The sequence below is a fragment of the Panicum virgatum genome, chromosome 3N (genome assembly GCF_016808335.1).
Source record: "Panicum virgatum strain AP13 chromosome 3N, P.virgatum_v5, whole genome shotgun sequence".
In the NCBI taxonomy this organism is placed as follows: Eukaryota; Viridiplantae; Streptophyta; class Magnoliopsida; order Poales; family Poaceae; genus Panicum; species Panicum virgatum.
The window spans coordinates 28,394,525-28,536,060 of NC_053147.1; the positions used below are offsets into that span (position 1 = coordinate 28,394,525).

General features: G+C 48.7%; 5 protein-coding genes and 4 long non-coding RNA genes across 11 annotated transcripts; 7 read left to right on the plus strand and 2 right to left on the minus strand.

Moving 5' to 3' along the window:
- Window positions 1–20,643: 20,643 nt before the first annotated feature.
- LOC120665521 (cytochrome P450 734A6-like) lies at window positions 20,644–23,442 on the plus strand. The gene is made up of 4 exons (XM_039945113.1): window positions 20,644–21,225; window positions 21,818–22,062; window positions 22,178–22,535; window positions 22,649–23,442. Exons 1-4 carry the CDS (start codon window positions 20,716–20,718, stop codon window positions 23,063–23,065), a joined length of 1,530 nt encoding a protein of 509 aa, XP_039801047.1. The 5' UTR covers window positions 20,644–20,715; the 3' UTR covers window positions 23,066–23,442.
- A 3,604-nt stretch (window positions 23,443–27,046) lies between these two features.
- On the plus strand, window positions 27,047–28,241 carry LOC120665525. Its single transcript, XR_005671198.1, has 2 exons — window positions 27,047–27,505; window positions 28,159–28,241. It is a non-coding gene; the product is annotated as an uncharacterized LOC120665525 (long non-coding RNA).
- Window positions 28,242–29,793: 1,552 nt separating this feature from the next.
- LOC120665522 (pyruvate, phosphate dikinase 2-like) lies at window positions 29,794–44,427 on the plus strand. 2 transcript variants are annotated; one of them, XM_039945115.1, is made up of 21 exons: window positions 29,794–30,202; window positions 30,328–30,593; window positions 37,678–37,734; window positions 37,839–38,072; window positions 38,188–38,325; window positions 39,310–39,472; window positions 39,646–39,881; window positions 40,037–40,165; window positions 40,289–40,468; window positions 40,592–40,729; window positions 40,997–41,161; window positions 41,315–41,476; window positions 41,652–41,741; window positions 41,851–41,989; window positions 42,361–42,538; window positions 42,695–42,824; window positions 43,102–43,230; window positions 43,405–43,542; window positions 43,762–43,839; window positions 43,918–44,009; window positions 44,125–44,427. In XM_039945115.1, the coding sequence occupies exons 1-21, from the start codon at window positions 29,809–29,811 to the stop codon at window positions 44,165–44,167; spliced, it is 3,279 nt and encodes a 1,092-aa protein (XP_039801049.1). In that variant the 5' UTR covers window positions 29,794–29,808; the 3' UTR covers window positions 44,168–44,427. The 2 variants fall into 2 exon arrangements, with proteins under 2 accessions (XP_039801049.1, XP_039801048.1); XM_039945114.1 differs by having other exon boundaries at window positions 43,762–44,009.
- Window positions 38,403–39,197, plus strand: LOC120665526. The gene is made up of 2 exons (XR_005671199.1): window positions 38,403–38,962; window positions 39,054–39,197. It is a non-coding gene; the product is annotated as an uncharacterized LOC120665526 (long non-coding RNA).
- A 2,142-nt stretch (window positions 44,428–46,569) lies between the features above and the next one.
- LOC120665524 (methyl-CpG-binding domain-containing protein 4-like) lies at window positions 46,570–49,400 on the plus strand. Its single transcript, XM_039945116.1, has 2 exons — window positions 46,570–46,931; window positions 48,687–49,400. Exons 1-2 carry the CDS (start codon window positions 46,884–46,886, stop codon window positions 49,191–49,193), a joined length of 555 nt encoding a protein of 184 aa, XP_039801050.1. The 5' UTR covers window positions 46,570–46,883; the 3' UTR covers window positions 49,194–49,400.
- A 13,048-nt stretch (window positions 49,401–62,448) lies between these two features.
- On the minus strand, window positions 62,449–81,144 carry LOC120665527. Its single transcript, XR_005671200.1, has 2 exons — window positions 80,500–81,144; window positions 62,449–67,972 (listed from the first exon to the last, which is right to left on the minus strand). It is a non-coding gene; the product is annotated as an uncharacterized LOC120665527 (long non-coding RNA).
- Window positions 81,145–118,271: 37,127 nt separating this feature from the next.
- LOC120665528 (protein RESISTANCE TO PHYTOPHTHORA 1, chloroplastic-like) lies at window positions 118,272–123,051 on the plus strand. Of its 2 annotated transcripts, XM_039945118.1 has the most exons (6): window positions 118,276–118,617; window positions 120,101–120,296; window positions 120,562–120,772; window positions 121,992–122,161; window positions 122,240–122,307; window positions 122,393–123,051. In XM_039945118.1, exons 1-5 carry the CDS (start codon window positions 118,304–118,306, stop codon window positions 122,264–122,266), a joined length of 918 nt encoding a protein of 305 aa, XP_039801052.1. In that variant the 5' UTR covers window positions 118,276–118,303; the 3' UTR covers window positions 122,267–122,307; window positions 122,393–123,051. The 2 variants fall into 2 exon arrangements, with proteins under 2 accessions (XP_039801053.1, XP_039801052.1); XM_039945119.1 differs by lacking the exon at window positions 122,240–122,307 and having other exon boundaries at window positions 118,272–118,617.
- A 581-nt stretch (window positions 123,052–123,632) lies between these two features.
- Window positions 123,633–127,300, plus strand: LOC120665530. The gene is made up of 4 exons (XR_005671201.1): window positions 123,633–123,865; window positions 125,597–125,642; window positions 126,801–126,909; window positions 127,009–127,300. It is a non-coding gene; the product is annotated as an uncharacterized LOC120665530 (long non-coding RNA).
- Window positions 127,301–127,849: 549 nt separating this feature from the next.
- On the minus strand, window positions 127,850–130,552 carry LOC120665529 (peptide methionine sulfoxide reductase B5-like). The gene is made up of 3 exons (XM_039945120.1): window positions 130,124–130,552; window positions 128,317–128,473; window positions 127,850–128,211 (listed from the first exon to the last, which is right to left on the minus strand). Exons 1-3 carry the CDS (start codon window positions 130,447–130,449, stop codon window positions 128,065–128,067), a joined length of 630 nt encoding a protein of 209 aa, XP_039801054.1. The 5' UTR covers window positions 130,450–130,552; the 3' UTR covers window positions 127,850–128,064.
- Between the last annotated feature and the right edge of the window lie 10,984 nt (window positions 130,553–141,536).

The following is a 141,536-nucleotide window of genomic DNA, read 5'->3' on the forward strand; positions in this document are numbered from 1 at the left end:
ATTTAGTTTGCATTTTTCGCATTTTTCTGTGAATTGTTATACATTTATGAAATTTCAGCCGAAATAGAAGATTTTGGAAAACAAATAAAACTTAAACCGGCTGACAGCCGGTCCCACACGTCGGGGGGGAGAAGCCAGCTCCCTCCCCTGCTTTGCCCGTGCCACGGCCGGCGCTGGCGGCGCCGTTCCACCAGCACGGAACCTGTTGTTGTGGCCAGGCGGCGGGGGCGCGACCCGCGGAGGCCGGCGGCTGCGGGGCGCTCTGCAGTGCTGTGCGGGACCGCGCAGAGGCGGCCCGCGGCGGGTGCAGCGGCGCGGCCACGGCGGCTGTGGTGCCAGATTCAGGCGGGAAAAGGGGCGGGGAGGATGAGGAGGATGCGGCGAAGCTCACCGTGCACTCGATTTGGGCGGAGGGAGACCAGAGAGGGAAGTTCGACGAGCGAGGCGGAGCTTCGGTGGAGCGGCAATGGCGGCCGGCGGTCTGGAGGCCGATTCGGCCGGGGAGCGGCTCAATCAAGCTCGAGGAGGGGTGGTGGAGCTTCGGGGCGAGGCTAGGGAGGTCGGGGCGTGAGGAATCGAGGCGGGACGGCGAGGTTCGGCCGGAGGGACGTCGACGGCGAGCTCTGCTCAGCTTGGCTCCGCGCGAGCGCGAGGAAGAAGAAGGGGACGGGAACGAGAAGCCTCCAGGCGCGCGAACGGATATGGGCACGCACACGGTGAGCGAGGATCGCCGCGACGGCCGACGCGTGGAGTCGCCGGCGGTCGTTCGCGGTATGGGCGTCGGGGCAGCACAGTAGAGAACAGGAAGAGGAACAATGAAGTTCAACGAATTTTGACTAATTTTTGCTCGCGTTTAACCATTCGTAACTCAAACTTTCATACAGGAACTTGAAATTTGACCAAAATAAGAGTTGTAGAGAAAGAGAAGATCTACAACTTTTGTTTTGGGCGAAAGTTGATTTTAGACTTGGATTAGCGAGAAAAACGAGATCGAAAACAGCTAAGTGGATGTTTACTATACGAACTTAATTAGCGATAACAACGAACTTAAGTCCATAATTAGCAGGTTAAGCACACGGTTAGCATTGCGATTAACACAGGGGTGTTACAGTCTTGTAGTCCTTAATATTTTTTGGAAGATATGAGATGGTTGTTAAATCAACCATCCCGTTTCCTCGATGGTCCGCCTCGATCAGATTTGATCCAGTCCGGCACAGTTGGATTTTTTTTCGGCGACCATTTTCAGGTGGACCATGAAGACGGCTGGGCTTACGCCTAGTCGTTCCTCTAGCTACACTTATCTCACCTGCCATGCCACCGATGCGGTGGCGGTGGTCGCCTCCGCTGCTCCCTCTGGGTTGAGGTCGTCGTCCATTGCGGCCGGCCCACACGTGCATGCCGCGAGTCGTCGTCGCCACGGTGGTGAAACCTCGAGATGGGAATGGGCCGACCCGGCCCTAGCCTTGGACCCCGGCCCCATGGCCTCGAGGTCAATTCTAGGAGTCATAGGTCGACTCATTTCTCTAGGTGTTATTGTTTTGATGGTCCATTGGATATTATGAGTCGACCCAAATATTTTTCTATAATTCTAAATCATGAATACTATCAACAATATTAGAAAAGATAAGATTCAACATTAAAATATATCACAATAATATATTAAGATTGTTAGCCATGCATCAAATTAAATATGTTTACCAGCGATCCATAATTTTAATTTTTATTCATTTTCACTTCCAACGTATGATATTCCTCACTATATTTTAAAGTATATAGAATTTAACAACTTATGACCAGTTGTATTTATTCAAAAAATAAATAAATAAATAAAACCAATAAATCAAATAAAAAATCATTAATATGACAAGTGGGTTGACCCATAATACCTATTGGGTCAATAGGATCGGATAGATTCCGACCCTATTGACCCATTTTAGAATCTAGAGTCGGCCCTATAACCCATCGGCCTTATTTTTATGGGTCGGGTCAACTAACCAACGGGTCGACCCGACCCATTTCCATCCATAGCGAAACCGACCGCTTCATGAACACAAGCCTGTACGTGAGCCATGCGACATCAAATCCAGCTGCCTGCCCGGCCGGCGTGGGCGAATGCTAGAGTGAGCCTGCACGCTCGTACGCGCAGAAACAATAAGCTCCCCGCACGGACGATTCCGTTCGTCAGATCCACACCCGTTTGCTCTTCGTCAATTCTTTTGCTTCGGATATCTGGCCGTCGGTCCTTGCCCGGCGCGGATGGATCGCCTCCAACTCCGACGCAACCGCAACCTTCTTCTGTGTGCCCCCGTCGCTGCGGGAGGGGCACCATGCTCTTTTGTTAGGCGTCCGTCCACGACTCGTCGGCGACGGCACAATCGATTGTCCGCTGGTGGGGAGAATGGCGGATGGGCTCTGTTTATTGGACATAGAGCGCGAGCAGTCACTGTTTCATTAGCCCACCTCCGCTATGTCACCGCGTGTACACCTCAGATCATTTCATGACGATCTAAAGTTCATCTCATACAAGGAAGGAAGAATAATTACATTTTTCTTATCTGTTCTGTTCCTCCTCTCTCTTTCACTCCTTCAGATATGGTCTCTCTGTATCCGTTGACGTAAAAAGTCGATCCGATCACGATTCCTTAGGCACCACACATGAAGGTCTGGGATATTTGGGCCCTGTTTAGTTTCCACCCACATAAACCCCATAAACACAAAAAACATCACATCGAATGTTTCGACACATGCATGGAGTACTAAATAAAGTCTATTTATAAATTTTTTACATGGATGAGTTGTAAATCGCGAGACGAATCTAATGAGCCGACTTAATCTATGGTTTGCAACAGTGATGCTACCGTAACCATCCACTAATTATGGATTAATTAGCATCATTAGATTCGTCTCGTGATTTACAACCCATCTGTGCAAAAAGTTTTGTAAATAGACTTTATTTAGTACTTCAAATTAGCAAGATTCTTTCACAAAATTTTTTTTGTGTTTCAACTAAACAGGGCCTTGCTCTACTTCGGTGCAGTGCAGGCCTTTAACTTCTTGAGATTCGGAATCTACCAATCAGTTTTGACCATTTAACTGTTCTGAGCCTTTCGTCAGATCAGACCGATGTGATCCTAGCGCCGGTTTGCAACAATGAAGCACAAGTCATCGGCTAGTAATCTGATGAGGACTGAGCGATTATGAAGTACAAACCATCGGCGAGTAGTCTGATGAGGATTGAGCAATTACTGACCATTTATCTTATCGTAAAAGGATCAACAAACCGATAACAATTTATCCACCATCACCACCAATGCGATCGGATCTAACCGAGATAGCGATGGTAGCAGGGTGATAAATTAAAAGTCACAAGCCGATGAATCTAGTTGTGGTAAGATATAAGTGCTAATAAAAGTTTAAATAAGTTCAGGAAAAAGAAATATCGGCTAATGAGAACTAATATTATGTATTCATTGAAGAAATCAATCTTTTGTTGGTAGATAAGCAACAGAGTCAATAGATATAAGCCAATAGCTCTAAGCAAGACAAAGATAACCATCATTCTATCAGCAAGAGATCAGATGATGTAGCCTATAGGATATGATAAGAATTGACAAAACTAATAGGTAAACAAGATGAAATTATAGTGATGCGCTGGTGATTAACCTAGAATATCTAATAAAGATGAACTTACAAGCAACTTGGAAATCGAGATGATACAACCATGCTTGCTGAAGAACTCGTTGAATACTACATTACTCCTACTCCTAAAGTTTGGTGTTGAGTTAAGAAGAAAACTGTATTGATATGTGACCTATAGATCCTTTACAAAGTCTAGTTGTCTATTTTAATATTCTAAACAAAAAATCCTAAATGATTAGGACCCGTTAACTAAACAAGAATAATCTAAGATGAAGTAAAAAAAATTAAGATATATGAACTCTTAAGTTCTTATTTATACAGTCCTTGCTAATAAAGATTTTTTGACCGACTTTATTTTCATCTGGCACGTGTCCTTCCTTGACATGAATCTTAAATCCGCTGTCTTTTAACTAAATATTTATCAAATTATCGACTTCCTCCCTATACTTCATTAGCTATAAAATCATCAAATTTTGGTGTTAATCATATCAAAACTAGCAACGAAGGTCTTGTCGGTGTCCCGACCCGGGGGGCCGGATCCCAACTAGTAAATGCTGCGTGATTCCTCGTCCCAGATGATGATGCAAGAGGCAACACAGTAACGCACGGTTTATCCTGGTTCCGGCCGTGGGGCCGTACGTCCAGCAAAGGGGGTGTGCGAGGGCACTGTATTATCTTGCACCCGGAGTGCTTGTAGTAGGGGATACAAGCGAGGCGAGAGAGGGAGGGAAGCTCCCAAGTCTCTGCTAGAAGAGGGGTTGAACGTGGCAAATAGGGATGCCGGAGCGCAAATGATGATGGATCACCTCTGGGAGCGTCTGAGCGTCCTCAGAGAGAGAGTGCGCTAGTACCAGAGAAAACCAGAGAGCCCCCGCTAATGGAAGCCCGCCTCCTCCTTTTATAGTTACAAGGAGGGGCGGTGCACATGAGTGGGGCGTGGAAGTCGTCGTTTCCCCCTGAATCGCGGGGGTACAGTGACCGAACACTGTAGGAAGTACACTGTGGTAAGGCGGCGTGCGTCGCAATCGTCCTGGATATCGTCCTTGGTCCAGCGAAGATCGCGCCGGTCGTCCTGCAGTGTCCTTGCAGGCGGCGTGGTCGTCGCTGAAGTATGGTCTTCTATATACGGCGCGGTGGCATTTGGTGGGCCCTGCGGACTAGGGTCCTGCATGTGCCAGCGGCAGTGGGGCGCGCGGCGACCCCGGACCCCCTGGTCGGAGTGTGGGTGTGCACACTAGGAGGTCCGGGGGACGCGTGGAGGTCCCGGGCTCCTCTAGGGGGGAGGGCCGGGGCTCCGCCCGTGCGTGCTGAGCGCCCCTCTCGGAAGGACACGTGACGTCGCCGGACCCCTTCCCCAGTGGGAGGCGAGTCCGGATGGTCGGTGTCGGCAGAACAGTAACGGGAGCAGTGCCGAGCCTGTCTTGTCCCGCGTCGCATGTCCCACAGTGCTGCTACAGCCTCCGGGATGGCGGAGCGGTGACCGAAGTCGGCGGATGGGACCCCGGTCACATCAACTGTGGGAGTGGCGGCTTGACGCCGCCTGTCCTGGGCGCCGTGGCGGAGTGGCTGGCTTTTAATGCCTTTCGTACGGCGAGTGGTTGGGCGGCAGGGCCGTTTGTCCCTTGTGCCGAGGGGTGGCCTCGAGCGAGGCGGAGATGGCTTATCCGCTCGAGGGTAGATCCGCTACCCTCGAGCGAGGCAGAGATTTGCCCAGCGGGCCCGAGGGGGACCCTCGAGCGAGGCGGAGATCGTTCCGCGGGTTCGAGGGGGATGTGAATGGGCCGCATGCTGGGTTTCTTTGAGTCCTTTCTTTTCTTCCGAATGGGAAGAAGGCCGTGGGCCTTTGTGGGCCCAGTTGTTTTAACAGGTGCTTGCATTTTTAAAGCGATCTCAGTACCTCGATAGGGTGTCCCTAATCGTGGTACCCGACAGTAGCCCCCGAGGCTTTGGTCGAGTCAATGGATTCGGCCAAAGGGTAATTCGGCGATTTCCTCTTTGACGTGATCGGTCAATGCCGCGCACCCGCCAGACGCGCCTGAGCGCCAGCCCGGCGGATGTGACAACTCACCGGTCGGGGTTGTGCGCCCGCGGGAGGAGTACTTCGAGGCGCACGCCTCTTTGTTTGTTTGTTTGAAGGACAACACATGTCCGCGCGCTGAGGGGGGCCAGGGCGACAGCGGCACCCACTGCCTGGCAGCTGGTGCTTTCATCGCGCTGTCCCGCACGCAGGGCCTTGGCCCCGGCATTCCTGGTTGCTTTGTGGCGCGCCGTTCGAGGGCAGCCGTCCAGAGCCGATGCTGCACCGCTTAGCGTCCAGGGGCTCAGCTCCGCTTTATTTCGTTTGGTCGTGTCTCGGCGCTGTGACCGAGGACATCCTTTGCTCGTGGAGTGCCGCGTCATCACGGGCGATACAAGCCTCCGCTCTTCGACAAGCTTGAAGCTTTGTGCCCGGCGCAGCTATAAATAGGGGTCGTGGGGTTCCCTTTCTTCTCCAACCTCCCAGCTCTTTCTTCCAGTATCGCCTAAATCTTATAATGTTTACTTTGCCTTTTTGTGACCGGCCCCCAGATGGGGCGGCCTGGCTTTTTGGGCTTTTGGCGCTAGAAGAAAGCTTGCGAGCGGTGGGGGAAGACCGGAGTGGGCGTGCGCTCCATCCCTCAGCTTAAGTGGGATCAGCAAAAGAGCATTGGACCCGTGGGGGTCCTGCTCCTGCAATGTCCCCTAGCCTGAAGGGGGATGGAGACGCCTGACCGTGGTGCTGGCGCCAGGTCTGGTGGCTGTTCTTCGCGTCGTCCCCCCCGGCAACAAGGTTGCTCTCGGGGAGACGGTGCGGAGGGCGCTGTCCGCCAGCTCGACCCCCCGCGAGGTCTTCGGTGGTGGAGATGCTAGAAGAAGGCTTGCGAGGAGAGCGTCCCGCTGGACCCGTGAGGTCTGGGGGCTGCTTCTCGCATCCCTAGCAGCCTGGCGGTTGCGTCATCCAGGGGCTCGGTGCCTTTCTTTGTCACTCGTTCCTCCCCAAGACAGGGAAAATTGCCACGTAGGTGGCAATGTGTTTGTATCTTTCAATGGCTTCACGCCGGTAACCCTTTGTAATCTTTATTTGCACTGAGCAATAAAGTCCCCTTCCTCCTCTACGGGGAGGATTACCGAGGGTATAGGGGTGTACAGAGAGTTACGACCCTCGAATATGTGTGAAGTCTCCTTCGCAGGGGCGCGTCAGCGCACCCGCGGGTGTAGCCCCCGAGGCCTTGGAGGAGAGTTTGTTCTCGTCCAAGGGCTATAAACGTTGTCCCACTGGGTTGCCCCACCGGGGTGGCCGTCCAGCGTCTTTTTCAGTTGGCATCGGCACTCTTTTAGCCGGCCTCGGCATTCTCAGTGCTGGAACGACGACCCGGCGTTCAGCATAACCGTCGGGAGAGCGTACGCAAATAGCGGAGGATTTGGTTACACACGTGGAGCTTCGTGGTTGGGAGTCAACTTATTCGAGGGTGCGGTTTGAACCGTGGTGTGCGAGGAGCCCCCGAGCCTAGGCCCGTGTGAAGGTGTTCAGGGGAACCCTCGACTTCGATTACGACCCTCGTCGCCCTTCCGCAGGGAGGAGGGGTGAAGCGCACCATGCTACCCATGCCCGGGCCGCGAGCTATGGCTGCTTCAGTGAGCTATTAGCGGGTTGTTCAAGCGGACGTCCGTGCCCCGTTCAATAAGGGTCGGCTCGTGGTCCATGGACACGTTACATAAAAGCGCTTGCGAGGGTTCGCTAGGTGGGGCTCGGACCCATTCGCTAGGGTCCGAGGGCTCGATGCTCTCCCTCGATGGGATCCCCCTTCTAGGCACCCTCGACTGGCCTTGAACACTGCGTAGGATGTCTCGAACTCCGCGTTCGAGGGTGGCTTGTACGGCACATCCCGGCAGTCCCTGACTCTGGTGATCTGGGGCGCCTGTCGAACCCCCCGAGGGGCCAGGTTTTGAACCCCTGATCAGTAAGGCCTCGAAACGTGATTCATTCGATTGTAAAGGGACCCCCGAAGGTATATTCCGTCTTGGTTCGAAAACGATGCGGAGTCGTGAGTCACGCGCGCGGGTCTTCCGCTGGTAGTGGGTGACGTGGCCCGATTTGTGCGGTGCGGGCGCACCTTTTCAGGCGACAGCCTCGGGCAGATGAAGCGGCGTGGGCGGCGGCTGACTGATGGGATAGCGCAACAGTCGCGCCGTGCCCGCCGGATACCGTGCCGCAGTTATTGCTACGTGTGCGCGTGGGAGACTCCGCGATCGTGGGGCCCAGCCGTCAGCGATAGCAAAATCTACCGCATTCAATGCGGTAGATTTGGGCCGTGGCCGCGGCTGCGCCCATCATGGTGAATAAAAATGAGAAGAAAGGGGGTGTTTGGGCTCACCTGGCCATTTACCTTCATCCTGCTTCGCCTTCTCCGCCTCCCCTGCATCCTTAGCCCGCAGCCAAGAGCGGAAGGAGGAAGAGGACGGAGAGAGAGAGAAAAAAGGGAGAAAGAGCACCTTAGCCATCCCAGAGCCTTCGCTGCCACATTCCCCCTCAAATGGAAGACATGTCGGACATCCAGGAGCCCTTGCCGTGGGGGAAGTCCTCCGCCACTGTGGCGGTTCTGGAGCAGCTGGTCGCCGACCGGCTGCTGCCGCAGAACTCTGACTTGGGGGCGCCGGCGTGGATGTCCCCACACCCGGACGAGACCGAGACGAAGCCCCCGCAAGGCTACATCGTGAGCTTTGTGCGCCTCCACGAGCGAGGCTTCGGCGTCCCCGTCAGCAAATTTATGAGGGCTTTGTGCGAGTACTACGGAGTGGAGCTGCACAACTTCAACCCCAACTCCATCTCGCAGGCGGCGGTCTTCGTCGCCGTCTGCGAGCGGTACCTCGGCATCGAAGCCCACTGGGACCTTTGGATCCATCTATTCTGCGGCGAACTCTTCGTCGAGAACGCGCGGGGCCAACTGAGGCGGTTCGCGCGCGCCAGTGGCCTGATGCTCCACGTCCGCCCGACCCGGAGGAATCTTTACATCTCGAGCAAGATGACAACGAACAACGCCGGGTGGAGTCGAGGGTGGTTCTACCTTCGGAACTACAGGGGCGCACTCCCGGCGTTTACTCACAAAGTTCTCCGGGAGCGACCGCCGAAGTGGGACTGGGGGGGTGTCGCCCCCATCGCAGCAAGCCAAGCTCGAGGGCCTCTCCGACGCGCTGCCACGTCTGGTGAAGAAGGGGCTGACGGCGGCGGCCGTCATCGCGAACTTCCACCGGCAGAGGGTGATCCCTCTCGTGGAGAGGGCCATGCTGATTTTCCAGCTCACCCCCGGGAGCCAGGTGGAGGGCTCGAGGACGTCAAACAAGCTGCTTTCCCACACCACCGCCGCCCGGAGGGCGAAGTACGCGGTGGCGGAGTTCCCTCAGAATCCCGAGGATCTCTGGAGGATCAAGATGTGCCCCGAGCCGGGGTACATTTCTCTGGTAAGTTTTGACTTCGAATCCGGCGTGTGTTGTGTAGCTCTCATTTCCTAACTCCATCTCGGGCCTGCTTTGTAGGGGTTGAGGAGCGGCATCTCGAAGCCCCCGGTCCCGGAACAACGCCTGATCAATCGCCTCCACGCGGAGAAGATGAAAAGGCGGAAGGACGCGGCGGAGGCAAAGGTTGAGAGGATGAGGAAAAGGAAGGCGAAGCATGACAAAGCGTGCAAGCTCGCTCGCGAGGAGGGGAAGACGCGGCCCGCCACGCCTGAGTCCTCGAAGGAGGACGAGGAGGAGGCCTCGGGCGCCGAGGACCACGCTCTGAGGGGCGATGAGGCGGCGGAGTTTGCGAGTCCCCCACCGTTCTACCTGTGGGACGATGACGAGGGGGAGCTGGTGGCGGCCGAGGAGACAAGGTCCATGGCAGAGTCCTCGGTGCACCCATCCCTCGAAGGTGCGGAGCGGGAGTCGTCGCCTCCGGCAGCCGGTGAGGAGACGCCCGCGTCTCAGGTGCTGATCCGTGGCGGCGAGGCCGCGGTGGGCGCGGAGCCGTCCGTGCTGGCAGCCTCGAGTCACCAGGCCGACACGAGGGGGGTGCCCTCGGGGCAGTGTTCGAGGGGCAGCACGGTGCCGCGGGCCCGAAGAAGCGCCACGAGGAAGCAAAGCATGAGCGCTCGATCCGGGTAAGCAAACTTCGGTTTCGTTTTTGTTGCATGTTTGGTGGATTTCTCGATCCCGTTATCCTCAACTTGTGTTCCTTGATTTCCAGCCCCGGGGCCGTCCCCAAGGATGCGGTGTAGCTTTCCCCGGCCAAGGCCCTTAAGACCGGTGCACGCAGCACGCCGCACACGGCGCCGCAGCCCCTGCCTGCCGTGGACCTCGTGGCGGAGGCGGCGAAGCTGCGGGTGGCCATGGCCCGAGGGGCCCAGGCGGCCCAGCAAGCCCGAGCACAAGAGGAGGGTGACGCCGGCCAGAGCGGTGCCGAAGCGGCCGCTCAGGCTGCCAACGCCGAGGAGGCCGGCCAGGGTGGCGTGGACGGCGCCACCCTAGCAATCACTGAAGTTGAGGCCGGTCGGGGCGACACGGCCAGCGTCGCCCGACTGGATATGGAAGGAGAAACTGGCGGGGGCGCGCAGGAGCGCCCTGCCGGTCAAGAAGAGAAGGACACCCTCGTCCCCGAGCCCCCGAGGGCCGAGGGCGAGGGCGTCGCAGAGGAAGAGACGGCGCAAGGGGCGCCAGTGGTGGAGGGAGCCCCTGTCTCGGAGGCCAACGAGGCCCGGTACGAGGGTATTGTCGTGGTGGTGCCCGTGCCAACAGCGCAAGGGAGCGTGGCGGCGGCGGTGGAGCTGCCGGACAGCAGCGAGGAGTACGGGGACTCGATGGACATCGACCCTACTGTTGCGGCAAGCGCTGCAGCGCAATTCGCCGAGTTCGCGTCGGCCAGCGCGGGCACGCTCGAGGCGGGGACTTCCCAGGGGGGCCATCTCGGGGCGATTGTCCCGTCCGGGGTCCCCTCGGAGTTCCTCCACAATGAGCAAGAGGAGGAGGAAGCCTGGAATGTGCAGATGCGCGTCGGTCGCGAGATCTTGCAAGCCCTCGACCGCGCCTTCCAGCTCCACCAGGATGCGGATTACCAGGTCAGCCAGGTAAATATTTTCCCCCGAAAATTGCTCGGATTCGGTTTAACTTTAACGTGTCTTTACCCACGTCCTTCCTTTTGCAGCAGCTGAGGGACATCTCGCGCGAAAAGAGCACCGAGATGACCCGGCTATACTCCCAGATGAGCCAGCTCGGGCAGCGCAACGCCGAGCTGGTGCTCAAGAACATTGATGCCAATACGAAAATGGTGGATCTGGGAGCGCGTCAGCAGGCGCTGGAGGAGGAACTGGTGCGGGTTGCCGATGAGCGGGACGTCCAGAGGGCGACAGCGGAGCAGAAGGCCCGGGAGACCGAGGCGCAAGCTGCCGAGCTGCAACGCCTCCGGACGGCGCTCGAGGAGAAGGCTCGGGAGGCTGAGGCGCAGAGCGTCGAGCTGCAGCGCCTCGGCACAACGCTCGAGCAGCAGAAGGCCGAGCTCCTCCACAAGGAGGTGGCCGTGGTTGCGCTCACCGGGACCCTCCGGGAAAAGGGCGAGGCCCTCGAGGGGAAGGAGGTGGCCCTCCAGAATGTGGGGGCCGCCCTTAGGGAGAAGGAAGCCTCCTTGTCCTCGCTCGAAGAGGCTGCCCGGACCCAGAGGGAGGAGGCGCAGAAAAGTATCACGGGTAAGTACCTTCGAGTTTTCACCGATTTGTTTCTTTTCGTAGCTGACGTTGATTTCCTTTGCTCAGAGCTGAGGCAGAAGGTGGCGGACGAGACTGCAGCGAAGGAAGCGGTCCACACCGTAGTTCACGGCGGCACAGATGGAGTTTGCTGAGCTGGAGCAGACCGCCGTGAGCGTGTGTCAAGAGCTCGATGGGGAGGGTGCCGTCTCGGGCAGTTCGGTGATCAGTCGCCAACACGCGCTAGGCGGCCGGATTGCCAAACACGCCAAGAGCACCTTCCGCCTCGGTGTCTTGCGGGCTCTCGCCGTGGCCTCGACGCATTACCTCATGGATCTCCAGAGGGAGTCGTCGGGGTACGTCGTTCCCGATGATGCTGATGCGGACGCCGCGTCGGCCATTATGGACGAAGCCGACGCAGCCGCGGAGGAGTTCGCCACCTACCTCGCCGAGAAGCTCGAAGCAGACATCCCTCCCATCGCCTAATTCGACGCCCCTGAGGGCTCGCAAGGGGGGATGGTAACCTGTAGGAAGACTGGGCCTCGAAGCCCATGTAATAGATTAGTGAATATATCATAGTCGCGCTTTGTAATCGCATCCTATGAATATAAGAGACTTATTTTCGTAATTTGAATGTGTGGCCCGTCGAGGCCTTGTGCGTTCGAGCCTATGTTTCTTTACTTTATTTCCGTGTTCTTCGTATGCGACTTAGATAAACGTTTGCGAGGAAGTTTGCGATCATAAGCAACGTAGGCGTAGGGTGGTGAGGGGGGTGCCGTATCCCGGAGGCGTAGGCGGCCCCACGACTCGGCCGGCCCCATACCGTAGTTGCTTATGCCTCGCGTCCATTTTTTCCAAAGATATGAGAAGCTTAGGGTCGAAACGAAAATATTTCGAAAAACATTGGCGACTTTTTGGGGACGTTCGGGGGTTCCCCCCGTAGTAGCCCCTGAGGAAGGCTCGGCTTTGCCGAGGGTAAAGCCGAGCGTACCTTAGTGTTAGCGCGCATCCTAGCCTTCGAGGGCCCGGATGGTTCCCAAAAAGAAACAAGTAAAGCGTACTTTACTATTTCGGGAAATTGAAAACGTGAGTACAAACGATGTTCAAATAGCTTGAAATTTTAAGGATAGAAGCGACGTAGCTGTTGTATGTTCCAAGCGTTGGTGAGGACTTCGCCTTTTTCGTTTGCCAGCTTGTACGTGCCGGGTTTAAGCACCTTGGCGATTATGTACGGTCCTTCCCATGGTGGTGAGAGATTGTGGCGGCCCCTGTTGTCCTGTCGAAGCCTCAGCACCAAGTCTCCTTCGTTGAGGTCTCGGCGCCGGACCCTCTGCGCTTGATACCTTCGCAAGGATTGCTGGTAGCGCGCAGAGTGTAGGAGTGCCACGTCTCGAGCCTCTTCCACTTGATCCAGCGAGTCTTCGCGAGCTTGCTGGTTTTGTTGCTCTTTGTATGCCTTGAGCCTTGGCGACCTGTACTCCAAGTCAGTGGGGAAGATGGCCTCGGTGCCATAGACGAGGAAGAACGGGGAAAAGCCCGTGGCTCTGCTTGGGTCGTCCTCAGGCTCTAAATGACCGAGGGTAGCTCCGTGAGCCATCTCCGGCCAAACTTGTCCAGCTTGTTGAAGATCTTCGGCTTCAGTCCTTGGAGGATCATGCCATTGGCACGCTCCACTTGCCCGTTCATCTGTGGGTGTGCCACATCCGACCAGTCCACACGTATGTGGAAACTATCGCAGAACGCCAAGAACTTCTTGCCTGTGAACTGGGTGCCGTTGTCGGTGATGATCGAGTTCGGGACCCCGAACCTGAAGACGATGTCGGTGAAGAATTGGACTGCTTGCTCGGATTTGATCTTGCCGATGGGTCGAGCCTCGATCCACTTGGAGAATTTGTCGACTGCCACCGGCAAGTGGGTGAAGCCCCCGGGCGCCTTCTTCAGCGGACCGACGAGGTCTAGTCCCCACACGGCAAACGGCCACGTGATGGGGATGGTCTGCAGAGCATGGGCCGGAAGGTGTGTTTTTCGCGCATAGAACTGGCAAGCCTCGCAGGTCCGCACAACGTCGGTGGCGTCGGCGACCGCAGTGGGCCAGTAAAAACCTTGCCGAAACGCGTTACCCACTAGGGTGCGCGGCGCAGCGTGATGGCCGCAGATGCCAGCGTGGATGTCGCGGATCAACTCCTTGCCCTCGGGGACGGGGACGCATCGCTGCATGACGCCCGAGGGGCTGCGCTTGTATAGCACGTTGTCGATTAGAATGAAGGACTTGGCCCTCCTGGCGAGGCGACGCGCCTGAGCGCGGTTCGAGGGTAGGACCCCTCGAATCATCCAGTCAAGGTACTGGACGCGCCAGTCCCGCGAAGTGGGGGCCTCGTCGACTTCTATTGCTTCGGCCTCGTTCACGGAGGTGGTCTCGAAGTCAATGTTCATGGGCTCGACCCCGTCCGCCGGGGGGGTTCCCTCTGGGGGACCCGATGGATGAGGGGCCCGGCTCCGCCAGATCTTTGAATTCGGCGGAGGGCTTGGTGATGTCGCGAGCGAAGATGTTCGGGGGGACGGTGGTCCGCCCGACGCGATCTTGGATAATTCGTCGGTGTCCTCGTTGTACTTGCGCGGGACATGATTGAGCTCTAGGACGTCGAACTTGTCTTCGAGGCGGCGCACTGCATTGCAGTACGCCTCCATCTTCGGGTCATGACAGCTAGACTCCTTCATTACTTGATCGACGACGAGTTGAGAGTCACCGCGGACGTCGAAGCGTTTGACGCCGAGCTCGATGGCGATGCGGAGGCCACTGAGGAGGGCCTCATACTCCGCCATGTTGTTTGACGCAGGGAAGTGTAGGCGTATCACGTATCGCATATGTTCTCCGAGGGGTGAGATGAAAAGGAGGCCGGCACCGGCGCCGGTTTTCATTACCGACCCGTCGAAGTACATAGTCCAGCATTCGCCCTGGATTTGCGATGGGGGTAGCTGAGTGTCTGTCCACTCAGCCACGAAGTCAACCAAGATTTGGGACTTGATCGCCTTGCGGGGGGGGGGGGCGTAGGTGAGTGTCTCTCCCATCATCTCCACAGACCATTTGGCGATTCTACCCTCGGCTTCCCGGTTGCGGGCTATCTCTCCCAAAGGAAAAGACGCGACCACGGTGACGGGATGGGCCTCGAAGTAGTGGCGCAGCTTGCGCCGAGCCAGAACCACTGCGTAGAGCAGCTTCTGAATCTGCGGATAGCGTGTCTTAGTTTCAGACAACACCTCGCTGATGTAGTACACCGGCCGCTGGACGGGCAATGCATGGCCCACCTCCTGTCTTTCAACTACGATCACCGCGCTGACCACTTGGGTCGTCGCAGCTACGTACAGGTAGAGGGGCTCGCCGTCCGTGGGTGGTGTGAGAATAGGGGCGCGAGTGAGTGATGCCTTCAGTCTTTCGAGTGCTTCTTGAGCTTTGGGGGTCCACGTGAAGTGCTCGGTTTTCCTCAAGAGTCGATACAGGGGGTAAGCCTTTCTCGCCGAGACGCGAGACGAACCGGCTAAGGGACGCTAGGCATCCCATGACCCTCTGTACCCCCTTTAGGTCTCGGATCGGTCCCATCCGAGTGATGGCCGAGACTTTGTTAGGGTTGGGTTCGATGCCCCGCTGGGAGACAATGAAGGCCAAGAGCATGCCTCGAGGCACCCCGAACACGAACTTCTCGGGGTTAAGTTTTACCCCTTTGGCCCGTAGGCAATCGAATGCGATCCTGAGATCAGCAACCAGGTCGTCTGCCTTCCTGGATTTTACAATGATGTCATCGACATATGCCTCTATGCTGCACCCGAGATGGTCTCCGAAAATGTGGAGCATACACCGCTGGTATGTGGCTCCGGCGTTTCTGAGGCCAAAGGGCATCGTAACGTAGCAGTACATGCCGAAAGGTGTGATAAAAGAAGTCGCGAGCTGGTCGGACTCTTTCATCTTAATTTGGTGGTAACCGGAATAAGCATCAAGAAAGGATAGGAGTTCACATCCCACAGTAGTATCTACGATCTGGTCAATTCGTGGCAAAGTAAAGGGAACCTTCGGACATGTCTTATTTAAACTAGTGTAATCTAAACACATACTCCAGTTTCCACTCTTTTTCTTTACTAATACTGGATTAGCTAGCCACTCGGGATGGAATACCTCTTTGATGAATCCGGCCGCCAGAAGTTTCTGCAACTCCTCGCCGATCGCCCGGCGCTTGAGCTCGTCGAAGCGTCGTAGGCGCTGCTTCACCGGCTTGGAGTTGGGTCGGACATCAAGGGAGTGCTCGGCGACCTCCCTCGGTATGCCAGGCATATCCGAGTGGCTCCACGCAAAGATGTCTGCGTTGGCGCGGAGGAAATCTACGAGCACCACTTCCTATTTGCCATCGAGGGTGGCGCTGATCTGCAACGCCTTGTCGTCGGAGTGGCTCGGATCGAGGGGCACCTTCTTGATACTCTCGGTAGGTTCGAAACTCCCGGCGTGTCGGTGCGTGGAGTCCAAGGCCTCGCTTGCCATTTTGTCGAGGGTGGTTGCGAGGGCCTCGTCCTCCGCTTGAGCCTCCGCACGCTAAACGCACTCGACGTCGCACTCGTAGGCATGCTCGAACGAAGAGCCGATGGTAATGACGCCCTTTGGACCCGGCATCTTCAGCTTGAGGTAGGTGTAGTTGGGGATGGCCATGAATTTGGCATAGCATGGACGGCCAAGAATGGCATGATAGGATCCTCGAAACCCCACCACCTCAAAAGTGAGCACTTCCTTGCGGAAGTTAGCTGCTGTGCCGAAGCATACAGGCAAATCGATCTGGCCGAGGGGTTGGATGCGCTTCCCCGGCGCAACGCCATGGAATGGCGACTTGCTGGGGCGAAGCTTGTCCAGTCCGATCCCCATGAGCTCCAAGGTGTGGGCGTACATGATGTTGAGGCTCCTGCCTCCGTCCATGAGCACCTTGGAGAAGCGGGTGTTGCCGACGATGGGGTCGACAATGAGCGGGTAGCGTCCCGGATGTGGGACGTAGTCGGGGTGGTCCTCGCGGCCAAAGGAAATAGTATCCTTCGACCAATCGAGGTAGGATGGTGTGGCCTTGGTGACGGAGAAAACTTCCCGGCGCTCGCGCTTGCGCTGCCGAGAAGTCATGTTCGTCGTTGCTCCTCCAAAGATGAAGAAGGCATTCTCCACTGGGGGGAACTCGTCATCTCCACCTTTGTCGCCCGCGTCCTTCTTCTTGTCTTCGTCGCGATGCGCGATGCGGTTGTAATACTTCTTGAGCATTTCGCACTGCTCGAGGGTATGATTGACCGGACCCTTGTGGTAAGGGCACGACTTCTTAAGCATGTCGTCGAATTGGCCACCACCACCTCGAGGGGGGCCTCGAGGTCCTTTGCGGTCCGGGGTGGCAGCGAAGGCCTCCTCGGAGTCCTCTGCCTGCCCCGAGCCGCGCTGGTTTGGTGGGACCGGCTTTTTTCCCTTCCTCCCCCGCTTCTGCTTCTTGGCGGGGGCGTTGGGCTTGACGTTGCTGCCCTCCGCGGGCGCATCGTCCTTGCGCCTGCTCGACTTGTCGTCGAAGATGGCACCAACAGCCTCCTCGCCAGCGGCATAGTTGGTGGCAGCGTCGAACAAATCATTGGTGTTGACGGGTCGGCTTCTCGCGAGCTCGTGCACCATTTTCCTGCACGTCGTACCCTCGAGGAAAGCGTTGATGACCTCGATGTGGGTGACGCTGGGGAGCTCGGTGCACTGCTTGGAGAAGCATCGCACGTAGTCACGCAGCGACTCGCGGGGCTTCTGGCGACACCCTTTGAGGTCCCAAGAGTTCCCAGGGCGCACGTATGTGCCCTGGAAATTGCCCACGAAGATATGGACCAAGTCGGCCCAGTTGTGGATCTGATCCGCAGGCAGGTGCTCGAGCCACGTTCGTGTGGCGTCAGCAAGATGAAGAGGAAGGTTGTGGATGATGACCGCGTCCTCCGTCGCGCCGCCTAGCTAACACGCTAGGCGGTAGTCGTTGAGCCAGACTGCAGGATCAGTCTCACCCGAGTACTTGACGAGGGTGTTGGGTTGTCGAAAGCGCGGGGGAAAAGATGCAGTTCGGATCTCCCGGCTGAACACCCGGGTGCCCGGAGGCTCCGGGGACTCACCCCTGTCGTGCTCGGGGTCGAAGCGTCCACCCCGTCGAGGGGTGTACCTTCTGCCGTCGAGGACGTTGCGGGCGTCGCCATCGCCATCGTGCCTGTGAGTGTCACGGATTCGCTCCCTTACGGGAACTCTCTCGATGCGCTCGTGCCCCAAGGGTGCCTTCGCGCCGAGCGCTACGGCTGCCTTGCCCTTCCCTGCTGGTGGTGTGTGCACAGAAACCTCGCGGTCCTGGTCCGCAGTCCCACCAGGCTGCTCCGGGGCCCTCGAGCGCCTACGGGACGCAAAACTCTCGGCATGCTGCACGGCAGCTTGCTCGATGAGCTCCTGTGCGTCGCGGCGAGGGTTGCGACCCGAAGGCGTCGATGGCTCGGGCATAGCTTGAAGTAGATAGGCCGCAGCGACGAGTTTTTCGCCTGCCGTCTTTAGTTCCGGAGATTTGTCGACGTTGTCGTCGGCCAGGATGCGCTCCCGGGCAACGCGTCCCGCCGCCTGGGCATGTGCGCCCCACGCGGTACACTGCTGCTCGAGTGCGGCGCGCAGCTCCTGGGTTTGTTGACGCTGCGCCAGCTGAGCTTGTCGCGCCGCCGAGCTTGACGAGGAAGGGGCTGCAAGTGGGACCACCGGTTGGTTTGCTTGTGCGTCCGCCCCGCCGTCCCCGTCGTTGCTCGGGGCGTTGTCGTCTTGCCCGTCCGCGAGCTGGACCATGAAGCACTCCCGGGAAGGATCGAAATCCCCCTCACTGGAGTCTTCGGAGCAGGTGAGGCAGTAAGCCGTCGCCAACTGGAACGAGCGAAGAACGTCGAGGTCGCAAACCCCGGAGTAGTCCTTAGCCTCCTCGGCCGTGAAGTTGTTCTTGAAGAAGTTGACGTTGTCAGCGATCGAGCTCGCCGTTTCGGGGTAGGGTTCGTCATGAGACGATGCGATGAGGTTGCGGATCGACAGAAGTTGATGACCCGGCAGCCCCTCATACTCGATGAACTTAGTGCTGGTTGACGAAGCGTAGGTGCGAGCGGCGGTGTTGTGCATCCCAAAGGGGAAAGGCGACGGCGAGGTCGAGCCCCCCCTGAGAGACACTGGTGCCGCAGCAGGTGATCCTCATACTCGATGAACTTAGTGCTGGTTGATGAAGCGTAGGTGCGAGTGGCGGTGTTGTGCATCCCAAAGGGGAAAGGCGACGGCGAGGTCGAGCCCCCCCTGAGAGACACTGGTGCCGCAGCAGGTGATGTTGCCGGCGCAGATGGCGCCGAGGCACGTGATGATGAAAAGGTGGCCCCGTTGGCCATGATGCCGAGTTGCGACATGCCAGCCTCGACCCACGTGGGGGAGCTGTGGCGTGCCGCACGACGCCGCTCCGCGCGTGCTTGTCGCGAACGCTGACCCGAGCGCCTGTTGCGCTGGGCAGGCGAGGTCGGGGTGATGGGGTTGCGTCTGGGCGAGAGGAGCCGCATGAGGTAACTGTTGCCGGTCGCTCCGAACTCGAGACTCCCGAACCAGATCACGAATCCCGCTGGGAGCGGCTCCGAAACACCCATGGGGTATAGGTTGGATCTGCCCGCCATCCCTGAAGATCAAAATGGGAACAGTAGAGAAATGTCACGCAGCGTGCCCCTACCTGGCGAGCCAACTGTCAGTGTCCCGACCCGGCGGGCCGGATCCCAACTAGTAAATGCTGCGTGATTCCTCGTCCCAGATGATGATGCAAGAGGCAACACAGTAACACACGGTTTATCCTGGTTTCGGCCTTGGGGCCGTACGTCCAGCAAAGGGGGTGTGCGAGGGCACTGTATTATCTTGCACCCGGAGTGCTTGTAGTAGGGGATACAAGCGAGGCGAGAGAGGGAGGGAAGCTCCCAAGTCTCTGCTAGAAGAGGGGTTGAACGTGGCAAATAGGGATGCCGGAGCGCAAATGATGATGGATCACCTCTGGGAGCGTCTAAGCGTCCTCAGAGAGAGTGTGCGCTAGTACCAGAGAAAAACCAGAGAGCCCCCGCTAAAGGAAGCCCGCCTCTTCCTTTTATAGTTACAAGGAGGGGCGGTGCACATGAGTGGGGCATGGAAGTCGTCGTTTCCCCCTGAATTGCGGGGGTACAGTGACCGAACACTGTAGGAAGTACACTGTGGGAAGGCGGCGTGCGTCGCAATCGTCCTGGATATCGTCCTTGGTCCTGCGAAGATCGCGCCGGTCGTCCTGCAGTGTCCTTGCAGGCGGCATGGTCGTCGCTGAAGTATGGTCTTCTATATACGGCGCGGTGGCATTTGGTGGGCCCTGCGGACTAGGGTCCTGCATGTGCCAGCGGCAGTGGGGCGCGCGGTGGCCCCGTACCCCCTGGTCGGAGTGCGGGCGTGCACACTAGGAGATCCGGGGGACGCGTGGAGGTCCCGGGCTCCTCTATGGGGGAGGGCCGGTGCTCCGCCCGTGCGTGCTGAGCGCCCCTCTCGGAAGGACACATGACGTCGCCGGACCCCTTCCCCAGTGGGAGGCGAGTCCGGATGGTCGGTGTCGGCAGAACAGTAACGGGAGCAGTGCCGAGCCTGTCTTGTCCCGCGTCGCATGTCCCACAGTGCTGCTACAGCTCCGGGATGGCGGAGCGGTGACCGAAGTCGGCAGATGGGACCCCGGTCACATCAACTGTGGGAGTGGCGGCTTGACGCCACCTGTCCTGGGCGCCGTGGCAGAGTGGCTGGCTTTTAAGGCCTTCGTACGGCGAGTGGTTGGGCGGCAGGGCCGTTTGTCCCTTGTGCCGAGGGGTGGCCTCGAGCGAGGCGGAGATGGGATGTGAATGGGCCGCATGCTAGGTTTCTTTGAGTTTTTTCCTTTCTTCCGAATGGGAAGCAGGCTGTTGGACTTTGTGGGCCCAGTTGTTTTAACAGGTGCTTGCATTTTTTAAGCTATCTCAGTACCTCGATAGGATGTCTCTAATCGTGATACCCGACAGATCTGAAACCGGTATGATGCCATTGCAGGCTCCAAGGAATCTTCTTTTTCATTTATCTTGTCGTGGCCTGAAGGCTGGCTGACCCGGCTGACGGGCTGACGTGTACGGTGTACCTGTTGCCCGTTGGCTCTGGCTTCGCACTTAAAAAAGGTCAAAAACAGCGGCCCGCTTAGTCAACGCGATGCTTCTCCTGCATCGGAGCCAATTCCCCGCACCAAGCATCGCAGCCCGCAGCGTAACAGAGTAGTGCTGGCAAGCAATGGCAACACTCTCCTCCGTCCTCCTCGCCGCGCTTGTCGCGGCCGCCCAGTACGTGCTCCGCCTGCTCCACTCCTTCCTCTGGGTCCCGCTCCGCCTGGAGCGCCGCCTCCGGCGGCAGGGCATCAGGTGGCCACCGCGGAGCCTGCTCTCCGGCAACGCGGCCGACTACCGCGCACTGCTGGCCGCCGCCCGATCCAAGCCCCTCGACTCCTTCCGCCACGACGGCGTCGTCGCCCGCGCCACGCCGCAGTACAGCGTCTGGCCGGCGCGGTACGGCCGGCCGTTCGTGTACTGGTTCGGGCCCCGCCCGCGGCTGGTGCTCTCCGACCCGGAGCTCGTGAAGGCCGCGATGACCGACTCCACGGGGGCCTTCGACAAGGCGGGCGCCGGCGGCAACAATCCGCTCGCCAGGCAGCTCATCGGCGAGGGGCTCACCGGGCTCACCGGGGAGACGTGGGCACGGCACCGTCGTGTGATTGCGCCGGCGTTCAACATGGAGAGGGTGAAGGTGAGGATGCGTTTCTTGAACTTGACTTGAGACATGAAAACTGGTGATATACTCCTATCTGATATAGAATGTAACACATTGGTAGCAATTTTTTTTTATCTCAACAACTATTAGCCTATAGGGTGTATGTCACTACCTTACTGGTCACAGAAGTACAGAACTCGTTCATCTTGGCAAAATCTTGTGCTGCTAATGTAAACTTAAGTTGTTATAGTTGTGTCATATGTGAGACCAGCGTTATTTAACTCTCATTTATGGAAGTTCTAGGTTTGCTTTTGTTGATAAAGACAATAATAGACTTTTTCAGTCAATTTTTTGAAAAAGAACTTTCAGTCAATTTGGCTGAAAATGTTACACCCCAGTAACACTGATTCAGATGCTCCTTTGATGTGACAAGTGTGGAACTTAACTTCATTTTTAATAATGTACAAGAAGAGTATGGATTGGTTAAAGATCCACTTTTTATACTTAAAGTTATAGCAAAATGTACAGTTACAGTATATCCTAACTCCTTAAGCTATGCCTGTGGTCGATGGGTATCTGATGATCGTTTTGTGCTTTCGGGAGCTAAACTGAATATTTGTCTTCGTAGGCCTGGATACCAGAAATAGCAGCTACCGCCTCATCTGTGCTGGACAAATGGAAGGCCGAAGGTGAAAGCCGCAGTGAGTTTGAGATCGATGTCCACAAAGGATTCCACACTTTGAGTGCAGATGTCATTTCCTGTGTGGCATTTGGAAGTAGCTACGAGGAGGGAAAAAGAATTTTTCAATTGCAAGAGGAGCAGATGAAACTTGCTCTTCTAGCAATGAGGACTGTTTATATTCCTGGCTTCAGGTGAGATTGTCTCTTTCCGTTGCTTTCCTGGGACACATGCTCTTGAAATAGCATGGCTTCTTTATAGATACATCATACATCATTGTATATACGCCATATGACCTTTTGCCCATAGGTTTGTACCAACAAAAAAGAACCGAACAAGGCAGAGGTTGAACACAGAAATCCAATGTTCCTTGCGCAAATTGATTGAAATCAATGGAAGAAAGTGTGAGGATTCCAAAAATTTGCTTGGGTTAATGCTATCAGCCAGCAAAGCAGGGAGTGAATTCAAAATGGGAATTGATGAGATAATTCATGAGTGCAAGACATTTTACTTTGCTGGGAAGGAAACAACAGCTAACTTGTTGACATGGGCAACGCTTCTTCTTGCATTGCATCAAGAGTGGCAAGATAAGGCCCGTGACGAAGTTCTTAAAGTGTGTGGAAAGCATGAGCACCCTAATGCAGAAAACCTGAGCAATCTTAAAATTGTGAGTCTATCTATTTTAATCATTCATACATTTTTAGTTCTTCTGAGTTGATACTATCTTTTTGCTTGAACAATGTAATGAGTAACGCTTTTGTTATGTTGAAATGAGATCAGGTAACTATGGTGTTAAAAGAAACCCTGAGGCTTTATCCTCCAGCTCTATTCATCAATAGGACTGCCACAAGGGATATCAAGCTGGGTGAACTAGACATCCCGGCTGGCACACGATTTGACTTCCCTATTATTGACATTCACCATGACCGTGATGTCTGGGGTACCGATGCAGAGGAGTTTAATCCACTAAGGTTTGCAGATGGCAAGAGCTATCACCTTGGTGCTTACTTTCCCTTTGGGATCGGTCCTACAATCTGCGTTGGCCAGAATCTTGCAATGGTTGAGGCCAAGGTCGCACTTGCAATGACCCTTCAACGATTTGCGTTTACTGTCTCCCCATCCTATGTTCATGCACCAATGATGGTGATGACCCTGCAACCCCAGTACGGTGCTCAAGTGCTTGTCCAGAAGATATGAGCCTCCTTCTATGTGGTAGCTAATAAGGGCATAAGGTTTCTGTGCCTTTGCGAGTAGTCTGAAGGAGGCATGAGGCCTCTGCTTGTTTCAATCTTTCTTGAAAGACCTATATAGAGTAGACTTGTTCTGTACAGTGATTGCTAAAGGCTACAAACACTTGATGCTAAAAGCGCATTTTTTACTGTACAGAGACCATCTTGAACCTGCATGATTCTACTGCAAATAAGATTCTGTAACTGTGAACCTCCTTACCAGGATTATGTGCTTGGGTTTGTCGAAATTCTCGCATAAGGCTTGTGATTGTCCTTTTGCTTTGTAATTGTCGAATTGTGAATGATCAGATCGAATAAAATTCCAATGCTTTCCGTTTCCAGCCACATTTCTGGAGGGACTCTTGGCCACCAACAAGTTGCGCAATATCCCATGAAATTTGTAGACCAAACTAACCTAGATTTCTGTCAAAGTTTTAGAGGAAATTAACTGACAATGTAGAAGGCGAGGAAAGGAACTCCGATCAAGAAGCAGCAGGATGTCTAAAGACTTTCCTTTAATTTAATCAGATTAAATTAACCACATGACATGAAAATGGCGTCTCTCCCCTGTAGGCTGTAGGCCTGTAGCACGTTTAGCTCCCTCCCTGTCCCTGTGTGTCTCTGACGGCCGAGCCACCGCTCCTCGCCTCCCTTTGCCCTTTCACAAAAAAAAAAATCAGGCAAGGGAGGGCACTTTTGAAGCCGGCGCGCCACGGCACGGCCGGGCCGAGCACCACCGCCGGAGAAACAGGGGCCGCGAACCGACCGGAACGGATCAATGGACGAGACACCACGCGTAGGTCTGAAATCTCGCGCGTACGTGTTGCTGGGCTCAGGGACAGCCAAGGCTACCTCCCCCTTTACTCTCTTGACAAGCTCGCCTGGTCTTACGTCAGTGGAGCCCCAGCAGCCGCCGAAGCTCCCGCGTGGCGGCGTCGTCCACGACCGGCGCCGCCGCCGCCGCGTCGGCGGCCGTCCTGGCGGGGAACCGCGGCAGCGGCAGCGCCCGCGGCAACGGCGACATGGCGCCGAACGCCGGGCCCGCGTACGCCTCCGCGGCCGCCACCTTGGTCCGGACCTGCCTCGGCGCGGCCACCGCCGCCGCGGACGCGGAGGGGCCCCGCGCGTCGCCGCCGCGCGCGCCGTGGCGCGGGCCCTGGTGGCGCGCCGCCGCCCGCCTCCCGGCGGGGCCGGGGCGCAGCGGCCGCCTGGCGCGGGCGAGGCAGTCGTGCGGGCGTAGCACCTCCGTCCCCATCGGCGCCACACGCGCGCGTGGTGCGTTGGCGGAGGAGGGGGGGCTTCGGCGAGGGAAGCTTCCACTTCCACCCCCTCTCCCGGCGCCGGTCGTGCCTAACGATTTTTTTTGCTTCTATACGCCGGTCGCCTCCGCGCGTCTCCTCCGCCGCTTTAAAGGCCGGCGTGGTGGGTGGCCTCGTTCGTGCCCGGGGTGGCGGGGGTGGTGCCCTGTTGGCACGCCGCGGAAACGAGTGAAGGCGCGGAGACGTGGGGGGTGGCGCCCGCGGAGCGCGGCAGCGCGCGCGCACCGCTCTTTCTCTCGCCCGTTTCACGGCGATCACACGGGGTGCAGTTATTTGTTATTGGATCCAGCTACCTAAATTAATACTACCTCCGTCTTAAAATATAATAACTTTTAATTTAATAAATATCAAATATTTTTAGTTTTGATCAATAATATCTTTAAAAATAATCAATTTTAAATATAAAATGTTACATGTTCATTATGATTTATGAATAAACTGATCACTTTTATGTTGTCAATCTTTATAGTTCTTTTTACCATCTCCTGTCGAAGTTTAAAAGATTTGATTTGGAGAAAATCTAAAAATAGTATATTCTAGGACGAAGGTAGTGCCGCACAAAAAAATAAAATAGTGCATTCGTGCATGCATACTTAATATTAATGACATCATCCATGTACAAATAGCGTTTCAAACAAAAAATCTATTAATTTTAAACAGTGCATCAAAATTAAATTATAATTGCACCATCGTGTTTCCTACAGTAAGACACCACAAATTTTTGAATAATATCTTTAATATTTTTTATACCAAGCAAGATATTTACCACTACAAACAAATAATTCAGCAACTTGAATAAATTATTATCTTCTTCGAACAAAAGGACTAGACGTATAACTAAATAATATTGTATTACAAATAAAATAATGAACATCACGAACGGTTCTTTAAATAGAACAAACTGTAGAAATTAAACACCCTAAATAATTTATGGCAAATGCAAACAAATTATTATATATAGTAAAATAATTTAATGTTACAAACAATTGTACACTACTTTGCATAAGTTGATAGGTCTATGCTCGAACAAATAATTCTGGATGAAGAACAAATGTATGCACATCGTGAACTAATTATCCTCAGAAGTGAATGATAAACATAGCGTGTAAATTACTTTTGTCATCAAACAATTTAGTTTATGAAGCAAATAAATTATATGAACTTCTAGAATAAATACATGTTCACCAGGAACAAACTATTCAAGATCAGAAATAAAAGTTTGTACACCTGTAACAAATAAAAGGTGGACATGAAACTAATACTATGATGCATGGAAAAATGAAGAGATAAATTAAGCATAGGAAGTAAGAGAAGAATGAAAACTAAATTTAAAATAAAGCAAGAGGATATATAAAAAAGAAGGAATTAGTGGGTGTACAAACACAAGATATTCTTAACCATGTTCGAATGATGATCATTTTGCGTTGTCAGTCGATTTTTTACGCCACAATATCGGTGTTGTTTCTTCCACTTCTGACACGTTCTTTCACAGACCGGCCGATTAGCGTGCTTGTGGCCTGTGCTTGCGTGCAAATGTTGCGGGGGTCGATGGATGTTGCCGCTACGCGTCTCTGACATGCACTATCGTTGGCTTGGCTAGGCACCTGCAAGGCTGCCCCTTCCGGCCAGTGGCGAATCTAGAATCTCAATTTAGGGGGGCTAATTTTCTCTTTTTTTTTCCCTCCTCACTTTTTCTTCTTCATCTTCCTTCTTTTCTTCCTCCTCTTCATTCATGGTTGAAAATTCTTGAGGGGCTTTTGTGTGTATGTGTGTGTGTGGGGGGGGGGGTGTCCATTGGATCCATGGGGGCAGGGGGGCTCACGTTGGATCCGCCCCTGCTTCTGGCCCAAGTGGCCAAAGATACAGGCTACAGCGGTGCCATCATATATATCTCAACTCGACTTTAGGATTAAGGAGGCAGAGAGATTAGTGTCATGCGTCAAGTAATTTCTTTGTATAACGTGTAACAATTGTAAGTATTCATGGATTGAAAAGATAAATTCGATGTGTTCTGTTTTCTATGTAATAATTCTAGTGAGTGGTTTCATGCATGATTATTTAACTTTTATTTTATATTTGCTGACTCATGTACTAGCTTTTTGTGTAATTTTATTTTTGAGCACCGGCTTTATTACACCACTCTTAGTCGTAGCATTTTATTCGAATATTTATTTTTTGCTTCAATAGATGTCTGGCATACATGATGTGTTACTTGATGAATTTGCTGACACCGGAGACACTGAAAAACCAATGAAGGTCAAGATATCTTCGGATATTCGGACTACCTGAATGTATTGTTTTATCTTTGTTCTATTTTATCAATTTGAAATGTCGATGTATGTGTATCGTTCAAAAATATCCATTTCTGTTTCAACTTTTTTTTATGCAAGGTGTCACCTATTTGGGTCAGATCAAATTAATGGGACAATTTCTAAGATCAAGGTACAGTATGTTTTAGTTTTTGTCTATCACTGTCGCCATAAAGTTGCTGTCATCACCTTCATCTTTTCTCGGGAGGATTGTTATCTTCATGTCATCTATAGAGCTCATTGGCTAGACCTAGAATAGGCTGTGTCTGTTTGGATCTATGGAAATGAGATGAATTGAAACAGTTTTCTTGGTCAGCCTGTTTGGCTGCACCCGGAATTCGAAAAAAACTTTCCAAGCGTTTCCAGTTCCAGACCCCGGAGTCGTGGCCTGCATCCAATTCGTGGGCTAAAAAGTAGAAAGTGATTCCTCCCGAACCTCGTTGTCTCACTAGTGACTGGCTGCCTCGTTCCCGAGCGCCTCGACTCGGTTCGCTCACGCCATGCATGGCGGCTATGGTTTCCGTCGCCGCCGCCGGTCGTGGCTGCTACTGCTACTGTCGGGCTCGAAGGAGGAAAACGGGATTCCACCGCCGGCCGCCGCTCCTGGTTGCCGCTGCAGTAGGGACTCCACGGAGTCAAACGAGATTCCGCCGCCTTCCCGCCTGAGGCGATCCCGCAAGCCCGTCCGTCGTCGCCGAGTAAAGAGTCCGGCTGCCCATCTCCGAGCAAAGATCCGGCCGCCGCTAGAGTCCCGAGCCTGGGTACATCCTAGTTCTGAAGGTGAGATCTCATCTTCCCCGTCGAGCTATTTGTTCTTCATGTGAGACTGATGTGTGATTATTGGCTTTGAGCGCCTTCTAAGCCACTGCCTCTGGTAAAAAAAATGTATCTGATGTGATCTGCCAAATAAGTAAGCTATCTTCTTTTTTCCGACACGAATCATATATGATGCATAGATATATATTCGCTTCTCTCACTGAAGCACCAGGTTGGTTGATTTATTGAAGTGTAGCTAGATTGATTTAGATTCCAGGGGGCTGGGGAGCTGTTTCCTTCCCCTGTTCTAACTCGAGTTTCAGGTTAACCTGAAGTAGTGAAGTACATGAAAAAGACACGAATTTCCATCCCTGTTGCCAATAATAAAGTAGGTACATGAATTAGTTTAGATGCAGGAATACAACTGTCTTTGTCACTTGCTTATTACTTACAGTAGCTATTATCTGGTGGCAGCAGATTAGCCCTGATCCTGAGGTTGATTTATTCTTGAACCATTACTGCATGTTCAATGGCTGTTTGAGGATAATGGTCGAGATCACCTGTTGATGTTCATGTGTTGTGTGGTATTACTGGTGTAGTAGAGCACTTGCAATTTATGGCATGTTTGAAACCCATGAATTTTGATGGGGTTCTGGCTTTTTTTTTTATAAAAGCAGGTTATTTCTTTCTGAAGGAATCTGTGCAAGTTCTCAAATGAGATCTTAAGTTTTGTAGCAGGACTCTTTCTTTTGTTAAGAAGTGAGTACTGTCCATGTTTCTATCTGGCTGCAAAATTTTCTACTCTGGATACATTCTTTTCTGTCATATACTTTGTGCTTTTTACAGTAGCAGGTAGAAGGCCAGTAGAAGTTTCCTCAGGTTGTGTTGATGCACCATTTCTGAGTTGAATTTGTAAGCTTTTGTGGTTTAAACATGGACTAGCATAATTCACTCTAACACATGCATGTAAGATCAGCCTCATCTTTGGGGGAAAATATGACTCGTAGTGGAGTAATATTTGGCACCTGGCGTATGCCCCCTGTGCAGTGCGATAGAAATATTTTTATTTGTAATGACTGATAAGCAATGGATTCGCTTATCAGTCAGTAGTAGTTCCAGGTTAGCTCTCTTTTTCCATTTCTGTTTTGCATATCTGTCTTTTGCATAGCCTCAAAAGAGCTCCTTTTCCAATCTGCATGTGCTTTTCCATTTCTGAGTTATATGAGTAAGCTCTTGTGGTTTAGACATGGACTAGCATAATGGACTCTGAACACATGCATGTCTTTTTCTTTGCTACTGTGTTGTGTGCTCATCTTTTGTATTAGCTAATACTTTGGATTCACGGCATAATTCTTGCAGGAAAAACAAGGAGGCAAGTGGATCGAGCTCAACATAATTCAAGAAATTTATTGAAAAGATCTTGAGAGAGAGTGAACTACTTCCTATGTAAAGATAGAGTGAGAGGGGATCAATCAGAAATGCTAGAAAGAAAGGAGTGATCAAGAGAGAGGGAGACTTGGTCGTTCTTGCTGCTGCCTAGAGAGGGAGAGCGAGAGTGAGAGCAGAGGAAGGGAGGGTAAGAAGGTAAGATGGCAACGTGTGTCTTGAGGTTTGAGTGTATATTAAACGTTGTGTTCGCTTGGCTGTGGTTGTTGGCTGGTGCTGATTTGTTATGAGAGAACAGTACTGCTGACTGGCTGGTAGTTGGTGGCTGGTGCTGATTTAGTATGAGAGAACAGTACTGCTGGCTGGTTGGCTGACAAGCCAAACGAACAGAGCGTAATCTGACTTTAAATATTTCAAAATATTTTAACACCCAAACGAGTTTTGGAATTTAATTATAAGAAAATGTTTCTATTTTCATCCAATTATCCAAACAAGAAAATTGATTGGAATCATATTCTTCGTTATTCATTTCCTATTTAATTTAATTGCTAGATCTGAGTTTCAATTCTGGACATCCAAACGGACCCTAGGTTCATGTCCTTGATTCGGGGAGAGTGATGAGATAGAATTACTGGGTTCCATTTTGCTAGTTTCTGGATGCTGCTGCGCTTTGAGTGGTCATGGCGAGCCTAGGCGAGACAGTTTTGACTGTTCCATCTTCTATTTTCAGTCAAATTTTCCTGTTCCCTATTTCTTGAAATTTACATATGCGTCACCACCCAGTTTTGCTTTCTCCAATACCGACGTCAATAAAAAATAAAAAAATCGAGCGACACTACAACGAAAAAACAACCGAGTTTTAACCACTTGCGTGCGGCTGCGTCGCTGCATACAGCCCATACAGGTCGCGTTGGCCCGTAGCGCGCGCCTGTGAGGCTGTGATGGGCCGCCGCAGGCCGTGCGCGACACCACGGATTCCCCATCGCACGGGCGCCACATCCACCCGCGCGCCGGGCCAAAGGGATTTCCTGGAGCCGGGAGGCCACATCCACTCGCGCGCGCCGGGCCTAAGGGATTCCCTGGAGCCGGGAGCCTCGGCGTCCGGAGCCACAGGCCGCGCCGCGGCGTGTTCCGGGCGCCGGGATAAGGTGGCGACGGGGGCGCCTGTGAACCCCGCCGCGCCACATGGCCGGGGGCCGCCGCACGGAAACTTTATAGTCCGGGCGCCGGGATCCACCCTGCTCGTCTCTCATTTGCCGCGCTCGCGCGCTCCCGCCCCACACACACACACACCCCGACCTTCCACGCTTCTCCAGCCTCACTCTTCCTGGTCAGGTAAGCTCTCGCAGCCAGAGCTCACCGGGTTCTTCTTCTTCTTCTGCTCGCCCGTGAATCCTGAACTCCTCCTGACCATGGCGCCCCGATCGAGCTGACGCCTCCACATGAATTGGGCGTGATAGGTGGGAGCGCAGGAGACAGGGCTGGGAGGATGGCGTCGGTTTCCAGGGCTGTCTGCGGCCTGCAGATGCCGTGCTTGAACGGCAGGGAGGCGCCCGCCGGCCGCCAATCGGTCGCGGCGCCGAGGGCCCGGAACGCCAAACGGGGCGTCATCCGCTCCGTGTCCGCCTCCGCCTCCGCCTCCGGCTCCGGCTCCGTCTCCGGCCGCGGCCAGCATTGCGCGCCTGCCAACGCCGTCGCCGACGCCGCGCCGATTACGGCGACGAAGGTAACCGCGCAACTCTTACAACTGGATTCTCTTGCTGCCGATTGCCGCGAGCGCTTGGTCTGGCAGGAGGTTGCGAGTAGGTCTGGGGACAGTTCCGTTAGAGGAAGTTTTAATTTGGTTGAATTTGTATCCATCACAACTTCACAAGGGTGGACCAAACAAACCGCTGCAAGCTCACAGTCACAGCCCAGTGACTGCAAACGGGATTCAACAGCTGCCGTTCTGAATTCTGTTATGGTTGTTTTTCTTTTCTCCTACCAAATGACTGTGCGTCGGCTCAATAGGCAACAGTAGTGAAGTTCCCACTCCTCTCTTACCACCGTCACACAAAGTGAAGCGATAATGAATTAAGAGTGCAAAATACCCGTTTTGGGCCTATAGCAAAATATTCTCCGTGCTCCTCTTTTGAATTTTTTTTTACAAAAAATGAACCCAACCTGACCGGAGAGCTGTAAATTATGTTATAAAAGAGGAAGAACATATTTGATTTTTTTTACAATGAACAGGTAGGAGAGCTACATATTATATTATATTAAAAAGAAAGTGAAAGCTCGATAGATCAAAAAACATGTTTGAATTGCATACTAGTTATATCTTGTGCCAACGAAGATTACATAGTTGAGCATATTTGACTAAAGTGTACGGTCTACCGGAACAAGAAGATCAGTTTGGATTGGAAGAATTCTGCTATCGTCTTCCACATACCTGCTAAAATAGACGGCACAACCGCACAATGGCCGCGGTAGCGTTTCCTCTCTTTTTTGGGCTTGGATGGGCCCTCTCCTCTCTCTCTCTTTTTTTTCTTCGAAAAAGTGGCTGGGCCCTCTCCTCCGCTGACAAGACCCACCATCACTCCAAAATCCAAACAGAAACAGTCCATGTGTTATACGCCAATTTCTATAGATGAAAGTTCGTTCCCACGGCGCAAGGGAAGGCCGTCCACGTCGGTAAAAACGACTTCTACCGTCAGATGGTAAATCAACCACCTGTATTCATCCCACTTGCGATGTTACTGTAGCAGTAAATATCTCCACTTCGAGAGCTTTCTTCGACAGTATATACCCTGCCGCATCCTTTCTTCAGCACCAGACGCAGAGCAGAAACAGATCAGTTCCTTTATGGATAACTAGTTAAAAGCACAGTTTTGGCTTGGCTCGTTTGTAAAGCTCAAGCCAGCTCATTTGGATAATGAGCCAAGAATAACCTGACATTAGTGTTAAGAAGTAAGAACGTAGAATCAGGGATGATACTAATTATATACCATTTTTAAGCATATTAATTTGATACTATCTAAATAATATCTGACGATGACACTACAAAAATCACTGATACGTGTCAGTAAACTGAGAAGAGTATAGATGTTTTGCGGCTCGAAGTTTATCTTATCAATATTAAATTTGACATGTCTATGGGATGGGAAGTCATTATAGAATTTAGACAATCGTAACAACACCACACTACCACAGTGCTAATAGAGCTGGAATTTGGTATAGTCATTATATTGAGCCCAATAAGCCGATGAAACGAGCTGGCTTGCTAAGGCAACGACCAACGAGATAAAAATAGGACTCGGCTCTATTTGTTTGAAAAACCGAGATGAATTGAGTCGATCCAAAATAGTTGCATTTATGTGATAAACACGGCGTCAAACCTAAGTAAGACTTCAATCTCCTGTGGGAGACAGGGTACAACTAAACTTCTCTGAGTCTCTGGTAGGCCTGATCACGGGCCGGGCAACCAGACAAACCCAATCCGTCCTGTTTGAAAAAAATAAAACATGACCCAACCCAATAATATAAAGGCTGGGTTTGGGCTGAAATTTTTGATCCACAACGAAAATTGGACTAAGCATGGGGTATAATTTTTTTTTAACTCGAAACCTGAAAAAAAATCTGATCTAGCTTGAAAATTATAATTTTTTTTTTGATTTAGCCCGACCCAACAACATAGTCAGATCGAGCTCAAACCAAAAAGTCCGGTCGGCTGATCGGGTCGGGCCAAAGAAAAAATGCCAGATTTTTCTTTGTCCCGACTCAGCCATGATCAGGCCTAGTCCTGAACCGCAATGCTGAGTCTACGGGTGACCGTAAGTTTCGAAACTTACGATCGACCCCCGCATCGCTCACTGCCCTCTTCCTTCTCCAGAGAAACTTTCCCCCTTCCTCCATCCACCCGGGGCACCTCCTCCCCTGCCCCACAGGTCCGGCCCCGTGCGCGCGGCGCGGCTTCCTGTGCCCCCCGGCGTTGGAGAGCGGGCCAAATCTGCATCAGCCGTCGGCACCCAGCGACCTCGCCTCCCTCACCTCTCTCCGCGAGCCCCCCTTTCTCTGGATCCCGGCCGCGGGCGTGGCTTCCTCCCCCTCCCCCTTCCTCTGGATCCCGGCCGCGGGCGTGGCTTCCTCCCTCTCCCCCTTCCTCTCTCCCCTCTGCTTAATCTCTCCATGGCGGCCAGCGGTGGGAGGCCCGGTGCCGCCGCCGCCGGGAGGCTGGAGGCGCGGCGGGGCCGGCGGCCGGAGGCGCGGCGGGACCTGCGGCGGGAGGCGGGAGGCACGGGCCGGCGGCCGGAGGCAAAGCGGGACCTGCGGCGGGAGGCGCGGGCCGGCGGCCGGAAGTGGGAGGCGCGGCGTGGCCGGAGGCGCGGCGGGAGGCGGGCGCCGGCCACGCCAGATCCATTTTTTTTTTGGAAAAAATTTTCAACAATTTTTTAATTCCTTTTTGATTTTTCAAATGAATATTTTTTTAATGATGCAAAAAAAATTCTTTGAAATTTTTCTGCTCTCCAATTTTTTTTCTTGAAATTTTTTTCTGCTCTCCTATTTTGTTAGAAATGTTTTTTGGTCTCCAAAATTTTTCTTGAATTTTTTTTTAAAAAAATTTAATCAGAAAATGACAAAAAAAATTCTATAAATGGAAAAAAACAACGGTCGGAAAATCGACAGCACGGAGCTCCTCCGTGCGGTTGACCGTAAATTAGCCACATCCACCCAAGCTATCACAAAATTATGTGGCAAAATAGCTTCATTTATGTGACACAAACACGGTGTCAAGTCTAGTAGACTTGAATCTCCTGTGCTTTTTTGGGCAACTTGTAAATACACATTTTAGTACAAAGTGGGATATGAGTAGTAATAATCCCTTATATTCGAATGCTCTCCTTGTCACTCAATCGTGCCCTGTTCCGGCATGCCAACTATCTACATGTAGGCAAAAAGAAAAAAGAAAAAGAAAAAGAAAAACCCAGGGTTGGCACATGAGACTCACGAGTTCAACAAGATCATAGGTCTAAACTGCTGAATCACTCCGATCCATTATTTGGAATCCTCGGAGCATAAGACAAGCTGCCGCATGACTATCAGTATAGAGTGACGCCGTCTATTTTGTGGTGACTCTAATTACCTTAGATAAGGATAAAGATAAGCTGCCGCACGCTGGATTGCATCACGTCAAGCCCATGGTTTCACCAAAACCAGAAAAACAGATCGCACCTCACCTCTGCCCATTCAAGGAGTTTTTTTTTCCATGGCTTGGCTCACACACAGGGGGTGTGAAAGGAATCGGGCATGGAATCCCCGGTTGGACAGGGGCCAAATGCACCTTGGCAGCCTAGCAATTTGTTTACGCCGGTAGAGTGCTCGACCATCCTGCAAGTGGCCTGGCTGACGTTTTGCTGCATCGGCGCGAGCGAGAACAAGAATCGAAAGTACCTTCCTTCTGCGGCTACGGCGTCCGACTGTCCGAGAAATCACGGGGGGTTTCGTGCAGCGATGCATGCGCGAATGGCGTTTTCTGGCATGCAGCAGCGGAGGTTCATTCATACATGCATTTCCCCACTTCTCCACAAATTCTACCGAGAATAATCAGGGGCAGACTAGCTAGGGATGCTGAGAGGTACTCGTTCTGCGGTTGTCTTGTCTGAATATTGTCCAAGGTTTGCCCCCCCATGGCTTGCATCTTTCAACTTCAATTCGCTGTGTTTGCTTGGCTTGTCAGCCAACCAGCTAGCTCTCATACTAAATCAGCACCAGCCACCAGCTAACAGCCAGTCAACAGTACTATTATCTCATAACAAATCAGCACCAGCCATTCGTCACAGCCAAACGAACACAGCGAATAATGTGGTTGGGATTGAGGCCATAAGGCCCCGGAAATCTCATTGACTTCGACATATGCTAAAAGCTGCATAAAGTGGTACATGATAATTTGGCTTAAAATAAGGGGTAGTAGGTGATACCGTAATAATTCACGATTCAAACCCATCCCTCTATTTTTTTAAAAGGGTAAATAGTAGGGGGTTTCCATCTGAAATTATTTGACTGAATGAATTGTCAGATGCCATATTCCGACATAAAAAAACTCAGGTGCCATATTGTTCAATAATTTCAGTTTGAACAATATGTGATAGAGGACGTTTACATAATTTTTTAAGAAACAAATTTCTGATGATGTCTGGAAAATTTTTGCCAGAAAAACAAAACACTTAAACTGCAAAAAGTTGTGGAAACAAACATATTTAGCCCTCATTTTAGCAATCCTGACAATTTGCTGTGGTTATAAGCTCTCAGAAAGAAGAAATAATTTTGAAACATATTTCAGAGAGTCGTGAACCATAAACAACTGCTATCTGATGCAGTCTGCAGCAACATATTATGAACTGAAGCGTTAATGAAAAGTCATCAACCCTATTAACCATACTTCGATACAACTCATTAAGATAGAGTTTGGGCTAAAACAAGTTTATCTTAGAAAACGTTGTGACGCAGAGCTGTGGACTATCTCAGCTGTGCTGCATTGAAGTTCACTTTTGAGTTGCCCATTTGATTAAACACATGGAACACGTTTTGCCTATAGTTCCCCTCCCTGGATGAGATTTTGCAGCGAGATCCAGTTTTTCGTGATTTTCCACGGGATGCGCGCCATTTTCCTTGTGGATTGCGTAGCAACGGCGGTCCACTTCATTCACCAATGAGTAGGAGGATCCGGATAAAATTCTTCAGGACTGCCCTGAGAATTTTAGTTTCTGTTCTTTTTTTTTTCTAAGCTGCACACGGCTGCTGGCAGCGTGTTGTGCTGCCGTAATTTTACCGGCGGCACGGATGCGCCGCGGACGAAGCCACGGCAGCAGAGAGCGGCTGGCGCATGGCGCGCGGCAAGCAGACACCCGCGCCTGTCATTCTCCTGCACGGCGCGCTGCGTCGCCTCGCCGGCCGGCACATGCTCGCACGGCGCTCTGCTCCTACGCCGTGGACTGGGGCGAGCCGGCGAACTAACGGGATACCAGTTCCTTCATACCAGGCGGGGACGGCCGCGCGCCCGCGGGTTTGCGGCAGCCGGCGGCGTGCCCCCCACCCCGCTGCCCGGATGGTTGTTGTCGCGGCGCGCGCGCGCGCGCACGGCACCACGGTCCGGTCGCGTGTCCAGTCAGGCCAGGTCCCCGGCCGGCCGCCGCGCCACGCCGATCTCTGACTCCGCGTGGCGTAGGCTCTCCTCCTCATCGTTAGATCCTGCCGATAGGGCAGGGGCGGACGTGTTGCTGAGCTGCGAGCCCCGTCGCCCGGCGCGCACGAGACGGAGGGAGCACGCACGCACGCACCCCATCCGGCCACGGCGGACGACGCTATCCGCTGCGCAGCCATGCTCTGCCTGGCCGCCGACGTGTGCTCCACACTCGACGACCCCCGGACCGGCCTTGTCTTACTCCTACTGTCCCAGCCAAAACCAAGTACCCGTGCGTGCGACTGAAGAATGGTATGCCCGTTTCACACCTCTGAGCTAGCCGGTGTCAATCACAATTTGAATTCGCCATCTGCGAGGCTGCACTTAGTAAGCAAGAAACTTCCTTATTAGGAGTTTCAGGACCTGTTTGGAGCTCGAGGAATTCAGACTGCATACATTTCAGAAAAAAAATAGTAGAGAGGAAATTAAAAAAAAACAGTTCACGCTCTAATTAAGTAGGCAAAAAAGTCCATCACCGTGTGTCCTTCATGAAACAGAAAGGGCCCTCCGGCTTGCACGCACCGCGTCACGTATGCCGGCGGTACACGTATGAGCAGTTAAGTTCCAGAGCTTTTTTTCTCTCTCTCCTGAGGATGGAACAAGGGTACGGTGACGGTGGTGTTCTTGGACTGTACCAGGCGCAGCGTTAGGTAGACTTGTAGTTAGAATGCGAATTTTACTTCAGTTTTTTTCTTATACTTTAGATCATTTATAGTTCAATTGATGCGGCTATATATGCATGTTTTTTTTAAGATATGCGCACACTAGTTCCATATAAAGCAGTTTAAATTTTCAAGAGGTCTCACCTGGAACCGCTTACAAATACGAGTACCACGGGTTTATCTCTTAACGAAAAATATGCTGGAACACGCACAACCACTGAAAACCAGCTCGCACCCGGTTTGGGGAAAGATAAAACAGCCTGCGCAGCAGCAGTATTTTCATCATCAGAAAACCAAAGTGAGAAGCTCGTACACCGAAACAGAGCGTTGGTGTCTTGCACGTATGCCGTCCGTTACATGTTTCTACATATCGACGATCATGACTCACCCAACGTCGTGGATGAGACGAAGACCAATTCAATTTCAGAGGTCCAGACAGCAGCTGCAATCGTGACGTGTTGGGATCAGCGGGAGCTTTTTTCCCCTCCCTTTTCACTTGCCTTGAGATCACCTCCAACTCTGCAAGCTGCTACTAGTTTCGTACGTGTAAATCTCATCCGAGCTGGGATTTTTGCCCCAACCGAATTTGTGCCCACGCGTTTCGCTTTCTTTTCTTTTCTTTCCTTTTTTTTGCTTGCGATGGGCCGCTGAACCTGGGTTTGTGAGTGAAAGAACAAATAAAAGTGTGGCATGCTTGCAAGTTTCTTGGCACTGTTGGACTGTTGGTTCGTGGCGTGGTGGGCTGGTAGCGTCACCTCCACGGCCTCAGCTCGCCGGCTGCTATAAATAGAGGCCGCGGGCGGGGCTCTGCTTCATCACCCACCGCTCTCGCTCCCTCCTCCCTGTGTGTTTGTTTTATAGCATCTCTTTGAGCAGCCGAGTGCTCGAGGTAGCTAACAATGGCGCCCGCTCAATGTGTGGCTGTGCAGAGGGTGTTCCCCTTCGGCAAGGGCAAGAGCGAGGGCAACAGGGGCATGAAGGACCTGGTGAGTACTACGCCGCACTACTGGTGCTCTGCTCTCGTGTCTCGTACTCTTACACATGGTTGGTGATCTGGTGTTCTGATCCGTGGCGACGTGTGGACGTGCAGCTGGGCGGCAAGGGCGCGAACCTGGCGGAGATGTCGAGCATCGGGCTGTCGGTGCCGCCGGGGTTCACGGTGTCGACGGAGGCGTGCCAGCAGTACCAGGAGGCCGGGCGGTCGCTGCCCGCGGGGCTGTGGGCCGAGATCCTCGACGGCCTGGCGTGGGTGGAGGAGTACATGGGCGCGCGCCTCGGCGACCCGCAGCGCCCGCTCCTGCTCTCCGTCCGCTCCGGCGCCGCGGTGAGCTGAGCACGCGCGCAGGCGCAGGGCGTCCTGCTGATCGATGAGCCGCCGTCCCGGCCGCGCGCTTGGAACTGTGAAAATCACTGTGATGCTGATCAGCTGATGCATGCAGGTGTCGATGCCCGGCATGATGGACACGGTGCTCAACCTGGGGCTCAACGACGAGGTGGCCGCCGGCCTGGCCGCCAAGAGCGGCGAGCGCTTCGCCTACGACTCGTACCGCCGCTTCCTCGACATGTTCGGCAACGTCGTGAGTACCCATCTCTGCTCGCATGTCAAGCTATTGCTAGCTCCGATCCGGTCCGGTTGTTGATGGTCACTCACTCTACTCGCTTACTTGTACGACTAATAGCTAGCAGGTAGGTTAGAGGTAGGATGCGCGTCTGCCTAGTTTTGCGCGCATCGACCCATGACCGCCGCCGTCGGCGTGGGGGTGACCCGCGTCCGTCCGGCTCGCGCGTCAGCTTGGCGGCTGCCCGCGTCGCACTCGCGGCCGCCGGTGCTGGTGGGCCACGGGCCCCACCAGCGTAGGGGTTTTCGTCTGTTTGTTTGCCAGGTAGGAGTAGGACGCAGCAGGACGGTTGGAGGCACAGTACAGTGTGCTCTGTTGTTCTCTTGGGTTAACCGAACTGTGCTGGGATCATTCCGCACGTCCGGGCTAGCTGCTAATAGGCCGTCCTGGAGCGTTGGAGTTAACCAGTGAAGTGATTGGGCCAATCACATCGGTGCTTCGCCGCCAACAACAAGCACGGTCCAAATCTCTCTCTCTCTTAAAGTTAAAATAAAAAAATGTTTATTTCTAATGCAATTTGACGAGGGAAACTGACGGTTCAAGAAAGAAACACAACGACGGCATCGTTGTATCAGCTAAAAGAAATAATTTGTAGGTGCGCACATACAGTATGTATATTCCTCAATCTGCAGATATTAACATGTAGGCGGAGCTGATATTATATTAACACATGACGGTTAGCACAGCCTGTACGGCATGCCGGAGGTGCGCCCTCTCGTTTGTTGGACTGAAGGACCGATGATGACCGCGACCGCCCTAGCAGAGTTTGACACTCTTTTTTTTTCACTTGGAAATGGGTACAAGATGATTAATGAGGCAAAAGAAAGAAAGAAAGAAAATAATTCCTTAATGTAGAAAACCAAAAGCAGACATGGCGGCCTGAATTATTATTTTTTGTCCTGTAGTTTTTGCACTCTAATAAGCTCCTTTGTTTACCACCAGGTCATGGACATTCCCCATGCACTGTTCGAGGAGAAGCTTGAGCACATGAAGGAAGCCAAGGGGGTGGAGCTTGACAATGACCTCACTGCCGCTGACCTCAAAGAGCTGGTGGCTCAGTACAAGGATGTCTACGTCCAAGCTAAGGGGGAGCCATTTCCCTCAGGTATATGCATGCTCACGCAGTTTCACCGTACCCTCACTCGATAGTATCTGTAGGGTGTCTGATTTGAAACAAGATAATATCTATCTGCAGGGCGTGAAAAATTGTCTGATTTGAAACTAAAGCTGTTTCTTTGCACCAAACTCATGCATGACTTACCTTTGCTTGTCCTGCAGACCCCAAGAAGCAGCTTGAGTTGGCAGTGTTGGCTGTGTTCAACTCGTGGGACAGCCCCAGGGCCAACAAGTACAGGAGCATTAACGGGATCACTGGCCTGCGAGGCACTGCTGTGAACGTGCAGTCCATGGTGTTCGGCAACATGGGGGACACTTCTGGCACTGGTGTGCTCTTCACCAGGAATCCTAGCACTGGAGAGAAGAAGCTGTACGGCGAGTTCCTGGTGAATGCTCAGGTATGGATCGGATCGGTTTCTGTACATTGCTCCAATTTGATTTCTGAGTCTTAGCTGCTCTGCATGTATGCTGCCATGTTTGATCAGACTACCTGACCCAAGTTCTATTAAACATGCAGTGATATAATGTGTGTGTGTGTGTGTTTCTTGTTCAGGGTGAGGACGTGGTTGCTGGAATCAGAACCCCAGAGGATCTTGATGCCATGAAGGCCCAGATGCCGCAGGCTTATGAAGAGCTAGTTGAGAACTGCAATATATTGGAGAGCCACTACAAAGACATGATGGTACTTTAGTTTTTGCATGTTCAAAATTTACTGCACCATTTGATTTTTTAGTCATATTTAAGTATATCTATTATTGCCATTGGCCATGATCTCAGACTTTCTTGCCTTTTATGTATGATGCAGGATATTGAATTCACTGTTCAGGAAAATAGGCTCTGGATGTTGCAGTGCAGATCAGGGAAACGCACAGGCAAAGGAGCTGTAAAGATTGCTGTGGACGTGGTCAATGAGGGTCTTGTTGATCGCCGTTCAGCCATTAAGATGGTAGAGCCAGGCCACCTGGACCAGCTTCTCCATCCTCAGGTAACCCATAGTAACCATGAATGGCCCCATAAACCTATTGTGCCCTACTTTTGAAATTCAGTTTATAATTAGTACTGGATATGCACTGACATCATTGTTTTAATCTTATCTAATGAAAAACAGTTTGAGAACATAGCAGCATACAAGGATCAAGTAATCGCTACAGGATTGCCAGCTTCACCTGGGGCTGCTGTGGGCCAGATTGTATTTACTGCTGAGGACGCTGAAGCATGGCATGCCCAAGGGAAACCTTGTATTCTGGTAAATACCATTTTTTAATAAAAAGAATATTCAGCAGTTTTTGCGTCATTTTGGTTTGGACTTTTATTTCGATGAAAAGATCTTTAATGGAGGAAAACTTGTCTATTTACTGGACATGTTAGGATAGTTGCTTGCGGAGTTATAGGCAGTAGGCCCAAAATCTCACTTATCAGAGACAGCCTTTTTTGAACTGCGTATGAAAGCTCCGTATTGTGTTGCTTCAACTTTTGCATCCTGAGATTTTTTTTTTCTTTGCCAAATATGTAGGTGAGGACAGAGACCAGCCCAGAGGATGTTGGTGGCATGCACGCAGCAGTTGGAATTCTTACAGCAAGGGGTGGCATGACCTCTCATGCAGCTGTGGTAGCCCGTGGCTGGGGAAAATGCTGTGTCTCGGGATGCTCAAGCGTTCGCGTAAATGATGCCGAGAAGGTGAATTGTGTTCTTGTTTGCACATCCTCATCCAATGTTTCATTAGATAGAAAGTGATCGATCGTAGACAGAATGAACTGTGCCATTTTAAAGTTCTTTACGAGATTATAAGGATTGAGATGCTTTCTTACTTTGGTATGTCTACATTTACAGTCTGTAGCGATTGGAGACAAGGTGCTGAATGAAGGCGATTGGCTATCACTGAATGGATCAACTGGTGAAGTGATCCTTGGGAAGCAGCCACTTGCCCCACCAGCCCTCAGTGGTGATTTGGAAACCTTCATGTCCTGGGTAGATGAAGTTAGGCAACTGAAGGTAAAATCCTAGCCCTAGAAATAAAAAAAAAGATGTAACATGCATACAGACTGTCTGAAGTTAAAACCAACTAAAAAGGGCATCGGTTTGTTTTTTCAGAGAGCTCAAAGCTAGTCAACCCCATTACACATTTTTCAACAGAAATGCTTATCCGTACATGTGTTGCATCTTCTAGGTTATGGCTAATGCGGACACTCCTGAGGATGCACTGGCAGCACGAAACAATGGAGCGCAAGGAATTGGACTATGCCGGACGGAGCACATGGTCTGTGTTTAGCACTTCGTTGCTGTCCAATTCATTTTGGGTATTGGAAATCCTACTTTTTTCTGAATTGCCGTTCTAGTCTCACGTGTTCTTTTTCTCACTCTGGCAGTTCTTTGCTTCGGATGAGAGGATCAAGGCTGTGAGGCAGATGATTATGGCTCCCACACTTGAACTGAGGCAGAAGGCACTAGATCGTCTTTTGCCTTATCAGAGGTCTGACTTTGAAGGAATTTTCCGTGCTATGGATGGTAAGTGTAAATCATGGTGTATTGCCGTATTTATTTACATGATCTCCAATTGAACTGGATGAACTAGTTTTACTGAACATAACAGGAGTAAGCAACTTTGTTAAATAGGCAACCTTGGACCAATACCATATTGTTTAACATCAATTATTTAACTTGGCAGCATAAAGTTTCGCTATGATTTAGCTATTCTTTTTTTTTTGTAATTTATAGCAAGTGGTATATGTAACATGTTTCATGGTCACTTAAAAAAAAACATGTTTCATGGAAATAGATATGGCAGTAAACAACTGGAAAACATGTATTGTAATTAGTTCCACAGTATGTATTTTGAAAGTTTAGGACGGATTTGAACTTTTGTTTTTGCATTTCAGGGCTTCCAGTGACAATTCGGCTACTGGACCCCCCACTCCATGAGTTTCTTCCTGAAGGGAATGTCGAAGACATTGTGAGTGAATTGTGTGCTGAAACTGGAGCCGATCAGGAGGAAGCCCTTGCAAGAATAGAAAAACTTTCAGAAGTAAATCCAATGCTTGGTTTCCGTGGGTGCAGGTCGGTTTTCTTGCTATCACCGATTAAATCAGTTTTTCCTGCTCCTGATCAATTTAGTTGTAGGTTATGTCTATCTTGTTAGTGAAATATTGAAAAAAATAACAAACTCGTGTATATATTTACCTGAACTAATATTGGAATTGCTAAAAATTCCAGGCTTGGTATATCGTATCCTGAATTAACAGAAATGCAAGCTCGTGCCATCTTTGAAGCTGCTATAGCGATGTCCAACCAAGGTGTTCAAGTTTTTCCAGAGATAATGGTTCCTCTTGTTGGAACACCTCAGGCATGCATCTTTATTTCCTTATTTATGCATATGGTATTACTGCAGGTCATGCTGTTCAAAATGACAAAACCAAAAATTGAATAAACAACTAATTTCTGTACATATGTAATTTTAAATTTTCTGTGATCATATAACACATTTATGTAAACATCAAGTTAACCAACACCTAATTTTTCTTCCATCAAATTCATTTCTTGAGATTTAGTCTCTCTATATTCGAAGTTTATTGCAGTCACTTGATTTTTCCTTTCAGCTATCTGACATTTGACTTTTGCAGGAACTGGGGAATCAAGTGGCCCTTATCCGTCAAACTGCTAACAATGTTTTCACTGCTATGGGTAAAACCATTGAGTACAAAATTGGAACTATGATTGAAATTCCCAGGGCAGCTCTAGTGGCTGATGAGGTAGGAGTTTTTACCAAACTCCCATAAGAAAAGTCTTAAATTGTGGCTATTTAGATTTAGCTTGTAGACCATATTTTACATGAGTTGAAAACATGTGAAATAAGTGATGGTACGAATTTTTGAAGTGCAAATATTAAAATCTGACATTGCTGTTTTGGTTTCACAACCTGACAGATAGCAGAGCAGGCTGAATTCTTCTCTTTTGGGACGAACGACCTTACACAGATGACATTTGGCTACAGCAGGGATGATGTGGGGAAGTTTCTCCCCATTTATCTTTCTCAGGGTATCCTCCAACATGATCCCTTTGAGGTAAAATTTTAGCAACCCTCACCCCTCAATTTTAGATGATGGACCTGTCCATCATTCACTTCTATTTTCAATTAAAGGGAATAATTCCCATCATTCACAGATCTGAGCATCTCATGTCCTCTAGAAATTTTCCATGTCCTCTTGACTTTCAGTGTACGTGCATGCTCTGGTCAAATTCTACCTACTAACTTGCCCATTGCTTGTTGTTAAACATATCAGGTGCTTGATCAGAGAGGAGTGGGCGAGCTGGTTAAGTTAGCTACAGAGAGGGGACGCAAAACTAGGCCTAACCTGAAGGTTAGTTTTGGGACTTGTGGACATTGTTTTATTTCCTTAGAGTTCATGGTTTCATTATTTGGTGCTGTCTGCAAACAGGTGGGCATCTGTGGAGAACATGGTGGGGAGCCTCTGTCAGTTGCTTTCTTCGCAAAGGCTGGGCTGGATTACGTTTCTTGCTCCCCTTTCAGGTTGGTCAAGAGATAAACTCATGATCCAACTCCCAGAGTTATATCTATTTACTTCTTGGTTGTGCTAATCCTAGCAAAGTCTTAACTGCTTTTTTCTGAAAACTATTTTCTGCAGGGTTCCGATCGCTAGGCTGGCTGCCGCTCAGGTGCTCATCTGAGAGCACCTCCTCATCGGCAACCGGATCGCCAGCTGTTGGTGCATCTGGTGAAGAATAATCATACAGGGCCATGGAACGGTGGAAACTCTGCTTCCTGGCAAAGGCTGTTGTATGTAGTCTTCTCCGTGTGGGTGCGCATGTAAGCCTTAATGGGTGGTGTTCTGAATTTCCCTTGAACTGCCATGGTAATGTAGTACCAAATTGAACATCGATGATGACGAAGAGCTATCGAATATATTGGCGATTACCTGTGCTGTCAATTTGCTTCTTTGTATGAGTTGCTAATAGAAGTGATGCATTTCAAATTTGTTGGCCAAGATGGGTACGGTAAATGTAAAATATGAATGCAGCCCATAGTATTGGTACTTTCTTAATAAAGGAATACAAATATCCTGACCTCTGCATAGCCAGCCACTATTATAAGAAAGAGAGCACATAAGTCGAATAACTTATAGAGGATAACTTAGTGCTGAGGATGATGAAGCTGAAGAGATACCAGTAGCTTCCGTGGTGAGGAAATCTGGAAGCAGAGCCTTTCATGTATGCAAGTGATTGAGTTTGTGGTCAAGCACGTAAAGAAAATACACTCTCCAGTCTCCACTAGGTGTTTCTTACCTTTCCCAGTTTTACCTTGGGAAGAACAGGAGGCGTTATGTACAACCCACAGACAGCTTACTGTCTATATGATGATGTCCCATCACAAAAAGACAGCTAAATATACAAAAAGACAGCTAAATATACAGAGCATACAACTCATGTCTATTAAGTTGTCTATTAATTCTTTAATGCGTACCAATTCTTTAATATAGGGCATGATCGATTGTGAATAAAATTTGTGTATACTACTATGTTGTTGATCGATAAAAATGATCAAGCATATACACCATAAATATAGCAATGTTTTTAGGATTATTTCTTGCTAAGATTAAGCATAAAAAAAAGAAAGAGTCCAAACTGCCCTTAGCATTATCCTCGTACGCTGGATCTCTCTGGTGTGTTCCAGACTGCCTTGTGTCTCTCTTTCTCCACTCCGAGCTCTCTTCCACCGGGCACGAGATTGGGGTTCTTCTGCTCCCCGGCCCACGAGATTCTGCAATGTTCTTCTCTCCTCCGTCGTGCTCTTCTGCTGTCGTTGCCCATCGGGGGCTCTGCCCAGCCGCGTCCGGCGCGTCGCCTTCCCGCCGGCGCGAAGCTCTTGAGTGCGCCCATGTAGACGAGAGACTCCAGGTGGGGTGATGCAGGAAGTCAGGAACGCGACGTCGAGCGCTCCCGCCGCCTCGCCGACAACCGGGCGCCGAGTTCCAGCCTCTTTCGCCACCGCGCGGCGCCCGCTCGGCCGTCGCCATGCACAGGTCTCCTGCGTGCGCGAATACTTGATTCCGCGTGTGGCCGCACGGGATTTGCGTCCAACATCGATTCGAGAAGACGACTCCTACAACGCTGCCTCCACCGGCGATTTGGCCTCGGACCACGGGCCCTTGCCGTCGCCTCGCGAGGCGACGACGCGGCCGTCTCCAGGGGAAACGAGGAGGATTTTTGCAAAAACCACAACACACAGACGACGGAGGAGGCCCCGTTGTACATGCTTAGGGCATGAGCATGTACAACAGTGTAGACAGTTGTCGTCTTTTTAAGATAAATAGACAGTTTAAACAGACAGTTTGTACAACAGATTGTTTATTTAGCTGTCTACAAAGTGTTTAATTCATTCTTTGATATAGAAATTATTATGATAATCTAGTGTATACTTGATCTTTATTGACATTTTGTTGCATACATGAGAGAATTCACAATATATTAAAATAATTTGTATGACTCTTGCCAATTGAAAAACTCGCTCCTCCATGGCAGGTGGACAGAAGCTCACTATGAGTCAAATTGATGATAATTAAGGGCATGAGAGGGTTTGGAATTTGGGGGAAAAGAAAGAGGACAATGAGGGGGTTCTGTTTTACCTCTTACTTGTGTCAGAGATGCATCATGGTGACCGGAATCTCGCAGAGGACGAGGCGCTGGAGGTCTCCTCCAACTCCTCCATGGCTGGCGGACAGAAACTCACTGTGAATCAAATTGCCGATGATTTATGATACGAGAGAGCTTAGAATTTTTTGAAAAAGAAAAAGGGTGACGAGGGGCTCCGTTTTATCTCTTACTCGTGCTGCGGATGCATCGCGGTGGTTGAAATCTCGCAAGAGAGAAGACGCTGGTGGTCTGTAGAGAACACACGAGCAGATTGCGATAGTGCACGATGTGGCGTGCGTGTGGAAGGGGCGCGCAGCGGATCCTGTGTGTCCGTTGTTTCCCCGCAGCGTGTAGTACAAAGGCAGATTTACTCATCAACTCACCTTGGAGCACGTGAAGACCTCGTAGACGAACGAGTCGACGGCCGGAGAGTAACTGCAGCTCGTGGAGGTGTTTTTCGAAAAAAATTCTTGCATGTCGACGGATGACTACGGCGCGTTGTATTTGCTTATTGAAAATAGATATGGTTGGATATAGAGCTAAACGTCTTTAATAAGCAAAGCTTCCGACTCCCTGTCCGATTCCGGCCGAAAACCAGTCTGCATCGGCACTTCCGCCCGGGGCCACCAACCGCGACTCGATTCCTCACGCTCCTGAGATCCTGAACCCCTCTCGCCCTCTCCCGTCCGTTCCCCATTCTCGCATCGACGGCGACACCATCGCCAGTGGCCCCTTCAGGCACCCCGCCGCCGGCATGACCTACGGGTCGCCGCCGGGTTCGCCCCCCTCCCAAGGCTCCCAGGTCTGCCCTCCCTCTTACCCATCGCTGCGGTACCCTTGTTTGTGGATTGGTGTTTTCCGTAGCTTTGGTTTCTCGCCCAATTCTGCTTGGCCTGCATGTCGATTTGTGCGTGCGTGTGGTTTTTTGGGGGCGCTGGCCACATCGTGATAACCGTTGATCCGGTTGGATTTTGGGGCGGGTGACTCTTGTAATCATCTGGCTGTTTCGTTTAGAAAGGTTCGGATGTACGCGTATCTGTTTCCTGATGCGAAAAATGTTGCCTGCAATTTTAGTTCCAGACGGACTAGATGTTAGGATTCGGCCGATCCACACATGGGTCCTTCCGCAAAGATAACATTTTGATGGAAAAAAAAAATCTTTGGGGGAAGTTAGTTCTGCAAACACCCAATGCTCCAATGTCGCGTTAGGTACTGTATAACCGAATAGCTGTTGCTTTCATGCACGGCTTTTGTTAGGTGAGCCAATGTAGAGATGACAAGTCTAGCTTTAAGTTCTTGACATATGTTTTTTACATCTGTTATTACAGAAATTTCAGGTGTGCTGGTATGTGTCAGTTCATATTTTAGGTATATGTATGCCTAAGGCTATATGCCAGGGAGGTAGAAACTGAATAGAGCAACAAAGTATTTGCCCTTGCTCTTGGTAATCATCCTGATATATTGTCTAAATTGATTTAGGCAAATCATGGAGATCCATGTGCTTATGTGCCCCGCCATTGTCAGAATATTAGTAATTTTGTAATTTTTATTAGGATTTCATGATATATCTTCGATAACCAGCAAAAGCTGTAGAGTGTATGAATGAAAGTAGTGACATTAGTTTTGCCAAGAGTGATTTTAGGTGCTGCTGGTTACAACAGTTGTTGATATCACTTCTTTTCCCACTGTATATCAGCTAAAGACAACTGTTTCCATGGAAGATAAATATTACTTTGCAACAGATTCATCATTTTTTAATATTCCATTTCTTTCATGTTCATGAGCACTTTTTGTTTGATTGGAGTGGTAACAATGCTGCGTGTATTTATATTTATATTTATATTTATATTTATATTTATATTTATATTTATATTTATATTTATATTTATATTTATATTTATATTTATATTTATATTTATATGCTTTGCGTAATGCATACACACTGCCATTCACGTACAATTGGGAGAGGTGAGTGGGACAGATTTCAGGGGGGATTAGAATAACTGTGAGCCTTAGTATACTTATATGTTGTTTATACCATTGCTCTTACAAGAATGTTCTTTCTGAAGCTATTTTAGTTATGTTCTGAGCAGATTTTGAACAAATGATGGATGGAACTGGGGGATTCATGCTTCTTTTAAATTGGATCCACTTGTTCTTCTACTGAAGTTATTTATGTGCAATGGAATATGACTTCTGTACAACAGTATGCAAAAGTTGCTATAAACACTGTGCAACATAAGGATTGCCATAAACAAAAGCCATTTGTGCAATGTAGTAAGAAAGAAAATCAGTCGGATCATATCAGCAGCTTTCATTTTCCTTTTCCAATGTGCTTGCTGAAAAGCAATGTTTCTGTATTCTACTAACAGAAATGGTCTATGTGGTAATTATATTAGCAGCTTCCAATTTGCTATTCTTGTTCAAAAGATTTTTTTTCTATTCTGCTCTACTGAAAAGCTGTTCTTACTATGACACAAACTGTTCTTACTATAATCTTATCATGCTTTCTGGAAATGATACAAATAAAATAACAAATACCTTTCTGATTTGACAGAGAAAAAGAGGTTCAACCAAAGATTCTGTTGGCTTGTATGCGGTGCAATGCTATGTGTGCTACAAATGGCGTATGATTCCAACTAAAGAAGAATTTGAAACACTTCGTGAGAACTTCACTGAGGATCCATGGTTCTGCAGCAGAAGACCAGACTGCTCTTGTGATGATCCTGCTGACATTGAGTATGACTGCAGCCGTATTTGGGTCATCGACAAGCCCAACATACCGAAGCCTCCACCAGAGACGGAGAGGCTAGTGATTATGAGGCGTGATTTCACTAAAATGGACACCTACTATGTCATGCCAAATGGGAAGCGTGCAAGGTGTGCGGGGGATGTGGATAAGTTTCTGGAGGCAAATCCTGAGTACAAAAACCGCATATCTGTTTCTGACTTCAACTTTGCACCACCCAAGGTTGTTGAGGAGACTGTTTCTCACAACTCTGCCTGGAAGGCTGCCAAAGCTAAGAAGCAGGACAAGGCAGACACATCAAGTGCACAAAAGTGATAGAAACTCTGAACCTTGCCTTTGCTATGTTTAGGTGATAGTCCTCTCAGGATCATGTCACATTCCTATCTATGTCCAACTGAAGTTAATGTAGGTTTTATTGCTGTGACTTTGCTCTGAATGCACTGATGCATGTGTAACCAAACCCTTGTGTTAATCTCTGAGGTGGTTAATAAGTTCTGTAGGCCTCTAGCTCATTTCCAATAAGCTGCTTGAATTGCTGCCGTACTACAGCATCCTCTAGTTTTGCTTTTCAGTTTCCAAGTATATAGTAGAGTAGTAGATCAATGCTGTCCAAGCTAGGGCATTCCTACCAAAGCCATTTGATTTCATCCAGTATAACACATACGCCATTTAGTATCACAAGCCCTGTAGATGAGCTGATGAAAGTCTGCCTCAATTTTCTTCAGTTGACGATGAGAGAACTAACAACAAATCAGTAGCATCAAGTAACAATGTAGGACCAGCAGTATATGCAAAATTAGCAGAGTTTCAAGCCTGTTTACTTGACATCAGTTGCTATTTTTGGGCTGTGCGCTTCTTAGTTCAGTAACCTCAGGCCTTGTTTAGTTGCAAAATTTAAAATTTCAAAACTATCACATCGAAAGGGAATTTTATATGCATGGAGTATTAAATCTAGATGAAATAAAAAATGAATTGCATAGTTTGTTTGTAAATTGCGAGACGAATCTAATGAGCCTAATTATGCTATGATTAGACACTAAATTGCTACAACAATTGATACAGTACACATGTGCTAATGATGGATTAATTAGTCTCAATAACTTCGTCTTGTAGTTTACAGACAAGTTATGTAACTAGTTTTGTGATTAGTCTATGTTTAATACATCAAATGTGCAAAGATTCCATTTCAAAAACTTTACAGGCTCAACTAAATGAGGCCTCAGTCCGGGGGAAAATGGTGCCTGACTGTGTATGATTACCGCTAGCAGGGATTACTGGGAATCCCTGTTTAGAGGTTCGGCCAGGGGTATAAACCGCGCAAGGATCTCCCCAAAGGAAGCGAGTTTGAGACGGTGGATTTAGACAGGTTCAGATCGCCCGGAGGCGTAACACCCTATGTCCTGTGTGTGTGGTGGTTGATTCCTTGATGATCCCGAATTGGAAAGTCCAAGCCTGGAACCTGTGTGCTAGTTAGGTCCCGAAAAGATCGGTCCCTTTACATGTCCTGGGATCTTTCCATTTATAGACTACATCAGCCTTCTTTGTTGCTCTCTAACTAATGTGAACCCTTTGCATGGTGGGAGACGTCTTCCAGACTGCCCTGCCCCCGTCAGGCAGGCAAGCGTTTTGTCGGGCCCGCTATAGCAGCCATCTGGGGTCCCACCGGTGTTAGAGCCATCTGGGGTCACCCCGGGAGAGCCCGGGGTGGCCGTAGACACTGGCCGGTGGGCCTTCATCCCGAGGTGCTCTGGGGCCTTCTGTTCAATCCGAGCGTTCCGAGGCGCCCCTGGGGGTGCCCGGGGTAGCGCAAGTGTGGCCACGTGGTGGCCTCCGGGGTCGACTGGTGGACCCTCCTGGCCCGGGGCGACCCGGTCAACCCCGGGGCTTCGTCCGGGGTGACTCCGGCTTTTACCACAACGGGGGCACGGTAAATGGAGGTGGGTCCCAGCCACCGTCCACCTTCAAGTCGATGGGACGAGCAGCACAGAGATAAGCTGTCCGCCGTCTATGATCTTATCTTCTGAGCGCACGGCATCCCCATAATCATGATGTTCTTATGGGGAGCCGTGCACCCCCTCGGGCTCTGTATAGAGTCTGGCGGCGAGGCGCCGTAACCGCCTGGTAAATATCTTTTTTACCGGGCGGGTGTCTTCGAGGGGAAGGAAACGTCCCCCCGGGTTTCGCGGGGCGGGCTAGGCCCAACCCGCTCTCGGTGGGTGCCCACACCTGGTGTGCGGACGTTCGTGGGGCCCACGACCGTGCCCGGCTGACGCGGCTGTCGGGCCCCGCCCTCCTTAATCGCGCATGAGTCCGGGGTTATGGGGACCCCCGTTCCCATTACGCTGGCAGTAGCCCCCGGGCCCACCGGTAACCTGTGGAGTGGGTTGGTGGTGGGGCCAAGAGCCTTATCAATACTGCAGCCGTTCCGGCTCCCCACGTCGCCGTCGTGGGGGGCCATGCCGAATCCGTCGAGGGAGTCGGGCACCGCGGCAGCGGATCCTCCTGTCGATCCGCCCCGTCCCCGCCCATAAGTATATAAGCGGAGAGGCGGACACAACCGGCCGCCACGTCCTCCTTCTGCCCCGAACCCTTTCGTCTTCCTCGCCTTCCGCCTCCCTCTTCCACAGCTTTTGCCATGGCTCGCCAAGGCGCCCAGGCCAGCGGTCTGCGAGTGCTGGACTTCATTCCTTCGGCGGCGGACGACGATGCCGCCTTGAGGGTGGCGGTGAAGTTGGTGCCGGCGGGCACCTTGTTGCATCGGGGCGGAGCCTTCCTGGCGCTGCGGAAGTCACGGGAGGTGGTGACCTTCCTCACCTTCCTTTTGGTGGGGTTGGTCCCACGTTTCTCACCGTTCTTCATGGCGGCGCTGAAGGAGTACGGCCTCCACCTCATGCACCTGACCCCAACGCCGTCCTCACTCTTGCGCTTTTTGCGCGCGCGTGTGAGGCGTTCGTAGGGGTGAGCCCGTCGGTGGCGCTGTTCCGCCACTTCTTCAGCTTGGTGAGGTCTCCCTCCCTCTCCCCAAGCCCCGGCGCTGCCCTACAGAACCATACGGTCGGCGGCGTCTTCTTTAGGCGGTGCGGTGACGACTTCCTTCCCCTTGCCCGCAAGGGCAAGTGGGAGAACTGGGAGAGGCAGTGGCTGTACGCGGAGGTGGATGACCCCTCCGCACGCCTTCGTCTTCCCCGAGGGCCACCTGTGAGCAACCCCCGGTGGTCGGAGATGCTGGAGCTGGGAGCCGCTTGGAGACCGGCGCTTGACCAGATCAACGTGCTCCAGGGCGATGGGCCTTACTACGACCATGGTGGCTATGGATTTCTTTCGCCACTGCATCGCCCCGCTCCAAGCTCGCCCCCACCTGACGTGGCGCTACGACGGTGATAACGGCGCCGGTCGCGTGGCGCGTGGCGCAGTGTCCAACCCCGGCACCGACACAGTGGCGACATGGCTGGGCGAGGTCTTGGAAGCGCAGGACCCTGCGGTGGCCTTCTTTCCTGAGGGGGTGGTGCCCCCTGTGCGAGGACCCAGTGGCGGAGATTATTATCGGCAGATTGCCGGTGGCCGACGCACGCGGTCTGGCCCGGCTGCCGTTGCCTCCTCCGTTCTATGGAGGCGATGGCCTCAGCCAGGCACTCCGAGGTGGCGGTGCCGTTGGTGCGAGCGGGAGCGCGCCGGAGCCCAGTCAGGGAGGGGTCAAGTGCGCTCGCGCGATTTCCCCCATCATGGTGGACTCTTCATCCGGTGGTGCTTCCTCAGCTGCGGCCTCTCCCACCGCTAGTGGGCGAGCGCCGGCGCCGAAGGGGCCACCACTTTTCTCCCCAACGTGGCGGCAGGTGCGCCCGGCGGGTGCCAGGTACTTCCCGGCTTCTTGGTCTCCTTGTTTTGTTCTCTTTTAGGGCAATTCCTTGATGTGTCCCCCTTGTAATGGACATGTGTACCGTGGGCGGCCCTTTGGCTAGCATCTCGGCTGCTGCGCCGCGGGCAGGTCTCTCGGCGGGGACGCCATCCGCGCCCGCGGCGGCGCTCGCCACACGGCAGGCCATGGTTGATGTAAAGACCGCGGACACGGGGGCATCGGCGAACTTGGCGGCGGCACCTGCGGCGGACTTGCCCGTGCTTGCCCTGGGGCAGGCACAGGTGGTGGTGCTCGACACCGACAACGGCACTGGTCCCCTGGGGGGCCAGCCCATCCCGGTGGAGCAGCTCCAGACCGCCAGGGCGGTGGAGCAGGAGGATGCGGGGGCCGCACAACTTCCGGGGAGGCGCCGCCCGCAGTGTTATCAATGGCATAGATCGTTGCCGCGATGGAGGTGGCGCTCCAGCGCCTGCACGAGCTCCAGGCATGTGGGGCCACGCTCGATCCCGCTGACCTGGAGGCTTGGGAGCAGGACCTCCATGGGCGCGAGGCTAAGTTCCAGCGTTGCAGCGAGCAGCTCCAGCTCGCCCTGAATGACGCCCACCGCCAGGCGGAGGCTGCGGTGACGGAGGAGCGGCGCTACGCGGCAGAGGCGGCGGCTCTTGCTACCAAAGGAGGCCGAGCTCGCGTAGAGGGAGGCGGAGGCTGTGTCTCATGCGGCGGCCCTGGATGCCCGCAAGCGGACCTTGACCGAACGGGAGGAGGCTGCTCATCGCGAGGCAGCCAATGCCGCGGCGGCCAAGGATCGGGCGGCGAAGGTTGAGCCGGAGGCGCGTGACCGTGCCGCGGCTGCGGTGCTGGACGCCGCCAGCAAGGTGAAGGATGCACGGACCCTCCTCGAGGGTGAGCCGCAGAAGGCCGCCCGTTGTGTCGCCGCCGACTACTGACGCCGAGACGCTGTAGGATCAAGAACACCGACTAGAGGGGGTGAACAGACAGTTTAAAACAGAAAACACCAACACTAGAGAAATTTAATCAGTAACAAAAGAAAGCCCTATGTCATGCTATAACTATCTCTAGTTTGGGTTTGCAACCTAGGGTGACAAGATACAAATCAAGCTCTAGTAGTGTAAAAAGCTCAAAGTAAATGCAATAATCAACGTTAGCAAGAGAAGTAACCGAGCTTGGCACAAGAACTTTTTCCCGTGGTGTCGATGACTCACCGGTCACCCCTAATCCACGTTGTGGTGGATTCCAAGAATCAACCGCTCCTCTATCAAGAACTCTCTTGATCTTGAGCCGGCTTGAATCAAGGAACCGCTCTACACCTTGATTCCACTAGAGTTGCTCTTCACCACTCCGTTGAGGTGAGAACAAGACCTCTCACAACCGAAATCGGGGCTCCTCAACAATCTCCTTGGAGGTGCTCTACGAAATCCACTTCTCCAAGCCGTCTAGGGAGCGGCAACTCCCAAGAGTAACAAGTCGATGACGCTTGCTTGAAGTTTCCTTAGTGCCGCAAAGCTCAAACTCTTGATGCAATGCACTAGGATGCTCTCACACTCTCAAGAATGCAATCTCTAAGCAAGAATGTGTGAAAGAGTGATGGCTCAGCTCTAAAGAGTCAAGTATGTAGTCCAAATGGCCAAGAGAGCCTCCCAAAGGTCGGGCATTGAGTATATATAGACATCACCTAAAAAACTAGCCGTTACACTCTTTTCTGCGTAATCGCGGACCGTCCGTGGTTCAAAAACCGGACTGTCCACCCTTATAAATCAGTGAGTCAGAGTGCAATGATTGTGTGTCAGAACTAGCCATTGGAGCCCTTGCGGACTGTCCGCGCCCAAGGGGCGGACCGTTCGCAGTTAAAATTTCTAAACCACCAGAGACGAAAAACATCTCTGGTCACTTTTCAAAATGACCGGCGGACCGTCCGCGCCGCAGGGGCGGACCGTCCGCCGTTCAACCTTAAGTCCCACCAGAGACCCAAAACGTCTCTGATCAAATTGTCAAGTGACCGGCGGACCGTCCGCCGTTCAAGCTATCGACGCAAACAGGGACAACATCCTCTCTGGTCATTGTTGACGCTCACTAACGACCATTTCCAGGCGTCAACTTGATCTGAAAATCATGAGAGTTTGTATTTCTTACACGCATCCTTATCCAATAAAGTCCCTAAACCACACTTTACCTATTAGAATATGCAAGTTGTGTTTTCAAGCTAATATGCAAGTTGTAAGCACACTTTGGCCCGACATAAAATCGCAGAAATTATCAGAGCACTGATTCAGGCTCAGATGGACCAAAAGTGATGCAAGAACCCAATTCAAACGAGTCAAGACAGGCCAACCCCAACGTGGATCAGACAATGAGGCCCAACACAGCCTGCCAGAAGAAGTTGGGGGCGGTTGGGGCCCGGGCAGGCCGACCGACCTACCTGGTCGGCCGACCAGGCCCGTGGGCCCCACTGCCTCAGCCAGGGCACGTGGCGCCTCCCCGTTGGTCCCCTACGTCGGTTGTACAGGCTTCATCCCGTGGCTCCCTGCTATAAATACAAGTGGGGGGGTGTGTGTGGAGAATATCACACACACACACACACACACACACACACACACACACACACACACACACACACACACACACACACACCACACACACACCCCTCTCATTTCCTCTCTTGCATTCCTTGCATAGTCTTTAGGCTTAGTGGAGTTTAGGAGAAGTCTAGGAGTCTGGTATGGGTTCATCTCTAGCTCTCTCTTGTAATATTCGGTCGTTTGTAATAGAATTAGACTATGGTTGCCGATATCTGCTTGAAGTATATTCTAAGTTATCGAGTATATGCTTCTTGTCATGATTGCGTTATTATTCAATGCTTGCAATGCATAATCGCCCTGTGCTGGAGATGGTTAGTCTTTTGTTCTTAGAACTCTATCAACTGCTCCAGTATTCGTATGATTGCTCTAGTGTGATGTCTGTCCATCCGGATGGTGGGGGCTCCGCGCGGGACACTAGAGTATCCCTTACTAGTGTAGACATGGTGTCTAGATTAGCTAAGAGTTGCTAGATGTCAACTATACTCACAGTTTGTAGAGGTAGCCGGCAAGTGGTGACAGCCCTGTCCGAGCCTTTTAGTAATCCTCCACGTTCGGTATGGGGGGTAGGAGGTACATAAAGTCGCCGGGGTGTACGGGCTCCTCCCGTTACTTCGATAGCGATCTCCCTGTTGTGTAGTTTAATCTCTGATGAGCTAACCAATGAGAAAGTGTAGATATAGCTAGCCTAGCATAGCTGACTCGAGCTTTGACTTTTACCTTGCTCCCGGCCTAAAGCAATCTTTATTCTTTTATTTATCCAAGAGAGTAGTTTGTGTGTGTGTCACACTACCTCCTACCATGTTATTATCTTACCCCTGTTTGTGCATGAGAATATCCAATCTATATAGAGCTCACCAACTAATCTATATATTCTCTCACTCATTGCATTTCCTACGGAAATATAAATGACACCCCGATACACTCCCGGGTAAAATGCTACAGCGGTATTCCGTGCGCTTGCGGATCTATTCGTGGTTCATGAAATACTGCCATCCCAAATTGGCGTCTGCGGGCGTCATCGCTAGGTGACGTTGGTAGGCGCCAACAAGCATTTTTGGCGCCGTTGCCGGGGAAGTCACAGAGTGAAATATATAGACAAAGTTGTGAACAAAATCAAAATTGCATTCGCTTGCTAAACAGGCTAACTTGACTTTGTTTTCTTGTCTTTGTTGGTATGAAAACAGGGTAGTGTATGACCGGTTTCGACTTGCTGCAAAACTTTCATTCCGATCCTGGGTCACTTTTGAGGAGGACGCGAGCTCGTCTCGTATCACCTCGGAGATCACTCCCGGCAGTTGATCCAGTCATCGCATCGTCGTCAGCTCCTAGAGCTATAGCCCAGAAGACACTCCGTGATTACTCTACTCCGTCTGCTAGCCAGGTCCCGACCGGACCCGAGGTTAACACCAGAGGAGAAAATTTCGAGATCAAGACGGATCTCATTACGATGGTGCAGGCCAGCCCATTCTGTGGCAAGGCCAATGAGGATGCCAGCGCTCATCTCCAGTAGTTCCTGGAGCTCTGCAGTACTTTTGTTATCAAGGGTGTATCACAAGATGCAATCCGGCTCCGTCTGTTTCCGTTTTCTCTTTTGGGGAGAGCGAAGCAATGGTTTTATGCTAACAAGGCTGCTGTGGATACTTGGGACAAATGTGCCAAGGTGTTCATATCGAAGTTCTTCCTGACGGGCAAAACCAATGCTCTTCGTGGTCGGATTTCGAACTTCCAGCAGGCATCAAATGAGTCAATTCCGGAAGCTTGGGAGAGGCTTCAGGAGTACATTCTGGCGTGTCCGCACCATGGAATGGATAATTGGCTCATTATACAGAACTTCTACAACGGGTTGACACAGTCATCCCGTGATCATGTGGATGCCGCTGCGGGTGGAGCTTTCTTCTCGCTGACTATTGAAAGAGCTATATCATTGATCGAGAAGATGGTTTCCAACCAAGGTTGGAGCGATGATCGCCTCCAACCACGCCAGCGAGGTATGCACTCCGTCAAGGAGATCGACATGCTTGCTATGAAGATTGATCTCCTCCTCAAGAAATTTGAGGATTATTCCCAAGATAAAGCTCAGATGCAAACACTTCAAGCCTTGGAAATTCACATGACGTGCGAGGTCTGTGGGAATGTTGGACATTCGGGTGACAATTGCCCAGAAACCCAAGAAGAAGCTCTATTCCTCAATGGCAGCAATGGGTTTCGTCCACAAGGAGGTCAAGGGTGGAACCAACCACACCCATATTACCAAGGAGGTAATGGGAATTTGAATTCTTTCGGTCCTAACCAGCCTACCTTGAGAGATCTTGTCTACGGCCAAGCGAAGATCAATGAGTCCCTTCAGAAGAAGTTGGCCACTATGGACAAATCTATGGAGACTATCCATGCCAAGATGGACGGATTCTCCACGGCTATGAAGAACTAGCTGAGTTTCAATAAGGCGCTAGAAACTCAATTGGCTCAACTAGCTGCTGCTACACCTGCTGCTGAACTAGGGAAGATTTCGGGGCAACCCGAGTCTACTCTAGAAAGCGTGAATGTCATCAATGCTATGTGGAAAGAGCCCCTTAGTAAGACACCCCTCAGCTATGCAGAGAAGCTCACACGCCCAAGAAGAGGTGCGTGGGGCGAGTTAGCAGCCACAATAAGAGAAGATCCCGGAACCCCAGTGATTAGCTGCTCAATCTCTGATTATGAATTTGATCACGCCCTTTGTGACCTTGGAGCCAGCGTCAACATCATGCCCAAGGTGACTTTCGAGAAGCTAGGCTATCCATCAATTTCCCCTACCACTATGTGTGTTCAACTGGCAGATTCCACGATAAGATATCCAAAAGGAGTTGTGGAAAGGTTAATGGTCAAAGTCAAGAATACCTACATATTGGTGGACTTCGTAGTCCTTGATATGGAAGGAGATCTTGGAATTCTGCTCATACTTGGGTGACCATTCCTCAAGGATACAAATGCCAGAATTGATGTGGGGAGAGAAAGAATTAGCCTCCGTATCATGAGAAAGACCATGAAATTTAAGTTCCAAAACAAGGAAGAGGTATTCCTGATTCATGAGGATAGTGAGAAACAAGGGCTATGGGCAGAGCCCGGTGGGGATGATCAAGACTATCACCCCTCTTCCAAGCCAGCTTGAGAGGATTGGGAAATTCATACTCCACCAACCGAGCCAGTGGAAGATGATCAGAAGATCCCTGATTTCATCGCCAATACAGTATGAGAAGATATGGAAATTGTCTATCCAGCATCCGAGGATCCTGTTCCTGCGCCGCCTACGCCATCAAAGAAGACCAAGAAGGTGTGGCGCAAGAAGAACATGACGTCATCGACCGCTACTACTTCTCCAGGTACGAACGAAACGACCTCAACCTGATCAGGTATGGAGAAAGGTCCTGCTTTTCGACCCTAAACCAAGAGCTAGCTTGGGGGAGGTTCCCTCCCCTAAGTCAACTGTATCCCTTTTTTTGCTTTCAATAAAAAAATTGATAAAAACTTCCAAAAACAAAATAAAAATTTACTGCTTTATTTCCCTTTCCATGATGCGCAGTAAGAATGTTTTAACTCCCTTTTGATAAGTTGAATGGATGAGTTTTGCTTTGCTCTATCATGTCTGTTGTGCCTAGTTTGAAAATAAGAGTTCTCTTGAGTTTATATTCATTGGTTATACAAATATCTTGCCAATGAACCTGAAAGTTCCGTGGGTTGCATATATTTGATCCGAGTCTTGAGTTGTTGTGAGTTTATATATGGTAAATAAGGTTATGCAAGCTTGTTCTAGTGATGCTTAAAGTCTGTAGTTGTTTTCGAAAAAAAAATTAATTAAAGGGCAAGTTCCCCAGCAATATGCAATGTCCTACCAGAGCGATATGTCATATTCCATGAAAAAACCCTTATACATATGCTGCTTGATGTTCTGTTGAGTTTTGTCAAATTGGGTGACCCTAGTGAGATGCTCTTCATGCTTTCTCGATCATGATCGCGTACACGTCCCATCCATTTGCTATATTCTTACACTGGAAATTAGCACCACCATCCATTCCACATCAATAAATGCACCATGTCTCGGTGATTTCTCTCGTAGAACATTCCTGAAATAAAATAAAGTCAGATTATGGTTGCCCCAAAAAGAAGAAAAAAGATGGCATGCCAAAGAAGCATGACCCAAAAGAGAGAGAGAGAGAGAAAAACGGGTAACCATGTCTCAAAAAAAAAGAGACAGAGATGGTACGAGAGAGAAAAGCCATTACATCAAGGAGTAAGCCGTATTCATCCATCTATCCATCCACTCATACACTTGCACCTTTTGATCGAGATTGCATGACTTGTTTCTCCCTGGATCCTCTATTTGACTTACAATAAATAGAATACAAGTGTGCCGTGTTCTTATCCTACCTTGATCTCCACAAAGGCTTGTAGTAGTAGGTAAGATCAAAGGCAAACATTGCCCTGGTAAGGAAATACAAGATGAGTGCTTCGAGAGAGTTATCCTGGGAGCTTTGCCATGTTTTCAAAAAATCTTTCAAAAAAGTGTCTCCAGATGGATTGAGGATCTATGAACAAGTAAGTACTGCTTTATGCACCGTTCTAACTCTCAACAGCCCAAGACAAGGAGACAGCTAAAAAGCCCCATGAGGGAGTAAGGTAATTGAGCAAAGGTATACTAACCAATTTATTTAAGCTTATAGATGAATCTCTTTGCTTCAGACTATGACATGACAGGTAAGGTACGAGTCAAAGTGATTTTCTGATCAACAACCTGATTTGTCCTACTTTGCTCGGGACGAGCAAAGGACAGCTTGGGGGATCTTGTTGACGCTCACTAACGACCATTTCCAAGCGTCAACTTGATTAGAAAATCATGAGAGTTTGCATTTCTTACACGCATCCTTATCCAATAAATTCACTAAACCACACTTTACCTATTAGAATATGCAAGTTGTGTTTTCAAGCTAATATGCAGGTTGCAAGCACATTTTGGCCCGACATAAAATCGCAGAAATTATCAGAGCACCGATTCAGGCTCAGATGGAACAAAAGTGATGCAAGAACCCAATTCAATCGAGTCAAGACAGGCCAACCCCAACGTGGATCAGACAAGGAGGCCCAACACAGCCTGCCAGAAGAAGTTGGGGGCGGTTGGCGACCCGGGCAGGCCGACCGACCTACCTGGTCGGCCGACCAGGCCCGTGGGCCCCACCGCCTCAGCCAGGGCACGTGGCGCCTCCCCGTTGGTCCCCTACGTCGGTTGTGCAGGCTTCATCCCGTGGCTCCCTGCTATAAATACAAGTTGGGGGGGGGTGGAGAATAGGACACACACACACCCACCACACACCTCTCATTTCCTCTCTTGCATTTCTTACATAGTCTTTAGGCTTAGTGGAGTTTAGGAGAAGTCTAGGAGTCATCGAGTCGCCAGAGTTGCTCGAGAGTCAGGTATGAGTTCATCTCTAGCTCTCTCTTGTAATATTCGGTCGTTTGTAATAGAATTAGACTATGGTTGCCGATATCTTGTTGAAGTATATTCTAAGTTATCGAGTATATGGTTCTTGTCATGGTTGCGTTATTATTCAATGCTTGCATAGCATGATCGCCCTATGCTGGAGATGGTTAGTCTTTTGTTCTTAGAACTCTATCAACTGCTCTAGTATTCGTATGATTGCTCTAGTGTGATGTCTGTCCATCCGGAGGGTGGGGGCTCCGCGCGGGACACTAGAGTATCCCTTACTAATGTAGACATGGTGTCTAGATTAGCTAAGAGTTGCTAGATGTCAACTATACCCACGGTTTGTAGAGGTAGCCGGCAGGTGGTGACAGCCCTGTTTGAGCCTTTTAGTAATCCTCCATGTTCGGTATGGGGGGTAGGAGGTACATAAAGTTGCCGGGGTGTACGGGCTCCTCCCATTACTTTGATAGCGATCTCCCTGTTGTGTAGTTTAATTTCTGACGAGCTAACCATTGAGAAAGTGTAGATATAGCTAGCCTAGCACAGCTGACTCGAGCTCTGACTTTCACCTTGCTCCTGGCCTAAAGCAATCTTTATTCTTTTATTTATCCAAGAGAATAGTTTGTGTGTGTCATACTACCTCCTACCATGTTATTATCTTACCCCCTATTTATGCATGAGAATATCCAATCTAGATAGAGCTCACCAACTGATCTATATATTCTCTCACTCATCGCCTTCCCTGCGGAAATATAAATGACACCCCGGTATACTCCCAGGTAAAATGCTATAGCGGTATTCCGTGCGCTTGCGGATCTATTCGTGGTTCATGAAATACTGCCATCCCAAATTGGCGTTTGCGGGCGTCATCGCTAGGTGACGTTGGAATGCGCCAACAGTCATTTTAGGTTTATACCGGCGGTCCGTCCGCCCAACAGGGACGGACCGTCCGCCCTTGAATTTCAAGTCCCACCAAAGACAGCCGTGTCTCTGGACACATTTTCCAAGTGTATGGCGGACCGTCCGCTCCTCTAGGCCGCACCGTCCGCCCTTGATCAGTCAACACAAGTTTTTGAATCCGTTTTCAAACCTTTCAAAACGTCGTTAGCCCTCATGCATGCATCTAGATATTTTGAGCAAAATGGCACTAAAGACCCGTCAAGCACGAGTACATGACCCCTCTTGATAGTACGGCTATCTATCCAACAAACCCAGTCATTTTTCATCCACTAATCGCCTTATGACCGGTAAAATGCAAAAAGCCCTATATAATACTTTTGCCTTGAGCCCGAGCTTTGCACATCATCTCCAAAATGTCATATGATCACAATCAAATCCCTTTCATCCGTGGGTCAACCTATGCTCATTATCTCAAATAAAATTGTCAATCCACAAACCGTTGTCATTAATTACCAAAACTAAAATTAGGGGCCTACATGCTTTCAATCTACCCCTTTTTGGTAATTGATGACAACACTAATTTTGGAGTGATTAAAAGAGTTCAAGTCAACTTTATACACAAGGCATAAGGTAGATTTGGAATTGAACTTTGGGAGATCTTACTCATTTTTCTTGAAAATTTCAGAATATGATATGAATAAATTCACCTAAGTTCGATGAGTAGAGAGAACTCCCCCTTGATATGTGCATATAATTTAGAAATGAAATCCAAGAGCACATATATATGAATCGTGAATTTTGACAAAGTTTCTCCTACAAATGGAAATCGAGGCATACAACATACAAGATATATATGATATAAGCTTATAACGGTTAGCACAATCTCATCAAGCCACAAAGGTGAACATAATCGATAAGAGTATCACAAGACAACGTAGTTCTTCATGAATTACAAACTAGATCCACAAATCAAGTTCAAATAACAAAACGAGTCCATGCAAGACATAAAGCATAAACATGCAATGCAACAAAGTTCGGCATATATAACTCATGAGTAGCAAGAGGAAGCAAAGCGAATAATGCCCATGCGAAGTCCATGAGCTCCCCATAGATCCAGGCATGCATCACTCCAAGCTGTCCTTCTCCCCCTTTGGCATCAATGACCAAGAAGCTCAATCCATCGGAGGCGGAGGCGGTGGCGGCAGATAGAAGGGTTGGTGTGGATAGAACTCTGGAGGCGGCACTGGAGCCGGGAAGACCGAGTAGAAGTGGTCTGAGAAGCCCGTGAAAGCAGTGTGAAACGTGTCAAAATGCTGCTCTAACTGCTGCTGTCGCTGCTCAAGCTGCTGGAACTGCTCAGAAGAAGGCATATCCTCAAAGCGGGAGTCCAAAGCTGCTATGTCTGAGTGGAGATCCTCTTGAACTCCTCTCATCTGGGCCATCATAGGCTGGAACATGGCTTCATTGAAGTGCTGAGTCATCTGCTGCTGCATGTTCTGGAAACCTAAGTTCATCTGAGTCTGCATCTGGGTCACAAGGCCATCCATATGAGAAGTCATACCCTGCTGCATCGATGCAAAGTATGGGTCAAAGTACCCAGCTGGAGGTGCCCACTGTGGCTATACTGGAGGCTGTGGAGGTGGCATAGCATGCTGTTCTGCCTCTCCTCCCATGTGACCACCCTCATCACCCTCATCATCATCCTCATCATGGTCCTCCTCCTCTATATCATCACCGGGGAAAGGAGTCAAGGGCCTTAGAAGAAATGATGTATCATTCTTGAAAGGCCTAAAAGGAGTGCTTGCACTCACAAACCCCTCTGAAGTTGGTCTTGGCCTTGATGATAGACATGATATATGGGGCAAAATACATGTTCATCTCAAGGTTGAGTCTCAGATCTGCTAGCTGATCCATGATGAGAGCTATCACATTAATTTTGTTTCCATGCATAACATGAGATATTACATTCCAATACCACCCTCTGACTTTATCCTTGTTCCCACTCTTTGGCATGAAGGTAACTCTAGCAATCTTGTTAATCACAGCAGGATGATGCCTAAGACCGTGAGTACCTCCAAAGACTCTAGCAATCCCCAAATGTGCAGGCTCATAGAACATGGGATAGTCATTTTCATCAAGTGGGTTTTCTAGCACAATATTGGCACTTTGCTCATCCTTAAGAAACTCATAATCCAATTGATTTGCAGCAGCAAATTGAGCAAAAGTGGCATAGTATGTTCTCTTTTCAGTTGTCCACCAAATTTTTTCTTCTTCTATGCTAATCTCTAAGGTGGCATAAAACCGACGGATCACTGTTTCATTCTAGTCACATCTATGCTGAAGAAAGTTAGCTAAACCCATGGTTTCAAATCTATCAACAAGTTCTGTCATGACTGGCTGTGATCTCATATAAGCTAAGTCTATGGTCTGATGTTTGAAAACTGTCTTCTTAACCATATGACCAAATAATGCATCAATCTGTACCTCAGTTCTGAAGTAGAGGATGTTGGTGTCACATGGTACGTTGAGCTGGTTCACTGATCTTGCATTAGAGTATGACTCAATGGTCCATTGCCTGCTAGGAAGATCAAGCCCCATGAGATCAGTGACATCATCTTCTTCACCCTCAACATCTTCTTCGGAAGATTCATCTCCAACACCCCCAACAGATGATGCAGCAGCCATGTCACTTGGGTTAGGAGCATAGTCCTCATCATCGGAGTCATCACCATCTCTTTGTCTTTTGGAAGACACTGCCTTTTTAATCTTTGAGGTAGTGGCCTTGAGAATCTTCTGAGGTGGCCTGAGATCAATAATTAATCATAAGAACAATTATTCAGGCATTAGAATCAATCCGCAATGAAACATATCACTTCATTAGTTATTCTAAAAAATCTGATACTAGCAGACCATCCGCACTCTGAACACGGATAGTCCACAGTTCACTGAACCCAGAGCGGACCATCCGCGGTCAGCAAGCGGACCGTCCGCAACCCATCTGTTCATGCATAGTGACTGAAAATCGCCCCCAACTTTGATTCATCCATAACTTGAGTTTTGATTCAAGTCCACCAACCAAAATTTAACCAAAGCATCTCCTCATCACTAGAAACAAGATCCCCCAAGTATTTTCATGAATCCATGGCCCAAAAATAGATCAGAGGCCCTAACCCTAACTCTTTCCAATGATGAAATCCAAGAACAAGAGTTAGGGATTCAATGAAATACCGAGAAGATATGATGGAGAATGACGCGGAGTGTCCGGGGATGCGCTCGGACCGTCCGGGAATCACGCTAAATGACCTTGACCTTGTGAGCTCCCCCCACGTGCTTGAGAGAGAGAGGGATGGCAAAATGAGTGGATGTGGTCGGGTTTGGTGGAAGGGGAATGAGACACAACCATATATGTCAAGTTCTGGCCGACCCCACCTTTCTGCGCACAGGCGGACCGTCCGCGGACCAATGGCGGACAGTCCACAGTACATTTCTACGGCTGATTTCATCTCTGCAGAGTCTCTGGTGGAAAAATCCAATGAACAGCGGACCGTCCGCCTCTTACCTGCGGACCGTCCGCTCTACCAAATTTCAGACAGCCCAGAATTTTGCCAACTTTCACAATTCTAACTTCAATTTGGGATCATTGCTCATATAAAATTCCAAAAATCTCAAAACTAGCATGGATACCTTCCAAAGACTCATATGCATAGATGAGCAGAAGGCCCGAGGCCCGGTAGCCCGGCCCAAGCACGGGCGACCAGTGGCGGACCCAGGTTGTGATGGGAGCCTGGGCCAATACAATACAAGGCACCCATTTCTTCTTAGCTCTGGGCCTCTAGCACAAAAGACGAACGATAGATTTATCGGGTAGCATCTTGTGACTCAGTGACTGCTGCCTCGGAGCCCGGGCCGGTGCCCAGGGTTGCCGGGACTTGGGTCCGCCGCTGCGGGCACCCCGCACGACCCAAGCACGGCACAGGCCCGAAGACACCGGGCCCGGGCTAGGCACGGCACGGGTCTCGGGCCGGGCTTGGGCCGCCAGGCAGGCCCGTCGGGCGGCACGGCACGTAGAGGCACGTTAGCTTATATATAACTAAAATTATATACTTATATATTAACTTATAACTTGTCATTTGTCAATAAGTTAACTTATAGATGTAACTTATGTGTTTTTTTAATATTTATGAACTTAATGATATTTGAGAAATGATATTTAGCTTATACGATTCTTTAAACATTGTGAAATTGATATCCTCATATGTTTATGGGCCATTTGGGCCGGCCCGGCACGTCATTTTGGTCGGGCCATTTGGGCCGGCCCGGCACGAAAATAGGCCTATGGGCCAGGCCTGGGCCGTCGGCCAAGCACGAAGCCCGGGGCAGCCCGGCACGGTGGCACGACGGGCCAAACTTGGCCCGGCACGATTGAGCCGGGCCCGGCCCGGGCCCGGGCTGGGCCGGGCCGGGCGGCCCGTTTGCTCATCTATACTCATATGAGAGAGTAAGAACGAACAATTAAAAATAAATCGAGTAAAATCAAGAAAACTCATAAATAGCTCAAAAAAAGCCTAAAAAAATTTAGAAAATTGAAACAAGAGATGCATTGAAGAACCACATGCCATATGTACTAGTTTTCAAGCCACATTTGAGAAGTTAATGATATTTAGCTCATTTCTCAACTTGCAAAACCGAGATTCATCCACTGACTTGGTAAATATATCGGCTAATTGATCATCCGTACCAATTCCATCAATCTTGATATCACCCTTGCTCACATGATCTCTAAGAAAATGATGACAGATATCAATATGCTTGTTCTTGAATGTTGCACCGGATTAGTTGTAATTTTCACGGCGCTTTCATTATCACACATTAAGAGAATCTCATCAAACTTCACACCAAAGTCAAGAAGAGTTTGGTTCATCCATAATAGTTGTGCACAACGACTTCCGGCCAAAATATATTCCGCTTCGGCGGTTGAAAGAGCCACATAATTTTGCTTCTTTGAAGACCAAGAAACAAAAGACCTTTCAAGAAATTGACAATCACCGAAAGTGCTTTTCCTATCAACCTTGCACCCAGCATAATCCTAATCCGAAAATCCAATCAAGTCAAAATAAGCACCCTTGGGATACCATAAACCAATATTAGGAGTATACTTAAGTATCTCAAGATGCGTTTGACGACGGTCAAATGACATTCTCTAGGTGCGGCTTGAAATCGTGCACACATGCAAACACTAAACATGATGTCGGGCCTATTAGAAGCATGACACGCCGTGTTGATTACTTTGGCCCAAAAATTATCCGAAACATTATACTTGGAGAGCATTGATCTAGCCATATCAATCAAGGTCCTATTTTTCCTTTCAACAAGACCATTTTGCTCCGGAGTGGACTTGGTTGAGAACTCATGCTTGATTCCCTTTTCATCACACAATTCCTCAACTCTTGTGTTTCTAAACTCACTTCCATTGTCACTCCTCACTTTTTTCACCTTGTGCTCGAATTCATTCTCGGCCCTTGTTATGAATTTCTTGAATATATTATATGTATCGGCCTTGTCATGTAGAAAGAAAACACATGTATATCTTGAATAATTATCCACTACCACATGACAATAGCAATTTCCTCCAATGCTTCTATATGTTGTAGGACCAAATAAATTCATATGCAATAATTCTAATGGTCTCTCGGTTGACATAACACTCTTGGAGGGATGAGCATTTGCAACTTGCTTTCCGGCTTGACATGCACTACATAACTTATCTTTTTCAAATTTCACATTCTTCAAGCCAACTACTAAATCATGCTTCAAGAGTCGGTTGAGTTATTTCATGCCAACATGACCAAGTCTTCTATGCCATGACCAACCCAAAGATTATTGAGAGAACAAGCAAGTGGACAAATTTGCCTCTAGTAGTAAAATCCACAAGATATACATCCTCATGTCTAAATTTCGTGAAGATATGATCATTTCCATCCAAACTAGTCACTACAAAATCATCTTTAGTGAAACTACACTTATAACCAAAATCATAAAGTTGAGTGACCGACAAGAGATTGAACTTGAGAGAATCAGCTAGCAAAACTTTTGAAAGAAAATGATCACTTGAGATAGCAATTGTACCAACTCCTTTGACCTTGCCTTGGTTATTGTCACCAAAGATAATATCACTATAGCCAATCACATTATCATCAAGAGAGGAAAACATCTTTGGATCTCCGGTCATATATTGAGTGCATCCACTATCAAGCACCCAATGTCTTCCTCCGGCCTTATAATTCACCTACAAAAGAGAAGTAACTCTTTTAGGTACCAAATTTTCTTGGGTACTTGGATGTTAGTGACCAAAGTTTTAGACACCCAAATGGCATTCTTTTTAGCACCATATATAGGTAACCCAATATATTTAGCACTAACACAACCCTTAGAATCCCTCATAAGAACATAACTAGAATCAAAGGATATGACTTTGTTGTTGGTGCAATTTTTCTCATTGTGGCCCATCTTCTTGCACTTTTCACAATAGGGCCGTCCATCTTTCTTCACAAAGACGGTCTTGGTGGCATAAAAGGCCTTCTTGCCCTTCTTTGGAATATACCCATGACCTTGCCTATTCAAGGTGAACTTTTGGCTTGACCAATAATGATTGAATTTGGCTCTACTATCATAGCACTTGCTCAAATCATTGGTCAAATAAATAACTTCCTTCTTCAACTTTTTATTTTCCAAAACAAGTGACTCATCACAAGAAGACATATCACTTGTGCCGCATGAGGGGTTAGTAGAGCTAGATACACAATATGATTTGCAAGTTTCACTACTAGCCTCCATGCTTAACTTAGCCTTGTCTTTGTGATCAAGCAAGATGTTGTGAGCTTCCTCAAGCTTCTCATGAGTTTCCTTAAGATTCTCATGAGAAGTCTTTAGCTTCTCATAGGAAGCTTGGAGTGAACCATATCTCAACTCCAAGTCCTTCAACTTTGCCTTTTTTCTTGATCATAAGTTCACCGGCATCGTTGAGCATGTCTACAAGATCATCATATGAAAATTCTTCAAGTTCATCATCTTGTAATACCTTTGCACCACCCTTTGCCACAATACAATGTGGTGTAGAGAAGAGTGATGGAGCCTCCTTGATGGCGATCCCGGCATCTCCCTTGGATGGCTTGTCATCGTCATCATCATCATCATCATCGGAGTTTGCGTCGGAATCCCACTCAACAAAATAGGCTTGACCATTTCTCTTCTTCTTGATGAACTTCTTCTTCTCCTCATTTTTTTTTGTCTTTCTTGTTCTTGTCATTCTTCTTGTTTGGACAATTTATAATGATATGACCGACTTCACCACATTGAAAGCATGTCTTGTCAACAAAAAGATTTTTCCTTGATGATTGTCCTCTCTTGCCAAAGGTCATCTTGCTCATCATCCTATTGAACCTCTTGAAAAATAGAGCCATCTCCTCATCCAATTCTTCTTCTTGACAACCACTTCTTCAATTTTGCTATGTTGAGCCTTGAAAGCCACATTTTTTGTCTCATCAATTGTTCCACCTTGAGCTTCATCTTGAGATTTATTGAGCATATCATGAGTAAGTACTTCTCCCAATATTTGTGTGAGAGTAGCGGTCTTCACATTTGACCTCACAAGCAAGGTCACAATAGTGTCATATCTCTCCGGAAGACTTCTAAGGAACTTGTGAGAGAAATCCGCATCCAGCACTTCAAATCCAAGACCCTTGAGCTCATTCACAATATCATTTAGCAGGTTGAACATCTCGGCTACACTCCCATCCTTCATGACAAATTCACTAAATTTGCCCTTGAGCACATACAACTTGGCCTCCTTCACACTTGATGTGCCCTCATGAATTTCCATGAGCTTCTTTCATATCTCATTTGCATTTGTGAGAATTTTAACTCTATTAAACTCACTCACATCAAGAGCACTAAAGAGCACATTCACCCCTTGATCATTTAGTACTTTATTTTCCTCATCTAGCGGGGTCAAATTCTTTGCATCTAGGATGACATACCCATCATTCACAACTCTCCACAATTTTCTACTCATAGATGAGATGAGCCGACATCCTAGTTTTCCAATAGTCATAATTGTTTCCATCAAAAAAAGGTGGCTTCCCAATATGAATACCATTATCACTAGTCATTGTTCTACTCCTAGATGGTTAAATCCGTAATTAAGGAGTACTTAGCTCTGGTACCACTTGTAGAATCAAGAACACCGACTAGAGGGGGGTGAATAGGCGGTTTAAAACTAAAAACACGAACACTAGAGAAATTTAATCAGTAACAAAAGAAAGCCCTATGTCATGATACAACTATCTCTAGTTTGGGTTTGCAACCTAGGGTGATAATATATAAATCAAGCTCTAGTAGTGTAAAAAGCTCAAAGTAAATGCAATAATCAACGTGAGCAAGAGAAATAACCGAGCTTTACATAAGAACTTTTTTCCGTGGTGTCGATGACTTGCCAGTCACCCCTAATCCACGTTGAGGTGGATTCCAAGAATCCACCGCTCCTTTATCAAGAACTCTCTTGATCTTAAGCCAGTTTGAATCAAGGAACCGCTCGACACCTCGATTCCACTAGAGTTGCTCTTCACCACTCCGGCGAGGTGAGCACAAAACCTCTCACAACTGAAATCGGGGCTCCTCAATAATCTCCTTGGAGGTGCTCCACGAAATCCACTTCTCCAAACCATCTAGGGAGCGGCAACTCCCAAGAGTAACAAATCGATGACGCTTGCTTGAAGTTTCCTTAGTGCCACAAAACTCAAACTCTTGATGCAATGCACTAGGATGCTCTCACACTCTCAAGAATGCAATCTCTAAGCAAGAATGTGTGAGAGTGATGGCTCAGCCCTAAAGAGTCAAGTATGCAGTCCAAATGGCCATGAGAGCCTCCCAAAGTCCGGGCATTGAGTATATATAGACATCCCCTCAAAAACTAGCCGTTACACTCTTTCTTGCATAATCACGGACCGTCCGCGGTTCAAAAACCGGACTGTCCACCCTTATAAACTAGTGAGTCAAAGTGCAATGATTGTGTATCAGAACTAGCCGCTGGAGCCCTGACGGACTGTTCGCGCCCTAGGGGCGGACCACCCGTTGTTAAAAGTCCTAAACCACCAGAGACGAAAAACGTCTTTGGTCACTTTTCAAAGTGGCCGGCGGATCGTCCGCGCCGCAGGGGCGGACCATCCGCCGTTCAACCTTAAGTCCCACCAGAGACTCAAAACGTCTCTGGTCAAATTGTCAAGTGACCAGCGGACCGTCCGCTGTTCAAGCTATCGGCGCAAACATGGACAACATCCTCTCTGGTCATTTTAGGTTTATACCGGCGGACTGTCCGCCCAATAGGGATGGACCGTCCGCCCTTGAATTTCAATTCCCACCAGAGACAGCCATGTCTCTGGACACATTTTCCAAGTGTATGGCGGACCGTCCGCCCCTCTAGGCCGAACCGTCCGCCCTTGATCTGTCAACTCAAGTTTTTGAATCCGCTTTCAAACCTTTCAAAACGTCGTTAGCTCTCATGCATGCATCTAGATATTTTGAGCAAAATGGCAGTAAAGACCCGTCAAGCACGAGTACACGACCTCTCTTGATAGTACGGCTATCTATCCAACAAACCCGGTCATTTTTCATCCATTAATCGCCTTATGACCGGTAAAATACAAAAGCCCTATATAATACCTTTGCCTTGAGCCCGAGCTTTGCACATCATCTCCAAAATGTCATATGATCACAATCAAATCCCTTTCATCCTGGGTGAACCTATGCTCATTATCTCAAATGAAATTGTTAATCCACAAACCATTGTCATTAATTACTAAAACTAAAATTAGGGGCCTAGATGCTTTCAGACGTGCAAGGCCGCCGCCGAGGAGAGGGCCGCCTGCCTAAAGGCCGCCCGTGCCGACCCCTCGGCGGAATTACCCTTGGCCTTGGGTCAGCTTTGCCAGCTTGCCGAAGGAGTGCGCGCCCTGACGTGTTGCTTCCAGGATGTTTGGAAGCAGACTGGCTTGGGTGAGGTCGAGTTCGCTCCTCGGAGCGATCCCACCATGGGCGAGCTCTACCTCCTCCCCGGGATGGAGCTCCTAGGCGTCCTGCTAGGGGAACTTGGTGGCGTTCTCCAGCAAGCCGTCGAGGAGAGTTCCTGGTCGCTGGCCACGGAGGCGGTGCAGCTTGTACAGGCCAGCCTGTGGTCCCGCCTCCCTGACGTCCCCGTGCAGGAGGCCGCGGAGGGCATCATCCGCGGGTTCGAGGTGGAGGCACGTGCTCGGACTGAGGCCATGGCGAGGGAGGGGGTGAACACCATTGCCCCGGTGCCTGCCAGCGGCCCTCCCGTTGGGGACGCCGCAGACCCAGAGGCCCAGCCCGAAGTCCCAGCGGAGGAGGCGGTCGCCGGCCAGTAGGGCCCTCCTTTGTCTTATTTTGTTTGATGTAGATATTCAGCGCCTCCGTGCACTTGTAACGAACTCCCCTGAGGGAAGCAGTTTCGTTTGCAATGGGCGTCTTGGCCAGCCCATCTTATTTTTGGCCGTTGTCGTTTTCTTGTTGCCGTGCCGTTGGGAAAAGCCAGTACACCGTGCACTCCCTCGCCTCGCTAGAGTCCCTGGGGGTGCTCAGCGGCGAGGCCTGCACCGCCTCCCTTGACGTGATGAGTAAGCCAGGTCAGGGGGAGCGGCCGTCGTGGCACGCATGCCTTGGGCCCGACCGGTGCTCGGATCCTCATGGCGCCCATGCTGCGCTGCCAGTCCTATTGATCGGGGCGCGTGGCGGGGCCGGAGCAGTTGTCGTGCTCGCCTTGCCCTGCCATCGCGCCGCCCGAGGAGCTGAGCGAGGTAGAGAGCACACCGGAGTAGGGGAGTTCCTTGGATACAAGTGGATCCTTCCAGGGTCCCACTGGGAGACCTTGGTAAGACCACCCGTGACCCCTACCGGGCTATAAATGGCCAGGCAAGGGGGGCTTCTTCAAGCTCAAGTCCTCCTAGCCCTAGCCAAGAGATGGCCAAGCCACCAGACCTGAGTTCCATGGCGGGACCCCGGGGCTCCTCTCCAGGGTCACCCTTGCAGTCGTTGTTGGTGTTTACCGCCAAGCCTGCTCAGGGATACCCTTAGCAGTAAGGTTTGTAGGTAGGGATCGACTGCTCTGAAACTCGATGGTGCAAGGAACACAAAGATTTAGACAGGTTCAGGCCGCGAGTTGTGTAATACCCTACGTCCTGTGTGGTGGTTTGTATTGTCTTAGGTGTTGATGATTATTTGGAGGGGGTCCCTGCCTGCCCTTATATATCCGGGGGGACAGGGTTACATGGAAAGTCCTAGTCGAGTACAGTTGGAGTCCTACTACAACACAAGCGGGTAGTTTTCTTTGTACTACAGCTAGTTCTACGCCTATTCGGGTAGTTACAAGAGAGGTAAGGTACATCCATGAGCTATTCCTTACTCTAGAATATTCTATGCCTATAAGCAGTCCCGCTGCCCCGGGTCTGACAAGCCCCCGAGCTCTTCGTAGCTGAGTCCTGCAGGCATCGAGTACTTGGCTGACGTCTTCGAGTACTTCAAGTAGTCAGTACGTCCTTCTGGTTACTTCTGGGCCTTCCTTCAGATACGTCGAGTAGTCCTTCAAGTACTTCTGGTTGCTCTGAGGCTGTGAGGTGCTCTAGCCCCGAAATCTTGATCATATATGGTGCGCGAAGTATTCGCGCTCCATATATGGTGCGAAATCTTGATCACTTCAGTCTTTTTCCTTCTTTATTTTCAAAAATTTGAAAAATAAATCTCTGATGCCTATATCCTGCAGCCCGCGAGCCTTAATTCAAAATCCCTTTTGCTGTGAGTAGCCCCCGAGCGTAGATTTGGAATTAAGGATTTAAGACGTGGTATTAGATTTTATCCTTCAAATTATTTGCAGGATTCATCAGATTCGGAATCCGAAAAGACCACTTTTTCGGGTAAAATCCCAGAAAAATGATACAATTGGATCCGCCACGCTGATTGCACCCGAAATAACTTCAGGAATAAAACCCGACATGTACGGCTCTTTATTCAGTGCTCACATGAGATGTTACTGTTTGGAGAATCTGCATTATTGCATCTTTGACTGCGTCCGTGAATGCTGCAATGAATGCGTCCATGAAACGTGCACTGTTGATTCACGGGTTCTCCTCAGTAAGCCCCTTTGTGGCTATAAAAGGCAAGGGAGAGGCCTTTGCCAGAAGCACCAAAGTGTAGCAACCATGGCTTATCCTTGGTGTTCTTGCTCTCGCCCTCCTGAAGTTTGTGTAGTCCTTTCCAGCAAAAGATGCTAGAAGAGAACTTGCGAGTGACAAGAGAAGTCCCTGCTACCTCATCCTACCACTCCCATGCTCTCATTGGATCTATTTTGGACATCATGTCTTTGCATCTTCCAATGAGGCAAGTTCTTTGTGGACTGGTTGAGTCTAATTGTGTCATACTCTTGGAGATGAGCCGCTCACGCTGGCTGGGAGGCTTCGCAAGGTGCCTGGAGCCTTCGAGAGGTTTGTCTCCACCATCACCCGCCAGTACGTGGGTCACGTACTTGGGCTGGTGAAATCCTACTGGCCAACCACTCGTCTGGACGCCCTTGGACAGGGAGCCAAAGCTGACTGTACGGAGGACAAATTTTGTCAGTATTTGACAGAAACTTCCACTGTGGCCGACCAGATCGTAGAGTCCTTGAGCAATGCAGAGTCTCCTTGAACTTTTTATTGTAATTGAGTTGGCGTGTGGGCCAAAAGTACTTTTTTGGACAAATGTTGAATATTCGTATAATGTAAAGTACTTGTTTGTGTTTGGGATTATAGAATCCGTTGATTTGTCGAGTAGTTGTACTCGACGGTCCTGAGTGTAGGCAGCATCGCGCCCACTCAGTCATAATAGTAGATACAATGGATTGTATTCGTGGGTGCCTTAAGAGGCAAAGCATTCTCGATTAGGGTAGAGTTTTTATGATTCTAGTTTAAAACCTTGGTGCTAACCGGTTAGGATTGAATCCCTCGGGATTAACCAAGTGGGAATAGCACCATAAGAGTGAAAAAAGCCGTAGCTTTGAGTGGGTTTCCTTTATGAGGAAATGCGTAGCTGTTATGGACCTGGTTTGTCCAAACGGGGGGAAACTCTTATCGAGTATTTAGGAGGTATAAGAAGTTTCTTGATAGATAAGAAGACATGCATCTCTCGACAACTACTCAGAGTACTAAGGGAGAACAGGAATTCTTTTTGTATCTCAAGCAAGCGAGTAGTACCCGTCAAGTACTCAAGGCAAAAAGATTCTGTAATGGAGGTTCCCATAGTAGATTAAGCAAGCGGGAAACTTATGTCAACCTATTTTATCTGTACTCCTTGAGGAGTTTTCGTAGTTGACCAATTAGGATAGACCTTGTTTGGTTACCCAGATAGTATGCAACTATTTACGAGAATGTCCCAAACTACTCGATCGTATCGAGTAGTATGTTCTATTAATGGACTGGATTGATTTCTAGAATAGGACTGTTAGGATTAAACTTCGTCGAGTTAACCAAGACGTGAATATTCTAGAAATATCCCCAACTTACTCGAGCAAGGCCAGTAAGGCGTCCTACCTGAGGACTGGAGTAACTCTAGGGCAAGTCTGTTAGGTACTAACCCCGTCGGGTTGTCCAAGACGAAGGTGCCGAAAGAGTATCCAAAACCTACTCGAGCGAGCGAGTAGGGTGTCCTTTAACAAGGACTGGAGTCATCTATAAGAAAGAACTGTTAGGTACGAACCCTGTCGTGTTGCCCAAGATGTAAATGTCAAAAAGATATCCAAAACCTACTCGAGCGAGGCGAATAGGGTGTCCTTCGGCGTCTCCTTCCACCACAGTGGACCCGTCAAGTGGGACCGGGGCTACTCCTTCGGCGAGTAGTTCCAATATAAATAAAGTCATTGATGCGGGGAAACAGGCCATAGTTGTGAAACTTACCCGTAAGTTTGGCGTCAAGGGTCTTGCTCTGAGAAGAGCTCCTTCATAAGTTCCTCAGAACTTGTGGCTATAGGATCTGCTTTTGTGTCTAGTAGTTTTTAACTACTTTGTCTTTTCAGCGATGCAGTCCTGGAGGGGAACGTGGAGACTGAATCCTCGGTCTCCAAATCGGTGGAGGAGAAGCCCCCGAATACTCCTTATGTGAGTGTTCAAGATGCGGAAGCCATGGCCAACGCCATGCTTCTGGATTCTCCCTTGCCAAATTCCGAAAGGAGCAATGAGGTCCTAGAGGATGGCGGAAGCGACAAGCTTCCGGAGGAGGGAGAAGGCGTGAAGCTTCCTAAGGAAGGCGGCAAGGATCAGCCCGAGGAGACCCCTGTAGGTAAGCTTGTGTCTCCTTGTAGGAAAAGTATCTTTTCTCTGCTCTTAATTTGATTAAGTAGCATGTTGTTCTTGTAGATTCCCAAAATATAGGGAATATTGTGGGGAGGATTGAAGATGTGCCCAAAAGGGCTGTTTCTGAGGTGCTGGCGAGTACTTCCCAGGTCACATCGGGAAGTGGCTTGTCGCGTGAGAAGGTGGAGCTTGCTTTCAAGCTGCTGGAAGTAAGTAGTCGAATACTTCGAGTACTTTATCTTAGATCGAGTAGTACACTGATCTCTTTATTTGCAGGAGGCATTGGGACGGGAGGATGATCGGTCCCAGGATGAAACAGAGCTGAATGCTCTGAAGGAGAGGGTTAAGACGCTCTCATCCGAGAAGTCTGCTTTCGAGGGGAAGCTTAAAAAGCTCTTCCAGTCCAAGAAAGGTTAGTCTTTAGCATACATGATGCAGTCGACTAGTTGATCTGCTTGGTGTTTATAAGATTTTTCTTTTAATCGAGTACACAACTTGTGTAAAATCTTTAAAGATTCAGGAAAGCTTAGTACTGGATCTAAAGATTCTTATGTACCGAAATGCAGATGAGATTGAAAGACTCAAGAAGATCAAGGCGGATTCAGACCAGGAGATGAAAGGAGCCCTGAAGTAGCTGAAGGAGCTATCCGAGTCCTAAGATTTGATGCAGCAGGAACTTGTCGCGCTGCGGGAAGTCAGAGACGCTGGCTAGGAAATAGCCGAGGCTATGGATGTCCCTGAAAGGGACGGAGATGAACTGCTTTCGCTAGCGGGGAGACTTTGTAAAGTACCCGAGGCCTTCGAGAGGAATGTCTCCACAATCACCCGCTAGTACGTGGGTCACGTACTCGGGCTGGTGAAGTCTTACTGGCCATCTACTCGTCTGGACACACTTGGGAAGGGAGCCAAATCTGACTGTACGGATGAGCAATTCCATCAGTATGTGGAAGAAACTTCCGTGGTGGCCAACCAAATTGTGGAGTCCCTGAACAAGCCTGATTCTCTTGATCTTCGAATGAGTTTGAGTTGGCACGTGGGCCGGGAGTACTATTTGGACAAATATTGAATATTTGTGTAATGTTTGAGTACTCGTTTTATGGTAGGATTGTGAAATCCTTTGATGTGTCGAGTAGTTATACTCGAAAGTCCTGAGTGTTGGCAGCATCGCGCCTACTCAGTTATAATAGTGGATACGAGGAATTGTATCCGTCGGTGCCTTAGAAGGTAAAATATTCTCGGATAGAATTGAGTTTGCATGGTTCTGGATCAGAACTCTAGTGCTGACCGGTTAGGATTGAATCCCGCAGGATTAACCAAGTGGGAAAAGCACTATAAGAATGTTAAAAAGCCGTAGCTTAAAGTAGATTTCCTTTTCAAAGGGAATGCTTTGTTTGAGCGAAGCTCACATGAACTTAGTTGTCCAATGGGATGGAAAACTCTTATCAAGTGTTTGGAGAAAATATGTTCCCTAATAGATAGGTGAACAAGAGGCTCTTGTCAACCTATTTTAGAGTATCAAGAACTTGATCATACTCCTTGAGGGATTTTCGTAGTTGACCCGTTAGGATAGACCTTGCTTGGTCACCCAAATAATGTACAACTGTTATGAAAATATCCCGGACTACTCGATCTTATCGAGTAGTTGTTGGTATTTCTTAACTCTTACAAAGGAATCCGCAAGCGCACGGAAATACCGTTGTAGCACTTCACCCGTGAGTATTCAGGGTATCGTATTTCCACGGGGAATGGAGGTACTAACCTTCTAACAGGTTTGTCCAAGGACAAACAAGAGGCAGGTAGGCGAGGATAGAGAGGATTCCTATGGCTTAGAGTTCTAGTAAGATAGGTTCTACCTCCACTTGCCTACTTCGGGCACCGGCTTACTCCTGGTTTGCCAAGAGTATCCGGCTATTAGCTCTACACCCAACCCTCACCTGGGGGACTACAAAGGACGGACAGGACTGTCACCACCTGCCGCCTACCCCGACAGACCGTGGAGAAGGTATGCAAACAACGGTAACCCCCAGCCTAGACACCACGTCTACGCTAGCGATTACTACTCTAGCCCCGACTCCATCAAAGACTCGAGCCATTAGACTAGAGCACCCGTCACGAGGACGGACGATGATCCCGTAAGCAAATAAAGAATAGAACTTACTTTACTAAAAGACAAGCTACCATAAAAGATCACGAATACTTACTTAAGAAAGAAAGCATTCGTCGAGGTACAAATTGGAGAAGAGCGCCGACAGGCCAGCGCCCCTCCGAACTACCCCTCACTCTCGCTCCCCATTTCTAAGCACTACGGAGGTAGGGCTTCGCCTTGGAGTGGAGCTTTGCTCTTCTTGTTGTATGTTGAATGGGGGGGCTCTCCTCTTCCTTATACAGCCCTCCAAGGGTGGATCCTTCAGTGAACTTCCGAGGTGGAAACATCCGTGGCTGGCATAGGCAGTGCGGTGGGAGTCTGCAGGCCAAAGATGGACCTGTTTGGGCCCAGTAGGGGTTCGGGCGACCCAGAGGGTCGGCCGGCCCCAAATGGTGCCCCCTCAGGCCCTCCTTCCTCTGTACAGCTGGTAGGTGGGCCCTGGTGTTGCTCCTTTGTGTTCCCTTGAAGTTTTGTTTGGTTTGGTATGTGGCTCTGATTTGTCAGAAGTGTCTTTCTACGTGGACTTGGGAGTTGAATTGATTTGTGGTGTGGCCCTCCAATTCTTGTGCTCTCATACAATGCTTTGAAATGTACATTTATCTTTGTTTGAGCACGGTTTTCCTCCGTATGCAGACATGGTCTCCTGAAAACAGTGTTTCACCAAAACTTGTGGAAATGATTAGTATTAAACTCCTATCTCTAGTTTGATGTTTGTTTTGTCACTGTTATTTGAAAGAGTTGACTGTCGAATTTGGCACTTAAGGACCGTCAACAGTAGTGTGTCCTATGCATGGACTGGATTGATTTCTAGAATAGGACTGTTAGGATTGAACTCCGTCGAGTTAATCAGGACGTAAATATTCTAGAAATATCCGAAACTTACTCGAGCAAAGCGAGTAAGGTGTCCTACCTGAGGAATGGAGTGACTCTTAGGGCAAATCTGTTAGGTACGAGCCTTGTCGGGTTGCCCAAGACGAAAATGCCGAAGGAGTATCCAAAACCTACTCGAGTCAGCGAGTAGAGTGTCCTTTAACCAAGGATTGGAGTAATCCTTAAGACAGAACTGTTAGGTACGAACCCCGTCGGGTTGCCCAAGGCGTAAATGTCGAAAAGATATCCAAAACTTACTCGAGCGAGGCAAGTAATGTGTCCTTTAACCAAGGACTGGAGTAATCCTTAAGACATAACTGTTAGGTACGAACCTCGTCGGGTTGCCCAAGACGTAAATGTCGAAGGGATATCCAAAACTTACTCGAGCGAGGCGAGTAAGATGTCCTTTAACCAAGGACTGGAGTAATCCTTAAGACAGAACTGTTAGGTACGAACCCCGTCGGGTTGCCCAAGACGTAAATGTCGAAGGGATATTCAAAACTTACTCGAGCGAAGCGAGTGTCCTTTAACCTAAGACTGGAGTAATCCTTAAGACAGAACTGTTAGGTACGAACCCCATCGGGTTGCCCAAGACGTAAATGTCGAAGGGATATTCAAAACTTATTCGAGCGAGACGAGTAAGGTGTCCTTTAACTAAGGACTGGAGTAATCCTTAAGACAGAACTGTTAGGTACGAACCCCGTCGGATTGCCCAAGACGTAAATGTCAAAGGGATATCCAAAACTTACTCGAGCGAGGCGACTAAGGTGTCCTTTAACCAAGGACTAGAGTAATCCTTAAGACAGAACTGTTAGGTACGACCCCGTCGAGTTGCCCAAGACGTAAATGTCGAAGGGATTTGATGCTGCAAAAAATTATAGATTTGGATTTACCTTATTCTCTTATTTATAATCTAGAAATACATGGCCTAACAATCTGGACACATCTTGTGGAGTAGAAAATGACTCACTACCTCATGGAAATTAGGACTCGCTAATAGACAACAAACTTTAGTAGATCAGCCTAATGCTACCTGATAGATTAGCGTTCATCATACCTATTTTTAATAACAAATGGGAATAAAACAATCTTACTAATCTGTTACTCGTATTAAACAATGGCTCTGTACTGATCCCAAAGAAATTAAGTTGATGCAGCTTTCCATATGTAAATTGGTGCATAAAGCATACTTAAACTAATCAGCATAGTGGACCATCAATTGATTAATGCACGTGCAAACTTAAAACATAACCTAAACCAATGTCTCGGGATCACAAAATCATCAAAAACAAATAAACATTCAGACCTCAAGCACAACAGTATGCACCAATAGTTTTAATGCTGACTACAAATCAACTTGTATAGCACTGCAAATAAAAGATTTGAGAAAAAAGACTTTATTCTCACCTTTTTCTTTTGTAGAAGCAGAACGGTCGCGTGTAGGTCGTGAGGGGGCGAATGGCCAAACGGAGCAGATTGATTGGGAGCACAGACCTCCGTTCCTCCCCTTCCTTGAGTAGCAGCAGTACCATTCCCCTTCCTTGCGCAGCAGCAGTACCCCTCCCCTTCTCCTCTCCAGACACGGCTCCTAGGGACACAGCTCCTCCTCCACCTTGGTTCTCAGCAGCGCTGGTAGGATTTCCGGCGCCCTAGTGCTTGAGCCATGGTGCTAGGGTTTGGGGGGCACCTAGCCATTGCTAGGCTGCACGATGCAGATGGGATTTCATGGGCTTGGCGATGCAGACGGAGTGGATGCACGAGCGGCGACGAAGATGAAGGTGGGGGTGGCGCGGTGCTGGGTTGGAGAGGAGCAGGAGGATTTGGGGCAGCAGAGAGGCGAGCTTCAGGGGTCTCGCGAGGAGGATTTGGGGGCAGCGGGAGAGATGGGTTTGAGGGTGCCAACGCAGGGGGGATTTGAGCAGCGCCGGCGCGGCCGCGCGGGAGATGAGTTCAGCGCCGGCGGGAGAGGATTTGGGGGCGCCGCACCAGAGAGGGAAAACCTAGGCGAGAGAAAAATCGGATGAGCCATGAGCACCGGAAAGAGAAACATGTTCCCTAGGAAAATTGTATCACTTCTTAGGGGTATATGCCAACATGGCAGCGAGGGGAGCCTTTCCTGCTATTCACCCTGACGAAAAGTATAAATTCCTAGGAAATGATATGTTTCCCTACGGTTTTAGTATCCCATTGTAGGGAACACAAAGTCTCCCTAGAGTGCTCTGAATTTATCAAGGGAAAGCAAAAACACTAGGGAACTTAGGGATTTCTAGTAGTGGTACGAACCCCGTTGGATTGCCCAAGACGTAAATGTCGAAAAGATATCCAAAGGTAAACCATGACAACTACTCGATAGCTGCCCTGATGCAGCTTTTCGGGATAGTGCTTGAGATGGGGTATTCTGTCTTGTGAGCGAGAACCAAATGGTCGATTTACGGAGGGAATCAACTTTTATTTTGGATTTGTCGAGATTACAATAGTTGTAAAATGACAGACTCTGATTCTTAAAACCTACCCCTTGCTCGTTAGACGTGAGCAATGGTTTACATGAAAAACTTATTTGAGGGTAAAACTAGTCGATACGGTCGTTTGACTAGATTGTAGGTAGAGTTTCCTTTAGGAGGGGTGCCCCGAGGGCCTTGCGGAGTGAGTCGCACTCGAATATCGTGTGAGAGCTCTTCGGGTGGATGAAGCACTTGTGCTGTAGAGTCTTGTTGACCCTGGCTCAGCCGAGAGATGTTTCTCCATGATGTGAGGTGTGCGGTTTACCCTGAGGACGGGTGTTTGTCGGCTTGTACTTCTTGAAGGATGCGGACTTCCTCGCGTTCCTTTCTCCTTGAGATGATGACGTTGCGTGCGTCACGACCAACATTGATCACATTGCGGAGGTCGCAGTTGAAGTAGTCGTAGTTGTCGCCTTGCTGTTCCTGCTGACTGTTGGCTAAGTGCTGGCGCCTGAACGTCCGTTTTTGGTTAAGCAGGCGACGACGCTCGTACAGATCTTCTGCTGGAAGCTGCTCTTCCAGTTGCACGGTGACCGTCACCACTGGAGGAGGTGCAGACGGATCTTGCTTGGTAGTAGCCTGGGCTTCTGTGATTGTGGGAGGAGTAGTTTCCATGTTGTCGGAAAGGTACTCGTCGAAATCATCAGAGTTGTAGTCGTCGAGGTTGAGACGCTCTGTGGGATCACCCTCAGGTTCCTGAACTTCGGAGATGCGAACCATGAGGATTTCACGGCAAAGATCTTGAATCTTTTGGTCTTGTTTGCTTGGGGACGGGTCTAGAGGAGTGCTCTGCTAGAAGGGCGGAACCGTTGGCTGTGATCCACAAATATTGGGATCTTGTGTCTTCCTTAGGTGCACTGTCCGTCCTTGCGGCGTTGCATATATGACCAAGTTAGGGAGCGAGTCTTGGTCGGACTTGGAGTTCTTAGCCGAGTTGGACTCGACTTGCTTGCTGTACTGGATTAGGTCATTCAGCTCATCCTCCGAGTTGGAAGAGTACTCGGATTCGGAATCGGTTAGTCCACCGATTTTAGAGTATCTGTACTTTGGGTGAGCGAGAAGCGGGATGCCCATCTCTACACGGAGGGCATTCTCATTCATCCAATGTAGCCATGATTGTGTGGGAATCAGCCCTTCAGGCTCCTTAATCTAGGGTTTGACGAAAATTGACTTACTGGATTGTTCTGGAGCTTTGACTTTTCCCTTCTTAAGCTTGGCCAGTTCCCAAAGAGCATCAACGTGTTCGGGTGGATTGGCCATAGCATCCATGAACAGATCGACGTTGTCAGACCAATCATCGAGATCATCGAATGGTTCGAAGTTGCCGAGACCGTTCATGAAGTGATCAAAATCCTGATCAAACAAGGACTCGACTGGTTCAAGGGTCTGAATGTGAGCAGGTTTCGGTGAAGGGCTCTGAGGTATCCTGGAGATAGACGGTCCCATCCGAAAAAGCCAGGGGTTTGTCTCATCAGATCCCCCGCAGATTCCTCCTCCCGATTTCTGCTCCTTGTTTTGCAGGGTGCCTTCAGCTATGTTAATGCAATCGGCGAGCTTGGAATTCACTCGATTGATCCCTGAGAGTATATCACCCGACCTTTTCTGTGGCGGGTTCAACACTTCTGGGTTCTGCTGTGATGAGCCAAGAGCAATTTCTGCGAGTTTGATGCAACCCTCTATCGATCGTGAAACTCGGTTTACTTCGTCGAGTAGTTTTGAGTTTTTGATCTTGGGGCATTTGATCGTCTTAAGACGAGTCAAGTATTTTTCGAGAGTTTCGAAAAAGTGGAGTTTTTCGGAATCAGAGTTTGTGTCGAACTCGACTGAATCGAGAGTTCGAGTTGGAGTTGACACGTTTTCTGGGTTGTCCGAGTCGAGTTCGGATAGAACTCTTTTTTCGTCGAGATCCGCGAACTCGCGCATGTCGGCGAGTTGGGGAGTGGTTTTCGATTTAGGCGAGTCAGGCGTGACAAGGTGGCTGGAGAAGCCGCCCGATCCGTCAGCCATGCATGCCAAGGAACCGAAAACGAGAGTCATGCCCTAAGGCACGTTGTTGGCGTCGCTTGATCCGGCCATCGAATTCGCCGATGAACTCGCCGAATCCCCTAACTGGCGCACCAGTTGTCGGTGTTTACTGCCAAGCCTGCTCAGGGATACCCTTAGCAGTAAGGTTTGTAGGTAGGGATCGACTGCTCTGGAACTCGATGGTGCAAAGAACACAAAGATTTAGACAGGTTCGGGCCGCGAGTTGCGTAATACCTTACATCATGTGTGGTGGTTTGTATTGCTTTAGGTGTTGATGATTGTTTGGAGGGGGTCCCTGCCCGCCCTTATATATCCGGGGGGACAGGGTTACATGGAAAGTCCTAGCCGAGTACAGTTGGAATTCTACTACAACACAATCGGGTAGTTTCCTTTGTACTACAGCTAGTTCTACGCCTATTCGGGTAGTTACAAAAGAGGTAAGGTACATCCATAAGCTATCCCTTACTCTAGAACATTCTATTCCTATAAGCAGTCCCGCTGCCCCGGGTCTGACAGTCGTGCCTCCCGTCGTCGGCTGAAAGCATGAGGGTTCTGCTGTCCCCCACCCTTCCAGTGTAGTGGAGTCGGGTCGAAACGGCATCATGGGCCTGGGCATCCACGATGCTCCTGAAGAGCGGAGGAGGCGGTCCTCCGAGTCCTCTAGCGGCAGCCTGAGAAGCTCCCCCTTGAAGCATCCCCTCTGACTCGAGTGTAGTCGAGAGGGGTCGAAGGGGGGGCTTGTTTCCCAGGAAAAGGAGGAAGTGCGACTGCGAGTGTTCTTCCTCAGTGCACTCGTGGCCGCTGCCTTCTGCCGCTACTGCCGCTGGGATCCGCAACGCGCCCAGATGAGGGAGCTGCTGCTACACCATGTCGCCGGCTTGACGTCTTCCTCCACTGTGGGGGAGGAGGGCATTTGCAAGCTTGCACGCTCGGTGGAGTGGTGCCCTCTGGACCGCTCCTCCTCCTCAGGGACAGCTAGCCCTCGACCAGCCGCCATTCGCTGGAGGTCGCCATCGGCCGACGAGGGATCCTCATCTTCCTCGTCAGCTGGCGGTCTCCATCCGGATGATGGAGCTGGCTGTTGCTGTTGGTGCCGACACTGGGGCTGACCCAGTTTATGGTGCTAGATCATATGAGGCCCCCCGGGCCTTTCTCATCCTCCCCAAGCTGGCATTTTCTCCAACGACACCCTGCGAGAGGGTGTTGCTTGCTTCGTCAGGTGCGTGGAGGTCATGAAGAGCCTCCGGCAGCGTTTCCAGCAGGGGCGACTGCTTTTAGCAGTTGCTCCAATATGCTAGCCCGGGATGCGCGAGGTGGACAAGACTATATGCTCTCATCTCCTCCCACTCCCCGGGGCTGCATATTGCCCCCGCGGCCCTTCTAGCTCGTGGCCCAGTGGGTGAGCCTCCTTTGGCCTCATTGAAGCCCCTCTCCGGCCGCGGCGTGGTGCTCCTGGCGGACCAAGAAGTTTTCCGCGGTAGCTTCATGTAACCGGACCTGTGCTTTGTACTGTGTACATACTGAAAAAGCAATAAAGTTCTCCTTTTTGGGATCCTGAGACCCCGGTCGGCTTCGACCTTTTCTGTTTGTGGAAAACTTGTTGCGTTTGTTCCTTATACGGAAAATGTTTGTGTCCCGGGGTGGTTGCCCGTTCACTACTCCGGAGCTTCCCAGCACGAGGAATTGGTGGGGGCGTAGGGTTCCAGGCAGGCAACTGATCCCGGAGTCCGGAGACCAAGCAGGGAGTCGGAGTTGGCCGGGAAGAGCCTGTGAGCCCCGCAACCAGGGTGCCGACCCGGCCGAGAATGTCCTTCTTTCACGATGCTAGGCGTCCCACATGGCGAGACACAAAATTTTTTGAATTTGCTAGGAATTCAAAACGTGTTTATCATTACTGGGAAACCAAAGTGGTACCTATGTAGGAGGGAGCCCCGGGCCAAGCTTCCCGAGGGGACCTCGAGTTGCTTGGTCCTCATGCCGGAGCGTAGAGCTTTTCCCTTCCGTTGGCGCCTGATGACTGCGTAGGAGATCTTTCGTCCCTGCTTTGCTTGTCCGGGCTTATGTCCTGCGCTGGGTATGTGCTCGAAGAGAAAAACCATAAAGTTTAATTTTGGGGACCCTGGGATCCCTGCCTGCTTTGAGCTTTTTTGTTTGTGGAAAACTTTATTCGTGGTTATCTGTTTTCTTTATGCGAAAAGATTCCATGTCCCGGGATGGTCTGCTCGTTTCACTACTCCGGAGCTTCCTAGTGCGAGGAGTTAGTGGGGCATAGGGTTCCCGATGGGCAACTGATCTCGGAGTCCGGAGACCAAGCATGGAGTCGAAGTTGGCCGGGAAGAGCCTGTGAGCCCCACGACCAGCGTGCCGACCTGACCGAGAGAGTCCTTTTTCATGATACTGGGTGTCCCACACGCCGAGACGCAGAAAGTTTTTGAATTTGCAAGGAATTCAAAACATGCTTATGAAAAAAAATGGTACATAGGTAGGATGGAGACTCCGGGCCAAGCTTCTCGAGGTCTCCTCGGTTTTCTTGGTTCTCATGCTGGAGCATGAAAACTCTCCCCTATCTATATACAAGACTTACAAAGATGCTTGGGTTCTCCCAGCATTGGCCGCTCGCGCCCCGCCCTTGTCGGTGGTCCTAGGCACGCCGGGCCGGTTTTTCTCCGTCACACGGAAGGGGATTTTCTTTCCCATGCGGGTGGGAGTTTTGTTCATCCCTTCGCGTGATTGGAATTGGCGTAGTGCCGGGTTCTCAACAAGGAGGGGCACGGTGGCACGCTGTGCTGCGTCATCGTCACCGGGTGATACGCAGGTCATTGAAATCTTCCGACATATCGCGCGGGGAGGGCTTCGGTTGCCGAGCCTCTTCCTCAATGTCGCCAACATATGTTTCGACATCGTGGGACTGGGAGCTTTGTAGGCTGACGTGCATGGTCCGTTGGAATGCCAAACCAGCGTTCTTGAGCCCGAAGGGCATGCAGATGTGATTTTGCCCCTACCGAGCTTGGCGCCGGGTCCTCTGTTGATCCGGTTGCGCACCAGAGTCCATGGTGAGACTGTGCCTGATCACCTCCCTGGGAACCCTGGGTACGTCGGATGGATTCCATGCGAATCCGTTGACACTCTCCAGGAGGAAGGTGCTGGGCGCGCCTTCCTATTTGTCCCCCAACTCTGCCCCCGCTGAGGCGATTCCCTCGACGAGGGTAGAACTGTCGGGAGATAGGCGCTGCTTCGTCGACGGCTGGGTAGATGATTCGGGGCGTTCCACATCGTCGGAGGACGTGGTTGCCACCCCCTCATAGAGCTGCTCGGCGGAGTGTATCGAGCCTTCACATCGGCCTTGATGCAGATGACCCCGGTCGGGCTGAGGAGCTTGAGGGTGTTGTAGGCGTAGTGGACCGCGGCCATTAACTTGGCAAGCATTGGGCGCCCAAGTATGGCATTGTAGGGGAGGTCGAAGTGCGCCACATCGAATGTGATGTTCTACGTGCGGAAGGTGTCCCTTCCGCCAAACGTGACAGGCAGTTCGATCTGCCCCAACGGAACGGTCTTCCCGTCGGTCACGCCACAGAAGGGGGCCAAAGGGGCGAGCTTGCGCTCCCTAATCTGCATTCTGCGGAATACTTCCAGCAACAGCAGGTTGAGGCCTGCACCGCCGTCCACCAGGGTCCTTCCGACCTCGATGTTGCAGACGGTGGGTGTCACGACGACCGGGAAGAGGCCCACGCCCGCCGTGTTGGAGGGGTGGTCGCCCCGGTCGAAAGTGATGGGAGTGCTCGGCCACTTGAGAGGTTGGGAGCCCCCGGGACAGTGGTGCACTTGCCCCACCGAAGATGGTGGCGACCGGGAATCCCAGGCCAGCCCCGCCTGGCCAGCCTGGTCGTGGTCGTTGTGGCCATCGCGATCGTCAGAGCGACGATCATTGCGGCCCCGCTGGCGCCATGCCGCGAGGTCCTTGACGAGGCGACACTCGGTGAGGTCGTGGCATTCGGTGGAGTGGAGCTCGCACCATTTGTCGCCGTCCCAGCTGGGTGGGGCGGGCATCCTCTCGTCTCCCGCAGGGTTTCCCCTGGGAGGCTGCCTGGGACGCCCCTCCGCGGCCAGGATGGCGGCAGCCTTCCGCTTATTCATCTTGGCGCCAGACTTGGGGCTGTCGCACGCCGGAGATTCGTCCAGGGCACCCTAACGTTCGACCCTGGCGTGCGCCTCGGCCACCCGAGCGTACTTCTCCGCCAGATCGAAGAGCTCAGAGACGGTTTCCATGTTGTGGGTGACTCCCTCGCTGAATGCCATGATGACGGTGGTCGGCGAGATGCGGGGGATGGTGTTGCGTACCTGGCTAAAATGCTGGATGTACTGTGGTAGTGTTTCACCCTTGCGTTGTCGGACGGCGAGGAGATCGCCACGCGTTCTGGGTCGGGTGAATGATCCGGAGAAGTTGGTGACGAACTGATCGCACAACTCCACCCAGGATCCAACGGATCCCAGTAGGAGGTTCATCAGCCACGAGCAGGCCGTGCCCCGGAGTGCCACGTGGATGTAGTTCACCATGACCTCGGGGCCTCCTCCGACCGCCTGGATGGCGGTGGTGTAGATCTGGAAGAATTCCTCCGGGTCGATGGTGCCGTCGTACTTCTCGGGCAAGTCCGGCCGGAACTTGGTGGGCCAGTTGACCCGCCTTAAGTCCGCCATGAAAGCCAGGCGGCCGGCCCTGTACGGGCTGGTGTCGTCGTCGTTTTATCGCCATAAATTAACAGGGTTAATTTATGGGCCGAAATCAAGATGGGCTTAAAGCAAAAGATGAGGAAGGCTTGTAAATCGGCTCCTGCGTGAGCGTTTGGGCCATATTGGCCGTGTATCCTTAGATTCAGTTTAAGGTTAGAGATAGAGTCCAATCGGGACAAGATTAATTTAGATTGTTTCCCAAGTCTCCGGACTATAAATATGTATCCTTTGTTATTCATAAAGAGGGCGTCATCACGACTCGCAAACAACAACTCTCGGCGCATCGCCACCCCTAACCCTAGGGTTTCATCCAAGTAAGTGCCATGCTGCCCTGATCGCTTCTTGTGATCAGGGCAGTATTGTTCTTGCTTTTACCTTGGTATTACTCGTACTGAAGCGTTTTTGATGGCGAGTAGTACTAGTTATCATGATGTTCGTAGCATGGCTTTTAGTAGATTCATTGTGCTTTGTTGCTTATTGTCTGCGAATATCATGTTGTCTCTGTGCAGTCACGTTCCAACCTCTTGCTAGTTCTTATCGCATAGAACTAGTCGCACAGGGACAACGCCCTGCTTCTTTCATGTTTAGTAGATCCGATCTGTTATGGTTTGCTCTTATCTTAAGAGTTGGCATAATATTTGCTAGGTTAGGCCTTGCAAACGGGTTGGATGATCCGGTGGCGTAGTAGATGCTTTATCTTAGCCTTGATAGGGATTGTTCCGGGAATCGGCTCTTGCTAATTCTTAGGCCTCTGTTTTAGGTTGTGGTTTAGTTGTCCGTTACGTTCGCTAGGCCTAGTCACGTGTAGGATGTTCCGATCTAGCAGTGAAGCTGTTACCATCATGGGTTAGATCAATTAGATTTGACTGAAGCAGTTTTATAATGATTTACTCTATTTATCATATCCGGATACAACCAGATCCTGTCTGACACAGGGACTCGATCGGCTCTTCAAAGCCGATGCAAGAGTCGTCCCGGGGAGCCGACCACGGCTCGGACTTACGTTTACACGTGTCTTTGTATGCAGGAAACTGTTCGGAGCACGTCTGCACCCTCCTGATCGGGTATAGATCAGGTGGCACGCCCGGTTTTGACACCTCCTCCGGGCGCGTGACGGAAATTGCGGGCCGTCGACGAGGGAGCAGTGCCTCTAGCGCCCTAGCGACCTCCCGGCTCTTCGTGTTGCCCGTCGTTGCTCGTCGGTGGGTTTCGGTCGACAACACATTCTGGCACGCCCGGTGGGACCCTCGGCAACAACATCCATCGCAATGATGACCGGAGCTCAAGATCAAGAACCCGCTCCCAAGCCCGTTACATATGAAGAGCTTCCTCCTGAACACAAGAAGAAGTATGACGAGATCAAAGCTCTGCTGGAAGCCGATCTCATCGGCTCTTTTGAGAGGACTCGCAACCATGGCATCAAGTGGAAGGGGTTCTCACCAGAAGGCGCTCTGGACAACGTGGATCTGTCTGTACCACCTGAAGAACGCACCAGAGCCCTGCGTCAGGACATGAACTACATGGTGGCCCATGCACTTCATCGGCATTCTCAGAGCCTGATGAACGAGCTTGAGCGCATGGCGCACCGCGTCATCCAGGAGATAATCAAGAACCAGTACTCTCCATCGGGGCCAACCCTGGGGAGTCACACAGAGGAAGCTGCACTGCATTCTAGACCGCAACTGTCATTCTCATTTGCAGCTCCAAGACCACACAGCTCGCCGATCTACGTCGTCCACAAGATTGGCGGTGATCCTGGAGAAGGCCAATTCCTCACCGAGCCACATAAGGAGATTCCGCACGGTTACACGTGCGCCTATATCCCTGACAGCGTCAGTCCAGCACGCTCAGTGCAGATGGCGAACCCAGGAGCTCCTGGAGCAGATGCAGAAAAACAAGCGTGGCTGGCAAAGTACGCTACTGGGCCGAGTGCTGAGCCATCGGCCCTAGGAGTTCTTAGTGTGGAGCAGGTCAGTGCAATACTCAGAGACCGGTTCGGCATCCTGCCCAAGAGAAAAACGATCGGCTATACCAAGCCGTATCCAAGCGACTATGACTTGATCCCACTGCCACCCAAGTACCGGCTTCCTGAGTTCACCAAGTTCAACGGATCGGAGGGAGCCAGCTCCATCGAGCATGTGAGCCGATACTTAATGCAGCTTGGGATGATCTCAGTGTCGGATCCATTGAGGGTCCGGTTCTTCGGCCAATCCCTTACAGGCCCAGCCTTTGGATGGTACGCGTCGCTAGCTCCGGATTCGATTCGGACATGGAGGCAGCCTGAAGATCAATTCCATACCCAGTACCACTCGGAAGCTGCAGAAGCCAGAATTGCCGACCTCGCTCAAGTCAGGCAGAAGCGAGGAGAGACCGTGTCAGAGTACATACAACGCTTCAGGGAGGTCAAGAACCGATGCTACTCGTCACGCATCACAGAGAAAGAGGCAGTCGATCTGGCTGTCCTGGGACTTGCTAAGCCGATCAAGGATGCGGCTTTCCAGTTGGAGTTCACATCTCTGGCTCACCTTGTGCAGAAGCTTACCGCATACGAGCATTATCATTCTGAGCTGTACCAGGACAAGTTCAAGCGCCATGTAAACATGGCACAAACTGAAGAATCTGACGACTCGGGTGAAGAGCAAGAAGTAGCCGTGGCAGAATGGACCCGGGGGGCAAATCCTGTCCCATGCAAGTGGATCAAGCAGCAGGGGCTTGTGAAGGGCTTCGACTTCGACGTAACCAAAATAGAGCAGATATTCGACCTGCTCCTCAAAGAAAAACAGCTGAAGCTCCCAGAAAATCACAAGCTGCCGACGGCACAAGAGTTGCAGGGAAGACTATACTGTAAGTGGCACAACTCGTTTACTCATGCCACTGGTGAATGCAAGCAGTTGCGTCACCAGATCCAATCAGCTATCGAGCAAGGCCGATTAATCCTGGCTCAGCACACTATGAAGGTGGACACGAAGCCCTTCCCACAAGCTAATGTGGTGGAACTGTCAGACTTCAGGTCCAAGGGCCAGGACTTGGCATTCCACATCAACATGGTGGGACCTATGCGCCGCCATAACAAGCAGAGGAGAGAGGCCGCTTCTGGCAAGCGGCCGCAGACAATCATGTGAGGCGACCATCCAGAGGAGATTCCGAGCCAGAGGAAGAAGACAGGTACCATCGCCCACGGTGGTGTCCTGACGGGCTCAATCGGTCGCAGAAGCGCAGAATACAGCGTTTGCGCAACCTCGAAGACGCAGAAGCAAAGTATCTTGACGTACTGAGGAAAGCGCGTCCGGATCTCGCGGAGCAAGTTAGGCGACCGCAGAGGGAAGGAAGGCACCCCCCGAGGATGGAGTGGCGCCCCAAGCAGACAAAAGCCGATGAGAAGCCATCGGCTGACGTGAACATGGTGTTCGTGCTCCCGTCGGAGTTTCGGGCACCCCAACCGGAGGAATTGGCCATCGCGCAGCTGGATCTCGGCCCACGGCCAATCATTTTCGAGAAGCCCAAGGAGAAGAGCTACAAACACCTAAAGGGGTTATATCTCAAGGGCTTCATTGACGGCAAACCTATGAACATGATGTTGGTCGACACTGGTGCTGCAGTTAACCTGATGCCATATTTTGTGCTGCGCCGATTGGGTCGTTCTTCTGCCGATTTGATCAAGACCAATGTGATGCTCAACGACTTTAATGGACAGCCATCAGAGGCGATGGGGGTTCTTAATGTGGAACTGACAGTGGGCCGCAAGACTGTGCCGACATCATTCTTCATCGTTAACAGCAAGAGCACATACACGGTGCTGCTTGGAAGAGATTGGATTCATGCCAACTGTTGTATCCCTTCCACAATGCACCAGTACCTCGTCCAATGGGATGGCGATGAAGTAGAGGTGGTCCCTACAAATGATTCAAGCGAGGTCTCGGTCGCGGATATGAACGCCTGGGATGCGGAAGGACAAGAGCCAATTTCCGAGATCGCCCTGGAAGACTGTGATCGGATTGAGGCGACAAAAAACGGATTGAGGCTGGTCTTATCCACTGGCCTCACAGAATAGATGCACCCTGGATAGCCACGGGGTGTAAGGGAAATAGAGAGGCCAGTCCCGGCGATCGGCCCCAAAAAATAGACAAATTCTGTTTTTGGTCGGAATTGTTACATCGTGTACACGTGATGGCCTCCTCTAGCAGTTGGCTATCTATTGACTATTTGGCTCTGAGAAATAATAGAAGTATAGAAGCGGCTAGCCCGTGCGGTTGGCCAGATAATCTTTCTTGTCATCTCCCTGTGTTTGCTGCTAACATTGTGGATGGTGAAGATTCGCTCGCATTCGCGGTCGATTTTTCAGATGACGGCAAACTCGGATACGGATTCACATCAGCTGATGATTTGGAAGAGGTTGACATCGGTCCTGGGGATAAGCCACGGCCGACATTTATCAGCAGTACGTTGGATCCGGTTTTGCGAGAGGAGATGATCACATTGCTAAAAGAATACCGGGATTGCTTTGCATGGGACTACACGGAGATGCCTGGATTGGATAGAAGCATAGTCGAGCATCGGCTCCCGCTCAAGAAAGGGTTTCGGCCATTTCAGCAACGAGCACGTCAGATGAAGGCCGAAGTCCTAGAAGAAGTTAAGAAAGAGGTGGAGAAGATGCTGGATGCTGGGTTCATCAGGCCGTGCCGGTATGCAGAATGGATCTCCAGTGTGGTGCCGGTACAAAAGAAAGATGGCCGATGGCGAGTCTGCGTCGATTTTAGAGATCTCAACAGGGCAACTCCGAAGGATGAATACCCAATGCCTGTTGCAGAGACGTTGATCAACGCCGCTGCTGGCCACAAAATGATGAGTTTCATGGATGGCAACGCCGGTTACAACCAGATCTTCATGGCCCCAGAGGACGTGAACAAGACTGCGTTCAGAGTACCAGGTGCAGTCGGCTTGTTCGAGTACTTGGTTATGATTTTTGGACTGAAGAATGCCGGTGCAACGTACCAACGTGCTATGAATTACATTTTTCATGATCTCATCGGCAAGCTGGTAGAGATTTATATTGATGACGTTGTGGTCAAGTCCAAGTCAGCTGCAGGGCATTTAGAAGATTTGCGTCAAGTTTTAGAGCGGACTCAAAGGTTTGGGCTCAAAATGAACCCAAAGAAGTGTGCCTTCGGTGTATCGGCCGGTCAATTTCTGGGATTCCTAGTGCATGAAAGGGGAATCGAGATCGGCCTACAAAGTCAAGAAGCCGTAAAGATGATGAAGCCACCTACTACAAAGAAGGAGTTACAGAAACTCATCGGTAAAATTAACTTTGTCAGGCGATTTATTTCTAATCTGTCCGGACGTATTGAGCCGTTTATGGGTTTAGTAAAGATCAAATCCGATGATGAGTTTCGCTGGGGGGCAGAACAGCAGCAAGCTTTTGATGAAATCAAAGAATATTTGTCAAAGCCTCCAGTATTGGTTCCTCCTCAGCAAGATAGGCCGTTCTATGTGTACCTATCCGTTGGTGACACTTCCATTGCTTCGGTGCTAGTCCAGAAGCATGATGGCCAAGAGAGGGTGGTTTTCTACCTCAGCAGACGCATGTTAGACGCCGAGACCAGGTATCCTGAAATCGAGAAGCTTTGTCTTTGCTTATACTTTACATGTACAAAGCTTCGCCATATTTTGCTCTCGGCGGAAACAATTGTCATATGCAAATTAGATGTCATAAAACATATGCTGTCGGCCCCTGTCCTTAAAGGCCGGCTCGGAAAATGGATGTTTGCATTGTCAGAGTTCGATATCCGATACCAGCCTGCGAAAGCAGTCAAGGGACAAGCATTGGCAGATCTTGTTGCGGATAGGATCAGCGTTGATATTGCTACGTTGTTTATTCGTGCTTGGGCTATGTTCTTTGATGGATCGGCTTGTGATGATGGGTGCGGTGTGGGAATTCTGCTGGTGTCACCTCGAGGGCGCGACTTATTCCTTCTCCATCAGAATGACTGCCCCGTGCACCAATAATCTGGTGGAGTATGAAGCCGTTCGCAAAGGGATGGAATTGCTTCTCGAAGCCGGTGCAGAAGCAGTGGAAATTTTTGGAGATTCGAAGCTGGTGATTTCTCAACTCACGGAGCAATATAGGTGTGAGAGCGAGGCTCTTTTCCCGATATGGATGCAATGCCGTGAGTTGATGTCACGATTCAGGTACATCAATTTCCACTGGATACGCAGGACTCTGAACAATGAAGCCAATGATTTAGCACAGATGGCTTCCGGCTACAAGGAGACAGCCGATGGAGTCAAGGTGGAGGTCCAGTTTCTAGAACCCGGAGACTGGAGAGTCGATATCTTCAATTACTTGAAGGATTCGGCTCGGGGGGCACCCAGAAGGATAAGACTCAAGGCCATGAAGTATGTTCTGATAGGGGACGATATGTTCTACAGGACCTTGGAAGGACTATTACTTAAATGTCTGGGACCGTCAGAGTCAAATCGGCTATTGCATGAGGTTCATGAAGGAGCCTGCGGTACGCACCAATCGGCTCATAAGATGAAATGGCTGATTAAGCGATCGGGTTATTACTGACCCACTATGCTTGAAGATTGTTTCAAATATTACAAGGGATGTCAAGCATGTCAGAGGTTTGGCAAAATTCAGATAGTGCCAGCATCAGTGATGAATCCTATCATTAAACCCTGGCCATTCAGAGGATGGGGCATGGACATGATTGGACAGATCAACCCGTCGTCTAGCAAGGGTCACCAATGGGTCTTAGCTGCCACAGATTATTTCACAAAGTGGGTAGAGGCAGTGCCCATGAGGTCAGTAGCATAGAGAGATGTGATTAGCTTTGTCAAAGAACACATATTCATAGATTTGGGATCCCTCAGACCATTACCACCGATGGAGGATCGGTCTTTATATCAGAGGAATTCAGAAAGTTTGCCGATGACATGGGGATTAAGCTGATCAGATCATCTCCGTATTATGCTCAAGCTAATGGACAAGCTGAGGCATCCAACCAGAGCCTTATCAAGCTCATAAAGAGAAAGATTGATGAATACCCTAGGCGTTGGCATGAGGTGTTATCAGAAGCTTTGTGGACATATCATATTTCGTGTCATGGGTCCACCAAGACGTCGCCGTACCATCTAGTCTACGGCCAGGATGTTGTGCTACCATGGGAAATCACGGCTGGATCAAGGCGTGTTGAGTTTCAGAATGATCTATCTGCTGAACAGTATGCAGCCTTGATGAACGATAATGTGGAGGACCTGACAGAGCTAAGACTTTGGTCACTGGAAAAAATCAAAGAGAACAAAGCTAAAGTTGCCCGTGCATACAACAAGAAGGTCAAGCCTAAGGATTTCCGAGTTGGAGATTTGGTTTGGGAGGCGGTATTGCCATTGGGAACTAAAGACAAAAAGTTTGGTAAATGGTCTCCGACTTGGCATGGGCCGTATAAGGTTGATCAGGTTTTACCTGGGAATGCATACATGCTCGAAGAATTGGACGGCGTCAAGTTTCCCGTTGCTGTCAATGGTCAGCATCTCAAGAAGTATTTCCCGAGCATGTGGGAAGGCGAGTAACGAAAAGCCGATGAGATCCATCTGGCTGCAGTGTAATAGGCCAACACGTTGAGTTGGCCAGTAATAGGCCAACACGTTGAGTTGGCCGCGCAAAAAAAAAGAGTCATGGAAGGCCAACACGTTGAGTTGGCCAGTAAAAAAAAAATCATCATGACAGGCCAACACTTTGAGTTGGCTAGTGAAATATATGAAAAGCGAACAGCCGATGTGCGACCATCGACTTAAGATGTTCTTAAAAGGACAGTTACAATTCTCAAGTTAACAGGCAGTACTAATTCTATCTTGAGCCTATCTACTAGTTCAGGAATTCTTCTATGGCGTGGATGGCTTCAGTACGGACGGCATCTGCTCGTGCTATAATTGCTTCGTCATCCTTGTCATCGCCTAAGACTATCTGCCGACTCAAGGTGCTGATTTCTGCAAACTCTGCTTGTATCTGCTTGGCTATTTCCTGGGTTTCTTGCTTGGAGTTTGCAATGGAGGTTTCCTCGGCCTGGATGAGTTCTTTGGTGGTGCGGACCTTTGCTTCGAGTTCTGCCAGTTCATTCTTCAGGAGGTCGAGTCGGTTCATGTTGGCAGATACGTCAGCTTTGATATCTAGAATTGCCTTCTTCTGGTTGAGGGCCTTGCACTTTTGGGTAATGTTAGCTTTCAGAGAAGTTTGGGAGCGACGTGCTTCCATCCTTTGTTGTGCTTTACTGACTTCTATCCGAAAGAATGGGAGGTTGCTGGCTGACCAGAGCTTGATTTGCAATGACTCTGGGAGTTGGGATTCTATTTGCTCGAAGATGTTCTTTATTTTGCTGGAATCATCAACCAGAGTGGTAATTGGAGTAGATAGAAAATCCTTGATGAGTCGAAGCTGATGTGACAAGTTAGCCGATTGCTTCAGAGGTAATGCTTTTGCTCCAGGGACAATCAGACCCATGGATGCCGGGTCGAAGGAAAGTAAACCTGAAATGTCAGAGCTCTATGGACATTTCTGGAGTTAGAACAGTATACATTTATGAAGTTATCAGCTGGTTCAGAATTGGTTTTATGATGTTACTTGTTCTGAATAAGAAGTGTTGGTCGGTTCGGGAGCGATCGTCCTATCAGAGCTGGTGTTAGCGTCAAGAGCCTCGACCGTATCAGCTTGTTCCTCACTTGCATCCGTCAGTGCATCAGGAGTTGCAGCCGTTTCATGTTGATTCAGGCCTTCTACATTGGAGGTTTCTTCGGCTGCATCCTGGAAATAGAATTACAGTCAACCAAGCACATGTGTATGAAATAAAGAAGAGTTCTTGGATGATGAGTTACCTGGTTGGTATTGGACTCTGATGGACTTGGAGGGGATGGTACTGGTTTCTTGATCACTCGCCTTGTGATCATCTTCCTTTTCTTGGTCAAGACTCGGGGGGCAACTACTGCAGAGGCTTGTCTTCGCTTGGAAGCCGACTGAAGTAAGTCTGGCTGAACAGACATTATCACTTTCTTCATTGGTGGTGATCCTTTGCAGAAAAGTACATCAGGAGCAGTTGGAAGAAAATGAAATGGCTCCCCAGTGCTGGTCATGGGTTCTGGGCCATCTTGTTGCTGCTGACAGGATGAGCAGGATAAGCCAAGAGAAAGGAGTAGAGGACTTAGGAGGAATAAATGCATAAGTTCAGTACCTCTTCCTCGAGGATTACATATTCAGGATCGATTTGCTGCAGTCGAGGACCTAGAGCTTTTCTGAAAACATGAGTTTTCCACATGTTCCACCAAGTATCGAAGCCGATTGATGAGGGGGTGAAACACAAATCGGCTGGTATTGAAATGTGGAGATTGTCAAACATGCTGTAGCATCTCGAACTAGTAAGACCGTCAGGCAGATCGGCTCTGCTCTCCACCAAGTGGTGAATATGGAAGTGGGGAGGAACCTGTCCTAGGCCAAATTGCCGAGCTGCTATGACTGGCTGGTAAGATTCATAGCCTGGCTTGATAATTCTATTAGAAGTGCTGATGCCAACAGGAAGGAAGCTAGGATGAATCATCAAAGAATACAGATATCGAGTGCTGTCGTCATCGGCAAAGTTGTCTAGTCTGAAGACAATTGGGTTCTCAAAGGATTCAGATTCAGTAAATGGGAAGTAGAGAGGGTTGTCCAGTCCTTTATAGAAAACTCTGAACCAGTTTGCTGCATCTGTTGAATTCAGTTTACTGCCATGGAGACTGAACAAAGCTTGGCCGTAGCTAGTACATCTAATTGGTTTACCACTCTCATCAGGGAAAGAGTTCTTGGTTAGGTTTTGGAAGTTGGGAATATGGTGCTGGAAGTACAGTTGTGCCCACAACTGGATAAACCACCAAGGGCCTCCAGTTCTCAGTTTCTTGTGGTTGAGTAAGTTAGATGTCATTAAATGGAGATATCTGTATGTTTCTCCAAGAAAGAGTTTGCCTAGGCCGGTGTGATTACCATGGGCCAGGTGGTAGGCCAAAGGGAGATAGTTCTTGGTTGGAGCTAAGGAAGGGCCACAGAAGATGAAGTGCTATAGCCAAAGATTTAAGAAGGCTGTGTGTTCCTTCTCAGTCACTGGACCTTTTGTTTTCATGTGCTGATTCATGTAAGTACCCCAATTTGTGCAGTTGACTTTGGAAGAAAGCTTGAAGGGAACTTCTGCCATTTTGTGAGCAGCAGGATTGGGGGAGTTAATGTCTAGTCCGGTGATCATGACAACATCTAGCAGAGTGGGAGTCATGGGTCCATGACCAAAAAGGAAACAATTCAGAGCATCAGACCAGAAATAGCCGATGGTTTTCAGAAGATTTTCATCTTTGTCAAGGGGTGACAGTGATAAGCTAAGTGCATCGGCTATGTTTAAATCTTGCCACAAGGGCATGTGAGCTTTTGCTATTCTGTTATACCATGTTATCCAGCTCTCAGGTGGATTAGGCCAGGCTCTTAAGCAGTCGGCCCAGAGGTTCAAATCGATGTTTTGACTCACAAAAGGAGTCCTATTTGCTTCACAAGAGATCAAATCTGTGGGGGTTTCATGGGTTTGTGGGCCAAGACAGAAAGATTCTGGATTAGAAGGATGCGGCAAAAGAATGTCTGATACCTGAAGTTCAGAAGTTCAGAAATATGCGTATGGTGTCATGTTTCAGAGTTTCAGTTTCAGAAACTTGGTAAGCTGAAGAAAACTGAAAGATTAGGCCGTATATTACCTTCAGGCCGTGGATTGCCGCATCGTGGACTGCAGAGCTTGTCGTTTGAGCTATAGAATCTGCCATGGTCAGATCTGTTGACTTAGGGTTTGATTGCTGGAGATTCTGGTTCGAATTCCGGCTGCCTGGATAATTCTTGCTCGGATTTGTAGAGCTTGGTTTTCGAATCACACTCGAGTTTGAGGGTTCGTCGAGTTCGGTTCAGACTGGAAGTGTTATTCTTCTGCGGGTTGCTTCTAGTTTGAATTTCGTCGGCTCTTAGATATTTATGGAAGCCCGATGCGTTACCATCGGCTTTTTGGAAAATAAACGAAGACACGAAATTGGGGAAACTCGATTTCATTAAAAGGAAGGTTCATTACAAGGAAAGCCGATTTTACAAAGGAATCAATCCTTCGGCTTTTTGATTCTACTCCTACGATACTACTACTACTGTTCGTAGGTACCTAGTACCTACAATGCTTGGGGCTTCGGGCTGGCACATCCCCGCTGCTGTCGTCGTCGCTGCCGTCGTCGTCGTCGTCGTCGCTGCTGAAGGTGCTGCTGCCGCCTTCAGACCCGGAGTCGCTCCAGCCGCCGTCGTCGCCGCTGACCTCCTCTTCGCTGTCCTCCTCGGAGGACCCGAGGAACCAGAAGGGCTTTCCGCCCATCGGCTCGTCGTCATCGGAGGGGGAGTCGATCTCCTCTTCCGAGGAAGAGTCGACTCCGTCCGAAGAGGGGACTTCTTCTTCGTTCTTCTCCGACTCCTCTTGGAACAGGAGCCAGAGGTCCTCTCCTTTAGTCATGGGCTCGTCCTCCTCGGAGGCGACCCCGAAATCGAACTCCTCTGCATCCCAGTGCAGAGGAGCCAGCACCTCATAGGCTGCTGTCGGGTCCCACTCGGGGGTCGGCTCTCGGCTCTCTGGGATGGAGTCGATGGAGGAGGCTGAGAGGGAAGAAGAAGAAGGGGGAGAAGAGGAGGAAGAAGAGGAGTCTCCAAAAGAGTTGGATCCGGAAGAAGAAGAAATCGCCATTGCTGGTGGTGAAGGATTGGGGTTTCTGCGCTACTGGTTTTGGGAAGAAGAAGGAGTTTTGCTGTGGAGAAGAGCCGATTCGGGTGAGATTAAATAGTGAAAAGGTGGAAAATGGATCGGCAGTTTTTGCGTTCTACGAGGAGCCAGTTGCAGAGACGTTGCGTCTTCCTTGGTGGTTGCAATGTGGTTTAATGAACATTAACGGGAAGATGAAGCGACGGATTGGTTTTGGAACTATCATTGCCAAAACCAGGGGGCATGTGTTATCGCCATAAATTAACAGGGTTAATTTATGGGCCGAAATCAAGATGGGCTTAAAGCAAAAGATGAGGAAGGCTTGTAAATCGGCTCCTGCGTGAGCGTCTGGGCCATATTGGCCGTGTATCCTTAGATTCAGTTTAAGGTTAGAGATAGAGTCCAATCGGGACAAGATTAGTTTAGATTGTTTCCCAAGTCTCCGGACTATAAATATGTATCCTTTGTTATTCGTAAAGAGGGCGTCATCACGACTCACAAACAACAACTCTCGGCGCATCGCCACCCCTAACCCTAGGGTATCATCCAAGTAAGTGCCATGCTGCCCTGATCGCTTCTTGCGATCAGGGCAGTATTGTTCTTGCTTTTACCTTGGTATTACTCGTACTGAAGCGTTTTTGATGGCGAGTAGTACTAGTTATCATGATGTTCGTAGCATGGCTTTTAGTAGATTCATTGTGCTTTGTTGCTTATTGTCTGCGAATATCATGTTGTCTCTGTGCAGTCACGTTCCAACCTCTTGCTAGTTCTTATCGCATAGAACTAGTCGCACAGGGACAACGCCCTGCTTCTTTCATGTTTAGTAGATCCGATCTGTTATGGTTTGCTCTTATCTTAAGAGTTGGCATAATATTTGCTAGGTTAGGCCTTGCAAACGGGTTGGATGATCCGGTGGCGTAGTAGATGCTTTATCTTAGCCTTGATAGGGATTGTTCCGGGAATCGGCTCTTGCTAATTCTTAGGCCTCTGTTTTAGGTTGTGGTTTAGTTGTCCGTTACGTTCGCTAGGCCTAGTCACGTGTAGGATGTTCCGATCTAGCAGTGAAGCTGTTACCATCGTGGGTTAGATCAATTAGATTTGACTGAAGCAGTTTTATAATGATTTACTCTATTTATCATATCCGGATACAACCAGATCCTGTCTGACACCGGGACTCGATCGGCTCTTCAAAGCCGATGCAAGAGTCGTCCCGGGGAGCCGACCACGGCTCGGACTTACGTTTACACGTGTCTTTGTATGCAGGAAACTGTTCGGAGCACGTCTGCACCGTCCTGATCGGGTATAGATCAGGTGGCACGCCCGGTTTCGACACCTCCTCCGGGCGCGTGACGGAAATTGCGGGCCGTCGACGAGGGAGCAGTGCCTCTAGCGCCCTAGCGACCTCCCGGCTCTTCGTGTTGCCCGTCGTTGCTCGCCGGTGGGTTTCGGTCGACAACACGTTGGAGGTGGTGCTGTTGCCCGTGGGCAGTACCCAATGACGCGTGCTCGTCGGTGGCTTGGCGCCGCCTCTCCCTCAATCTCTCCAGAGCGGTGCGGGCGTCCTCGCTGGCCCTCACTGTGTTGAGATGAGAGCGAATGTCAGGGGTTCCCCCAACGCAGATAGTTGACTGCTGGGGCTGCGCCGTGGGTATCCTACCGGTGGAGCTGGAATTCGGCACCTTGGGTCCTGGCGCGGCCTTCCGCACCAGGCTGGCCAGCTCGTCCAGCCATTCCCCCTCAGGGGTGCCTGCTCCTACCTTCAGTGGAGGGTGGCGGAGCAAAGCATGCGCCATGGCAAGCGCTTCCCCAGGGAGAATGCTTTCGCGGCTGAGGCGGCTGCGAGCCAAGGATTGACCCCGCCGTGCCGCCCGGCTTTGTGCTTCTGCACAGAAACAGGTGACGCAGGCGTTGGCCGATGTTGTCCCGCCGGACTCGACGGACGAGCGTGATCGTGGTCGACGAGCCCCCAGCCCCCAGACGAAGAGGGGCGCTGGAGAGCCCGCGGCGCGGATGCGCGCATTCGTTGCCGCTCTCGCCGTCGGAACGGTTAGAGCGGTTCGCCATGGATTCCTACGAGGTGGATCTCAGCAGAAAGGAAATCTCACACGCTATCCCCCCTACCTGGCGCGCCAGCTGATGGTGTATGATTACCACTAGCAGGGATTACTGGGAATCCCCATTTAGAGGTTCGGCCAAGGGTATAAACCGCGCAAGGATCTCCCCAAAGGAAGTGAGTTTGAGACGGTGGATTTAGACAGGTTCAGGCTCCCGGAGGTGTAACACCCTACGTCTTAAGGATCTCCCCAAAGGAAGTGAGTTTGAGACGGTGGATTTAGATAGGTTCAGGCTGCCAGGAGGTGTAACACCCTACGTCTTGTGTGTGTGGTGGTTGATTCCTTGATGATCTCGAGTCCAAGCCTAGAACCTTTGTGCTAGTTAGGTCCTGAAAAGATCGGTCCCTTTCATGTCCTGGGATCTTTCCATTTATAAACTACATCTGCCTTCTCTGTTGCATTCTAACTAATGTGAACACACCCTCTGCATGGTGGGCACCGTCTTTCAGACTGCCCTGCCCTCATTAGGCAGGCAGGCATCTTGTCGGGCCCGCTGTTGCAGCCATCTAGGGTCCCACCGGTGTCAGAGCCATCCAGGGTCACCCCAGGAGAGCCCGAGGTGGCCGTAGACGCTGGCCGGTGGGCCCTTCATCCTGAGGCGCTCTGGGGCCTTCTGTTCAATCCGAGCATTCTGGGGCGCCCCTGGGGCGCCCGGGGTAGTGCGAGTGTGGCTACGTGGTGGCCTCCGGGGTCGTCCGGTGGGGTCCGCCCAACCCCAGAGCTTCGTCCGGGGTGGCTCCGGCTTTTACCGCGATGGGGGTGCGGTAAATGGAGGTGGGTCCCAGCCACCATCCACCTTCAAGTCGATGGGACAGGCAGCACAGAGATAAGTTGTACGTCATCTATCATCTTATCTTCTGAGCGCACGGCATCCCCGTAATCATGATGTTCTTATGGGGAAGCCGTGCACCCCCTCGGGCTCTGTATAGAGTCTGGTGGCGAGGCGCCGAACCGCCTGGTAAATATCTTTTTTACCGGGCGGGTGTCTTTGAGGGGAAGGAAACATCGCCCCGGGTTTCGCAAGGCGGGCCAGGCCCGGCCCGCTCTCAGTGGGTGCCCACACCTGGTGTGCGGACGTTCATGGGGCCCACGACCGCGCTCAGCTGGCGCGGTCAGCTAATGCGGCTGGCGGGCCCCGCCCTCCTTAATCGCGCATGAGCCCAGGGTTATAGGGACCCTCGTTCCCATTACACTGACGGGGCCGTCTGAGGAATGCTTGCAACTTTGAATCACTGCCCTGATTTGTTGAGTCCTGGCAATGATCTGTGCTGGACACTGCCAATTTTTTAAATATTTTTCTCGATTATATTAATCTCAGGTTGAATTTTTGTCCTCTGGTCCCCAAAAAATATAGAAAATATATCTGGTGAAAACCACAACTTTCGTGAAAACTCGTGCAAACCACGGCAAAATAGTTGTCTAAATTCACCCAAAAAATGACACATGTAGATGATGTGATGATACACAACTTTGTAAAATATCTTGTCCAAACTCGACTTCGTTTGTAAAACATCTACATGTGTTATTTTTTTAGTGGATTTAGACGATTTTTTTATCGTGGTTTGCACGGGTTTCACCAAGGTTGCAGTTTCCACCAGATATGTTCCAAAAAAGGTATGCATAGAGCTCCACCGAACTTCATCAGTATCATGTAAACGAGTCACATGTTAGACTGTGGAACTTCAAATTCCTTGTCCGGCTCTTGCAGTGGAACTTGCTTTGTGCATTTTGTTAAAACCTGAGAAATTCATGCTTGACAGTATTAGAAGCCAGGCATTTTTGTTCAGATATCGTTGGACGTTGTATTTCTCTTCTTTCTTACTGACATACTTATCAAACATATATTAAACCATCTTTCTCATGTATGTGCGGGGTTAATACTTGATAAAAAAGATCGGAGGCCTGAAGATGGGGAGATATTGGGCTTTCATATGTTATTGGGAAAACCTAGCTGATGAAACATAGGTTCCAGGTTCCGATCTTTTGGTTGTCAGCTCCTCAAATGTTTAGTTACAGTCTGGGAGTGAGGGAGTCACACTATTTGTCTCAGTCATGTCAGGTTCTGGATGCGGTGTGAAATTGAGCAATGATTGCAACTCTGAATCACTAGCCTGATTGGTCGAGTCCTGGAAATGATCTGTGCTGGACACTGTAAATTTGTTCCATCTTTTTCTCAATTATGTCTTATCTTGGGTCGTATTTTCTCTTTGTTCCCCAAAAATGGAATTTATTCTTAATACTAGTATGTTACTTTTGTTAATTTTATAACTCCTTTTATATGAGTAGATAAAATCTAGAAAAATGTCAGTACTGAGTATGCCATGTCCAGATGCTTCTGTAAAAATTTTAGCTCCAGAAACCATGTCTAACAACCTGTACAAATAGGTGATTTTCTTATATTAATCTATTTGCATGATTTTTCATGTTTAAATGCTTTGTTGTTAGATGCTGAAATTTTTACAGTAGAGGCTAGAGTATCTGAGCTGTTCTGCAGTAAATTTTCATCACTAAATCTTGAGTAGATTTTTCTGTTATGAAATTATGAAAACATGCTATGTTTTAATATTGAAAATGAAAACCAAACCTCACACTTATTCATGAAGAAACATAGTTGTGATTACTACTCCATAAATGACTGCACATGGAATGAAATTTTGAGATCATCACTGAATTAACTTTTGTTGTACTACAACTTTATCATGAAGGAAAGAAAATCATATCATGTCATAATAACACATCCTTGCATTCGCATATAGAATCGGTTGATCTCGTTGACGGCGATTACGAATTGGTTCCTTCGGACTCTCTTGCTGCGGCGGGCGTTGATCTTAATTGTACTAACGTAGCACAAGACCTGGGCCAAGCCCCAGAGGTTTCTCTGCCTAACAGTGCCCAAGAAGGCAAGCCCCGGTGCATGATCCCATTATTTTCGCGTTATTTACATCTAACTAATCATATATGTTGTAATAATTTTATTTGCGCATTTATGTATTCTTAGGCGTTGTTCGAAACCATAGATGCATGTCTCCTAGGTACCTATGTTTGTTATCCGGATCTTTTTCTCGACTAGTTGCCCCGCTAACTAGGTACGGTAGAATTCGAGAGGTTTCCTGCCTTTCGCGAGATTATAGGAGTTGACTGACTTTAATTCATGCTGAAATATAAGGACAACGGGCGGGGTTGTGTAGTTGTGATACCCCCCTGGTGTAGTCGAAAATAGTTAAGGTCGCGGTGTGTGGCTCATTTCGTTAAGCGTTTGAAAGTACTAGCCACATGCCGAGAAATATGGTAATCGGTAAGCTTAAGTACCTGATTGGACCGGCGAGTGGAACGACCATTCACCCTCTTGGTAGGAGTAGGTTTTATTTTTTGTCCGGACGTACGGGTGCAGAGTGGTCGGACTCTGTAGTCGGGGAGGGTGACCCAGATCCACGGACTGGAAAGAAAGGGGAACAGTAGCGTGGGCGGGAGCGAAGTCGATCCCTATGCATGTGCGTTAGGTTCCCCTGGTCAGGTTGAAATTCGATTCAGAATCGTCCGCCTCTCACGGCATGAGATTGCTTAACGTTTTCGGTCACATAGAGTAACAAGTGCAACTTAATGATGATAATACTGCTGTATGGTTAAATGATTGCTCTATCATGTTTGTATAGAGTTAGATGCAAACTTAGAACGGATAATTCAACTAGAATATGGTAAAGTTAAAATCTGAAAATAAGGATCAACTCTTAGTGGCATTTTTGGCAAAACAAACCCCACCAACCAAAAAGCCTTGCATGTCTAGTTATCGGACTATGTTATATCCGGTGACGGGTAAGTCTTGCTGAGTATTAGTATACCCAGCCTTGCTTGTGGCACTGTTTTCATGTACTAACTTCGAAGAGCTGATTGCGAGTCTTACTTGGCCGTGTACCTTGCCTCCGGGCTGGTCTGTTGAGTGGGATGACCCTTCAGCTGGTGCTGACCACCCTCCCACTAAGTGACTCTTTTCGTACGGGCTTTATCGATGCGTCACACTTTTCACTAGTAGTCGTTTAGTCCTTCCGCTGCAATAATAAGACATGAATAAATTGTGTAGTTCGGACTTCTGTAGTACTTTGCTACTCTGAACATGGTTTGAAATAAATTTCCTTTCCGCTGCAAACTCTGAGATGTATGAGATGATCTGTGTTGTAATCTCTAGGCTCACCTTCGTGTGAGTGTTGCCTGTGCGATCCTAGAATAGCGTGGCTTTTATCGAGGCTTCACTCGAGAAACTACCGGTGAGTGCCAATTTGGGTCAGAGATGCTTAGCAACAAAGATCAGTGCACCCGGGCCCAGTAGTTTTGGGTGGTTCCGCCACACCAGGGTTCCGGCACCGCGCGCCAAGGTTGCCCCGGCACCTCCACAGCCTCGGGCACCCTCGTAGCCCCTGGCTCCCACGAACTCACCAGTACCACTGGTAATGCCCCTGATCTCACTTGCATTTCTTTTTTTGAACCTGATTGCTAATTGCAGTCTGCACTTGTTGCTGTGAAATTTTATCTGTTGTGATAACTTGCGTGGAAACATGTTTAATTAGACTGCAATTTGCATTTTTGATGACTAATTTGTCGGCAATTCCATTGATTTCTAGATGGTCGGCGACGAGCCCGTGTGGGGTGAGGAGCTCCGCAAGTTTGCCATCTACTGCCAAGACAGCTTGCCCTCTTGCAAGAAAATCGTGTGCCATATGTATGTCTTTGTTGATCACCAGTACCAAAGAAACAAGAACCCCCTCTGATGTGAGTATTGGAAGTTTCCATCGTGTGTTCTGACACTAGTTCTGCAGATTGATTCACACACCGATTTGTTTTGCATTGGATCTACAGATGCTTCTACACTACTCAGACAAGCAAATGATCGGAACAGCGGCTAAGACATCTAGCAGTTGGTGTTTGTAGAGGCTAAGAAAGGTTATAGAGGGCTATAGCCAAGCTAAACCATTTAGGGGTTCTGTAAATACCATGTGTTGAGAAATTGGCGCCCCTAACACCTTCACCTAGACTCTGATACGAGAGACCAACTATATATGAGAACTTAACTCTTTATTCACCATAACCTAGTACAACACAAGACTCTTGCACTCTTTATATCGCTACCCTACCATGACACGAATACACAACATGACAACTTTGCCATCTTTTACTTGAGACCTCTTATGCCATGGTATGGCAAGAGGGGAGAGGAGCACCCCTATTTATATAACTCAATGGCTCATATGATTTTGCCATATGTCCATCTTCTACATAATTTTTTTACAAAATATATAACTCTAGAATTTCCATCATACTTATCTAACCATACAAATATCTAATTTCTAGAGTATTCTATATTTCACCACGAAGCATGGTAACCATGGTTCATGCATACTCTCTAATCTTCTAGAAGCTTCTCACAATTATACATTTTTATTTTAACACCATGCATAAATCTAGCCCTGGGCATTCGGGTAATTCGGGTCGGGTAATTTGGGTATCTAGAAATGCTACCTGAAATTGACTCGGAAAAAGGAATACCCGAAATTTTGGGTACCCGAATTTTCGGGTTCGGGTTTTCCCGAAATACCCAATCAGCTGCCAAATGATTATCTCTCCCATTAGCCAATAAGTAAAAAAGGGGATCAAATATAAAGTAAGATCACCATATCACTATTATTGTACCAATCAAACAAACAAGCAATCGGCAAATCAAACAAACAAATTTGTTATTGGGTTGTTGGGTCAAGTGAGTAGATTAGGCCATGATATATTGGGTTTTCAACAAAGTTTGGATAATTTGGGTACCGAGAGTCAAAACCCGAATTACCTGAATTAAATTCGGGCTTCTTAACTTCCTACCCGATATTGTGGTCGGGTAATTCGGGTTCGGGTAATTCAGGATTGGGTTTGGGTAATTCGGATTCGGGTTCGGGTAATTTGGGATTGGGTTCGGATAATTCGGATTCGGGTTCGGGTTCGGATTCAATTGATGTATCACTCATCTAGTTTCGAACGCGCTGGGCCGAGATCCTGCAAGTGCTGCCTGTGAAGGGCATCTAGGGATCTTTTGCAGTTGTAGTTGTAGTTGTAGTCTATTTTTTTCCTATAGCAAAATAGAATGAGACCGGCCTCGTGAACAGAGGTAATCGTATGTGGAATGCCTGTTTACATGACATCCACGCTGACCATTTTATTATATCAGCTATTGCAGATGTGAAATGTTAGGTCTGATCATTTTGTTTCGTTTACCCTGCTGCACTACTGGAAAAACGCACATTCGTCCGCGGCCGTTAGTACCGGTCACGTCTTTGGACGGTACTAACGTGCAAATTTAGTACCGGGCCAAAGGAACAGTGGCCCTGGGAGCCTATTAGTACCGGCTGGTGGCTCCAGCCGGTACTAAAGTCCGCCACCGACAGGCTCTGACATCCGCCACCGACAGCTAGTGACAGTTTAGTACCGGCTGGAACCACCCGCCGGTACTAAACTGCCGCGAGGAAATTTAGTACCGGCTGGTGGCTCCAGCCGGTACTAAATGTGGCGCGTTAGTACCGGCTGGAGCCACCAGCCGGTAATAATGCGCCCACTATAAATTGTCACCCTTCTTCCTCCCCGAGCCCGAGCCAGTGCCATTTCACCAGAGAAGCTCGAGCTCGAGGTTGTTCTTCCCTTAGAGAGTTGCCGTCATTTGTTCTAGTTTTAGTGAGTGTTCTAGTTATCCAAGTACACCAAAGGTTTGCAACTTCATTCTCTCTTTATTGATAGTCTTTATTCTTCGTTTTATGCTCTATAGTTAGAGAAATTTGTGACTTTTAGAAATAGTGAGGATGAGTATGATTTCTTTGATTTATGCAATGATTTGAGATATATAGAACCGATGACTTGAATGTGGGAGAAGGTTTATTGGCTAGGTTGAATATGAAAAATTTATAGACATATTTTTCAATCATTTTCTATAAATTACAAATGACCGTAGCACATTTTTTATTTTTAGATTTAGATGAGCATGTGGATAGTAGAAATTTTTAGAATGAGTGTAGACAAAACATGTGATTGTAGTAGATATGACCATAATGTGGATAGTTAATTTTTTTATAATGAACTAAAGAAAGAATTATAATAGATTTTTTATTATGAATTGATTATTTTGACACTCTAATGATGTATTTATTCAGGCTCACAATGAAACTATCTATAAGCTAAAAAAATCTTTATTTCGAAACATGTATACGTCGTTAATCTCCATCCAACAGTGATGACACTACCTTTCGGGGATACACTATGCGCTATATGGACGTCGCGAATCGGCTGGTCGCATCACCAGCACTTCCGATTGATACGAAGACAGCATTTGACGCAGTCAGCATGGCCGTTGTTGCACTGAGAGCATATCAACGAGCACACTGCCTGTGCCAAGTGCTATGTTCCTATTAACCGGAAATGTTGGTGCTGCGACTGGCCGATTGGTGACATCCTTGTACCGCACCGTGTCCCCCCGAAAGGCATTGTCATCACCGCAGGGTCGAGGTTACCGACATATACATTTTCCGAAATAAAGTTTTTTTCTTCTAGATGGTTTCTGGATATTGAAAAGAGTGTTCTCCTGGAACTGAAGGGTGTCAAAATAATTAGGAGTTATAGAGATTTATTTCAATTAATTAGAGATTTCTCTCAATTAATTTATTCAGGTTTTTTTGATTGAGAATTAATGTGATTTTGCATTGTAGTTCAAAGACACTTACTAGCAAGTGTGAAATATAAACGAAGTAGTGTTGCTATTGGGGCATTAGTCACATTGTGCCTGCTCTGTCACAGCTCTTTCTAGACCCTTCATTATGTAGATAGGGTGAGGTCAAGACCGACGAAGAATAAGGACTTAGAGAGAGCTGTGACGTAGCACGGCACACAATGATGATTAATACCTCAATAGCAACTCTAATTTCATTACATTTCAGACTTCATTGTAAGTGCCTGTGCAATTCGAATATGAGGATATAATGATGTACATATTTACATTGTAATTGTAAGAGTCTTTTCAATCAATTTGCAAATTAATGTGATTTATTTTAATTAATTTATTCAGATTTTATTGTAATTGTAAGAATTTATAATGTTGTAAAAAATAATAGTGTTTTCCAGTAAAATATGGCTTCAGCAACTGGAGGGAGTGGCACCGGTGGGGGTGATCGTTGTGGAATGTATGTGTCATGGAATAAAATGTGTATGTGTTGTGGAATCTATGTATGTGTTGTGGAATGCATCGTTTCATATTTGTTATGCATTTAGTTGCATTATTTTGGCACTCTAATGATGTATTTATTGGGGCTCATATGGAAACCATCGAGAAGTTTAAAAAATATATGTTTCGGATCATGAATATGTCGTTAACCTTGATCCTTCGGTGAAAACTCTGATATTTGGGGCTAGAATCAATATCCACGATGCGGTGGGTATATATGAGGACGCGATGAAGGAGTACGGTCTTGGTCCCAATAATGAAATCCTCGATGGTTTTAGAGGGAGTGACCCTGAAACAAAGCCTTTGCAACATGTATTTATTAATTTGGACTTCTAAATTGCAGTATATAAAAATTGCAGGAAGGGATCCTAGCCCGTCTCCGAGGTCACCGCCAGCTGCTCAAGGGTCTCTGAGGCCCAGTGTGGATCCACTGTCACCGCCCGCAGCCCAGGACCCCAGCGTTAGTCCATCGCCGTCACCAGCCGCTTTCGGGGAGCCTAGTGTTAGTCCGCCTCCACCATCTCCTCGCCTCGCAAAGAAGAAGAAATCTGCTTGGTTGCCGCCACCGCCACCTCCAAGATATAAGAAGACCCAAGAATGAATGAAGAAAGAGAAGCCCGTGCCAGAGAAGTCAGGTTACGAAATGACTCCAGAGGAATTGGATGCTTGGGTGCAAGAAGACGTGCGCAAGCAGTTGAAGCCAAAGAAGCCTCCGCCAAAGGAACCAGTGGATCCGGCAGCGAAGAAATTCTATCTATCCATGATGTGCCAACCAAAGCCTCCACTGATGTCGGACTACGACCGCTCGATTACAAAATCATGGGAGAAGAAGAGTAATCAGAGGTACAACCAAGTCCCCCAACTCGGCGAACAACCCAAACAAAGCGTACCCCCTCTAGTAGTGCTTTCAAAAGAGGATGAAGCTACTGCTGAGTTTGTCAAGGAAATGAACCTCACAAAAGCTCGGCTCCTAGGTCAGGAAAAAATCCCGGTTCACCAAGGGGCAGGAAGAAAGCCATTTGTGCTGGGGAACCTCTGATGTGGCCAGAGTTGATTGACACCCTACCAACAAGAATGCGTGAGTTACATCAGTGGTACTTGAAAGCATGTGCAGAGGGGTATATAATGCTAGCTGCTCGAATTAAACATACCTATTTCTATCGGGGAATGGATGACATTTGGATTGATTTTGACCATTTTTTGTTTCTATTCCATCAAGATGCCCTAGACAAGTCCCTCGTCAGTGTATGGTCTATGTAAGTGTTTTCTGTCAATTGTATACTCTAGCTCTACTAAATCGTTTAGATTTCTCATTCCCTCCTTTTATTTGTAATCGTGCAGGATGAAAATGCAAGAATGCCGGAAGAGCGGGATTTACAACGTTGGCTTCATGGATCCGAATGTTATACATGAGGAGAGTGTACGCCAATATCCTAATCGGACCGAGAATATTTAAGTCATGTCCTTGGAAGGGCAGCACGATCGCACATTCATTCTGTTGCCGTACAACTTCAAGTGAGTCCTTACACTTTTTGAGTCACTTCAACTAGCCAATAAGTGTATATATCTAACATTTCTTGTATCCATATGTATGTATCAACAGTTTCCACTAGATCCTACTTGTGATAGAAATCGATCGGTCCCGAGTTACTGTGTGGGACTCCTTGAAGAAGCCACCAGAATTATATCAAAATCTCGTAGACATCATGCAAAGGGCATGGTCTCGGTTCCTCAAAACACAATTATGAGTCGCGTCAACACCGACTGAACTTGAATTCAACCATAACAAGCCGGTACGAATATCGCACATCTATTTTCATTTATTCAAACAGCATGAATATTTCATAACATGTATATATGTATATATGTATATAGTGTTTGAGACAGAACCAAGGAACCAACCTTTGCGGATACTACGTATGTGAGCACATGCACTTTTTTTGCAGAGATACCAAGAGGGTGACATAAGAAAACTTCGAAGTACGTATAACATTAGTAACAATTTCTTGTATCTAATTCTATGCAGGTACTAAACTAAACTATTGGTGTTTATTTGTTGTTAACAGATTTGGAATATGAAAGAGAACCTCATCGAACCGGAAAGAATCAGGGCAATTCAAGAAGCACTCTGTGGATTCCTGTTGGATGAGGTGATAAATCCAAAAAGTGAATTTCATTCCGATCCAATGATAAGTGTGGCTCGAGCTGATAAACTAAACAAACGCCGCAAGAAGGATGCCGGTGCCGATGACGATGTAGATGATTAGAATTATTGAAGAATTTGTCGGAAAAAAACTTATGAGAATTCATACTTGTAAATATTATTGTCTTTTATCCATGTATGTATATAATTTCTAACATTTCTTTTATCCATGTATGTATATAATTTTTTTTATTTGCTTTGCTCCATATACAAATACGAATTCTAGATACGAGTACGAGTACAAATACACAAACCGCTGCGAGTACGACTACTAATACTAATTAATTGAAATTGAAAGGAAAAGAGAACAAATATAAGTGCGCGTGCACTTAGTACCGGAGGAGCGGTACCGGTCGGGAAACCGGTACAAACCGGGGGTTCCCGACCGGTACTAATGAGAGATTTTCTAGCAGTGCTGGCAGGCTTTCAAGGCTTAACCTCTGTTATGAAAATGAAGTGATGTGGCTCTTGTTAATAAAGATGATATAATGCTCTAGACTATATCAAGACTAATACTAATATCCAGAATCTGCTACTGTTTGAAAAAGTCAACGTCAACTGTCACATGGACCAAAAACAGATTAGAGTGTGGTAGTGATCTGAAATAGCAAATTTGAAAATAAAACTCATCTTTAATTATACGTGGAAGGCCTGTTTGCCTGACCTCCATGCTGAGTTGCTGACCATGCAAATTTGAAAGCATCATAAAGCAGTACTACACAGGTAAAATCCTAAACAACCATGCAAACATTGGAGTTCAAAAAAAAAAACCATGCAAACATTGATATCAGCTCAATCATTTGGCTGCGATACAAAGCAGTTAATATGTCCTGTAGTATCGACAATGCAAAAAGAATTTGGACATGGATATCCGTGTTGAATAGAAAAGCTCAAATCACTTTATTGATAGCTCATTTCATCTTCATCTTTGCAAGATTGAGTGTAATCCACATGGGAGTTGGCCAGTTGGACCTGAGGAGTCACAAGTTCATCCAAGCTGTTGGTTTCCAAGTTGAGTATCCCTATGTCTCGACGATTATTCTTGAATCCATAAATATACATGAAATTATATATTGTCCGTAAAGTAGGCATGGTTTGCCTTTAGATGAGGATGGTCTTTGGCGCTGAGGCAAAGAGATTCCTTATGCCCAAGAAACAACACATGATCATTCAGGCATTTAAATTCCTCAAGTTTTTTTTTTGCCCTAGTGTCAACCTTTTTTATTTTAATTTCATTAGTCACACGATCTGCGGAGCCAACATTTGCATCCTCCTCAACCTCAACTATTCTCTGAACATTCAGCAGATCACCCCACGGAGCGTGAACGATGCATGTGCAGTCAATCATGTCATTCAACATCATTCCCATAACTATTTTCCTCATGATCACAGGGCCATCAATATCAAAGGCATGGATTGCTCCCATCAGAGTGATAGCGTACAATAAGCCATCACTGTAACTGCAATCCTCATAGGCAGTGTACAGGGGAAGCCAAATCCACTTGCCATCTCCGGCCCTCGAAAATGAGAGCTGGTTATCCGGACTATGGATGAGCGCAGCAATATAGCTCCCTTTGGACGTCTCAGGGAACACAAAAGCTTTTATACTGGAGATATTCCCGCAGCTCGGCAAGAGCATAGATTCTCGGTTCGTGATAAATATATCAAGGGTGGCAAATATATCCATCAATATATCCTGATGAAGCTTTGGCATTGATGGCGGTCAACGTGGCCGTCTTCTCTGAATTTCTAAGTAAACCTGTAAAGTGACAAAGTGTGACACCCTAGGTGTTTAATTTGCTAAGTGAACTTCATAAAACAAGTTTCATGCATCGTTAATTAAGAAAAACTGGAATTAAATGCATGTGTGTGTGTGTGTGTGCATGTACTTGAGAGCAAGATACATCTCTTATGTGATGCAAATATAAATGTTCATACACACCATGAAATGACACAAGAAATGCATCTGTATAAACCCTAATACATGTTTATATATTTTCAAGAGGAGTCAAATGCAAATTTAATAGGGTCACATGAAATGATGAAATAATTTGAATATTGGCAAACAGATTTTGAAAGTAATTTGAAAACCGTAGCTCAAATGAACTTTTGCCTAAAATCAAAGTTATAGGGTTTTGCAAGTTAAACAACTTTTATGTTCAAGGATTTTCATGTTGCCATGCAAAAGTTGAAGAAAATTTGAATTCAAAATCGAATAGGGATTATTAGGAATTTAAATTTAACTCTCGATCTGATCTTCAAACGAGTTTATGCCTAAAACAAGATTTGTAAATTTTGAAATTCTCTATAAGTTTTCTGTTCAAACTTTTTCGAGTTTTGATGGAATTTAAAAAAAAAATCATGGTCAAAATGGTTGACTCCTTCTCTCTCTACCCTGTTTCCCCTTCCTCCCATGTTCCTGCGCCTAAGGATGGAATCGGATCGAATACGCATGGAATCGGATCCGAATAACACTTTTTACCACATTTTAACTCGGATACGGATTCGGATGTTATCGGATACGATGCAAAACGGATATCTCGAATTCAGATACAGATTTGGATATTTACTTGATTTGGAACATAGTTATATTCATTTGTTTTATACAATAAGGATTAAAGTATGTAACCGTTATAGTTGAGAAAAAGACATCTCATCAAAACATATTAATCCATAAATATTTAAATAGTTAATAATATAAAGATATAAAATGCAAATGAATAAATATTTTAATGGAAATATCAATAGTTATAAAGAATAAATGGAATAAAGTATATTTATAATTTTATCAATAAGTGGATAAACCAAAGTAAATTAAAATCAATATGATTATCCATATCAAAATATAGTTAATTAAATTGAAATTAATTAAACTTAATCTTTTTATATCATTAGTAATATTAAACCTAGTAGCACATGTCATTTATTCGTGATCACTCTTAAATAGTTCCACTAAATACATTATTGTTAATACTAAAACTAATATATCATTAATCATTAGTTATATATATAATTTTTAATAGTTTCCTATGTGCTTATTCTTATTCGAATACGGATGTTGCGGATCTTGTCGAATACGGATGTGGAATCGGATAGAGAAAAATAAAGAAAAACAAAATCGGATATATCCACTTTGATACCACGTTACAATCGGATATGGATACGGATATTCATATCATGTGCGGATACAGATATTCCCACCCTTACCTGCGCCAACCGAAGCTCAGAGCTCGACGGCCACCTGGCCATGGATGCCTGACCGGCGCTCGGGGACAAGCCTGTGGCCGGCTCGCCCTTCCTGGCACGGCAGCACCGCCCATCCTCACCTCTGCCCGCGCGCCACGCGGAAGCCGAGCTCTGCCGCGCACGCCACCGGTGACGACCGCTCAAGGCAAAAGCATTGCATATATAGATAGTGGGTTAAGTATATTCATAGTCTGGTAGGTCTTGCTGAGTATTAGTATATTCAGTCTTGTTTGTAGTTTTGTTTTTAGGTGACACTTTTGAGAACATAGTTGCTAGTTTGACCTGGCCGTGTACTCTTCTCCTCTGTTGGTCGGTGGAATAGGATACGACCCCGGCCAACGATGATAATGCTGAGTGATATCATGTACAGGCTTCATCGTGACATCATGTACAGGCTTCATCGTGACATCGTGTATCATCAACTAGTTTAACTCGTTTTATTTTCCGATGTAAATCTGAACTCTGAACCACTTTATGATTACACTTCAAGTACTTTCCTAAATCTTGAACCTGGTTTGTAATATTTTATTTATGTTTATCTTTCGCTATAAAACCAAATTCTAATGTACTTGCTGTTTTTTTTCCAGAACTTGTTGAACTATCTTTTATGCACTTTTAAACTCGATCTGTAATATGTAATATATTTCAGTATACGACTTTGTTATGTAAGAATTGATGCAATATTATAATCTCTGGTCCCACCTTCATGTGGGTTATGTTTGCTTTGCCGATCCCGGAAGGTAAGTGGTTTTTATCGGAATTTTACCTGAGAGATTGCCGATATGATTTCGTCTGAAGTGCAAGTTGAATCTAATTGCCTTTGCGATAATGATTAGCGCACTTAAACTGATTTTGTCGGCAGTTCTGCCACGCCAAACAACTTGGGCAAAACTCTAAGACCAGAGATAACAGATTTCTCGGGTGTACAGCCACACTCCAAAGGCTCGTAATCCCAGCTTTGCTACGTGTCTCCATCGGAAGGTCCGCAGGAACGCTTGCAAAGCTGCCGGCTTTGATGGAGCTGACACAGAGCGTCACCAGGATGCATTTTCCTCGGAGGTAAGACTGAGGCCAACAGTGCGAGGCAAAAGCATTTTTACCTCGCGCTCGCCACTGTACGTGTTTGGTTCCTCCTCTAACAGACAGAGCATCGCGGGAGGCAAATTGCTTACGGAGGAGAGAGGGGATGCAAAATTGCATCGCCTCTCTCCTTAAAGGCATTCGAGCCACGGAAGGGGAGCGGAGCTCCGGCGGCGGCGCCGTGCTGCTGCCGTTCCACCGCACCGCCCCGCCCCTTCGCTGTCGCTACACCCATGCGCGCGCGCCGCCGCTTCGCCTCGCTGCAGCTCCGCCGGGCCGTAGCTCCGCGCCGCCGCCACTTCGCCTCGCTGCAGCTCCGCCGGGCGCGGGCTGCGACGCCGCGTGCGGGCCTCGCCACCGCACGCCGGCTGCCCCGCCTCGCCTCGACGGCCGGATCCAAGGGCAAGGAGCAGGGCGGAGGCCGCCAGGTCGCTGGAGCTTGCGGAGATAGGTGCTTGCCGCAGGGGCCGCCGCCGCCGCACCGGAGCCGCGCCGCTCGCCGTGGAGGAGGCTAGGGAGGGAAGGAGGTCGCGCCCGCCACCGCTTGGAGGTTGCGAGGGAGGCGCCACCGGCCTGGCCGCCATGGAGAGGGATGGCCTGGCCGCCATGGATCCGTGGAGAGAGAAGGGGAGAGCGCGGAGCGGCGGCGAGCGCTGTGCACGCCGCGCCTCCTCGGCGCGCTGCGGCTGGTGCTGCTGCTCCGGTGAGCGCTCGGCCCGATTCGCTAGCCCCGCGCCTTGGACGCCGCTGTGCGAGCTCGCCGCAGACCGGCCGCCGCGCGCCGTGCCGTCCGCCTCGCGCCTCCCGCGGCGGCTTGGTGGCATCGGACTCCTTCCTCTGCTTCTTTCTCTCCATGGCCAGCTTCTTCTTCTTCGCCGGCGCCTCCATGACGGCGGCATCATCACGGGAGGCGTCGAGGCGGCGGAGGAGTAGGGCGGAGCGGCGGAGGCTCAGGCCGGAGATGAAGGGGAGGGGGCGGCGCGGACCGGAGGAGAGCGAGGATGGCCTCTTTTTCCTTCCTGCTATTGGAAACGAAGCTTGTTGCCTACCCGAGCCGGCCTCCGTGCGCAATACATATCTATGAATGTCTATTCCATTTTGCAATCGTTTGTTGCAGTCAGTCTAAAAAGGGGATTCGGACTCGAACCAATTGTTGCCTTCCGACCCGGATTCCACCCAGACCCAAGAGACGGGGCCCGAACCCGGTTGCCCCCATCTCTCGCAGTCTCGCTCCTCATCTCCACTCCACATACATAATCCTCGAGAGCAACGAACGCGACAACAACATGGGCGTCCAGCGTCTGCTGAGGCTGAGGATGGCATCGCACCCGTGCCCCCGCCCCGCCGCCGTGGCGCCGCGCGCCGCGCGCCCGCTGTCCTTCCTCCTCCTCGCCCCCTCGCACCTCTCGTGCGCGGCGCGGCCCTGCAGGGGCCTCGCGGCGGCGTCCCCGTCGCGCGGCGCGGCGGGACGGAGGTTGCCCTGCGTGTCGGCGCTGTCGTCGTCGACCCCGCCGCCAGGGCCCGTGCACAAGTCGGAGGAGGAGTGGCAGGCCATCCTCATGCCGGAGCAGTTCAGCATCCTCCGCCTCAAGGGCACCGAGTAAGATTTGGACGGCACATAGCCACATCTCTGGTCCTTCGCTGTTGTTACTGAACTTGCGTGATGTGTTGTCAACGGTCGGTAGCGATACGCTGGATAATCAGCGGATACTGATCAACCCAAGTTGAATCAATTCCATAAGCATGTCCTAGAAATGCACAGCAGCATGCTTTCGTGTTATGCATATCACTGAAACTGAATTGATGATAGCTAGCCTCCCACATGACAGCACTCTCATTTAACTGCAGAACCTGATTCTGACTTTCTACCAGTATTTGCATAGTATATTTGTAGTTTACTTGTAAAATGCTGAAGAATTTGTAATTAGAGCAGGAAAATGCTGATGAAGCTATTGAAACAAGGATCAGAGGAAGCTAGTCTGATTACTAAATCACAGCATTCATCTTATCAGTAGCTATTTCGAACTACTGCATGTTTTGTACTGAATTGTAAGGACACATAAAATCTACCTACAAGTCAAGAGAGCAATCTGGTATTGCCCTTTACTCCTAATCGTAACTCAAGAGAACTACAGCTGTGAATTCTCAACCAAAAAGAAACCTGGTAAATTGCTCTTCACTGTAAGCAAATATACTCCGCTACTCTGTACCCTTTTACTGAAAGGGGCCGCCTCATCTGGTCTCTAAGATTATGTCCATTGCGTATTGATTATTTATCTTTCTTTGGTTCGTCACATGATTTTTTTGGCAGTCTTTCCTTTTGTCTTTTCAATTTAAGTAATTGTATGTGACTTCTAAAAGCTATTCCCTTCCTCAGATTCCATTTAGAAGCTAAAAACTCCAAGAAAGTAAGCAAGCGCACTAGATTAGACAGTAGCAAATAGCGAACCGAACCTTCTACAGGGTGACGTCGATGGAACCAGTGAACCACGCGAGCTTACACGTTGGTTATGCATCTTTCTGTGATATTTACATACCTTACCGTGTGCCTTTTTCATTTTTAGTGGTATTTTCCTTCTATATTTCTCTTAATAAAATGCATCTACTTCAACCAACAAGGTAGCCATGTATACCATTTTATATAATGGTGTTACATTAAAGTTTATCACAAAAGGTGTTGGTTGTTACCATCTTGTGAAGGTTATTTTACAAATCCAGAGGGATACTATATTTTTGTAAGTTATACTAGGCTGCATACAGTTGATCATGGTTTTAACTCTTGGTATTATAATATAGGAAAATTGTTGTCTTGTCATTGCAATAAACCAAGATGTAGAAAAATCATTTTTCTTTGTAGTCCAATTGCAGCTTTTAACATTTCAATAAGTCAGTAGCCAATTAGCGACTATGGATACAAATAAATAATTGCAAGTACCTTAAAATTCTATAGGTGTTATGTTCTTTAGTTGCTGTCTAGAGTCTAGAGCTTGAGAAAATTGTGAGCTATTTGATGAACTAACTAGCTCCCGAGTTGTTTTTTGTGAGTGTTGCTGCAATCCTGGCTGATACAATCCGGGCTGCAGGCGGAGGAAGCACAGTTTAGTGCGCGCAAGAACTGATGGTTCGGGGTCCGGTGCTGCGGCAGCCGAGGCATCCACCGTGGGAGACAATTTGGAAGGGGAGGAAAGCGGCAGCGGGGAGGTAGTTGCTTCGGCTGGTTCATCGGAAGGGAAGCAGCCGCCTCCTGTCAATCCCAAGATCGAAAAGGAGCTCAAGAAGGTTTGTTTGACAATTTTAGCAGGAGAGGAGTAATTTCTTTAGATGTACCATCAATCCAAATTTTTATTTTTAGTTTCAATGGCTCAGTAGTTTAGAAGATTTGTATAAAAGAATGGGTCAATATTTTGCTGATACAGCTAACAAAATTTGCTATTGAATCAACTAATTTTACGTGTGTGTGAATGATGACCCTCTAGCTTGTGCATCACAGTTGTTATTGCTGATATATTCCTGATTGTAATTATGATACGTTGCTGAACAACAGGCAGTTCAGAAGACTGCGGCAACCTTTGCACCGAGGGCATCCACGAAAACAAAGAACCCTGCTGTCCCTGGAAGCGCCCTGTACACTGTTTTTGAAGTCCAGGGATACGTCACCATGTTGTTGGGTGGAGTCCTTTCCTTCAATCTCGTGTTCCCATCAAATGAGCCTGACATCTGGAGGTTGATGGGAATGTGGTCCATTTGGATGTTCAGTAAGTAAGAATTTTGCAAGTCATGTTCCTAGAAAGAGCATGGCTTTTCACTTCGATTGATATGGTTTACTAGAACTTAATAATGTTTACATCAGTGTTGCAGTCCTGAACTGCTCTTTCTTCCTCACACTCCAGAATTGGAAGTGATGGATTTATTGTGTTGCATTGACCTAGTTGAGATCTTTATGACATCGGTGCATGTTGTCTTTGTTGCACTGCAGTTACTAAATGAATTGGTGATGCATATGATCTATCTACCCATGCTTCTCTGGATTAATTTTAACTACAATTCGTATTAAAATTCAATAATAACCCTGTTTTAATCAGGTGCAGGAACTAGCATTTTACTGACAATGACTAGTGTCGACCTTAAACTTTCTCTTCTGAAACATGGGAAAATAGTGTTTAACAAGCTAGAAACATTATATTGTAGTATGTCCATTTCAGCCTGTGTTTGATTTTGGTGATTCGGCATACCTAGTGTTGCGTATTATAGCAAAAAAAACATTTATTTTAAGATAGTTATAGTAAATGCTTCAAGAAAATTTGTTTCCTACCATGGTCTATATATGTTTGATTTCACCTACACAAACAATATCATGAGATTGAACTATCTTCTCTTCCTGCTATGTTCTTTCTCTTCTTTTTTTATCTTCGAGAAATATGTTCTTGCTCTTTTGCCAAACTATTGTCTTACTTGAACAGTTGGATATGCTTTGTAGACTTTAAGCTGAAAGTGCAATGTCAATGCAATCCATTATTCAGAAATCTGAGACATAATCAGTTCTATTTGATTTTGTAAAATATGGAATACCACCCATTTGAAAGATCCATGACTGTGGTCTGTTCTGGAGAGTCTTTTGTGCTATTCATGAAATCGACTAACAGATTCAAGCTTGAAATCAGTTGGCCTGTGGAAATGGATTTGATGTGGCCGTGGTTGCCTTAGTGAGGTATCAAACTTAAGGCCACTAGGCTTTGATAGTCTGATACCTTATTTTATGGTTCACTTAAAATCTCAACTAATGAGGAAAGGTGGAAACAATATTTGAGCATTATTATTCAGTGAAAAATTCCTCCAGTTGGTGTTGGAGTTACAAGAATTTAAAACTTTGTGGCCATGTTCTTGAAAAATGCTGACTCCTATTTGTTGCTCATAGCATACTGCCTAGGAGACTTTTTCCTTAGTATACTAACTGAGTGTAATCTACTTCTGCAGCTATACCTTCACTTCGGGCCCGTGACTGCTCAAACAAGGAGAAAGAGGCTCTCAACTACTTATTTCTCCTTATTCCCCTGATCAATGTTATAATTCCATTCTTTGTGAAATCCTTCGCTGTTGTCTGGTCAGCTGATACAGTTGCTTTCTTTTTGATGTATGCATGGAAGGTAACTTCTTATACTAATGTTTGCTGCTCCTTCAGATTAAGTCATTAAAAAATAATTAATCATATTCTTTCTGCACAGCTTGGATGGCTGCAAAGTTCGGAGTAAAAGATTTCCATTGTGCTTTCTTGGTGGTGTATGCATGGAAGGTACTTTGTCATGTTAATGCTGTTTGCTCCTTTAGGATTAAGTTCTTAACATATGTTTTATATAAATCATATTCTGTCTGCACAGCTTGAATGACTGGCTGCAAAGGGCGGAGTGAAGAGCTTTTGTGCTTGAAGAAACATTTGTCCTCAATTTTTTGGTCTTTTGAGGGGAACTGTTTGATTAGTTTGTTTCAATATCTAGTGCATATAGCCTTTTATATCTTGTGTGTATGCAGGGGCCAGGGGGGCATGGAAAAACATGCTTTGACCAAGTGATAAATAGATGTACCTGTAGTCTAAAATTTTGTTTGACTAAACTAGGCAGTCTAGAAGGGTTTCAATTTCCCAACAGATGTTCTCCTAGATAATACTGAGCTTGCTCTGGAGTAAAAGGAAGTACCAAATGGAGTCAAATGAAGCAGCAAGCGTAACTTCAAAACATTTGTATACTTCAAGTCAGATCTGAGACTTTTGGACCCATATTACTACGAAAGAATATCATGTTGCCCATGGCTTGTGTTCTAACGTAAGTGCATGCTTCCAGCTTCCGAAGTTCAGATACTTCTGTTCTAATGTGGCGCTCAGTGACAACTGCCCTGGCCCCTTGTTCTACAATAGGAGCTGTACGGATCATACTGTAATTATGTACATGGCATATTAGAAACTGGGTGGCTGAATTCCACCTTAATTTGCTGGCATCTAGACCAGACAACAAGAGTACAAGAGAAGAACTGTGTGCTCTCATTACTCTTTTACAAGGGAGAAGTGAGTTGGTGTGCTTAACTGCCTATTATCATTAGATTACAGTCCTATTTATTTCCGATTATAAGCAGCGTATCAGCGAGAATAAGCGAAAAAATCACCCAAAGGTTTCGCTTACGCAATAAGCAGCTTACGATTAATTTGGCAGAGCTCCTAGAGCAGCTTCTAGTAAGAATCTGTTGAATTTCTAAGAGAAGTGATTTTGTTGAATTTCTAAGAGAAGTGATTCTAGCGGAGTGATTATCTGGAATGAACTTAAGGAGGTAGGAGCTAAAAAAAATAGCTTGTCCTAATTCACTTCTTACCCCGGATCTATTTTTTCACAAATTAATCTTAGTAAATCATAGATAATCACTTTTATTCATTGAATCACACGCGCTTAGTAGAGAAACCCAAACGTGAAGCTCGATTTCCTCAACGCGACCTCTACATCAATCTGATAACGGTTTGGGTCAAACCCGGTGTCTCCAGTTAGGATTTTTCATTTGGGCTGTTATGGTTTGGTGGTAACTGGGCTGAAATGCTATTGGGCTGGTTTGGTTTGGATTTAGGGTTACAATGGCTCAGTCTGGTTCGGCGTGGTTGGCTACTGGTTGCCCTCGGCGGCGGAGGCGAGAGCGGCGCCGCGCCACCTGCTGAACGCGACACGGCGACGGGCGCGACACGGGGCGGCGTAGACGAAGTCCGCGCCGGCGGCCGGTGCGTGCTCGCTGCCGGCGTTCGGCCGGTGCGCGAGTGCGTTGTGGCCCCGCAACACCAGCCGCCACGGCCATCAGGGTGCTCGTGGATCCGCTAGGTATGGAGATCCTCCTCCCCTTTTCCCATGGATCGATCCTCCACCCTCTCCCACCAGCAATTATAACCAGGCTATTTCCTTCTCAATTCGACACGACATTTGATTGCATCATTTGTTAGGAACAAGGCTATAAGTTTTTTTTCGAAACACGGCATGCACATCCTACCTCTATTCACCGTTGCCGTATTGCTATCTGCAGGCATGTTAATACACCGTTAATTCATAGATTAAATCCAGAAAATTACCAGCGCTCATGATGAGCAAAATGAACCGAATTTCCATGGACCATGGAGTCAACGTTCTTGTATTTCGCGCCGCCCTCCCAACTCTCTGCTGTCTGCGCCGCACCGCCCTCGCTCCCTCCCTCCGCTGCTTGCGCCGCCGCCGCCCTCACTCGCTCCCTCTGCTCTGGGCGTCTCTCTCTCCCCCCAATCCCATGACCATCTCTCGAGCTGCTTGCAAATGCTATCGGGACTTGCTTTGTTTCCATTAGTTGGGCCAAACAAAGCCCAATTGGCCCATGCATCACATAGCTCTTTCTTCAGTCGCCTGCGCCGACGGACTCCGCCGCCCTGTTCCGCTGTTCGTCTTCTCCAACGGCGGCGGCCAACAAGTGCAGCTGCTGGGGTCAGCGAGGCAAGCGCGGAGCAAGGGGGGCCCGGAGCCTGTTTCGCATCCACTAAGGTTCACCTCACGAAGATGAGCACTAGCCTTTACTAGCTGCCCTCCTCCTCCTTTTATTCACCAGTTATGGATCTCCACCCGTTTTCACGGCGGGGACCAGTAGTGCACAGATCTGCCTCCTGTTGGGGCGCTTCTATATAGTTATTCTATGCTAACATACTTGTGATCCGTCTTTTGTGTCATGGTCGACAAATTTGGGAAAGGAAAAATTAAACCAGAAAGCTGCATAACAAATTCATGAGCAAAGAAAGAGGTGGACATGAGCATTCCAAGAAAAAAAGATAGAGATAGGCAATTGTTGTTTGCTAGGAACTCATGTATCATGCTCTTGGTGCACAAATGCACATAGGTAGAAAGACACAACATTCATGTCGGCATGAACCCAGCAAATTGTGATTTTTGTTTGCTACAAAAGCCACCAACCTACCTGGGGATGCGTGGTCTATTTCTCCTAGATTCCCTCCTTCTGGAGTCAACCTTCCAGCCGGACATTTTTCCAGGACTTGCTTCTGATTCTGTTGTGGCCTCCCGAACATACCCTAATAGCTGAAATAGTGCAGAGCAGTGTAAATTGTTGCTTTTTCCCTTAGAAGTCTGATTCAAATTATATCTTAATATTTGCAAAGCTGTAGTTTGTAGAACATGCTCTGACTTACATCTTGCAGTTCCTTTTCAGTTTTTTTTTAAAAAAAAGTGTTCAGTAAAATGATTGCCATAAAATTTACAGCTTTAGGTCATTTTACAGGCCCAATCCATTTGACAGCAACTGAAAGGCCAAAACTGACTGATCTTGGTGGCCCCACCAAACCAAACCAAAGCTCGTGATGGAATCTTCCTCGAATAACACTAAGAACGTGCCACTGGCTGTGTCCCAACAGCCCTTACATGTGACCGACGCGGATGAGGAGGACGAGAGTGTGAAGCAGCTTAACGAGTGTGCCACGATCTATCTCTCTCTCCAGGCACTGGCCTCTGCTCAAAAGTCGATTGTTTCCTTCAATACCAATCTTACGCCTCTCAGATTTTGATCTCATTATTTGTTCGCAGGACTGCCTTGTTGAGTCAAACCGCAACTGGAAGGCCTGCCAAGCACGTAAGCTGTCTATGCTCAGCTGACTGACATGTGCATGATTTGCAAGTCCCTCATGAACTGGGTTTAGAGGGCAGTAATTATAGTTATATAGGTTAGGATTTAGTTGGCTATTTGCCTTGGTTAGAGGGATGTTCCCCTGTGAACTGATCAAGCATGAACTTTGAGGGGTGCTATGAGATCCTTTTGGGAGCTTGAAAAACATCAAAAGTATGTTCTAGCTAAGGCCTACCAGGTGAAAGTGGGAACTAGAATGAATTTAACTGCATTGTATTAGACTCAGGATGCACATATGCTTCAGTCGTCACTACATTTTCCTTTGTGATGATTTGCCCTGGCATGCACGATCAAGGGTGAGAGTAATGGTCATCAAGCATCCACATAACTTGTCTGGATCACTTTTATATGATAAATGGGTCCTAATATTCTTTCTGAACAGAATTCAAGACCTAATACCCAAGGATGGTTGTGTTATCTGCTTCTACCTTATAGTCTTTAGAGAAGCATTCTACATCGACTCTAGTCCAAGGCATTGACATAAACCATAAATGTTGCATATAACATGTGCTAGAAATATTCTGAATAAACTATTTACTGATCAGTAGCATTTTCATTGGGTTTGGAGAAAACAATAAAGCATTGTTTCAATTTGTGCTATTAAAGTGCATTGTCTTGGAACTTGGCATTCTCTTATTTTCCATGTCATTCTTTTAATGGGGAATCCATGCATGTGAAAATCCTGGCGCATGCATCTACATGGGTGCAACAGTTGGCTTCAAGCTGGACAATTCTAGGATTCAAGCCTTATAGTATACTAAAGCTTAAAGCTTTGCCAGACTAACTTCCTAAACTGCTTGACTGCACTCAAACAAACCACAAAATGATGCTCAAGTACTACTGTATACTCTGGAACGGTGTATTTATTTTTGCTGAGTGGTCATGGAGAACAGACATTAACAGATTTGCCTTGATTGTCAGATCAGTACCACACTCTAATCTCTTTTTGCCTTTTTGGTCGCATTTGTGGCCATGTGACAGTTGATGTTACTTTTCAAACAGAAATATTTGGCGGATTCTGCATATTAGTACTAGTCTTGATATAGTCTAGAGCATTATATTATCTTTACTAACTTGAGCCACGTCACTTCCTTTTCATAACAGAGGTTCAAGCCTTGAAAGCCTGCCAGGCTAAAAGAAACAAAAATGATCAGACCTAACACTTTATATCTGCAAGTAGCTGATATCATAAAATGGTCAGCATGGATGTCAGGTAAACAGGCATTCCACATATCATTAATAATTAGATTTTTTTCCTTCAAATTTGCTATTTCTGGGGACTGAAATTGTATATTTGTTTTTTTTCTGTCAGTTTTCAGGAGACAGGAAGCAATGCAGTGGATATTCTTAGCTATCGATGGGCATTAAGAGCATCTCAAACAGCTCTGATGGCCGTGATGTTTCCTTTTTTTTGCATTGTATCGCATAAGTGCAGTTATAACGACAATAGAAACTGACACCATATATTACTACCAGATTTATCGATGTAGTGCTTTCAGATTTCTTGACACAATAGACATACTGTGGTCTTTTTTTTTAAAAAAAAAGGAACGACTAGCCTTCGAGCTTGAGCTGAAAGATTGATGCAAGAGTAACTTTGTTCACATGCGAGTTTCATTCTGTTTTGCTAGGGTCTCGTAGGGAAAAAACACATAGACTATAACTACAACTGCAAAAGATCCCAGTCCAGCCTTGAAGCCCTTCGCAGACAGCACTTGCAGGCTCTCTGCCCAGCGCGTCCATCGGGTGCCCTGCTGGAGTTGGTTATCACAAGTCCCTTTACCGAAACTGGATGACCATACTGCGGACGGACTAATTGGGGGCTCGTCGGTCATGATAGGTTGCATCAATCCCTTTTCTTTTCTCCACAATAACCAAACCTGAGCCAGCGGCAGGTCGTCTAGCCAACCGCGGCCCATGGAACCTGAACCTGTCGAGTTCTTAACCAAACCGGCCAAACCGTTCGGCCCCCCGCACAACCTCGGCTCGACGTCACTTGGTATACAAATTGTCAACCGATTGATGATCCAACCGATTGCAAGTTGGCTGCAAAGTCAAGGGTCAGTTACTCGGTCCTGCGTGCAGAGAGCTATGTAAAACATTTTTTTTTATTTACGCTAGTCCTTTTTTGTTTCCAAATGGGAAAAGGAGGGTAATGAAATGACAAAAGTTCAGGCAAAACTTCGTTCAAGCTTGTTCGCACAAAATTTATTAAGCTTTCACAAACAGGATGGTATGTCGTCTAAAGGATGAGTAACATAATGATCAACGGCAGACAACAACGTTCATCTGCCTACACTGTGAAAACACCCAACAAAGGCCAAGCTCCCATTCTGTCGTCAGGTTTCACGTTGGTGTTCATCAGCCGTCAGGCTGGAATGAACTTGAGAGAAATGCTGTTAACACAATGTCGCGTGTTGGTAGGCGTCTTAAACCCTTCCCCTTTGAATATATGCCCCAAATGTCCTCCACAGGCAGCACATGTGATCTCTGTCCGCCTCCCATCGGGGTCCGGCTAGTGTTGAAAAATAAGATTGGTTAATTACCGGAGATTGCAGAGAAGAATGCCAAAAGGCAATGATGATTCCTCATCCTGTGTGCAACAGAGAATAATACATACCGTCTGTCTTATGGCCCCAGGAAGTCCCTCATAGAATGCCGGCCAGCCACACCCTGAGTCGAACTTTGTAGATGATTTGTATAAGGGAGTTCCACATCCAGCACATTTATAAATGCCCTCATCAAAAAACTTGTCATATTCACCTGTTCCAGGGTACCTGGGAAATCAGATGATCAAATGGATTCAGAACAGTATAACAGATAAACATCTTTCAACACACCATATAACAAGCATCAGTCAGAAACTAATACTTCTACCATGCTCCCATGCTATAACAATGACTCTCATGTTACTACGCAAAAACTGTGCAAGCTAGTTATGATAATTAACAGACAAATGCATGCTTGCCATTTGAAACAAACTAAAGGGATTGCCCTACATTTTAGCAATTCAAATTTTATAACGACAGAAAATAGTCGTAATGGCTATAGGTCAGATACTAGATATGGATATTTAGTGTCAATCAACTTGTTCTTGCATTACTAGTTGAACACTGTAATGCATCAGCCAGGATTGCAGCAACACTCACAAAACACAACTCGGGAGCTAGTTAGTTTATCAAATAGTTCACGACTTTTCTCAAGCTCTAGACTCTAAATAACAACCAAAGAACTTAACACCTTATAGAATTCTAAGGTACTTGCAACTATTTGTTTGTATCCATAGTCACTAATTGGCTACTGCTTACTGAGATGTTAAAAGCAGCACTTGGACTACAAAGAAACTGATTTTTTTTTTTGCATCTTGGCTTATTGCAATGACAAGACAACAATTTTCCTATATTATAATACCCATAGTTAAAGCCATAATCAACTGTATCTAGCCCAGTCTAACTTACATAATTATAGTATCCCTCTGGATTTGTAAAATAACCTTCACAAGATGGTAACAACCAGCACCTTTGGTGACAAACTTTATGTAACACCATCATATAAAATGGTATAGGTGGCTACCTTGTTGGTTGAAGTAGATGCATATTAAGTGAAATGTTTAAGGAAAACACCGCTAATAAATGATAAGGGCACATGGTAAAGTATGTAAACATCACAGAAAGATGCATAACCAAAGTGCAGATTTAGAAGATACAATTTAGGCCAAAAGGAAAGACTGAAAAAAAAAATCATGTGACGAACCAAAGAAACATAAATAATCGCTACGGAGTGGACATAATCTAGAGACCAGCTGAGGGGCCCCTTTCAGTAAAAGATTACAGAGTAACTGAGTATATTTGCTTACAGTGAAGAGCAATTTACCAGTTTTTTTGGTTGAGAATTCACAGCTGTAGTTCTCTTAAGTTAAGATTAGGAGAAAAAGGGCAATACCAGATTGCTCTCTTGACTTCTAGGTGTCCTTACATTTCAGTATAAAAAAAATGCAGTAGATCGAAATAGCAACTGAAAAGATGAATGCTGTGATTTTATAATCAGACTAGCTTCCTTTGATCCTTGTTTCAACAACTTCATCGGCATTTTCCTGCTCTAGTTACAAATTCTTCAATATTTTACAAGCAAACTATAAATGTAGTATGCAAATACTGGTAGAAAGTCAGAATCAGGTTCTGCAGTTAAATGACAGCACTGCGATGTGGGAGGCTAGCTATCATCAATTCAGTGATATGCATAACACGAAAGCATGCTGCTGTGCATTTTTAGGACATCTTTTTTGATGCTTATCGAAATTGATTTAACTTGGGTTGATCAGTATCCCCTGATTATCCAGCGTACCACTACCGGTAACAACACATCACATAAGTTCAGTAACAATAGCGAAGGACCAGAGATGTGGCTATGTGCCGTCCAAGTCTTACTCGGTGCCCTTGAGGCGGAGGATGTTGAACTGCTCCGGCGTGAGGATGGCCTGCCACTCCTCCTCCGACTTCTGCACGGGCCCTGGCGGCGGGGTCGATGACGACATCGCCGACACGCCGGGCAACCTCTGTCCCGCCGGGCCGCGCGACGGGGACGCCGCCGCGAGGCCCCGGCACGGCCGCGCCGCGCACGAGAAGGGCGCGGCGGCCGGCGAGGGGGCGAGGAGGAGGGAGGAGAGCGGGCGTGAGGCGCGCGGCGCCACGGCGGCGGGGCGGGGGCACGAGTGCGATGCCATCCTCAGGCTCAGCAGTCGCTGGACACGCATGGTGTCGCGTTCGTTGTCTCGAGGATTATGTGGAGCGGAGATGATGGGGGCAAGGGTTGGATCTTTGTGGAATCAGGGTCGGAAGATGAATTCGATGGTTTGGTTTGGTTCGAATCCATATATATATATATATGGGAATGTTCGTGGCTTTAATTAACAGATTTGCTCCTCGTCGATCGACCGAGGGATTGCCGGGCGGATGAGATCGACTCAATAAATAAAATATTTGTATCTGGTTATCCAGATTCTCTATCTTCTCATCCGTTGTTAGGGTGGCGCTAGATCCAGAACAAGGAAGAGAATTCAGAGAAGGAAGCAGAGGGAGGGCAGGCGGAGGACAGCTTGGATTGATCGAGTTTGTTACTTCAGATACAAGTTGATCCTTCTGTCATCGCTCTGCTCACTTTATACACACGCGAGCACACACACGCTCTCAGGCTCTACACTAGGCGGCCCATTCTGTTCCTGCCACACTGTTGGGTCAGCGCACACGAAGCCCCCGACGCGACCCAACTGGTTCATCTTCTTGTGATGGCGATGATGCGGTGGTGTAGTCATATGTGCTGACATTCCCCCTCCAAGAGAACCTGCTGGTCCCCAGGCAGGTGCGCGAGGAAAGCGCCGCTAGAGGCCGTCGAGACGCTCCCATGTAACCAATGAAGCCGGCCACCCGGACCACTGTATGAGACCTTCAGCCTGACTTGATCACCGATCGTAGACAACCTGCGTTCCAGAACGGCCACTGGAATCTCTATGAGTCGGCAGGTTCGGGTACTTGGGGTGTCACCTGATGCGCGATGGAACAGGACGCTTGAGTTGCCAAACATGGAAGACCGGATGGATGAAAGATGATTGTCGGTGTTTACCACCCTGCTCACCCTGCTCAGGGATACCTTTAACAGTAAGGTTAGTGGGTAGGGATCGACTGCTTTGAAACTCGATGGTGCAAGGAACACAAAGATTTAGACAGGTTCGGACCGCGAGTTGCGTAATACCCTATGTCCTGTGTTGTTGTTTGTATTGTCTTAGGTGTTGATGTTTTTCGAGGGGTCCCTGCCCGCCCTTATATATCCGGGGGACAGGGTTACATGGAAAGTCCTAGCTGCAGTATAGTTGGAGTCCTACTACAACAAGATCGGGTAGTTTCTTTTGTACTGCAGCTAATTCTACGCCTATTCGGATAGTTACAAGAGAGGTAAGGTACATCCATAAGTTATCCCTTACTCTAGAACATTCTAAACCTATAAGCAGTCCCGTTGCCCCGGGTCTGACAAGCCCCCGAGCTCTTCGTAGCCGAATCCTGTCCTGCAGACGTCGAGTACTTGGTTGGGCGTCTTCGAGTACTTCAAGTAGTCAGAACATCCTTCTGGTTACTTCTGGGCCTTCCTTCAGATACGTCGAGTAGTCTTTCAAGTACTTCCGGTTGCTTTGAGGCTGTGAGGTGCTCAAGCCCCGAAATCTCGATCATATATGGTGCGCGAAGTACTCGCGCTCCACATGGAGTAGCCCCCGAGCCTTAGGTTGAATCGTAGAATCAGGCTTAGGGTCACTTCAGTCTTTTTCCTTCATTATTTTCCAAAAAAATTGAAAAATAAATCTCTGATGCATATATCCCGCAGCCCCCGAGCCTTAAATCAAAATCCCTTGTACTGCGGGTAGCCCCCGAGCAAAGATTTGGAATTAAGAATTTAAGATGTGGCATCAGATTTTATTCTTCAGAATATTTGCAGGATTCATCAGATCCGATATCCGAAATGACCTCTTTTTCGGGTATAAAATCTCAGAAAAATGATACGATTGGATACGCCACATTGATTGCACCCGAAATAACTTCAGAAATAAAACCCGGGATGTACGGCTCTTTCACGTGGGATTTTACTGTATGGAGAATCTGCATTATTACATCCTTGAATGCGTCCGTGAATGCTGCCACTGTAGCATCACGAGTTGTCCTCCAATAAGGTCACTTGTGGCTATAAAAGGTGGGAGAGAGGCCTTTGACAGAAGCACCATCGTTTAGAAGCCATGGCTTGCATTTGGTGTTCTTGCTCTCGTCCTCCTGAAGTTTGTGTAGTCTTTTCCAACTAAAAGATGCTAGAAGAGAACTTGCGAGTGACAAGAGAAGTCCCTACTACCTCATCCTACAACCCTGCTTCTCTTAACGGATCCATGCTGGACATCATGTTCTTGCATATTCCAATGAGGCGGGTTCTCTGTCGATGGGTTGAGTCTTGTTGTGTCACATCTTTGGGGTTGCCTGTTTCTGGGTGCCCAATAACTGACATCTCTGGTAATGAGACTTAATCTTGTCACAACGTATTCCGGGAGAAGGAAAAATTTCTCCGCAAAATGCTACAAGAGATCTTGCGAGACGATTACTGTAATCTGCCTTCAAACTCTTGAAACTTTTCTCCCAGAATACGAGTATCATTATTCCCTTGATGGGAATTGTTGGTGTCCCGACCCGGGGACCCGGATGCCAACTAGTGAATGCCGCGTGTTTCCTCGTCCCAGATGATGATGCAAGAGACAACACAGTAACGCATGATTTATCCTGGTTCCGGCCGCGGGGCCGTACGTCCAGCAAAAGGGGGTGTGCGAGGGCACTGTATTATCTTGCACCCGATATGCTTGTAGTAGGGGGTACAAGCAAGGCGAGAGAGGGAGGAAGGCTCCCAGGTCTCTGCTAGAAGAGGGGCTGAAGGTGGCGAATAGGGAAGCCGGAGCGTAAGTCATGATGGATCCCGTTTTGAGGCGTCTTGGCGTCCCGTCTAAAGGAAGCCCGCCTCGTCCTTTTATAGTCACAAGGAGGGGCGGCGCACATGAGTGGGGGAGCATGTAAGTCGTCGTTTCCCCCGAATCGCGGGGGTACAGTGGTCGGATACTGTAGAAAGTACATTGTGGGGCATGGCGACCGGCGAGGCGGTCGTCATGGATATCGTCCTTCGTCCCACGGAGATCGCACCGGTGTCCTGCCAGTCCTTGCGGGCGGCATGGTCGTCGCTGTTGGAGGTACGGTCTTCCGTATGTGGCGCGGTGGCATTCGGTGGGCCCCGTAGGTTAAAGTCTTGCTTGCTCCAGCGGGGGTGGGGCACGCAGCGTTCCCGGACCCCTTGGTCGGAGTACTGGTGTGTACATTAGGAGGTCCGGAAGGCACGTGGAAGTCTCGGACCCCTCGAGGGGGGTCCGGGGCTCCGGCTGTGGTGACGGGCGTCCCTCTTCGAGGGGTCCGTGGCAACACCAGACCTCCTCCTCAGCGGAAGATGGGCTCGGGGCCATACGTATGATGAGGTGGAGTCCGGTCAACCGGAGTTGGAGGAATAGTAACGGGGACTGTGCTGAGCGCGTCTCGTCCCGCGTCGCAGGTTCCACAGTGCCGCCACAGCGTCCGGGATGGCGGAGCAGTGACCGGAGGTGATGGATGGGACTCCTGTCACCGCTACTGTGGGAATGGCGGTCTGACACCGTCCGTCCTGGGCGCCGTGGAGGAGTAGTCGACTTTTAATTCCCCCGTACGGCGAGTGGTTGAGCGGCGGGGCCGCTTGTCCTTTATGCCGAGGGGTGGCCTCGAGCGAGGCGGAGATGAGCTTCCCGCTCGAGGGTAGTTCGTTACCCTCGAGCGAGGCGGAGATGACTTACCCGCTCGAGGGTAGGTTCGCTACCCTCAAGCGAGGCGGAGATGAGCTTCCCGCTCGAGGGTAGTTCGTTACCCTCGACCGAGGCGGAGATGCAGGGCGCAGTCAAGGGGTCTCGACGGGGACCCTCGAGCGAGGCGGAGATCGTCCCGCGGGTTCGAGGGGGATGCGAATGGGCCGCACGCTGGGCTTCTTTGAGTCCTTTCCTTTCTTTCGGATGGGAAGGAGGCCGTGGGCCTTCGTGGGCTCAGTTGCTTAACATGTGTTTGCGTTTTTTAGGGTGATCTTAGTACCCCGATTAGGGTGTCCCTAATTGTGGTACCCGACAGGAATAACAAGTTTGTACTTTGTCATGGCCTCGGGCCGATCTAGCTGCAGCAAGCACCGACTAGAAGCTCCAAGAAATCCAGGCGGTGTGCATGCAGGTCCAAGTCATTGTAAAGCAAGTTAGGAAAAAAGTACTCGAGTTGTAATATTGAGTAGTTGTACTGAGTCGAGTACTTTCCTTTATCCTGGAATGTAATCACACTAGAAAGGAGTGAAGTCGAGTAGTTGTTCAGGGACGAGAGTGTTTTTTCCTTTTCCCAGAACGTAATCTTTGAAAAAGGAAATGTCTCAGAGAATCCCGTGTTTTGCGCAATTTGGCAATGGTCTGTTGGTCTTTCGAGTTTTACCATGTTGCCACCGCCATTATAAAATGAAACAGTAACTAGATTTTTACCCCACCGGCCGCCATTCACTTTTACTGCTTAGATCTGTTCTTGCCCTCAAGCCCCCAGATCTAAAAGTTCTTTCCCTTTCTTGCCTCCTATCCTCACTTAGGGTTTCCATCAGTGTATGCGCGTGAAGCGCTCAGTTGATTTTCGGATGGCACCGAAGAAATCGATCAAAGGAAAAGGTGCGGCTGCGGAGCCAACCCATGAGGATGGATGGATGGCAAGTAAGTGCTCTGAATCCGATCTTGGATCCTTAGTTGCTGCTGGTCTTCTGCCGGAGAAATCCGTCATCCAATGGCGTCCTGCCTTGGGTGAGGATCATCCGTATGAAAATACAGGCGAAATCGTTGTTTTTACTTTTTATCTGGAACGAGGATTGGGATTTCCTTGTTCGTTTTTCCTCTCTGGACTCCTGCGTTATTACAGGATCCAGCTTCATCACTTGACCCCCAATTCGTTTGTTCATATTTCCATCTTCGTGCATTTGTGCGAAGCTTTTCTGGGCATCGAGCCCCATTTTGAACTCTTTCGATTCCTTTTCCACCTCAAACCACAGCCAGATTCCTACATTTTAGATGTAGTAGGAGGTGCGGGTCTTCAACTTAGATAGAGGACAGAGGAAGGATAGAGTTTATATCCCCTATAGTCTTAGTAATAAAGTAATCGAATGGAAACCCAAGTGGTTCTATGTCGAGAACCAGTGGGAAAGCTTCCCATCGATTACTCCAGGCCCTCCAATTCAGTGGCCTGAGTGGAACCAGAAACAGTCGACGAGAGTCAACTTCCTGATCTACTCGCACGGATTGCCGATCTTAGGCAAAAGAATGTGACTGGTGAAGCAGTTATGTTCGACTGGATGAAGAGAAGTATCTAGCCTCTGCAGGCTCGGGAAACGCTTGGTTTCCAGTATCAAGGAACAACTGACTCATCAAGGTACTCGGAGGAAGATATCTTGGATGAGGAAGTGTTTAGTCGAGTACAGCGACTACTAAAAGGATGTAAAGAAAATTCCCTTTGTTCCTGATACATTTTCTGCTGCGAGTCCTCCGAAGCAGGTACTTGATAAGAGTATTCAATATGTAGTAATTGAGTACTTTTACCTTAGTATGAATCTAATAGAATTTGCTTTCTGTAGGAGGACGTGGAGCGTTTTAAAAGTAGTCCACCATTGCCAGGCATTTATTCGTCCTTTCCATGCGCTCTTATGCTGTCAACCAAGTTGCAATATATTCATATGAAATTTCATATAAATAGTACTAATGTCTAACCTTGGTTGTGCAGATGAGGAGGCCGGTGAGGACAGGAGTGACGGGGAGCACAGCCCCACTCCAAGTACTGATGCCCAAACCGGGCATCCAAGGGGTGCACGGTCGGCCGTGAGGAAGCGTCGCAGCTCCTCACAAACTACTAGCAACAAGTTAGTGGCTAGTTGTTCTGCAATCGACTACTTTTCATTTTCGATTTACTGGTTTAGATTTGATTTTGCTTTTTCAAGTCCGGCAGCTAAAATACCACGGACTTCAGCATCTGCGGATGATGTTGTGGTGGGACAAAGCATCCCTTCCACCACAGTGGACCTATCAAAGGGGACTGGGACTACTCTACCAGCGAGTAGTTCCAATGTAGATATTGCCGAAGATACAGGCAAGCAGGCCGTTATTCTGAGGCCGTCCCGAAAGTTGGGCACGAAGAAGCTTGCCTTTAAGAGAGCTCCTACGTAAGTTTTCAGAAAAACTTGTATTTTGTAGGATTTTGTCTGTGTATCGAGTAGTTTTTAACTACTTTGTCTTTTCAGAGACGCTCCTGGAGGCGAAGGGGGATACTGAGGACAACGCAGCCCCCAAGTCAGGAGTAGAGAAGACCCCGGGTACTCCAGAGATGAGTGCTCGTTAGACTAAGGACATGGTGGATTCCATGCTTCGGGATTCTCCTTTGCCTGATACCGAGAGGAGCGATGAAAAGCTCCCGGATGGTGGTGGGAGCGACAAGCTTCCGGAGGAGGATGATGGCGAGAACCTGCCTGAGAAAGGTGACGAGAAGCTGCCTGAGAAGACCTCTGCAGGTAAACTTGTACCACCTTGTACTGAGAAAGTACTTTTCCTTGCTCTTAGTTTGATTAAGTAGCGATTTTTTCTCTAGATTCCCAAAATACTGGGGATACTGTAGGGAGGATTGAAGGTGCGCCAAAAAGGGCGATTGATGTGCGGGCAAGTACTTACCATATCTCATCGGGTGGTGTCTTGCCGCAAGAGAAGTTGAAGCTTGCGTTCAAGCTGCTGGGGTAAGTAGTAGAATATTTCGAGTACTTGCATATAGATCGAGTAGTGTATACTGATCTTTTTGTGCTTTTTGGGCAGGAGGTACTGTGGCAGGAGGGTAGCGAGGCCCAGGGTGGTTCGGAGCTGAATGATCTGAAGGAGCGGGTAAAAACGCTCTCGTCCGAGAAGGCTACCCTTCATGAGAAGCTCAAGAAGCTCTCTAAAGCGAAGAAAGGTTAGTCTTTAGCATATATGATGCAGTCGACTAGTTGTTCTGCCCGGTGTTTATAAGATTTTCCTTTGATTCGAGTACACAGCTTGTACAAAATTTTTAACGAATGAGGAAAGCTTGATACTGGATCTAAAGATTCTTATGTACCGAAACACAGATGAAATAGAGAAGCTCAAGAAGATCAAGGAGGACTCTGATCGGGAGGCCGTGACAGTTTTTCAGCAACTCAAGGAACTGTCAGCATCTCGAGGCTCGATGCAGCAGGAACTTGTGGAGCTGAGGAGTGTAAGGGATGCTGCCCAAGAAATTGCAGAGATTATGGAGATCCCATAGGGGAATGGAGACGAACCGCTCACGTTGGCGGGGAAGCTTCGAAAAGTACCCGAGGCCTTTGAAAGGTACGTCTCCACAACCACCCGTCAGTACGTGGGTCATGTACTCGGGTTGGTGAAATATTGCTGGCCAACTACCCATCTTGATGCACTCGGGAAGGGCGCTAAAGCTGATTGTACTGAAGAACAATTCAGTCAATATTTGGAAGAAACTTCCGTGGTGGCCAACCAGATAGTGGAGTCCCTGAACAAGCCTGAGTCCCCTTGAACTTGTTGATCCTGTTTGAGTTGGCGTGTAGGCCGCAAGTACTTTTGAATAAATGTTGAATATTTGTGTAATATCAAGTACTTGTTTTATGGTAGGATTGTGGAATCCTTTGATGTGTCGAGTAATTGTACTCGAATATCCTGAGTTTTGGCGGCATCGCACCTACTCAGTCGTGGTAGTAGATATGAAGAACTGTATCCATAGGTGCCTTAAGAGGAAAGTATTCTCGAATGTGATCGAGTTATGAGGTTCTGATCAGAACTCTAGTGCTGACCGGTTAGGATTGAATCCCGCAGGATTAACCAAGTGGATAAAGCACTTAGGATCGTAAGCCGTAGCTTGGTCCGAATTTCTTTGTAGAAAGAAATACTTCATTAGAGCGGTGCTCTTATGGACTCGATTGCCCGATTAAATGAGGGGGAACTCTTATTGAGTATTTGTAAAGTTAGGGGCTTAAGATGTTCTTTGATAGATAGGTGAACAGGAGACTCTCGATAACTACTCAGAGTACTGAGGAAAACAGAACTCTTTTTGTATCTCAAGCAAGCGAGTAACACCCGTCAAGTACACGAGGCAAAAGGGATTCCATAGTTGAAAACTTCCTTGGTAGTCTAAGCACGCAGGAGACTCGTGTCCACTTATTTTAGAATATTAAGAACTTAATCATGCTCCTTGAGGGACTTTCACAGTTGACCAGTTAGGATAGACCCCGGGTGGTCATCCAGGTAGCATACAACTTTTTATGAAAAATATCCCAGACTACTCGATCCAACGAGTAGCATGTCCTATACCAGGACTGGATTGATTTCTAAAATAGAACTGTTAGGGTGAACTCTGTCGAGTTAACCAAGATGTAAATATTTTAGAAATATCCAAAACTTACTCGAGCAAGGCGAGTAAGGTGTCCTACCAAAGGACTGGAGTAGTTTAGATGACAGGTCTGTTAGGATGAACCTCGTCAGGTTACCCAAGATAAAAATGTCGAAAAAACATCCAAAACCTACTCGAGCCAGCGAGTAGGGTGTCCTAACCCAGGACCGGAGTAACTCTTAGGACAAGTCTATTAGGTATGAACCCCGTCGGGTTATCCAAGACGAAAATGTCGAAAGAGTATCCAAAACCTACTCGAGCCAGCGAGTAGGGTGTCCTAACCCAAGGACTGGAGTGATCCTTAGGACAAGTCTGTTAGGTATGAACCCCGTCGGGTTATTCAAGACGAAAATGTCGAAAAAGTATCCAAAAGCTTACTCGAGCGAGGCGAGTAAGGTGTCCTCAACAGAGGATGAGTAATTCTTAGGACAGGTCTGTTAGGATGAACCTCGTCGGATTACCCAAGATGAAAATGTCGTAAGAACTCTCGAAGTAGACCATAAAAAAACTACTCGATTGCTGCTCCCGTGTCGAGCGTAGCTTTCGGAGTAGTGTTTATGATGGGGTATTTGTCATATGAGCGAGAACCAAGTAGTCGATTTGCGAAGGAAATCAACTTTTATTTTGGATTTTGTCAAAATTACAGTAATTGTAAAATGACAGACTCTGACTCTTAAGACCTACCCCTTGCCCGCTAGACGTGAGCAATGGTTTACATGACTTAATAAAATTATTCGAGGGTAAAACTAGTCGATATGGTGGTCAACTAGATTTTAGGTAGAGTCTCCTTTAGGACGGGTGCTCCGAGGGCCTTGCAGAGTGAGTCACACTCGAAGATTGTGTGAGAGCTCTTCGGGTGGATGAAGCACTTGCGTAGTAAAGTCTTGTTGTTCCTGTCTCCGCCACGAGATGTTTCTCCATGATGCGAGGTGGGCGGTTTACCCTGGGGACGGGTGTTTGCCGGTTTGTACTTCTTGAAGGATGAGGAAGCTTGCGCTGGGATGCGGTAGTTGGAAGAAGAGCTGTAAGCCTCTATTTCTTCGCGTTCCTTTCTCCTTGAGATGATGATGTTGCGTGCGTCGTGACCAACGTTGATCACGTTGCGGAGGTCGCAGTTGAAGTAGTTGTAGTTGTCGCCTTGATGTTCTTGTTGGCTGTTGGCCAGGCGCTGGTGCCTAAACGCCCTCTTCTAATTAAGCAGGTGACGACGCTCGTAAAGATCTTCTTCTGGTTTCTGCTCTTCCAATTGCACAGTAACTATTACTACTGGAGGAGGTGCAGGTAGATCTTGCTTGGTTGTAGCTTTGACTTCTGTGATCGTGGGCGGAATAGTCTCCATGTTGTCGGAGAGGTACTCATCGAAATCATCAGAATTGTAGTCATCGAGGTTGAGACGCTCCGTGGGGTCATCCTCAGGTTCGTGGACTTCGGAGATGCGAACCATGAGGATTTCACGGCAAAGGTCTTGAACTTCTTGGTCTTGTTTGCTTGAGGACGGGTCTAGTGGGGGTGCCCTGCTGGAAGGGTAGATCTGTTGGCTGAGAGCAGGTGGCATCAAGATCTTGTAATTTCTTTAGGCGCACTGTCCGTTCTTGAGGGGTTGCATATATGACCAAGTTTGGGAGGGAGTCCTGATTGGACTTGGAATGCTTAGTCGAGTTGGACTCGACTTGTTTGCTATACCGGATTAGGTCGTCCAGCTTATCTTCCGAGTTGGAAGAGTACTCGGAGTCGGAGTCGGTTAATCCACCAATTTTGGAATATATGTTCTTTGGGTGAGCAAGAAGCGGGATGCCCATCTCTACGCGGAGGGCATTCTCGTTCATCCAATGCAGCCATGATTGCGTGGGAGTCAGTCCTTGAAGCTCCTTAATCTAAGGCTTGTCGAAAATCGACTTGCTGGATTGTTCTGGGGCTTTGGCTTTTTCCTTTTTGAGTTTGGCCAGTTCCCAAAGAGCATCAGCATGTTCGGGTGGATTGGCCCTAGCGTCCATGAATAAGTCGACGTTGTCCGACCAGTCTTCGAGATCGTCAAATGGTTCAAAGTTGTCAAGACCGTACATGAACTGATCAAAGTCCTGATCGAAAGAGGACTTGGAGGTGTCAGTTGTTTTGGGAATTTGACTGTGAGCAGGTTCCGGTGAAGGGTTCTGAGGTTTCCTGGAGATAGATGGTCCCATCCGATCAAGCCGGGGGTTTGTCTCACCAGATCCCCCGTAGATTCCTCCTCCTGGTTTCTGCTTCAGGTTTTGCAGAGTGCCTTCGGCTATCTTGATGCAATCGGCGAGCTTGGAATCTACTCGATCGATCCCTGAGAGTATATCACCCGATCATTTTTTTGTGGGTTCGACGCTTCTAGGTTCTGCCGCAATGTAGATGAGCCAAGGGTGTATTCTGCAAGTTTGATGCAGCCCTCAATTGATCGTGAAACTCGATTTACTCCATCGAGTAATTCTGAGTTGTTGATCCTTGGGCGTTTGATCGTCTTGAGATGAGTCAGGTATTTTCCGAGGGTTTCGGAAAAGTGAAGCTTTTTGGGGTTAGAATTTATATCGGACTCAGTTAACTCGAGGACTCGAGTTGGAGTCGACACATTTTCTGCGTTATCCGAACCGAGTCCGAGTAGAACTCTTTTCCCGTCGGGATATGAATTTTCGCGGATGTCGGCGGGTTTTGGAGTGATTTTCGGTTTAGGCGAGTTGGGTGTGATAAGGTGGCTGGAGAAGCCGCCCGATCCGACAGCCATGCATGCCCAGGAACTGAAAGCAAGGGTTGT

Excerpts from the sequence above, each read along its gene's own strand:
- LOC120665521 (XM_039945113.1), top strand. The coding sequence starts at position 20,716 with ATGGCAACACTCTCCTCCGTCCTCCTCGCCGCGCTTGTCGCGGCCGCC. Across the intron at positions 21,226-21,817 it reads TCAACATGGAGAGGGTGAAG|GCCTGGATACCAGAAATAGC; the intron begins GTGAGGATGCGT and ends TTGTCTTCGTAG. Across the intron at positions 22,536-22,648 it reads ACCTGAGCAATCTTAAAATT|GTAACTATGGTGTTAAAAGA; the intron begins GTGAGTCTATCT and ends AAATGAGATCAG.
- LOC120665522 (XM_039945114.1), top strand. The coding sequence starts at position 29,809 with ATGGGCCGCCGCAGGCCGTGCGCGACACCACGGATTCCCCATCGCACG. Across the intron at positions 41,742-41,850 it reads TATGCCGGACGGAGCACATG|TTCTTTGCTTCGGATGAGAG; the intron begins GTCTGTGTTTAG and ends TCACTCTGGCAG. Across the intron at positions 42,825-43,101 it reads CTCTTGTTGGAACACCTCAG|GAACTGGGGAATCAAGTGGC; the intron begins GCATGCATCTTT and ends TGACTTTTGCAG.
- LOC120665524 (XM_039945116.1), top strand. The coding sequence starts at position 46,884 with ATGACCTACGGGTCGCCGCCGGGTTCGCCCCCCTCCCAAGGCTCCCAG. Across the intron at positions 46,932-48,686 it reads CCCCCTCCCAAGGCTCCCAG|AGAAAAAGAGGTTCAACCAA; the intron begins GTCTGCCCTCCC and ends CTGATTTGACAG.
- LOC120665529 (XM_039945120.1), bottom strand. The coding sequence starts at position 130,449 with ATGCGTGTCCAGCGACTGCTGAGCCTGAGGATGGCATCGCACTCGTGC. Across the intron at positions 128,474-130,123 it reads CTCCGCCTCAAGGGCACCGA|GTACCCTGGAACAGGTGAAT; the intron begins GTAAGACTTGGA and ends CTGATTTCCCAG. Across the intron at positions 128,212-128,316 it reads CTGGGGCCATAAGACAGACG|CCGGACCCCGATGGGAGGCG; the intron begins GTATGTATTATT and ends TTTCAACACTAG.
- LOC120665528 (XM_039945118.1), top strand. The coding sequence starts at position 118,304 with ATGGGCGTCCAGCGTCTGCTGAGGCTGAGGATGGCATCGCACCCGTGC. Across the intron at positions 118,618-120,100 it reads CTCCGCCTCAAGGGCACCGA|GCGGAGGAAGCACAGTTTAG; the intron begins GTAAGATTTGGA and ends TCCGGGCTGCAG. Across the intron at positions 122,162-122,239 it reads TTTTGATGTATGCATGGAAG|CTTGGATGGCTGCAAAGTTC; the intron begins GTAACTTCTTAT and ends CTTTCTGCACAG.